General features: G+C 39.2%; 2 protein-coding genes across 2 annotated transcripts in view; one reads left to right on the top strand and one right to left on the bottom strand.

Moving 5' to 3' along the window:
• Positions 1–5,739: 5,739 nt before the first annotated feature.
• Positions 5,740–88,042, top strand: LOC122787401 (GRAM domain-containing protein 2B-like). Its single transcript, XM_044054095.1, has 13 exons — positions 5,740–5,929; positions 21,994–22,104; positions 25,536–25,614; positions 34,058–34,127; positions 34,218–34,321; positions 38,810–38,908; positions 43,611–43,682; positions 46,968–47,042; positions 48,532–48,601; positions 52,160–52,225; positions 56,866–56,968; positions 64,183–64,290; positions 82,660–88,042. The coding sequence occupies exons 1-13, from the start codon at positions 5,874–5,876 to the stop codon at positions 82,676–82,678; spliced, it is 1,032 nt and encodes a 343-aa protein (XP_043910030.1). The 5' UTR covers positions 5,740–5,873; the 3' UTR covers positions 82,679–88,042.
• Positions 88,043–117,336: 29,294 nt separating this feature from the next.
• CCHR13.PART0H19orf71 (chromosome chr13.part0 C19orf71 homolog) overlaps positions 117,337–144,179 on the bottom strand; it is a 54,373-nt gene continuing 27,530 nt past the window's right edge. The window contains exons 3-4 of the mRNA XM_044054096.1: positions 132,728–132,853; positions 117,337–118,794 (exon numbers count right to left, since the gene is read on the bottom strand). Of these exons, the coding sequence (XP_043910031.1) occupies positions 118,763–118,794; positions 132,728–132,853 (158 nt within the window). The 3' untranslated portion in view covers positions 117,337–118,762. The remainder of the gene's footprint in view (positions 118,795–132,727; positions 132,854–144,179) is intronic.

The following is a 144,179-nucleotide window of genomic DNA, read 5'->3' on the forward strand; positions in this document are numbered from 1 at the left end:
GTTGTCTGCAACAGAAGATTACAGTTGAGTATACTTAAGTAATGACTGTCCTTTTTTAGGAAAGATAATAAGCCATCATCAGTTAGCAGAGATTCAGAAAATGAGAAGTCAGTGTGACTAGTATGCAGTATGTGTTTTATTAAACACACTTCTCCTGATGTTTCTCAGATGCAATAATAGTAACATTTGTTCAGCTCTTGACTCATGGACTTCCAGAAGCCATTTAGAAACTAATAGGTATAGTTCTGCAGACTGATTACATTTTTTCCCACTGGCAGCACAGTTGCTTACAATTATGGAGACACTCTTGGTTTTATTTAAACTGAGAAGGCTTTGTATTTAATTTATCTTAGATACATTCAATATGTAGCACCTCTAAGACATTAATTGTTTGTGCAACAGACATGCACTTCTGTGAACTGATTTTTAGGTGTGTGATGACCCACCACTGGACCAGTAATCAAGAAGCCTCAGTCCTTACCACTGGCACCAGTGGGAGATATACACTGGGAGGATGACAAATACACATACAGTATTTCCAGATGCAGCTCTCTGCATCAAGTGCAATTTCCTTTAAGAGCACACAGAGATCACAGTCAGTCCGAGGCTGGTTCCACTACCTTTCTCCAAGTCCGAAATAAGAATCCCCACTGGCACAGCTATAGAGCTGAGATCTCAGCTGAGTGACCAAGCTAGACCTCCAGTACTCTCGCTGTCCAACCAGTGCTTTGTGTCCCTGCCCAAGTAGCTGACACACACACACTCTTTGAGGTTTGATGTACATGTACACGCACGCACACACACACACACACACACACACACACACACACACACACACAGACACACAGACACACACACACACACACACACACACACACACACACACACACACACACACACACACACACACACACACACAAACACACACCTGAGAAAGGCTGGCACAAGTTTGCTAGCTATGCCCCCTTCTGCCCAGACTATAAGATAGTTACCACTGCCACCAGTAAAATCCTTATCAACTATTTTGAGGCCCTTAACAAAGGGTGTCCAATCTTACTGTGTAATATTAATATTAACTCAAATGGTAGTTTGACCAAGAGCAAGGCTATTAGGAGTGGCCCACAGGGTGTAACCAAATAAATATGTAAGTACTCTAAAAACTTAAATATCTCTACACAGATCAGCCACAATGAAATATTCAGATGTATTTAATAATAAATAAAAGAACAGGACAATATTAAATATATATTCACAGTGACATCAGAGTTTAAAACCACAGCAAATATTTAAAACAACATTGCAAGACAGTCTCAAATGAATAAAGAAAAACATCTAAACTATGCTTTACTACAGTCCTGACTATATCTAAGGGAATTATACTGTTCCCTAGAAATTTACTTCATTAGAGCAAGGCAGATGTGGTGAATGGATCTTCTAGTTATTATCAGGTCCAAGCCAGAATAAAGCATGACCTGTCTCTCAGAGGCACTCCAAATTAATATTGCAAATATTACTGCTAGGATAGCTTGCAGAATGACATAATTTCTTGTCATCTGACTCTATCCCAGATGTAACCCCACTGCTGGGAGCTGGCAGTATTAAGCATCTACCTGTAAAAATGCATAGACCTCAGATCTTTGGCAGATGCTGGAAGTGATAAAACAATTATGTTCCTCTACATTTCAAGACTAGTAATTATTTCACCCTAAATACAATACAGAAAGCTCCCTAGTACAGACATTGTGTCTCTTGCTGAAAAATACCATCTTTTATGACCTAGCCATAAAGTAATTTAATGTCAGTTATTTTTCTGAAGTTAACCTCCTGTATTCCAGTTTCCACTGTTAACATATACATTTAAACAGTTATAATAGTGCACGTACATTTCTGTTCTCTTCCAGCAGGGCACACTGTGGATCTATTTTAAACACAAGCATTTTGCAAATACCCTTTTCAACACACAAGCAGTTTGATATACACCTGACATACAGTTTTAATAGATTTATAACACAAGCATCTTAGACAAATTGTTTCGATATTCATTAATGACATATAATTATTTACAAAATTCCAGCTATCTTGGCTGGCAATATCTCCTTTCATCACAAGATGTACTTTCGTCCATATCCCTCAAACTCTCAGTTTTAAAATCATAGCAGGGATCCTCAAAATCACACCAGAGGGTCAGAAATTACACATAATAACATAACTTATATAGACAGTAACCTGGTGTTTAGCGAACCTGTAGCCAAGATAGTAAGAAAATCATTTTATGCTGCCCAACTCATAAGAAAGAGTATGGCATCCAGGTCCAGAAAATGCAGTTTATAACAGCATTAATCTTTACATGGTTTGGATCCATGTTTCTGCAGTAGTCAAATTTTCCAGGTAAACACAAAAAAATAAAAGGAAATAAATAAGTAAACTGACATTTTCACATTATGATTTGCCTTCCTCAGAAAGGTCCTGTCATATAGTTCCTCTCTGGACAACATGTTCAAGGACGACACTGGCTAAAATGGGTCATCCTGTCTCCTCTGACCCAGTTAACAATGAGAGAGTCTACGTATTAAGACAGTCTTCCAAGTAACCTTTTTTATCATAGACTATTACAGTGAATTCTGTTTTATTAGTTGTGCATGGAAGTACTTGGTCCTTCACCTTAATGTCACACATTTCCAGAAAGTGAAACTAATGTTCTGATTTTCTCTGGCAAGAATGTTCAAAACCTAAGTTTTAGTTGTGAGAGCACATAATTACCTTATGCATGCATTTCCTAATATTTTAAGTACATAATGCAATTGCACCCCTGACAGTACAGTCAGACTATTGTATTCAAACAGCAGGTATCTACATTAAGTGTTAATTGTCTAAAAACACAGAAATATGTCTAAAGGTAAAAAATGGGGGACAAAAGGCACAAAATCAAAGACAAATTTTCAATGTTACTCTTATAAACATAGTTGATAGAATAATTTATTTTGAACTGGCAGGCATTCCATGTGTATGTTTTGGGTTATTTGCACCCCCAACCACCACAACCACAAGCATATGATTGAGAAACATGAACTGGGATATTAACCTGTATGTATTTATCATCCTGTATTTGAAAGTGTTTCACCACTTTGCAATAAAAATAAATAAAATCAGCAAAACGTTAGTATGCACAGCGCTTGGCACTTCATAAAAAAGAAACATGGCAGCTGCATTGCCAGAAATGCTGATCTGAAGTAGCTTCTCCCAACTTATAGAAATGCTATGCACTGCTTTTAACTTAAGTTCATTTTGATGAAAAAAAATGCTCATTTTAAGGGGGGGGGGTTAATGATGAGAACTGGAACTAGCCAACAATGAAAAAGTAGCTCCAAAGAGGCAGAAGTTTTCATTCAGCTAATCTTAAAGTGTAAGAAAAAATGAAAGCCTTTCTACACATGCCTACTACACAGGAGACCAGGAAATAATCTACATTCCTTATAACACCTCTAATTAATATCCTTCAGTCATGGATTTTTTTCTGGATTATGCTGCTGTCCTTTCTGAGATGCTTTTGTTCCAGTTTTAGCAAGCTACTGCACTGCAATTTTTATTTTATGTTGGCAAGAGATATTAAACAGTTTTAATGTGATAATCCTCAGCTGTGAAGACAGTCCATTTTACATGCATAATAAACCACTCTAAGGGTTTGCTTCTAAGGATTTAAAATATCTTTGTCAAGACCATGGATATCTTCTTTTATCTTTTACCCTGCCATATTCATAATGCATACCCTTTTACTGTGTACTACTTGATTTATATTTTACTAGAAAAATTAAATATGTGGATTTTTAGGGGGAAATGACATGCTTACTTTCAGTTATACTAGTTTTAGAATATTCTGGCAGTTTAGCTATTGGCACTTGACATAGCCTCATGATTATAACCAGTGTTTATAACTGGTAATCTGTTAACAAATCAGACTATCATGCAGCCTGATGCACAGTGATATTGAGCTCTGATTGCTCGCATTAACATGGAAAAGCAATATTGTCTGGTTATGTTATCCTTAAAAATGCATATTAAACTGCCTTTCCCTACTCCAGCAGGTGTTCAGGTCCAGTTCCCAGTGTGTAGGCACTGTTGATTCTTAGATATAAACAAATCTTCAAGAAAGCAGAAATAAACAGATAAACCAATTCTTGGCTGTTTCTTTTTAAACCAGGTTTTCTCATCTAGATCAGAGGATTTTGCTGATGGTCACATGCACTATGTAATGAAGGGACAAGTGATGGCTTCTTTTTTAATCTATAGATGTCTCATAAATGTTCACACAGCTCTTCTGTAAATTTCTATTCTCCTGTGAATTTCTAATGTGTATTTACTGATGTGGCCACTGGATCATGCATTAAACTGTAATTTATTCATGAGTGTGCATGTCTTAGTAGGCTCGGTGCAGAAATTTGCTATGTAAACAGAATGAGTACTCTGAAGATCGTTGGTTTATGCCTCATTCCGACATAAGTTTGTTTGCATGCACTTCATAAGCATGTGTGTTTGCTGCTATTTATTAGATACAAAAAATAAAAGCATGTATGAATGGAGCGGATTTGTATCAAAGGCTCCAGCTTTTCAACCCGGCATATTGACATTTATGCTATCAGAGGATGATTGTGTGTGCAGATAATATAGTCGGCCAGTCATTGTTAATGGACTGATGCTGGAGACAAGAGAGATGCAAAGTTAAACATATTGTGAAGCTAGACGGATGCACAATAACAACAGGTAATACAAAACCACACACACACGTAGGTAAACACATATACACACATACAAGTGCACACATACACACACATACAAGTGCACACATACACACACATACAAGTGCACACATACCCAAACAGGTACACAGTACACACATATATGCGCGCGCACACACACACACACACACACACACACACACACACACACACACACACACACACATGCTCACTCACACATAGATATACACATGCCCTCAGACAAACATACATACACACAGATGAAGGCACACACACATATACACGTATTCTGTCATGCATGCACAGACACATACACACACACATGCATGCTCGTACGCAGATAAATATATGATATATATTTTCTTTGGGTATATAGATTAAAGTAGGCAGACAGGTAAACATTTACAAACAAAATTAATATATACCCTCAAAAGAGCAGATTAATATACATATATATATATATATATATATATATATATATATATATATTTATATTGAAGTGGAGTGGGCATTTGTACCCAGAGTTTACTCTGTTAATAAAGACAAACTAAATGAAGGCATTAAAAACTACTGTTACTTGGTGAAAATAAGTACAAAGTTTTTCCGCCCTTTCTCTTTCCATCTCTTTCTTTTTTAAAAATCTGACCCTGACTACATATTTCAAAAGAGCTACAGGAACAATGAACAAAGCTTGCCCTGCAGGTCTGGAGACCATCAGAGCTCTTCGCTGCATGTTACATAAGTTGAATTACAGTCCAGCTTAGCAGGTTTTCTTCTAAGAAAGCAGGTATCTTTTCACATATGACTTTTGTTTTATTTTGTTGTTTGTTGCAACACCTTAAGGAAGATACAATTGGACTAGTTTAAGCTGGCTTGGATCAGGGATGCTGCCTGTCTCCTCCCATGTACTCCTTCATAGCCACTCCTTCCATTTCAAAGTACAAGTGGTAGCAGACAGTAACCATCGGCAAGCCAGAGTGTCTGTCACTATCTATAGGAGCAGAGAGGGTGTGCGTGTGTGTGTGCGTCAAAGCATTGCTTCACGAGAAGAATAGCAAACAAAAAATAGAAAGGTACCTGGATATTTTTGGCATAACGAAAAAGTGCAATAATTTACGGATGCAGCTCAAAATGAAGTTCATTGGAAGAATTGCAAGCTACGATGATACTGTGAGGTAAAGTAGTAGCAGGCTGTTTCTTTGCACAGGACGTAAGTAAGCAGATCTGCCTGAACTTGCATTTAGAGAATTGTTAGCCGACTAGGCATGTTACCAAAGCTAATATAAGATTAACTGCGTGAAGTTACTGTTAGTAAATGTGGAAATACAGAAATGTGCTTTTTCTTTGAAAACTGATTATCCTCTGTGCTTTTTTAAATTAGTGCAAGACAGAGAGTTTTCCTGACCCATCAAAATGCTAACATTTCACTTAAATTAGTCTCACAATGTAGTGAAAACAGAGAACCTGAATTAAGTATTCATTACCGATAGTGCCAATCTGCCTCTATGATCATTCATTACACACTAGAGAAGCAAAGTCATAGGTCTCCGTTCGGTGTTAAATGCTTGCATCTCAGGAAACATGTTTCTGAAGTGCGAGACCTATCACCCTTAACTTTATGCCTTTGTCTTGTGTTGTCTGGTTTAATAGTAACTGAATGTTAGTACAACTGAAACAGACTGAGCAGAAAAGCTGTTAGACACCACAATACTAAAAATGTGATAATATTTAATTTCATGCAGATTTCTAAGAAGACTCATTATGCTGAAAGAATGGAATAGCCATGTATGTTTTAACACTTTTGACCTTATCTCTGGTGTACTTTTTGTCTATTTTAGATCACCTCTTCTTTTGTTTGGCACTTTTATTGAAATTTTTTGCTTGTCTTTTTTTAAAACAGAAGTAGTACAAGGCGCATTTTTTTTTTTTTTTTTGTAATTCAGTCTGTTTTCTTTGACATTTGTTGACATTTCAAAAAGTTGTAATTTTTACCTTTTGTGTCACTGTGAGTAAATGTTTCACAAGTCTCCAATATCCTCAAGGGTAAAGTTACACACACAGCTGAGGATACTTAACACTGCTTGAATCTCGGTGCTGAGGGGGGCACTTCAAACACAACTTAATCTCATTTTTAAATAGTGATTCTTAGCTGTCTGACATCCTTTATTCAACAACTCTGTTCAGTTAGCTCAGACTGAAGAAACAGAAAATGTTGTCTTATGTAACATGACAGATGAGACACTTGGAGATTGTAATGAATGTCCCTACTCATGATTAAAACTGAACAAAACATGCATGCTGTAATACAGACTGTCGTTTCAGTCACAGGGAAGAGACAGCATGTGTCGGAAATTATAGTGGTGTGCAGTACTAGTTGAGGTGGTACATTTATTACCTATCCTGTTGGGAATTTGTGTGACCCAGCACTAGACCGAAAGCAAATGATAACACCAGTTGATAGTATATGGAAAATTGTAATAAAGAACTAACCTATTATTTAAATCTAATACTGGGTTTTAGAAAAGACACCTATTGTTTTTTATGTGCAAAGTAATTTTTTTTATTTTGTATTCAGTGTTTTGTTCTCAAAAGACTGATTGTATGAGGATGGTAAGTCAGATCAGTTCCTTACCACCCGACCACATCACTAGCATCAGGGCCTCACTGAATGGCATCACTGTTTCTTAGCAACAGCCACTCAGCGACATCCAGACCCATCACCTGTGGTATCACCATGTATGAGGTCACACTTCTAATAGTATAGGAGAGGGGGGAGCTAAACTACAGATGTCAATGATCCATCTGACAACTCTTCTAGACAACAATATACTTTCTTATAACTAAAGCAGAAAATGGAAATAGTTCAGAAATATAGTTAAAGCGGATTACTTGTCATAATAGTTCAGAAATATGGTTAAAGTGGATTACTTACCGTAATAAATGAATATTCACTAATACTCCAAGAAATTCAAATGCAAACTCCTTTAGTGGAGCTGCAAAATCAACAGATTTATAACGGAATAAAAGTACTACATAATCCACAAGACAGCCTCTTCAACAAGTACTAAACCTAGATTAGACAAAACAAAGCAAATGCCATATGTGTGATTGTGAGGCATGCTGAAGTTAAATACAAATACTAATGTATAAAGCATCACTTATACATACTAAAGAGTATGATTTCAGGAAAAAGTTATAGATAATGAAGGGATAAGGAGGTATGGAAGGCAGGAGGCTCCAAAGTGTATATGCCTAGAAAACCCACAAATAAGGAAGGACTAAGTAGAAAGTTTCTACTGCCTTTATATGTTCCACTGGTACACCCACATGTCAGACCCTGGGTCCTAGAAGGAGATTTCTATAATGTCAGATGTCATTCAGAGGAGTTCTGATGTTGATAAATCAGGTCATTACGTTATGCTTCATGTGACAAGGGATATGAAACTAAATCTAGAAATGTATACATATGAACAGAGAGACGTACTTCAAGAGACAGCTGGTTCCATGTGTGTTAGCCTAAAATCTAAGACTAATTGGATGGAAGTCATGTGCTCATGAGCACCATGATCGATTTATTTACAGACTAAGTACAAACACTAATGCCAAATTAAGTTTATCCTTCAACGATGTGTGGAAGCCGAAGCAGGGTATCTGGACAGATTTAAATATTTTGACCAGCTAAATGAAATTTATCTTTTTTTTTTTACCCTGTTCTCTATGTTCTGTTCTGCTTGTGAAATGCTTTATCTAGAATTTTCTATGCATTTTAAGATATAGGACTTGTGGTAGTAAGCATGCATTCATCTTTGGTTTCTTGCTACATGAGGAGGATGGTAATGCTCTCTAATCCAGATTAGAAACAGCGGGACATTTCTTTCTTTCTTTTTTCTGAATCTTCATCAAGTAAATAAGTACTACTTGCTTATAAAGACATTCTTGCCAGGCAGAGTACTTATTTTCTGTATTATACCCTGGAAATAGTTACAGGTTGTAACTGCTGTTTACATCAAGTACATCAGAAATTACCAGTATGTTTATATATTTATTTATTTTTGAACCTGCCTTTTTCAAATGCATTGGTTTGCTTTGATGATGCAGAAGAGAACAACAACTGTGTGTTTAGAGGCTTCTAGCAGTTTTTATCAGAGTTGGGTTTTAGGGCTACAGATTACAGGAAGCTTGAGAGGTTGGAGGAATGCCAGCTCTAAATGCGACATCTGTTTCCTGTGAGAGTGTGTGTGTGCGCGTGTGTGCATGTGTGTGCATGTATGTGTGTGTGCGTGTGTATATATGGCATATTTATATATATCATATACATCATTCACAGCAGTTATTATATTTCTTTATACCATGCTAACCTATAATGTTATGTTATTTTATTTTATGTTATATAAGTCTATACTCTTCTAAGCTATACTCTACTGTATACTACCTTTTTTACTTAACTGAAACACTTGTCCTAACCAAATAAAGCAGATTTTTTTTATCTCTACAAAACAGGTTATCATACATATTAAAACATGTGAGGTTCTTGATCCATTTCCAGCAAGCAAAGTTTTTAGTAATGCATCTCAGTACAATGCAGAATTGTGGCTTTTACATCAAGAGATGAAATGTTGTGAATCTTCCTGGAACTTCTTAGAATTTGTTATATTGTACATCTTGCAACAGAATGTAGACTTCATCACCCTCCACTCACACACACACACACACACACACACACACAGTCTTCACCCACTTCCCCTCCCATATTTATTTTACTTTCTTTTGGGGGTGGTCATAGAAAACCCACGTGAAACAAGTAAGTGTCTATTTCCAAAGTGAAACTCGAATGCTGAAGAAGTACATAACTTACTTACGTTCTTATAATTCTACTCAATGCAAGAAGATTTAGAATTAAAGTCAGGTTTGCCTGCATATCTGCTGCAGGTATTAGTTTACATTCCCTACTACATAGATAAAATAAAGATAAGAATAAGATAAAATAGGGCGGCCGTGGTGGTGCAGCGTTAGCGTTGCTGCCTCACAGCAAGAGGTTCTCTGGTTCAATCTTCGGTTGGGGTGCCTTCTGTGCAGAGTCTGCGTGTCCTACCTGTGGTCACGTGGGTTTCCTCCGGTTTCCTCCCACATCCCAAAGACATGCTGTAGGTGGATTGGACACTCTAAATTGGCCCTAGATGTGAGTGTGTGCATGTGTGTGCCTTCTGTGGAAGGTTGGGCGCCGGGCTGGCCACTCGACACCCACTGCTGATCATGAGAGGACAGGTGATCCGCTGTGGCGACCCCTAACCGGGAAAAAGCCGAAAGAGGAAGAAGGAAGACTACATAGATAAAATAGGCATCTGAATTTTTTTTTTTTTTGCCTCCTGATCTCCGTTTGACAGTTGCAACACCCATTCCCCACTGACCCATTCATTTCACCTACTTCCCAGCATCTGAGGAAGCCATGAATGGGAAGTGAGATGATAGCACTGTGGGCTACCATCCAGCTGAGACTAGACACATTTTCCTCTGCTTATAACTCCTCTGTTCACTGGCATGCTTGATCCAAAACAGGGTTTGTCCCTCTAGGCAATGGAGTCTGCATGGCAACTTATATCACTTTAAAATATGCTCTTTGATTTGCATGCATCACTACTTTTGTCTCTTCAGTCAGGCTTTGTTTTCCAAGTCTTGGTTACCACAGAAAGTAAGTGAAGCATTAATAAGTTTGTTGTGTGTGATAGTCACAAATAACCCTCAAAAAGTGAGTAGAAATATTACGTAAATACATTGAAACCTATTGCAAATGGCACTGGTTCTAAATGGCTAGATGGGTATTGGATCCACCTGATATGTAAATGAAATCTTCTTGTCTGATAAAATCATTGCAGACATTGTACTTCATCTGACAATACATTAAAAGTACTAATGGTCATAGCTTTAATATTTTCATAAAATCAGCTAATTATATAAATGCTAAAACTGGGTTCATTACCATAGCTGAGACTGAAACTGTTAGAGCTGATCAGTACTTTACCCTGGTAAGCAAATTCTACTAAATAAATAAATCACTGGGACTGGCCCTCATTAATGTTTGCTGAGGTGACACAGCTTCGTGCCTGCAAGGAAGAAATGTCCCACTGTAGATGGCACTAAGGTATTTAACATTGCTTCTGCGTGCAAGGTGCAGTTAACAAGAGCCAGATGAAAAGTAGTTTAAGTTCACTAGAAAAGAAATCCAATATGATGAGCCAGAGGGAAAACAAACAAAGTACCAATGACAGTGGGGGCATACTAATAATTACCAAACTTAAAAGAGATATGGGGTCTGTTTAAAACTGCGTAGTGGGGAAGAAAGGCAATAGAAAGATGAGTGTAGAGAGAGAGAGACAGAGATTAGTAATGATAAAACAGAATATAGTCTTCCCCATATGTCGACATTAGGCAAAAGTTCATCATCAATATTCTATACAGGATGGAAGAACTAAGCTCCTCAAAGTGTAAACAGGCTGTTGAGAGGAAGACAACAACCCCAGATCATCGTCAACTGCAAAAGTTTTATAAAAGCAGGCTAAAGGAGTTAGATATGTAGTCCACTAAAGACAGGATGAAAAGGAATGTACAGCATAGAAGTACCTATATTAAACTAACAAACACCTAAGAGTATCCACAGGAAGACAAGCAGTCCACTCCAATATTTAACAGCTGGACATAAAATAAGCAAAGGCTTGTAGTGGATGTTTAAATCTGGAGTTGAGAGCATTGTATTTCTCCACAGTAACAGTCTCGTGTTAGAAATACAGTGTGGTCTGTCAGGGCTCTGCCCTACTTTTTTCATGTGGCTGGACAGCAACATCACTGTGATAGTAGTGAGACTGAAAGTGGCTGAAGAAGAATGCCATAACCCAAGGCAGATACTTCACAGGATGTGAGAAAGGCTGTAGCAAATGCAACACCTTGACCATGCTCAGCACAGGGTTGTTTTATCAGAAGTATAGATAATACCCTTTCTTTGCAACAGTGCCTGTGGTTGGAGTGACTGACTATCCAGGTGTTATACCTGCCCAGCAGCAGATACATAGTCTCATCCTCATTTCTCTCTCCTGTATCAAGTGCTGCTACAAGATAAGATGCTTTAATGGTATGAAAATCTGCAGAAAATTAGGATACGGGGGGGGGGTGGAAGAAACTCTAATGATCTGTTATAAACATTCTCATCTCATGAAGTTCTCCTTGCTCTTTTGTAATTATACTTCTTGTAGTCCAGGGGATTGCTGTCACAAGAAATCAGTTTCTCAGTATAGGCTTATTTCATCATCTGGAAGTCTTGAAGCTTTCTTAATTCCACACCTGCTTAGATTTTACTGCGTTAATACATTTGTTGTGGTTGCCTTTACGTATTTTTCCATATGCCACAGATTCTAAGCACAGCCACAAGATTCTTTGTGGGATGCATAAGAAAACTCTGAGGTCACACCCATTTGTTTTCTTAAAAAAGGGCAAACAGCTGCTACTGCTGTTTAGTTGTTTATCCAAAATGACATTCAACATATTTTCCTTTATATATGCAGCAGCATAACAAATGTCTGAGGCGCAGAGCTTGTTATTAATTTTCTATAGTGCTGCAGCTATAACTTTTAACGTTATGACATAGTTATTTGATAGGATTAGTTTTCAGAAGATCCTACATTTTTTTTTTTGAGTAAAGAAAACAGTGCAGCCTGATAGCTGACCCCCACAGAAGTGAAACTGATTAAAAGCTACCTTATGACTGTGTGTGTGTGCATGTGTGCTTGTGTGTGTGTGTGTGTGTGTGTGTATGCGCGTGTGTGTGTGTGTGTGTGTGTGTGTGTGTGTGTGTGTGTGTGTGTGCACGTGTTTACGTGCGCATGGTGTGTGTGTGTGTGCACGTGTTTACGTGCGCATGGTGTGTGTGTGTGTGCACGTGTTTATGTGCGCATGGTGTGTGTGTGTGTGTGTGTGTGTGTGTGTGTGTGTGTGTGTGTGCATGCGTATGTATGTGTGTGTGTGTGTGTGTGTATGCACGTGTGCATGCTTTTTTTTTCTTTGTTTTCCCAGTATTGCTAGCATCCACAGTTTTTTCTGATATGATCCCAATGAATGAAAATATTTCTGAACTTTTCTGAATGTCGAGAAGCACTGATTTTGCTGAAGGGATCTGTTCTTACTAATTCTGTGTCAAAATTTAATTCATACCATTCGCACTACTATAATTCTGTCTCTACATGTTCATACCTGAATGCCTGGATGCAGTTTTGAACTGACCAGTATTCTGTGGCAGTCCACTGAGGAGGGTCAGAGACTAGAAATGGTAAGAAAAAAAGCACTGTCGTATCTGATGGTGTTCAGTACAGCTCATGTTTCAATGGCAGAACCTAAGAGATGTGTGAGGTTTATATAAATGCATGCCACTATTACTTTTTCCTTTGCTTTTTTCATGGCTTGAGGGCCTCATCAGACTAAGTAGAAATGTTTAAGCTTTATTTTTGTTGGCTTTTTGGGCAGCCGCGATGGTGCAGTAGTTGGTGTTGTCACCTCACAGCTCTAGTTTGATTCTCGGCTGGGGTGCCTTCTGTGCGGAGTCTGCATGTCCTCCCTGCTGTCATGTGGCATTCCTCTGGGTTCTCCTGCTGTCATGTGGCTTTCCTCTGGGTTCTCTGGTTTCCTCCCACATTCCAAAGACTTGCAGTAGATGAACTGGACACTCTAAATTGTTCATAGGTGAGAGTGTTGGTGCGAGTGAGTGGTACTGATCAGCTCCCGTGGTAGGGCTAGCCACCTGGTGATGTAAACCTTGGCTCAAGATAATTGCCACTGTTGAAGTGACACCCCGTCCCCATGTGCAAAAATGGGAAAAAGGGGTTATGCATGGATGCAAAAGCAACACATCATCTTTTGGAAGGATCCAGAATGACACTTGTATTTTTACAATAATGCAATCCAGAAGTACATTTCTTGGAGGACATCTAGAGCCAAAAGTAAAACGGGTCAGAATAAAATACTCATTGAGATTGCCCCTACACCATCATGTTTTAGGGGAACTCATAACAGCAGATGTCTATAAGAGCCGTGCTTTGTAACTATGCTTCTTTTACCCAGTTATTTCCCCAGGATTCTAAGACCAACAGGCTGGAGCTTTCAAAAGCACCAGCATTTAAGATGCCTCATCTTCCTCTCTCTCTCTCCCTAAAGAGCTTATAAGATCAAGTAATATAAAGCAAGTCAGCCAGTACATAGCATACTTTAGAGAACTTAAAATATGATAATATTTTATAACTAAAAATGAAATAATACAGTCTGCTTTACAGACTATTAAACCAACAGTCACTACAAGATTTATAAACATACTGAACCTCTTTAGAATATCCCATCTTTTGCTGCCTCTTCACTTGAAAGTCTTTTTCACTTGTAAACATTTTCTTACTGACTTGACTCGGGCCATTTTGGATGCATGTCTAAGTCTGTTATAGCATATCCATAGCCCAGATTTAAGCCGCTAAAGCTCAGCATACCTTTCAACTGTCCATATTTTTGCTTTCATTTTTGATCCGTTCGTCATACAACTTTGTGGTTTTCTGGCAATCATTGAGGATCAAAGTAACTAAATAGTGACATACATTTCAGTTTCACACTTCATATCCTACAGAAAATGTAAGCTAATACAAAACCTGTTATTCTAGCAACTTTTTAAGATTATAAGAGCAGTATTTAAAATCTGTCACTATTTTTGGGCCTTTGCATTCCCACTATTTTTGTCTTTGTCCAGACATCTTGATCTAAAAAGTTGAGAGATATAAAGCTCAGAATGCACAGAAATTAACTTTTATCACCCCCATTGCCTCATAGGAATAAAAAATGTGCAGGAAAAAAAAAACATGCTTCCAGGCAACAATTCTATCAAGTAAAGAACAATTGTTATAACCCCCCCCCAAACTAGTTGTCTTAGACTGTATTCCCCCTAAAACAATCATGCTGTTTTGAAGACGACTCAGTATGTCACCATTGGTTTCTTTCTTTCTGTTTTATCAGGCCAAACAAGTCTTGAGTTAACTGCAATGATAAATTTCAAGAAGACATTGAAGCTCCCTGTTCACTCTCTCCCTGTCCCTATATCACGCCTGGTCCACTTCTGTAGGGGATTGCAGCTTTTCATTCTGTTCACCCATATGTGTTGTAACTGTAGTCACCCATTTAACAATCTCTTTAACATTATTATGTTCAGTCACCATCAGGCCCTATAAGGGACATAGGTGAAGCAGTAGAAATCATGCAGACTTCCATTTGATGGTCATTCCAAGATCTCGTATTCCTTTCAAAATAATGGCATTCATCTGCTCTGAAATTGTAGCCCTGCATGAGGGGTACTGTGGCAGTGGTTGACCTGTCAACTGTCCAGATTTTAACAGAATGTCCAGATTTATTTTGCTTTATATTTTTGGTTTGTCCCTCCTAAAATCTATGGTTTTCTTTCAAACCATTGAGAGTGAAAGTCACTAACTTATGTCAGACATTTGAGTTTCAGATTTCATGTCCTTCAGAAAATATGTGCTAATGAAAAATGTTATCCTAGCTTATAACAGTAACATTTAAAATCTGTTCCTGATCTTGGGCCTTTGTCCACCCATTACTTTGTACTTTGTCCATAATTCTTGTGCCAAGGGGTTAAGAGATTTACTTAGTGTTCCTTTCTAACCTAACATGCACAAGTTCAATCAGTTCTTGATCAGGAATAAATGTGGGAGCACTTGAAAATCTACAGAGTAAGAGAAACAGTGCCTGCATGTTTCCTGTTCTAGAGCTATATGTGATCATGACAGCAGCCAAGGCAATCAGTGATGCTTTATTGTCATTTAATTGCAGCAAAATATTTGCTTCAGTGCTGCAATAAAAATTACTCAGAATGATGGAGTTTAACAAAAATGTGTTCAAAAAAAGAAAGATGGAAGGTTTCATTGGCACTGTGAAATAGAGGACTGGTGTCCTAACTGCATCCCAGATGACCCAGGTCTAGTAAGAAGGCTAGATGTTAAAGAAGCATGCTGATGCTGACGAGGGATAGAAATGAGCAGATGATGTTGGCAGAATCTCAAATAAGAACCCCAAGTAGAGTAAAAATAAAAAAAAAGATGCTGCAACTACTGCAGCTTTAGATTCAAAAAGAAAAAAGAAACATAAGTCTGCCAGGGAATGGCATGCACAGTAGTTGGACATTGCAGATATGTGGAAGTGTAAACTTGCACTGGGACCAGAACGGAGAGCATTGCAATTTGCTTTCAAGCCAAAAGAGAGAGAAGGTGTTGAGTATAAGAAAGCTTATGTATCCCTTGCTGGATGATGGCTGTGGCCCATGGCACTGGCTTTCCTCCTCTGGTGTCCTATAACACCAGGAGTCAGGTGAAATGAATTGGCTGATAGAAAATAGGTTTTTGATAGCCACAGGTGGAGGGATGGGTGCCCAAATGAATGCCAAAAAATAGAAGGTATGGGTATGTCCATAACATCATCAACATGTAATAGTACATATGACTAAGTTACAGGAATGGGAAATTCTAGGTAGGGGCTTATATTATGTACAAATCACATGACTGGTCCATTATTAGTTGCGAAGTATTAGTTTTGTTGGTTAGTGTTGGTCCTCCTCGATCTTTTAGCTGCATTTAATAGTAGGACCCATGGGATCTTGATCAAGCACCAAGGATCCCATTTCAGCCTTTTTTTTGTCAGGGTCTTCCAATGGTTTATCTCTTATCTTTTGGGAGTATACTCAGAAGGGAGTTTTTATGCAAATTCATCCTTATGCTTGCTTCTATAGTACAGGACTCCACTGGCCTGTATGTTTATCTTGGTCTGTTTTCAGTTTATATGCCCCAAACTGGGCAAGACATTCAAAGTAGAGGTGTAAGACAGCACTGCTGTTCAGATGACACTTATCTGACTCGATTCCCCTGAGATAAGTGTTTATTCAATCCTTCAATTTATGGAAGTAGTTGAATTAGGGGGAACCCTGCTGAGACTCAGGCTTTGGCCATTCATCTGACCTTGAGACCCTGCAGTTTCAAGCCTTGCTCTCAACTTAATTGATAGTAGGAACAGGGAGGAATGTATGCCTAGGGTATTTTCTCACTGAGTATTTGTTAGTTAGAAACAAGGTGACAGCTGTTGTCAAATCATTTTATTATCCCGAGAACCATGCCTAGAGGGCCTCACAGTCATTACATATACTTTGGTTCACAGGACGTTATTAGGCATGCAGTTCAGGAGACCACGGAGTAACCCAGCCCAAATTCCAGTTGCCCTAAATCACTGTTTGGTTAAGTAACTTGCTCAGGTTCTCACTGTAGGCAATTGAAGATTGAGGAATCAAACCCTATTCCACAGGAAATAACTAATTAACAATTCATACCCTTAATCCTCTGTGCTAACTGCCAGATGGAACCCTCTGTGATAACTGTCAGGTGAATACTTTGTGCTAATTGGTCTTTTCTCAATTAATTTACTGCAACTCCCTTTACCTGGAGTTTGCTGAACAAGACCTTCAAAGACTCTCACACGTGCATCTGCAGCTTGACTGCTAACAGGCACATACCATTATATTCATGTAATTCCCATTCTGCAGTGATTGCACTGTTTGTATCTGTCTTCAGAACAGTGATACTCACATTTCTCTATATTATATGGATTCTATCCACTTGAAAGAGCTGATGGTCCCTTATTAGGCATCTCTTTCTGTCCATTCATCAGGCATGGGCTAATTATTCTAGAGTTGCACATATAGCATTTAGATATGCAGTTGCTTTCTTAAAATGAGTTTTCCTAAGTCACTGCCATTTCAAGTTAAGGAATGCATCACAATGGGACACTTCAAGAAGTCCTATAAGAAACATCTTTTTTAAAGGGTATATTTTAATTGATAGGTAAATTTATTTTCTTCATGAAGCCAACATCAGGCTTCTATTTTAGTTAAGTTTTAGCATCTTTTTTATTTATTCTTTTGATTTTAATATAATTGATTTTCTAATTGTTATAGCCTTAGGATTAAACAAAAAATAACATTTGATTGACTGAATGAGTGGGTAGGAATTCTGAAATGAAAATTCTACTCCTTTGTAAATAGCATGAAACTGTAGACAAAGGTGCTGTCCTTCTCTACCAGATTCTGTGATCTGTATAGTTACCACAGTAACATCTTCAGTCATTTTAGTAAACCTCAACCTGATAATGTTCGCTGTGTATGCATGTGTATGTTTGTCTTTTTCTTTGTATTTTTTTCTTTTTGTCTTCCCTTGGGGAAAGCCTGAAATATAAGACACAGTATTGTAGTTAGAGGCAGTGAAGTCAAAGCAAGATGGAGGAGGGGCTGCAGGAACTAGCTTAATGTATGAAGCTAATTGGAAATGGGGTAGAGCTATATTGCCACAGGTCAATGACCATTTACCTGTGATCAAACAACAGATGGGGTTAGTCACTTTCATCCACAGGCTGCATGTTACCTTAGTACCCACTCATTCTAGCCACTTTATTGACTGTGAACATCTTAGATGTCTAAATCATTCTAGTCACTTTACTGACTATGAACATCTCAGATGTCTGACTGCAGTCAACAGGGCTACCACTGGGTGAAATGAAACCCTATACAAAGGATTCCATGAGCCCCTAGTTGCACAGTGTTCCTTCTGGTACCCCCAGTGCCCCTCTCCTGTTTTTCCATCTATGTTGACCCAATAACATCTAGACAGATTACTTATTTCTGTTTTTTAACACATTGTCATACGTTTTAGGTTTTTCCTCCATCCTTTCAACATACTCTAACTGACAAGACTGTAATGTAGTAAGTGTGAAAGAAGTAACTGAATCAAACCAAAGGTTTGAGGCCCACTAGGACCCAAGATTCACAGAGCACTAGATGTTCTGAGATGCATCTTAGAGCTATTTTCGAACCTTTTGATCCACCAATGGCCTGAGCAACAACAGTAAGTTAGGAAAGAAATTCAGTCTTATTTACTTTTTTAGAGAAAAATTAAGTAGTATCCAAAGTTTAATATTGAAAGCTGACGGAATAGTTGTTCTCAATAAAAAATTCTCTTCAGTGATCAGTGTTGTAGCATAATCTTTCTCTCGAGAACCTGAAACCTGAGTCCAAACACATTTAGCACCTCTTAAGGATCATGCTGTTGGAGATATGCTCTTATTTTGTCACAGAGAGTTAAAAATGATTGCCACGCTGCAGATGTACATTTGTCTTTTTCTGTATTTGAAGACACAGTAGTTTTGTGTGTCCACATTCACTGCAGTAATTATCTAACATTCTTTTCTTAGTTGCATTGCTACACTGCCCTTGATCTCAAACCATGCTACCGTTAAAAATGTATATCAAACATAGACAGACAGACACACAAACACACACACACAATGAAACATCAATGTGTGCACAAAAACAAGGCTCTGTATTAGAAGTATGTGACTAGAAGTCCCAAGATTTCAACAATGAATGTGTGTTTCCCATGATAACCAGTGAACCGTAAAACTCAGTGCTGCAGAATATTTGCCATTCTATTTGTTTTTTGTCTAGCCAGTCCTGAGTGATACTGTGCTGAAACTGTCATTGTCATCTACAAAAAACACTTTCCACCTTTTCCTTATTAAAATTGCTTACAAAGGCACTTCACAAGACAAAAACTTAGAGCCACTGTCTGCGCACCTCCTATTATCCCACAGCAACTACTTTTTTATCATTACATAATGCATCCAGTGCTTCAGACAGCCACATGTGCACAATATCGCCTACAGCACTGGTGAGCTTTTAATCAAAGGAATGGGCAGCACTGATTCAAAGGGCTTCTTTACTGTGAAATGACCGTGTACATCTGCTTCCCATGTATCCCACAGCTCTCAAAGGATCTCATGAAATTTCATTTTCTTTCGGTTTTATTTCTGTACGTCTGTATTATATGAGGCAGGAATCACTAAGGTTGCTAATGCTGCAGAAGTGGTGCTGGTGCAGTCTTTCTGACAGTTCTTCCTGCACTACTGCAGCTCTAAAAATGGGTTGAGTTATGCCAGAAGAGAACCACTTGATGCATTAGTCTTCTTTTAACCCTGATGGATGAAATTTGATGAAACATGAAGAGGCGTACAACAGTTTGTCTGTCTTTATATAGCTGCCTCTTGCCTAATTATTAAAGGTTATGAAGATCCTGCAGCACATATGACAGTAGCTCTGTTTTTCTGAGGGCTATTACTAATTACAACAGTGCGTTGTTTCTTTGAATTGTAATGTTTCTGATATACAACATGGTTGCCCATATAAAAAATGAAGACAGGGTCAACATGTCAGAATCACAACTTGGCTTGTCAGCCAAATAATACAGCAATATGCTCTTGGGTTTTGTGTAAAAGCAGATAGGTAGTGACCTCAGCATCTCTCAGAGGAATTAGTAAAGCAAAGCTCTTGCTGTGTTACAGAAAAAATGGATTAAAGGTATTCCATACTCGTCAGCAGTTTCTTCACATATCATGAATGTTTTAATAGCTATGATGTAAACCTCATGTACATTTGTCATGAGCTCAGGTATACATGTCACCCACCCAGAGATAAGCATCTCAGATTATTCCCTTTGTGTCTGAATAATAACATGCAGCAGGAAGATTAGATATGTGTGTGGGAGGAGCTTTTTCCACCCTCTCAAATACTGGAGCACAGTCAGCTTTGTACTGTAGAGTACAAATTACACTTTTCAAAAATCTACTGCATGACACACAGTCACATGATGGTCTGTGGAGTGACGTGGTTGAGATTAAGTGCTTTTAAACTAAATTATTAAAAAGGTGAGGCTATTTCATAAGCCACCTAGGAAAATTTTTATATTGTTTTACAGTCCATCTTCTTCTGTTCTTTTGTATTACTCTTTCTCTCTCTCTCTCTGTATATATATATATATATATATATATATATATATATATATACACACATACATACACACACACATAATATATATAAACATACATACATATATAAACATGCACACACATGTATGTCATCATATTCAACCCCACTTTCTACATGAGGTTGAGGTGTTGCATCAACTGTTGCCACCTCTCTTGATTCTGTGCCAATCTCCTACCTTCTTCAAGCGTAATGCCTGACTGTAGCAGGTCTTCTCTCATGCAAACCACCCATCTCTTTGCTGGACATCCTTGTTTCCTCTTTCCTTCTTCCTGTCTCTCCTAAATTATCTTCATCAAATTATTTTCTGCTTTCCTGCGCGTGTGCCTGTACTGCAGTAAATTGTTCTCTCTGACCTTCTTCTGCTCTGGTATTCTTATTTCTTCTTCTGTCCCCTGGTTTTTAAATTCTAGACGTTCTACTGTAATTGATGGTGTGTGAATTTTGATAGTCTCTGTACTTGTTTTGGCTGCAGCTTGCTGTAAAGTTCCATAACCATGTGTTTGTTCATGGATCACTTGGAATTTGTAGTACAAGCATTTCACGCATTCAGTATTCCTGTTTCTATATTGTGGGTCACATCCCTTTCCAGTAGTCCATGTGATCAGATGTTTTCATTGTTGGATCTAGAGGAGCCTGTGTTAGTCATTTTTTTCCCATGACAAAGGCATGCACATGGGGACAGTAGTGAAGCAAAAACAGGGGCAAAACTCCAATAGATTATGGATTATTCTAGTATAATCCCCATGTGCACAGGCAAGGCATCTCTCTTCCTAGCACTCTCACAGGTACCACTGCATGGATTCATAGATTCATAGTTTCATAAATTCATAGACTGTTACTAGGCTAATGGCCTGGGGGGGGGGGGCTTTCTAAGCCTAGCCAAGTTTTTGCCGAAAGAATAATGATGTCCTGTATCCAAATAAGACATTGAGGGACAAACATTTATAAACTACCTCTGTCCATAAGGGACATGGGCGCCAGCCCCAGTGTAAATTTCCTATTCCCCATCCACTTGTGTGGATGTTGATGACTTAATCGATTAACTATAAGCAAGTACATGATTGGCAGAACCAGGGGTGTGGTATAGCAGTGTAAGCAACCTCTTTTTAACCACCACAGCCTATTGCTTAATGTGCTAAGTTTCCCTGAACAAACACACAAGAGTTTTATCAAGCACCACGCATGTTCCTGTTTTGTAAATTGCTAGACCTGTCACAGTACAGTACAGTAGAAAACTATATGTCCACATGCAGACCTTTTATATTTCCTTTGTGTCTTGTTTTTTTATAGTGTCATTACTGACATCAGTGGAAGCCCTGAAAAACAGAAGAAAAGCAAGAAACAAATAAAGACAAGAAGTTTAGACGAAGACACTTCTGTCACAAAGAAACCTCTCATCAGGTAACATACTTAAATGACTGAAGCATCCCTTTAGTCATTCTTTTACAAATGAATTACTTCCATAAATACATTTTACAAAAGCCATAGACCTCAAAAGATGAGCAAGCAGTTTTCTACCCGCAATATACAACAGTTCTGCCATTAATTTATCTCCCTCTCTTCTTTAATCTCTTTCCTTTCATCAGCTTTTGTCTCATCTTCTCTGTCACACACCATGTAAATGAGATGGGATACTTGTGAGCATGCCCACACCTAGTAATTTATTTCATGCAGGGTCAGAGGGGGATTGCTGATTTTCAGCACACTGGAACACAGTTAATGTCCCTGACAGCAATAATTCATGATATCACCATGGGATGTGTGCTGAAAAGAACGTCCTACAAAGCTGCTTTTAAAGGTGCAAAACATGATGGTACATCCACACGTTACATGAGTCTGTGCTGAATTTTGTATATGATTGCTTCCATGTACTTTCCACTACACACTGGTGAACTGGTAGAATAATGAATACTTTCTTCAAGAAAAAAGTCTGCTGTTTGTATGCCCCAGTGGTATTTCACTACCTGACATTAGACCAACCACATGGAACACATTTTTTGTTTGTGTTGTCTAAGCCCTTCATGCTTACAGAACAGGCACCCTGCCCTAAAAAACATTGCTTGTTTTTTGCCAGACTTCTCCATTAGGCCAGTGACATGGTCATGCTAGTGATTTGCCTTTTCAAGGCTTATAATGACTACTTATTCTGATGAAGTCATCAAGGCATCTTCACCCCCTGCTCTACCTAATGTTATACAATACAGCTGGATCAGTCCTTGTTTGGCAGAATACAGGTGAATCGGTACAAAGTCAGTTATATTCACTACTTTAGTGAATGTTGTAGTGGGAAGATATCTGTGTATTTGGTAGGTGAAGTGCAGTGACATTATGAAGGGTGTAGGTGTGCAGGGGGCTGTGTGCTTTACAAGTGGTGTGCAGTAACCTTTGTAAATGGCAGAGGTCTGCAGTCATTTATTTACCTGGCAGGTGGAGAGGAGTGCACCCAACACCTGCAGGTGATATACAGTGGATTTGGTGTCTAATACAAGGTACACAAGAGGATTTATGTTTGGTAGGGTTATACAGTAGGCCCTCTGGGCTCTGTGGCGCATATGCTGAGATCAGGCTTACTGTCTGTCAGGTGGAGAGAAGTGAACTTATTTCTAATGTGCAGTATGTTCTGCCAATAGAAGGTGAGCTTCGGAGGTAGTGTATTCTGATGATATTCAGGGAGGGCTCATTCCCCAGTACCAACATGTAGTGGGTTTAGTGCTTGATAAGTTATATGAAAAGGACTCGGTACCCACTAAAGCTGTGCAGTGGGTTCATAGCCTGGTACATGGTGTACAGGGAGCTCAGTGTACCTATTAAAGATGCACTGTGGGTTCACAGTGTGGTAGGTGGCATACACAGCTTGTTACATTGGTGTGCAGGGAGCTTAGTGTACCCCTGAGAGCTGGCACTAGTTTCAAAGTGTGGTAGGTGAAGAAGTTAGTTCACAGCTTGGTATGTGGTGTAAAGGGGGCATCAGCATCATTGATTGTTTACAGGGGCATCAATACACACTAATGCTATGTAATGGTATGACATTCTGGTAGCTAGTATGCAATGGGCTGAGTACTAAGCATTGGTGGATACTTGGAACAGTATCTCACACAAATTAGCAGTGGTCTGTGCATGGTAGATTGCATGTTGTAGGCTCAGTGCCTGCTCAGTGGCCTTTGATGGATTTGAGTACCCAATGTGAGTGTGCACTAGGTTTACTGCTGCACAATGTCTGCTCAGTAGCTTTTAGTGGACTCTAGTACCCAATGTGAGTGTGCACTAGGCTTAGTGCCTGCTCAGTAATGTTTGGTGGAGTCAGTACCCAGTGTGAGTGTGCACTAGGCTTAGTGCCACACAGTGTCTGCTCAGTGGTCTTTGGTGGACTCAGTACCCAGTGTGAGTGCGCACTAAGCTTGGTGCCAGTAAGATGGTTTGCAGTGAGCTTACTGCCTTGTGAGAAGCCACTGCCACTGCCATCAAATTGGTAACAACTGGGTTGTCTCCTCTTTATTTGCAAAAGTCAGATGTTGATAATATGAGTATGCTGCATAGATTAGGGAACATTCCATTCATCTTTAGAATTAATATATGAATGCAGACACTTACAAATGTCAGATCTCAGGTACATATAATGATCTGGTATTTGTAGTGGGATATTGTTAGTGATGCTATCACATTACTTTGGAATCATTGATAAAACAGTGAAGACTGTATTAAGATGTATGGTTTTGGATCTTTGCATCCAAGAAGATGTATTTGTTAAGGCTGTTTCCCTTACCTGTGCTATCTGTTGATGTGGCATCCTTTTGTCTTCATATCTTTTAGGACCCTTGTTGCACCATTAATGCTGATGGATTTTGTCACACTTCATGACTGTGACTCTTGATACTTTTGTCATTCACTAAGTACCCAAAACATGTGAAAATATAACTTCTAAGTTATCTGATAGCTTAAAATAAAGCTGTGCAATATATTTAAACTCCAAAAAATGTGATACTTGGCATGAAACAAAGCTGCACAGCACACTTATGTTCCAGACTATGATATTTGGCATGAAATGAAGCTGTACAGCACACGTATGTTCCAAACTATGGTACTTGGCATGAAATAAAGCTGTGCAGCACACGTATGTTCCAGGCTATGGTACTTGGCATGAAACAAAGCTGTACAGCACACATATGTTCCAGACTACGGTACTTGGCATGAAACAAAGCTGTACAGCACTTGTATGTTCCAGACTATAGTACTTGGCATGAAACAAAGCTGTACAGCACACTTATGTTCCAGAATATATTTGGCATGAAACAAAGCTGTACAGCACACTTATGTTCCAGAATATGATATTTGGCATGAAACAAAGCTGTACAGCACTTGTATGTTCCAGACTATGATATTTGGCATGAAACAAAGTGTTCTAGCTGTTTGTTCCTTTTCATACTAATGAAGTTATCCATATTAGTCAAGGCAAGCACCATCTTTGAGTTCTGTTCATCTGCTTCAAAATCTACAGCTAACTGTACTAGTTTGAAAGACTAGCTGTTAGATAAATCACTATGGAGCATCGGTAGTGCAGTATGATTTTTTTTCTCTAGAAATGCATATTCTGTGACAACCTTGCACTCCCATTATCCTGGCAGAATACTGAGCTGTTGTCATGATCTCCACCTTGCCCTCACTCACACTTTACACCCCAGTACTTCTTCTGGATAACTTTTAACTATAACACCCTCCACCTCATATGACTATCCATCTGTCCTCAGAGCTGGGAGATGGAAACATTATGAAATATATTGTTCTGCATGTGTTTTCCACAGGAAAAATCATACTTTGCATTATTTTATTTGTAGATCAAAGACGTGTGATCCAACAGATGACAAAAATGAAGCAGAACCAAATTTGGAGAGGAGGAAATCAGTGCAAACACCAGTGAGTAACCCACAATATTGATATTCCACTTTGATTAGGATATGTTGCTTTGTCATAGATTAAGATAAATTAGAACTGAGTTTATTAGACACCACATAAATCTGTGACTTGCCATTGTCTGAAAACTGTTCGATAACTTGGCATATAGTCTGACAGAGGAGCCCTTTACATTGTTAATTATCATCCATTGTTAGCCTTATAATTAGTTTAGATGATTACTCCAGATGAACATGCAAAAGTATCAGCGGCTGTGTTCTAAGGCTAGAAAAACTCAAACCAGTGTGTGTTATTGTTCCCTCTGTCACTTTGGAGAGCACATAGATCATCTCCAAGGTTGCAAATTTGGTATGCTAATTGTGTGGTAATTAATGGATATGGATGGCCATTGCTGGATTATTTATACATCACTTCTAATCAGAGTGTAACCCCACAAAAATAGGCTAACTCAAGAGCTTAGCAGCTTCCAAAAGTGCATAAACACTATCTTCTTACCCAGTGCCAAAGAAATAAGGTTAAACATTTTTTTTATCTCTGAATAAGCTGTTAATCTAAGGGGATGCCATAAAGTAATGTACCGCTCAAAGGTCCGCAGCACTGGCATTACCCCTCTAGGCTACCCACGACAAACAACAGTAATTTAAACTTTAGCTAAAAACAAGAAACAAATGGGTGAATTCCTCACTCCAGGTCATCCTGCTAGTACTGTACTGCACTGACCAGCCATAATTGATTGGTTCTGCAGTCTCTCAAGGTCTGAACCCACTCTGTTCACCTCGCTCAGCTCCCTTACCCTACCCCCAATTTCCACCCACCCCCACTACCTCTACTTTTATTCCATTCCCCTCATCACCTGACCACCACTTACCCCAATCATCACCTCATTTCAATTACCCTATCTCCACCCCCTATCCAACTTCTCTAACTTAAACATAAACATAGTACCTTCTAGCCATGCTTTCACACATACCTGCATAAATGCAACCCAATACCACTAATATCCAACTGCCTCTCCCTCAAAAGAGGCCTTTCATCTTAGGATTATTCTTCCTAACCCTCATTTTTCTAACCAACATCACATCAACACATACAAACACAGCAATACAAAACACAGCATTCCATACAACACATATTTGCACTACAACACACTCACACATACACTTCCCTATCTCTTCCACATTGTTTAAAGACAGCTTAATACTAAGCACATATAAGACTCACATAACATCTTATACTAGAAAAGTATCACTTGGAGCCAACACAAAAATATTGCACATACTTAAACACATACTATATAACACAAAAAATCTACTTACATCAGGAGACATACACCCAGACCCAGGGCCACATAACACTCTACTCTCAACCAAGCAAATCACTGACCTTCAAATTCTCAATATCAACATCAGAAGCATATCTAATAAGCTACCTGACCTACATGCATTTATAACCCCAGACATACTAACCATTACTGAAACATGGCTGAAACCTAGTACCCAAAATGAAGAAATCCTCCCACAAGGATACAATATCTTAAGACTGGATAGAATAGGCAGAATTGGTAGTGGGGGGTTCTATTCTCTTTAAAAATACAAGCAACATTAAACCACTACAACCCCCCCCCCATACCTAAATTTCAAAATGCTGAAATCCTACAGTCAACCTTAAACATAACTGACACCAAAAGTATTAATATTCTCTGTTGTTACATTCCTCCAGGCAACAACTCTGCCATTACTGAGGAAATCTTACAATGGGCCACAGAAAACCTTCTACAAGAAACCATCCTACTAGGCGATCTAAATACTGATTGGCTAGCCTGCAATTCCAACAATCCCACTAACCATATAAATCTCTTTGTTTTTTCCCAACTTATCCAAGAGCCCACTAGAGTCAACAAAAAAACCCAGAAACAATCAATTCTAGACTGGACTATGGTCAGTCACCCTAAAGAAAACTATCGGACAGGTCCCTACCAGATGGTCTCAGTGACCATCTACCCACTTTCCTCTTGCATAAATGCACCAACATAACCAAGTCCATTATATTTAGACAGGTCAGAGATGATCACAAATTAAATATACAAGAACTTAACACCATTCTAAAATATAGTAACAGGAAACCACTAATAACCCTAGATTTAGACCAGGCCGTCAACTACTTTAACAGTACTCTCATCAATGTACTTAACACAGTCGCACCCATCAGGAAAATTAGAGCCAAGGCAAACTATGCACCATGGCTAAATAGGGAAACTAGAGCCCTCCTAAAGTCTAGAGACAAGGCTTGGAAAATTTGGAAGAGGAACAATACTGTCCTATCCAAACAACAACTTAGAAATCAGGCCAAAAGACAAACCAAACTTCATAAACAGAATTGTTTCCTTAGCATTAAAAACAAACACTCTAAAGACCCCCAAAAGTTCTGGCATGCTATAAACTCTCTTCTAAAACCAGGCAAAGCTACCACTCCCGCTCCCAACTCCACCAACAATACCAAAGACATAGCCTCACAATTTAATCACCATTTCACAGAATCTATTTTAACTTTATCTTCCCAACTAGCAAAAAAACCTACATATAACCCAGTCAAATGCCCTGTTAATATCCCCTCTTTTACCCTCTCACATGTTCCTACCTCCTATATTAAAAAGCTCCTCCTAAAACTAAAACCTACCACCTCTGCCCCAGACAATCTACCTGCCAATTTCCTAAGAATAGCTGCAGAACCCTTATCATACCCTATTTCTATTCTTATCAACTGCTCAATACAAGACGCCCACATCCACAACTGCGGAATGTATCTTATATTATTCCACTTCATAAAGGTGGAAATTCCTACGAATATTCTGATTATCGCCCCATCCCCATTCTATCTCCCTTATCAAAAGTACTTGAGAAATGTATACATTCTCAACTCATACAATTCTTAAACTTACACAACCTCCTCTCCCCCACACAACAGGGCTTCCAACAACACCACAGCACAACAGCAGCTTTGCTTTCCTTTACTAATCCGGTTAACTATCACTGAAATAATAATAACTTCATATCTGCAATATTTCTAGATCTCTCCAAAGCATTCAACATGGTTTCACATTCCATACTACTAGACACTTTGGCCTCTCTATCCTTTGCCCCTTCCACTATAGCCTGGTTTAAAAGCCATCTGTCAGATAGGCAGCAATCTGTTCTATGGCAAAGTGTACTTATCCCCCTTACTGCCAACTACTATAGGCATACCACAATGCTCAATATTAGGCCCACTTCTTTTCTCCTTATTTACTAACAATCTCCATACCATCACACAGCATGCTGCACTCATACAGTATGCTGATGATTCAACTCTCATCTGCTCTGCTCCATCACTCACCACCCTACAACAACTCACTCAGGAGTCCTTTACCTCTGTGGAAAATTGGATTACTCAGCTCCAACTTTCCTAAACCCCAACAAAATTAAGTTGCTACTTTTCACCCCCAACAAAACAATGTCCTCCCCTCTATCCTTCACTATCTCCTACAAAAATGGAACTATCATCTCTCCCTCTAACCACACCAAACTCCTAGGTGTAGAAATTGACAAAAACATACTCTTTGATGTCCATATTTCACAAACTATCAAAAAGGTCCACAAAAAATTGGGAACCCTGTATAGGCATAGGAGTTTCCTCTCAAATCAAGCATGTATTACCCTAGCCCAAACTCACTTATTGTCCACCCTAATGTATGCCAAACCAATTCTCACCCAGATCAGAAAGCTTGACCTCACCAGACTAGAGTCATGTTACAATAAAATTGCTAAGTTTGCTAACAACTCCACCTTCAGAACCCATCACTGCCAGGCTTTAAGGGAACTACAATGGCTAGAACTTCCCCAACTACTTAATTATCACCAACTAGTCATAGCCTTCAATATTGTTAAACACCCTGACAGAAGCCCAGCATTAGGCCAACTCCACACCCACTATAAAACAAATCGTCTTCTCCGATCTACCAGCAAATCACTCCTCGTGATCTCAAAGACAAATAACATTGCAGGTAAAGCTCTCTTCTCTCACACCATCGCAAGAACCTGGAATAACTTTCCCTCTGCCTTGGTTTCTACTTCTTCTATTACTCAGTTCAAAAACTCTCAAATCACACGATGATAAATGGTTATGCCCATGCATCACATAACTTTTTCTCTGCTCTTTTTCCACTCCATGTACCTTACTTTCCCTTAACAACTTCTTTAGAAACTCATACTGCTGACTGAACTGTATACTTACTGCTGACTGAACTGTATACCTACTTCATGTTGAGACTATGTGTTAACTATGTATACTCCTGTACATATATCTGTATGTTGATTTCACACTGTGTATGCTTATGTTATTTTTTTTTCTTTTTGCAAATATTGTTAAAATGTTTACTTACTGTGGAGCTTTTCTCCCCGGGCCTCCGCTAAAAATGGACCTGTGTCCAGTCGGACCATCTCGGTTAACAAATGTAAAATAAAGTAAATAAACAAATAAAATTTTATATCACCATTCACCTGTAAGGCACAGTGTTGAATGTTTTCTTACCTCTAACTAAATGATATCTTCTGTAGACAAAACTGGACAGAACCAAGAATGGGAAGAAAAGGAGGAGCTAATATCAGAGCAAGAGTACCAGCATGTTTAGCTTTGTGGAGTCTCACTAAAGTAAGCTTTCAGTAGTCAACAAAGTTCAAGTCAGAAACAGACATTGTGCCTTTAGTATTGCTCGTTAGGGCCATCACGCATTTAGTATTTCTCCTGTGAAATGACAAAGTTTGCAGTGCATTCTAATATGAGGGCCACAGCGGGCTAGAGAGAACCAGACACAGCACACCACTGAGAGTCTCTCATTGCAACTCACTTCTTTGGAAACTACCAGACTGTGAGCATATCAGACACTAGTTTTAAAGCACTTACTGTAGTCAGGAATGCACTTGCAGGTGAGACCTTCATAAAGAGCTATGTGTGCTGCTGTTTGGTTACCAGACTCAATCGTCACAATTATGTGAACTACTATTTGGACCTCAGTGGAACCCACACACTTACATTACCACAGAGCCCACTGAGATTTGCAAGCAGATAAGATAAAGTAAGCAGATGCCAGAGTAACAGAACAAAGGACTACTGTGCTGAAGCTATTGTAAGAAATTTGTTTCAGGTTCTACATTTAATTAATATATCATCTTACAGTTTCTATTAACCACTGTCATTAATCTGTATTTTAATATAAATTCCAGGGGTATGGAATATGCTGTGCAGGAAAGTGTGTGTGTGTGTGTGTGTGTGTGTGTGTGTGTGTGTGTGTGTGTGTGTGTGTGTGTGTGTGTGTCAGTGTCAGTGTCATCTTACAGTTTCTATTAACCACTGTCATTAATCTGTATTTTAATATAAATTCCAGGGGCATGGAATATGCTGCACAGGAAAGTGTGTGTGTGTGCGTGTGCATGTCTGAAGGTGTGTATATTGAGTGTGCACTTATTTGTGAATGGATATTATTTATTCAGAGAGTATGGATATTATTTATCCAGAGAGACTATTGGCAACTGACTCTGTGAGTAGCAGCCTTTCACATTTATTGTTCACAGTGAAACAAATGCTGGCCTTTTCTGAGGTGTATATCAAATCGCTTGAAATTACAGAATGAGTCCAGCTGAACTAAAGAGCAGCTGTACATGTAGTTGTATATTCATACCATCATAAAACCATGTTGCCTTAGATTCTAATAGTCTAAAGCTGGATTATTAATAATAGTATGGCCCTTTCTATATGAGTGCTAAACGCTCTTATCATTGCACAGGTAATGTTACACAGGATATGATATAGATCTAATTATTTTTCAAAGCCTGAGATGTAAGCCACTTACTGTGACACAGATGGAGGACCACTTAAATCTTAACATTGGGATAGTATAACAAATAATAAAATACAGGGAATCTTAAGTTGTCCAAGTGGCCCTTGGGCAGGTTAAGCCTATGACCTGGCTTTCAAAGTAGACATTTAATTCTGTAGTAAAAACTTGAAGGGTGTGAACGTTTCTAATGATGATGGGGATAGACGTGATAATACTGCACCTTGAGCAGGAAAGGCCTTACTCCTGGTCATAATGAAAATACAAAGGAATGTGTAGAATCTCGTAATCAAAGCTAAAGGAATGATCGTCTCTATGGAATTAAAATAGCAACAATGTGTCTAAGGGTAGGGCAGTAGCCCAGATGAAAACATTTATGGATATACGTACAGGTTACAAGTGTAGAGCTGAGTAACTGGCAGACAGCCTATATTATGAGGAGTATAACAGCGGGGTTTTCATTTGAAAACAACTTTCACATTTTACTTAATGGAAGTTTGTAATTTGGCATTGTTTATGGTTAATTTTCTCAGCAGAGGGAGAGAGCTGTTGTATGGAATAAGCACACATTTACCTGCAGTAAATCATGCTTTAAAGGTGATGAAATGACAGACTCTGGAGCAAGCTTTCTACATGGCGTGATATTTGTTTAAATCAGTCAATGTGTAATGATAGGGATGAGACTGGGTCTAGCTGCATTTCTAGATACAAGTAAGATTGGTTTATGCTAAGTAAGTGTATTTTACAGTAAGCAGTAGATCTGCCTTTTCTAGCAGAAGATCCAAACATCTTTCATTTTAAGAAAGTAAGTGTTAAGATCCTTATCCTGTAAATGGAAAAAGAATGATTTTAGGTCTTCACATATAATACTACTAAGTGACAGTTCTTCCATCTGCCGACATGTGATTCCTCAAATCAAGATTTGACACCCTCTGTTGCTAGAAAATTAAATAGCACTTTTAGCATATTCATTCAATGCTGTGTATGTTGAACATACCTTTTAACTGTCCAGATTTTCTCAGAATGTCCAAATTTTTGACTCGTATTTTTGATCTGTTCCTCATAAAATTTGTAGTTTCCTGGTAAATCACTGAGGATTGAAGTCACTAAATAATGACACACGTTTGAATTTCAGACTTCATAACCTTCAGAAAATACATGCTAATACAAATTCTGTTATTCTAGCAACTTTCTAAATTTATAAGAACAACATTTAAAGTCTGCCTCTATTTTGGGGTCTTTATCCAGATTTCTTGTGCTAAGACGTTGCAGTATGATGTGGAATGAGTGTGTGTCTATTAACAGGTACCTCTAATAAAGCCCCAGGGAAGCTGTTTTTTAGTTGTAACAGTGTATACAGTTAATGTAACTTGTATAACAGACTTTGATAACAAGCACATGTTGATTCTTTAGCATTCAGTCAGCAACTGCCTAGGAATGTGAGCATAGGATACTACCATTTGATGACTGTCCAGAAATTCAGCAATCTGTTCTCTCCCACAGATGGTGTATTTTGGTTGCTAGCTGGTAGGGAAGGGGGGTAGTAGGTGATACAGTGGTCTCTGTTAAACATTTTTAAGGATGTGTGTGTGCTGGTGAATTAATTTTAGTGGCCAGCAGTGTATCCTTTAGTCACCAACACAATGGTTATAGAGTAGAAATACTAAAATCAAGACAGTGGTGCGAGGGGGGCTGTGCAACCCCCATCTATTTTTATTTTAACTTTTTATTTGCACACACGTGACAGGGGGCATATAAATTCAGAAATGCAACTGTGCTATATTCATTGAGACAATACTCAAGGATCATGTCTTCAATAATCTTCCTTCATTGATGAAATCATTTTTCCTGGTTGATTATTGCAAAGCATTTTGTGTATAACACTAGACAGAGAAGTAAATTAATAAAGTTTGTATAACTATCACAATGTTTCTAAGTGATATAGACATGTATATATTTTAAAAGTGTATATATGAGACTTGTGCCAATGTCCTTTATTTTGCTGTGGCTTGAGAAAACTGTATATTTGAGATTTGCATATGGTCATGCAGGGCTATGAAAACATTTTATCTCACTGATGCTTCATTCCTGTTTAAATCAGGGTTTAATTTGTGCAGGATTGTCAAATGTCCAGTGTTCAAAGTTACATGTCTGCATGTGCAGACTGGCAGCAGGTTAATGAATCCAATTCAGGAACAGTGCACAAATGACCCAGAATATTGGTAGCATTCAAAATATTGGATAATTTTGCCTGAATTCATCTGATGATATTACACAGGGTTTGGCAGGCATTGAAACCTGATGATCATTATAACATGATGTGAGTAGGCCATACCCTACTAATGTGGGTCTGAATCTCACGGTGTCTTCTTCTTGTACAATGTGCTACCTCTGAACAAGTCACATATTAGTCACTCCTGTCTCCTGCCACCAAAAGCAGACAGTTGTGCTGAGTTAATATTATCGTATTATAACTTCAACAAGAACATTGTGAATTTTTTGTTAGATAAATACATTGTACACTGTAGTCTGTGAACTTTCCCCCCTTTTTTTAAACTATCTTTTCCTTTGTTGTAGTCTCCAAAGCATCTCACTGCCTTTCAGACATCTTTTCCAGAAGCAGCAGAAGAGGGTCCACTCCTTGAAAGTAAGCTCAATATCTTCCACTGTTTAGTTTCAAATTCATGTCAAGATTTTTATTATTTGTGCAACTAACTCGTATATGCCTGTCTTTCAGGCACACCATGTGCTCTGCAGAAGGAGGTTCCTTTCCATGGAAGACTGTTTATTTCTGAAAGCCACATCTGCTTTTACAGTCCTGGGATTCGAAAGGAAATAAAGGTAGTTTGAATAATAATTGCTTGACATGATCAGATTATAAACTAGAGCCAAGGAAGCCATCTTGGCCACAATGATTTAGACTTTATTCATTTATCCATCCATTATCTTGATATTGGCTTTATCAAGCTCAGGGTCACAGGGGAGCCAGACCATATCCCACCAAAGACACACACACACACACACACACACACACACACACACACACACACACACACACACACACACACACACACTCTATAGGAAATTTTGGATGACAATCACGTCAACTGGAATATATCTTTATAAAAACAGTGCACTGTGCAAAAATTTGCACAGACAAAGGGGCACAATATCTAGACACTACAGAAAAAGCACCCTATCTGGGGTTTGAACTGAAGAACCAAGAGCTTTTAGAAAGCAACACTAACCACTGCATGACTGTCATCTCCTGTCTCATTTGCACATAAAAAAGAGATTGCAGTCTGATGCTCAGAAGCTTACTTTACTTCCAAGTAGAGGAAGCACAGTATACATACCTGCTGTGGCATCAGTCAGTCTTCCTTGGCATACTTTTGCAATACACTGTATATTTGCATTTGCTAAATCTTTTTTAACTGTTACATATATATATAATACTATTTTAGTTACTAGTACTGATAGTGTATACCATGCCAGGAATGTTTAAATGTATTCACATTGTATAGTAATAAATCTAGTCTGCCTGATATGTTCCAGATTTACACAGGGTAGCATCCACCAGGCCAGTGTTAGCTGTCTGTCGCTGAAGAGACAGGTACTAGGGTTGTTGTAACACTAGATTGCTGTGAAGAGTTACTAGTTGTGTTACTGCTGTACTCTGATGATGTCCAAATTTAGCTGCTGTACAGCTGGATATAGGAATAATTATAACATTCTGCTTCTGGTCCAGTTGTCCCCATATCTCAAATTTTATTGACACAGCATGGTCATTTACATTTATGATCTAAGCTGTAGTTGGTAGTGTTGTCATCAAGTCAAAGCATTTTAGCTACACTAATCCATTATCGACTGTTTCTCTAGTTTCAAATTGTCACATTCTTTCCCATGTGCAAATGGCTTTTCTGCTGCTTAGCACATGTATATGCTTGTTGCAGAAATTTACCAGATTACTTTATTGAATATGCTTGAACTAGATCTAATCGTGGTTGCTTGTTATTATTTAACCCAGTCACAGCCACTGTTTCCATCTTGTCATTCAAGAGTTGTTCCAGTAAGGTAGCAGAACATTCTGCTAATTTTGTTTCTGTTGTGCCATTACCTGTTTTCTTGAAATGTAAATGATTTCTGTACTTCTGTCATCTCATATGTGGTATTATTTTTCTGAGAAAATTTGCCTTGTACAGCTTTGCTACAGGAGATGTTAAACCTCTTTGCATATAAATGTCCATTACCAATTATAAGTGCAGGCGTGCAGCTGTAAGAAAAATCAATTTTCTCACATTGCTTTACTTAGCTAACAGTAGAAACAGCTGTTTCCATTCTGAGTGTACATCAATAATTCCCACATTGATTAATCTATTTATTTACTTTATGCACTCAAGCTTGCATGGTTCATTTTAGCCCATATTCACACTTTGAAAATCAAGACCCCCCCCCAGCTGACTCATTTTGGAGTCACTCTTCTGCCAGAGCTCTTCAGTCCTTTCATTCCCTGGAAAGAAAAACTGAGGAATCAAGACTGGTGACATCCTGCATGGTGAGAATTTACTCCCTGCATACGGCTAATATGCATGTTTGAGGATAACATGCAATGGGCATTGCACAGGAGTGTTGCTCAGTCATGAAAACAATGAAAGCCTGCAGATGCCTTGTCAGTGCAGGCATCACACATAGGTTTCCATGGCATCCAACAGGAAACTCACTATACATTCTGTGGCAATAGATATGTACTCCATCCCTGGTTGAGTCAGTCAGCCACAGCACCTTCACAACTAATCCATCTTAGCCAATACCTCAAGTGCTAGGGTCACTATTTAAATACAAGCATCCTGAGTCATAGTCTGGTATAGCTCACTGAATTCCACAGAGCCATCAAACATTTGTTTGGCAGACAGTTAAGTGGATGATACAAAAAAGGGATCAGTTCCTTAGAAGAGGCCATATATTACATATGACAGTAATGTCTTAGACCAGTTGACTATTCTCAATTGAACTGGCACAGAATGTGACAAATTTCAGTCTATCACAAGGTATACAGCTTTCTGCTTTCTCCAAGATTATCTCGATAAAAAAAGGATTGTCAAGTATGAATACAACAAGCATTTCATCTCTATCACTGTGTATGTAATCTAGGCCCTTTGGCGAGTTGCAGTAATTTCCGTATACCACACCAAACATTTTCAGTTTGTACTGCGGTGGTGGTGCTGCGGTAGCATTGTCGCCTCATAGCAAGATGGTGTCCCGTTCGATTCTCAGCTAGAGCGTCTTCTGTGTGGAGGCGTACGTGAATGGGGTGTGCCTTCGTTGAAGGTTGTGTGTCAGGTCTGGTAACCCGATACATACAAAATCCACTACCAATCATTAGCGGACCGGAGTTCCACTGTGGCGATCCCTAACCGGGAAAAGCCGAAAGACACAAACAAACTGACAGCATAATATAAACTGAATTCTTTGTCTTTTGGCTGTGTTAGATCAAACAAAGTCTAGTCATATACCTTTGCCAACACTAAATGGCATTGTTTCCCTTTTCCTTGTAATACTAGGCAGTGTTTTTTTAATCATTCTTTATTGAGGAAGTCTAGACAGAAACCATGCAGTACATTATATTCATGTCTTGCCAGGAAAGCAAAGCCCTGCAGATGTATTACATATACTGCTAGAATTTCTTTGTTTATATGAAAAATTGTCATCAAAGTGTGATCTGTAACACAAACAGATGATCAAACAAAGACATATGGGATTTCTCCACACCCCAGAGTGAGGCAAGAGCTTCTTTGTAAATCTGTGAATAGGTGCACCATGTTGAATTTAGAGTTAGTGAAGTAAAGGAAATAGGTTTAAATACATTATTATTAATAATGCAGAAAAGTAATGTCTACAAGCAATGGCTAACATAACAAATGAATGCTTTATATGAAGTCTGGAGTCGAGCTTAATCAACATTATCAACAACATATTCCCTTTCTATTGTATGTTGAATACTTTCAGAGTATTTTGACCATTTTCTCTCTTTCATTACTGACAATCGGATTACATAGTTGCAGTCATTCCATGTCAGTAGATCAAAAAATTATTTTGCTGAAAACAATCAACCACTAAAAAAATGCAAGTTTTCCAAAATTCATTTTTTTTTCAATGGAGGCAAGGACCCCAAATACCACAACAAAGGGGTTGTATCCCCCGAACCCTAAACATTTTGAAATTGTGTGCCTCAACAAGTGCAAACATCCACAGCAACCTCATTTCAATAAATTGCATTTCGTCAACGTCCACCTGTTTTAAATCTTGGATATCATACCTTCAAATTGTCTTTGTTTACAGTACTTTTACCAGTTGAAAGATGAGATAAAAGTAGTAATTATTTTAATTCTCTGAAAAACTGAAATGTGTTATCAGTCTGAGACATCGAATATTGTCAGCTAATCAGTTTTCCTTTTTTGTTTAGTGCAGTCCATTTTTTAATCCCATAGCTACAGCCATTCAATCTGCAGAGGAAATTTCTGAATTATTTAGTTTATGTAGGAACAGTTTTGACTACCAGCAATCGCTGCTTTGATCCTGTCAAAATGGAGAGGTCTGCACTAAATATCATCCTGAGACAGTAGAGGCATCTAACAGCATTAAGGTTCTGAGATAGGGCTGGAAGAGCAGCCCATTTTCCAGATAGATTGAATGGATATCTCCTCCTAAAGCTGTTGATATTTTACCAACATTGTTTCCCTAAAGGATCTGTAGTTAGTAACAGATGCTACTGCTTTAAAAATGAATTGCTGTTACTTCTTCAACAGATTAATTGTTGTACACAGACCCAGTTTGTCTGGTGTCATAGCCCTGCTCCAGAGGTTCTACAGCCACTTGATCCCAGCCGTAACCAAAACATAAATTTGCTGTAGGTGGAAAAATATGCACAGAACCCTCTATGCATGTATACAGGGTTTAAATTAAGAACTAGTGACCAGCAAATTTCCCACTAACTGACATTTAGAGGTGCATCCAGCATCTTGCACAGCTGATGACAGTGAATACCCCTCCCCACCTCCCCCATGGCAACGAGTGTACAAATAAAACATTGTTTGGCCTCTTCTTTGACCTGAGCCAAGTATATCACCAAGTCAGTGTGCCTCTAGCAATTCCTGGTTTTGAGCTTCCATAGCAGAGAAGAAGATTCTGATGGACTGCAATAAGAAATGGATTTAGAGATCATATAAAGAGTTTTCAAAGTTCTTCTAAGCTATTTTATTAGCATATTTACAGTGTATTATTATTAAAGTATGCAGCTGTTGCTGACTTTGTTGTAATTCCTCTAACTAGGTAACAATTGCTATCCCTTCTGTTATGGTCCTTAAGAAAGCAAATACCGCCCTGCTGGTGCCAAATGCGATAACTGTCAAAACAAGCGCTGGGGAAAAGGTATGCATTGTTATACTGTTCTACTCAAAATAAAACTGAAACATTTTCTGGCTGCAACTCAGTAGAATGTGAGATAAAATGAAATCACAAAGAAAATGAATATGATACCTCATGCTGTGACCATCTAGGAAGACTTGTTTTTTAGTATGTCATGCTATCAGTGGTTAATGCAGTTACAAAAAAGCAGGGTTCTCTAAACGAAGCAAAAACCTGTTTTACTTACCTTTTTTTTTTTAAATATATTTTGGAATATTTTAGCAGAGGCATTTATAAACAGGTCATTCTGGAGAATGTGCCATTTAACAAAACAAACAATATAAAAATGAACATTCCCTGCAAAAAATGTTTTCTTGAATTTTAATTTTATATAGATAGATATAGACATATGAAAGGCAGAGTTCCAGTTATGTTAAACACCATAATGATCCACACCTTTGATGTGATAGATTAAAATGATATGGATGAGTATTTGTATCACCCAGAATTCATCTATATACAGGATTGTTTTATCATCAATGGGACATAATGAGTTTATTAATTAATCTGTATACACTGAAGTTTTCTTATTTATTTTTTTTTTTACACTTCCTACTACTGTCTTAACTCCACCTGGCTGCTAACAACCCATTTGTTATCCTATTTCACTGCTAGGATTCAATCTACATACATGAGAAATCAGAGTGAAACTAGTTTGGCTCTGCGGCTTAAGGGAATAAAACTCTCACTGCTACTCAGATGACCTGAGTTCAAGTACCAGCTCAGGGACTGCAAGAATTAGATGGGGGATGGGAATAAGTGCCAATGTCATCTCACCCATCCTGTGGGAGAAAAAGTTGGGATATGGCTGACTGACACCTTACAAGTACAGGCTAGCATGGTGATGGAAGCTAGCCAATACCAATGACATAAGGTTATTGATGCCAAGCTGGTGAAGGTAACCTTCAAGACTCACACATGGGAGCATGTATACAAAAGGGAAAGGAATGCACACCCTTGCAGTGATGAGGATGATCATTTCAGCCATGTGAGGGTGGGATTAAGGCAAATATAAATACCTCCATTGCTTACATGCATTACTTATAGCTGGCGACTAAGGGGGATAGTGAGTAGTTCCAGACACAAAGACGACAGACTATGCACACACCATTAGGCCATGAACGTGGAGAATGCCAGTCTTCCCTGGGTTAAGGGTACCCACTTCCTGCAGTGAAAGAGTAGAGGCAGGAGTACAAGTAAGGCTGTGAACTCCATTTGGCTGTCTATGTGACACCCCTCCGGTCATCTCTTGCTTAGTGCAGGACTGTCCCCGTATCAAGATAACGGGCTAAAGACCTATGAGAGGAGAGAAGGATGGTTGATAAATGTGGAAGGAAAGAGTATCAAAGAAAACAAAAAAATCACAGTAAAGCTCTACATATCAATTTTCTGGACCTCATTGCTTTGCAATAGCAATTTAAGGGACACTGCACTCCATTAGGGTCTGTGACTTTGTCATCAGAATCTTTGTTAAATGTTGGGGACATTGGGCACCTGGGAATCTCATGCACTGTACTGTAGTGGTGCTGATCAATGTACAATATGAAAAGAACCCTAAAAAGAAGTAACCCTGTAATAAGATGTAACTGGCGTTAATAAACCATGCACGCATCTATTATGCAATGCTTTGCATATCTTCCCTGGTCCGTTGCATTCTGCTGCATCCTCCAGCATCATGCATTGTATGATAGTGCAGCTCTGTCTGCCCTAATTGGCTGTTATCAATCTGGGGGCAGTGTCTAACTAGCCTATCCTACTCTGGAGGTTGATGTTAGGGCTATGGTGTAGGGAAGAAATGTACCACTTGTAGTAAACCTCACTCCAGTGCCAAGGTAGTTATGCCAAGCAAATTTCAATGTTCTTGTAACAGTCCTCTTGAATCTGTACATGCATTAACATCATTTACATACTTAGGCATGGCAGTAACAAAAAAAAATACATTGATTCTACACTTATGGTGATAAGTACTTTTGAGCTACATAATCATACTTTAGATTTTTGCTTCTGTATTGCATGTTCACAGGTGCTATATGATTACTGCAATCCCGTATGCTCACTGTAGCAGTAATAACAGTCATTGAGTTGTGCTTGGATGGTATGAAAAAATAATTGTAAGCAATGTTACAAGAGAAGTGAAAACTTTCCAAAGTTAGGAGTCTAGGTTTGTTATAGTTAACAATGGTTCATATATGCTGCACTAGGTGATTTTCAGTAACTTGTGAAAAAAAATCTGCATGGTCTTGTTAAATAAACAAAATTGTAAAACTGTCTGCGCTGCTGGAAAGATGATTTTGTACAATAAATACTAAACAGTAATGTTTTAGGAATTTTGGACCAAACTTTCAGAGTACACATGTAAGGATCACACTTATTAATATATCTCAAGGTCATTCTGCAATATGATCCTAAAGGGTGAGTTTGAAGCTTGTATGCAAAATGATTTTTTACAGGTTGTGTACTTTGAATGCCACATTTCATGAAGTAAGGCTTCTGTAGGTAAAATGCTGAAAAATCAAACCCAAATATTAAAAACTAGAAATGTTATAATAAGAATTCACTGTATGAAAACAATGCGTATAACTTACCTCATAGATGGGAATTTAGGCACAGGAAAGAATGGCCTTTGAAAGGTTAGGTGGGGGAATATCAAAACAATGAATTTCCTGTTGTTGTGAAGGAGTAATGTCAGGGCTTATTATTACAAATCAGAGAATACATGAGGACTTTACCCCCCTCTGACCCACTACAAATTTGGTATGAACTTTCTTGGGTCATACTTCAGTATGTCACCCTTTTATGACCCACTGAAAACTTTAAATGTGAAGGATCTTTCCAGTTTTTGATTGGTCTGCATAATAACTTTGCACTGAGGACATGAGGTGTCACTCTACATAAAGAAAGGCTATATGAAGGACATGCTGAAGCTTTAACACCAAAGTATTGAAAATTTGAAAGTATACAAGCAGACATTAAGTTAAGTTAATGCAGGATCATATTTTTGGAAGCTAGTAACCATATAAAAATGTTCAGGACACCTCAGAATTCTTATCATGAGGCTTTGCCTCATGCACTATAGGGTTATCATTTGCAGCTGGAGTTTAACGTCATGTTTCAGGCCTCAATAGTACAAAGACACTGGCATATTTAGTAGAGCCCTTAAGTGTTCTATTTGACAGTGGGTCCCATTTTAACAAATGGCCATATTATAGCCATTTGATAAAAGGTTCGCTGTCGGGGGGGGGGGGGAATAATAGTGAGTTGGTGGATATTTTTATTACAAGTTTCAAGTATTGTTTTTCAGGTGTGGAGTAGTGAAGCATTAGTTTTGGAAAGCATTGATGGCAGCACGAGAAAACGAATAGCTAGAACCTTCTTTTGACAGACTACAAATAGTTTATTTTCTTTCTGAAAAAGACACAACAGTCTAGTTGAGGTAGGCACTAAGGGTTGAGGAACTGGCATAGTGTTATGCAATATGTTACCGTATGATTGGAGTCATGGAATGCATTGCAGTGCTCCTTACTGTATGTCAGCACTAAGGAACATTATACAATGATCCCCCATTAATATTCCAAAACGTGCATGCTGATTGGTCAGTGTGCACGTTGTAAATCATACTTATACTAATGGTAAAAGGTCCGGTCGCCAGGACTTTTTCCATTAGTATAAATCTTTTTATTTTACAGCAACGGAGGATGCAAGATCTCCGTTGCTGTTTAGACACTGTCTCGCTAAATTAAACAAGTTTAACATAGCGAGACAGCTTTAAAAAAAGCAACAGAGATTCTCCGTTGCTTTTTTTAAGCTGTCTCGCTATGTTAAACTCCTTTAACATAGCGAGACAGTTTGTAAAAAGCAATGGAGATCTTGCTTTCTCCGTTGCTTCCACCCACAGCGATGATGTACTGCGTAAGCATACGCATGCGCAGTACATCAGAACTGCCACAGAATACCAGACAGCTGTAGAAGGGCAGCAAGGAGGCATTATACAATGCCATTATTTAAGAAAAGTAAGGTTTTTTTTTCTTAAATAATGTCATTGTATAATAGCAATAACCCACTTCTGGGTGTGGGTAATGCTGGATTTACCCACGGTTGTCTTTGTTTGGCCACTCGCGCTTTGCCCTCATGACCAAACCACGCCAACAGTGGGTAAATCCAGCATTACCCACCCCCAGGCGTGGGTTATTGCTATAATAACCCAGCATTAAGATGCATTCTACTCTCAGAATTAGTCAAGCACACTTATTCTGATTCTGTGATCAGGATTTCAGCATTTCTTCATTTGTCATTTGGAATTTCTAGCAGTATAAATGACATCTGCAACTTGCTGCTTTCAGCTGTTGCTTGCCAGCCATTTCACAGTGTGTGTGTGCATGTGTATGTCTGTGTGTGTGTCTTCTGAATGAAACAAATGCAAAAAGATAGATCTGACATTTGTGTAGTACTCAGTCTTAGGTGAACTAAAACACCAACCCTGTAAATAAAAGTGCAGATGGTGTACTATTTACAGTATATAGTTTGATACACTGTCTGTAATGCCTTCTAATAAACAAATAAATAAAATTAAAAAAATCAGTTCTCCAACGTACAAAATAAAATGGAGGGCAAAAATAGTTCTGAATTATTTGTCCTTCTAAAATAAATCTGTTTCTGATTTTTACAGTACTTGTTTGTCTCTCTGCGGTCAAGAGAACAGACTTTCAAAGTTCTAAAAGCAGTGTGCTCCCACATACAGGTATGAATTGTTTTTCTATTTTATTCGTGCTTAAGAATGTACAGATCTGATTCATCTACATGTTTTGCATATCTGTTACATCATACTAAACACAATTGTGTTTCCTCAGTAATCATTGCATTTACTTGATGATGCCTGCTCCTTTGCATGTTTTCCCACAGCAACGTTTATAATGTACAAACAGGGGCAGTACTTATTAAATGACTGAAGGGAGCATCCACTCCTGCACTGACCACAATTAGTTGCAGCAGTCACTACAATTAGTCCTCTGATTCAGGATGGCATAGCTTATATATGCATGTACACTGAAACTCAAATGGTTGGACCCATTTCATTGAAAACTCATTTCACCTAAAATTCATTTCATTGAGAAGTGTTGATTACATCTCTAAATATATAGAAAGCATGTCATTTCTTATCAGTCTAGCACAGTATGGGTGAACTAAGATGGTCAACACTATGTTGTACCCCGATATCTATAGATGTCTGTGTTTGCTCATGAGCACTGATTCACTGTGTGTGGCAGTTTTTCCTTTCTCCGTGGTTGTAAGATCCTGGAGTTAGTATGTATAAGTAAGGGGGTGCAGGGGGACTTTACCCCTGCAAAAAACATGTTTTAGGATATATGTCTTGTGGAGAAGATTTTCTGTATGATGATTTTCAGTGAAATGAGTTTTCAATTAAATGGGTTTGACCATATGAGTTTCAGTGAAATGAAGATTCAGTGTTATGACATAGACCTACACACACACACACACACACACACACACACACACACATATATATATATATATATATATATATATATATATATATATATATATGCAGAGAGAGAGACGATAACCACTGATAAATCCAGTAATATATAAAGAAAATGAACACTGGCCGGTGAAACTGGATACAAAGTTTAATAAGCGTTTTCGTCTGTTATTACACTTGACTTCTTCAGATTAAAACAAGAATTTTCCATACATCACTTCCTTTTAAAGCCGGGCTTAATTACATGTCATTAAAGCAAAATGCAGCTAAAAATTATTTTTGTTATTATTGTACGCAATTGCATTTCTCCTTTTTGAAAATGATTTAAATAACTTAAAACCATACTTCCTTTTTCCATATTATAAATGTTTTGTCAACACCCGTATCAAAATTAAAATAAAATAAAGTAAGAAATAAGAACATTTTCACATAAATGCATCATACATTTGATAACAGGAAAATTCTTTACTGTATTACCACAAGAATATATATACATACATGCCCTCCCCCTAAAAATATAATTCATCTTTTAATTTTAAATAGCTGGAGAGGGATACTACATTGTTCAGTCCAGGCGGGTTGGTGGCATCCACCCTAAGTTGCCACATGAATTCTTTGAATTCTAGAAACAGTTCCTTAGGACCAACCCTACTATCACATACTTCCTGATCAATTGCTACAAATTTAAACTTGTGAGCAGGATTCAAAATGGTGTCTGCATTCTTCTGATTTCCCTTCCTGATGTCATACATATGTTTATAAATGCGAATTTTAAACTTTTTTAGTCTTCCCTATGTAAAAACTTTGACAGCCTTGACATAAGGCGACACGTACAATTGAGTTGAACTGTACCATATCTAGAAATAAAACCCTTTTCTGTTTCTAGTACATTAACACATTGGTTGCAGTGTGCACATTTAACATCTTACCCTTCTTGGAGCTTTTATCCCCCTCCTTATTGCTTTCCAACAAGTCTTTAACACATGCATCTTTTTATATATGACGCATGGTCTGTCACCTACATTTTTAAGGACCTCTTTGTCATTCTTAAATATGAACCAGTTCTTTTTTAAAATGTCTCTTATATCATAGAACTGTAAATTGTAAGTCAAAATAAAGGCCCTGTTAAACTCATTTGTGTTCCTTAACCCCATATCAACATCATTTATATTGCTGCTGTTGTTTTTCTCTGAACCCAACAGAGGAAAGAAATGTCCATTGACTCTTTTTTCAGTAATCTCACACAAAACCGGTTCAATGAAACTATTGGGGTACCCTCTTCTTAATAACATACCCCTTAATGTTTCCCTCTCTTCAACAAACGTTTCTAGGTCACTGACCATTCATGCTAACCGCACACATTGGCCCTTAACCAAAGATCTTTTTTGAAAGTCAGGGTGCCCACTTTCAAAATGTAAAAGAGTATTAGAATATGTGGGCTTTCTGTAAATAGAAGTGGTAAACTTTTTCAATGAATCCTCTTTAGTAATAAGAATGTCCAGAAAGTTCATTCTGTTACTGTGTTGTTCCATGGTGAAGCTCAAAAAGGAAGTGTTCATATTTAGGTATTCAAAAAACTGATTTAGCTCTAACTTTTATATATATATATATATATATATATATATATATATATATATATATATATATATATATATATATATAAAAAATAAAAAGAGAGATGTGAAACCACACACAATGACTGACTGCCCTTTTAGTCATCTGCAAATATGTTGCTGCATTTTCTTCAACTAACAAGAAAAATGAACTGTTGTAGATCATTTCTGTAAGATCCGGGAAAACTGGGGATGCAGTTGTTTCTCTTTTATCTCACTATCTCACTGTTGTGCAAGTTAGTGTGGATTGATATATACACACACACACGCACACATATAGATATACAGAGATATAGTTATAGATATAAATTTAGATAGATATGGTTGGAGTGTTCCATTAAACATTCAAATAATGGACCATGAATTTAAGGCACTTTTGGTCAAATATTTGAATGAGCAACATGCATGTAAGAATGAGTTGCACTATGTTAAGCTGATTGCTGTTTTAAGGAGGGTAATATGACCATGGATTTGATTTATATGAGTAAAGTTGTATGGGAGTCAAAGCCCTCCCAAGTAAAAGCATGTGTGTGTGTGTATGTGTGTGCATGTGTTGTTTTTGTATTAGATATGTTTGATTGATTTGTATGTGTGTTCCTGTGTATATTTGTGTTTTTTCAATGTTCACCCATCATTGTACAGTCAATATTTTAGTCTCAACATTTTGTTGGTCAGTTATTATAGTCATTACAAGTATAATTATATAGGGTGGGGGGACAGGATGCTTGACCCCTACAAAAAAAATTGCCATTATTTATGTGCAACTTCTAAAAGCAAATTTATAGTGTTACTACCAGTTCTCTTTGCCAGTCAAAGTACCATTTGGTATTTATTCATCATGACTGGCTATATTATGGTTAAAATTGATTGATTGAATCAGAAGTTGAAAGTAATTTTCTTTTCTTGCTTCAAGGACGGAAGCGCAGGTAGCAGTCCAACAGTGGGAATCCCACCTGACAGAAGCTCAGATGGCCTAAAGGAAGCTGTGGTAAGTGTAACTACAAAAAAGGATTATCAGCATTTGGTTCATCCATTTGTGTAATTACCTGTAGCCAAATTTGGTATTTCAACATCTATTGATTTCATATAACGTTTACATGTTTTTCTTCAGTGAAAGAATGTAATTATGTTACCTTTATTTATTTATATTTTGCAATTATGGGTGCCTGGTAATTCAAAACCGTGCAAGTAATGGTCCATGCAGCAAACTCTTCCATGTACGGTAACCAGATTTGACCCATATTTTTTAGAAAGAGTAATGCCACCCCTGCCCTTAATACCTGCCATTTTTTTAACCTGAATAATAATACGCCAGCCAAAGTGAGGCTACCATTCCAGAAAGGGCTCTTTGTTGCATCATAAATTATGTTATCTATAGCTACTTCCCAAAGAATTCCATTAATGATCAGTGTTGGTCTACAGTGTATGAGGAGTCAGAGCTTCAGGAATCATGCTATTGATCAATGTTAATCTACAGTGTATGAATCCGGTCAGGAGTTAGAGGTTCATGAATCATGCTATTGATCAGTGTTAGCCTGCAGTGCAGAAATCGGTTCAAGAGTCAGAGCTTCAGGAACTGTGATATGGATCAGTGTTAATCTGCAGTATATGAATTAGTTCTGGAGTCAGGGCGTCTGGAATTATATTATTGATAACTGTCATTCTGTAAGTGATGAACCAGAGCTTCAGGAATTACATTATTGCTCAGTGCTAGTCAAGCAGTTTGAGTCAGAGCTTCTGCCACATTAAAGGAGAAAACCTTAATCTGGCGCATCTGCTGTCATAACTGCCTCACAAATTTGTAAGTGTAATGTGGGTATCGTGTCAAATTGCTACTACACTACTTATTCAAAAGTGTCATTCACTAGATGTACATGTGATACCACAGGACATGTTCCTGGTGAAATGGAACCCTTCATTAGATTGCAAATATTTTTTTCATTATTAATGTAGCATTGGCTTCATACATAAAAAGGTATTTTTCCAGTTTAAGATGCTTCTAAAATGTAGTACTAAATGGGAAAAAATAGTAATACAGCACATTTAGTGTTTTGTGGTACTACCACAGTTATATAAAGTAACTGTGTCACCCACAATTAAGCCACTTATTCTGTCATATTTTATATACAAGTTAATTTTCCATAGCCACAGACGAAATCAGAATTAAAACTGATCCTCCCAATGTTTTACACATGCGCGTATGTGCACACTCTCACACACACACACACACACACACACACACACACACACACACACACACACACACACACACACAGTGAGACCACAAAAAGACACTGTCAAACATCTGGCTTGTTACTTTATATGACTCTCATCTAAATCATTGCTACTTATCATACAGATTATGTATGAGTCTGTCTATTTTCCTGACTGTTTTTCAGTTTCCCTGCATTGTATGCATGTATATGATGTATACAGATGAAAGTATTTTATTTTTACTTTATTTTTTTTATTTTCAGGATATAAGCCATCGGGAGGTGGATTCTCACAGCTCCCAGGAAGAGACTGCATTGATGATGAATCCAGCAGGTCAGTCTGTCTTTGTAGATACAGCTCATCAGCTACATGCCATAGTTACTTGCTACATTTTTTCAATATTTTAGCCAGTATGTCTTATCAATAAAACATTTCATATAAAACAGTCATCATACTTGTATTTATAGGACGTATAATAAAAAATATGGTACATGTAATCAATTAAGTTTTAAATGAATCATGATTGTTTCTCCTCGTCCACTGAAGGGGTTTTAATCTACATTCCTGAATGAAGTGGAATGCAAGTCCCCAATAACTCTCATATAGAAGACTTTCTCCCTGGCACCTCTTAACTGAAATAACCTACTCCCGCTTTGTAAAACCTCAGAGTAAGTTAAAAACAAATCTGTAGATCTGACCCCTTTCAATGGAATGATCTAGAGAAAATGGAATTTGTTGAAGATAAAAATGAAAATCATCAGACATGTATCTCAAGCATTATGCCAGGGTGTGATTGACAACTAAAACCATTACATGGAACTTACTTCCTATAGACATTTGTCTCAGTAAAGACTTTATAACCTTCAAGCATTAATACAAATGTCTCTATATACTGTACCAGTAACCTGCTGTATCTGTGCTGTGACTGTCACATAATCTTGATATAAAATCCATAACTTTGCTGTTATGCAACCATACAATAAAATCTACAAGTGCCAGATATTTCTACCTTCAACATTTCACTGTCATCTCATTTGTAACAGACTCTATTTCACTATCTACATAATTTAATCTGGCTTCAATGCATATATATGTAAATATATACATACATATAACTCACTCCCCTTTCTTTGTTTCATTTATTCTGGTCTTCCTGTTCCCCCCACAATACTGTAAATTAAATTTCTGTATAACTTGCTGTCACATGAGTTCAAATGTCTCAGTTTTTAACTGTAGAATATTCATACACCCATTCATCTTCTACACTACTTGACCTGATAAGGGTCACACTACCAGTAAAGTGACCAGGGTAGGTCAGACCTCTACACCCTAAACAACAGTCTCCAGCTTGTACTATGTGCTTTCTGTACATTCCTAGGCAAGCAAGGACATTTAATTTCCACAACATGTTCTAGGTTTTCCAAATGGCATTCTCTCAGTAGGGCATTTGTGGTACAGCTTCCCTAGGAGGTACATCAAATGAGTTGTCTGAGTCTGGTGGGGAAGTGGCCATACTCCAAGATCCCCTCAGCCTGGTGGGGAAGTGGCCATACTCCAAGATCCCCTCAGCCTGGTGGGGAAGTGGCCATACTCCAAGATCCCCTCAGCCTGGTGGGGAAGTGGCCATACTCCAGGATCCTCTCAGACTGAAAAGCTGCTCATTCTGTCACAGAGGCCAATCCTCCAAAGAAAGTTTATATCTTCTATCTGTATCCAATTGTGTGTGTGTGTGTGTGTGTGTGTGTATATATATATATATATATATATATATATATATATATATATATATATATATATATATATATATATATATAAAATCAGCAAAGAGCAAAAGCACTGAACAGCGAACCTGTTATCACTAAATAAAACACATTAAGTGCACATGTAATGGAATACCAAAATATCAGGACACTTAACAGCTACTCAAGAACAGACATACCAAGCATGAAAACATACCCCTACCCTAGAACAAAATCAATAACAATGCTTTTTTGTAGGGGGCATGCACCCTGCACCTCCATATCCCCTGGACTTAAATATACCAACTCGTGGTCTCATCAGCTCAAACAAGGAAGAAATCTCCCTACTGAAATGATTCACTGCCAGCTGCCATGCCAGCACACACTAAATACTACCATGGCTCCAGTTCCATAGAGTCCATCATGTCTACCCACCATATTAAAAGACAAAATAACTGCACCATCTGCATACAAAATTTAAATTACCAAAAGCAACACAACAAAACATTACCTAAGCTTCTAAACATTAAAGTGGATCTCTACACTTGACAGACTGTTTGGCATTCTCAGGAATCTCACAGTACGTACTCTCAAAATCTCTACATTCGCTCAGTTAAGCCTCCATGTAAAAGCATTCATCTCAGAATACGTCATACTTCTGAACCTCTAAGCACAAGAAGTTTAGACGAAACCATTGTGTCTATCTGTTAATGATAAACATGTTGTAGTGACTCACAATCAAATTTATTGCTGTGTTAGATGCACGAGGCATGTGATAACTGAAAGCACAGGCCTCTTTCCCTGCTTTGTAGAACTTAGTATATATATATCTCATCCTAAATAGTACACATTTACTACTTGCAAAAATAAGCAGAATTCAGATTTCATACCATCACTATCATAATGTGAAGAAAGAAATGAAGATAAATTTCTAAATTCTGGAGTTAACTATTAGTTTAAAAGATATAAGTAGTAAACTGATGTACAAATCTTGTATACAGTTGTTTGACTCAAAACATGCAGTTTATGGTCATATCTAGGGGGGAAATGATCTTTCATAGCTCAAATATAGCTGGTTGCTAACTGTTTCTGAAGTTACATCCACAGTCATCACACATAATGTAATTTTCAACCTTTGTAACATATTACTGTATGTTTCTTACTTGCAAACATTTGTATGTATCTGTATATGTGTTTAAGTGGTTGAATTATTATCATTTATGGATGTTGTGGTTAGGATGAAATTATGGATTCCATAAGCTTCAAGCACTATATAGGGAATGCAGTAAATTTTGAAATAATTTTGTAGTCTGAAAAAGTGTGCATGCTTTTGTTGCAGATGATTTTGCTATTTATAACTTGTTTATTTTGCCTGGCTTCTTAGTGATGTGCTAAACGTTAGTAATAACGTGTTATCTGCAGGGAGATGGGAGAGGGGGTATATGGGTTCCTCTGTACAAATGTACTAGATCATTGGAGGTAGGTAGTAGAGTCATTTCATGAACATTTTATTACTCTACAAATATCCATACTCACTGTTAGCAAGAAAATTAAATATGCCTGTCATCAGACTCCATGCCTGCCCTAAGTCTAACAGGTGTGTATGTACATCAGGTGCTGGGAATTTGGAGACCATTACCCCCACCACCACTACCACTACCATTTTGAAGAAGTACGAATGCACAGATTTGCATGAAATACACACTACCACATGGGATGTTACTCTTAGTCAGCCACTATTATTGTTGGGGGGGGTCTCATGATGACAAGAGGATTGTTCATCTCTCATGTTATTTGACAATACAGATCATGCAGGCCTGTAATATGAAAGATGGTGTGGGAAACAGAAGAACTGAACTAAAAAAACAGTTGCAAACATACTTCCTTACTAAGTAACGCAAAGCATTTGGTTTATACAGTACCTGCATTCAGCATGTGTGTTTATTTATTTACTGGTTTATACAGTACCTGCATTCAGCATGTGTGTTTATTTATTCACTGGTTTATAAAGTACCTGCATTCAGCATGTGTATTTATTTACTGGTTTATACAGTACCTGCATTCAGCATGTGTGTTTATTTATTCACTAGTTTATACAGTACCTGCATTCAGCATGTGTGTTTATTTACTTACTTATTTATTTTACTTTCAGTGAAAAAGATTGACAACCAAGGTGATGAAGTGGATGGACTGCCTGCAAATAAAATAACACCCAATGGTAGGTCAAAGATCATACTTCTCCCCAGGGCTCCAGAAACAGCCCAGATATGTTTACATGTCGGCTCTCATCTCTGTCAGGGTGATTAGGAATGGGAGTATAGTGCCATATGCTTCAGCATGACCCATTGCTGCAGGCCACAAATATGGAGAGAGCAGATTTTAAATTTAAAGGTTGAAAGCATTCTTTTGATGATTTTCTTCCAAGGACAAGCCAAGAATGAGTTTCAACAATGGAAATCCCTAACTTCCTGTGCCTACCTAACAGAATCAATCCAAGCAAAGTCAACAGCTGTTGATTTCCAGAGGTTTCAGTACGGAATATAAAGGCACAGATCAAGAGTTACATTGACTAAAATTTACTGAACTATAAATTAATTCATTTGTAAAATCTGCTTTCTAAAGTGTGAAAAGAAATGTTGCAACAGGAAGAAAAGAGATCTGCAGATAGTAACACCAAGGTTACCAATGGTCCCAGTTTTTCCAGGACAGTCCCAGTTTGGAAGTCTCTGCCCTGGAATCCCAAACATTGTCTTTGGGATGCAGAAATGTCTCGGTTTAGTCTGAATGGTTTCCAGCATTTGTAGTGCTGCTTCAGTGAGTGAACCAAAACAAAAACTTCAGGCAGTTTCTTGAACGACAAAAGATTCTGTTAGGTCCACATTCAGAATATAGAAAAGGCAGGTGGTGGGAGAGTTATATCCATGATAAGAAGAAGAATTCCTTTAGTAGTCCAAGAAGAAAAATATAAGCTGGGCAGGTGCGCATCTCTCTGTGTCTATTGGATGGCAGAGCGGATTACTTTAGAAAATGTTTACTTGCCCCCCCCCCCCAAAAACAAATTTAAATGAAATAAAATGAGTGTTGCAGACTGTTAGGTATGCAAACCTCTTGATGCTGCTGTCAGGGATTACTCTCACTGATCTCTCTCTTTCTGACACACACACACACACACACACACACAAACTCCCATATATATTATTTATAGCCTTGTCCACATTTCTTGCAGTAAGAGGTTGAGAAGTATGCACAAACATCTTAATCACTGCTAGGGGATCGCATGCTCGCTGTCACTCTTCTCTCTCTCACACACACAGTATTGCTCGATTGCTCTCACTCTGTCCCGATCTCTCTTTTTCTCACTCTCTCTCACACACACACACACACACACACACACACACACACACACACAGAGTCACTCCCTCATTCATACATGCAATCACTCACACATCGCTCTCACTCTCTCCCGATTTCTCACTCACACACACACACACACACACACACACACACACACACACACACACACACACTCATTTCCTCATTCATATGTGCATTAACTCCCGATTGTTCTCACTCTCTTCCGATCTCTCACATACACAGTCTGTCGCTCTCACTCTCTCTCGGTCATACCTCTTAACCATACTTCTCAGATTTTCACAGAATGTCAAGATTTTTGAATAATATTTTAAGTCTGTTCCTCATAAAACTTGTAATCTTCTTGTAAGTCATTAAGGGTTGAAGTCACTAAATAACTAGACGTTTGAGTGTCATATCCTTCTGGTAATTCATGTTAACACAACACCGTTTATTCTAGCAACTTTCTAAGTTTATATTAGCAATATTTAAAATTTATCCTTATTTTGGGGCCTTTGTCCCCTCATTATTTTTGGCTTTGTCCAGATTACTTGTGCTGGGAACTTGAGAGGTATGCTCTTAACGTACGGATTTTTGCAGAATGTCCAGATTTTTGCTTCATATTTTTAGTCTACTTCTCATAAAATTACGTTTTTCTAGCAAATAGCAAATTATTGAGTATTTAAGTCATAAAATATTGACAGACGTTTGAGTTTCAGACTTAATAACTTTCAGAAAATTTGTGCTAATGTAAAACCTGTTATTCTATCAACTTTCTAAGTTTGTATAAGCAATATTTAAAAGGTGTCCCTATTTTTGGTCCTTTACCCCCCCCCCCCGCATTATTTACTACTCTGTGACCTGCCCTCACCCAGTGTCACACCATGTGGATTCCATGGAATGTGTTCTGCGTAGCAGACACACTGATAATGAACAGAGAAGAAAATTATTTTCTCAGCAAATTACCCATATATTCAATTCCCTTGGTGCATAGCATACCTCTCAACTGTCCCAAATGTCCAGATTTTTGCCTCATATTTTTGGTCTGCGTGTGATCCTCATAAAAATTATGGTTTTCTGGTAAATCACTGAGGGCTGAACCAAATAAATAATGTTGTACTTTTAAGTTGTAGGCTTCATATCCTTCAGAAAATGCACCCTAACACAAAATCCTGTTATTCTAGCAACTTTCCAAGGTTAGAAAAGGAATATTTAAAATCTCTTCCTACTTTTGTAAAGATGTCCCCCAGAATCTTTGAATTTAGTGTTGCAAGGCATGTTCCACATGTAGAGTGCAGGGATTAGTGTAGGGCTGTAGGCCTATAAATAGGCTGCAGCTTAAGTGTCCCAGTTTAGGTCGTGTAACAAAATGGTCACCTTGAGTAACACACAAGTTGTTTAAGTGATTCCAGTTGTCCATCAGCAGGTTAAGAAGCACATGTTTTTACATGGTTATTGGTGGTTACTGGATGGGCCTGTTTTAATGTAAACAAATTATATATAAAAACATGCATTCATAGCTATAAAAATAATCTCTAGTATATTTTAGTCAAGCTCCATCAAACATAGAATAGAGTTTTAGAAAATCCCTTATTTAAAGATGTACATATCACAGAGTTGACAGAGACCCCAAAACATACTTTGGTATAAAAGCTGTATTTCCACTGCTGTAGTTTGCTAGCTGCAGCCTAGTGTTTTATACATGTTTATATCACGGAGGGAGCATGACTAACCTATTTTCTCATGTGTTAGAAAACAGTGTTTGCCTGTGAGTATAATTATTTATGAGCTCTGTGAGAGGCTTAGTCATTGATTAATTTACATCAGGACTCTAATCATACACTAGCAATTAGCATAGACTAGAGGATTAAGGCTATCAGCTGTTAACGAGCTACTTCCTGTGACTTACGTTTTGACTGGTTGATTCTCTCAGCCTTCATTAACCTACCGTGTGACCTTCAGCATGTCACTTAACCAAATACTGCTTTGAGGGAAATTGGGAATTTGGGCTGAGTTATTTAATGGTCCCCTGGACTGCATGTCTGGCAAGTACCTATGAACTTACTGTATATCAGTTAACACTAACGAAAAACATTAATATCCCACATAGTTAACGTAGCACATGCCACCTAGAAAAGTAACGACTGCTGTACCTCAGGGCTGGGGTCCCTTTTTTTGGCCTATATTTGACTGATCTCCATCACTACTGCAAGAACTAATCCTTAAAACCAATGATGTACGGATAAAGGGCTAAAATTAAATGCAGAAATAAGGCAGTATTGTCACATTTGGCAAAAAAGCCTCTTGTCTTTGGCTTACAATATAGCCAGCATCCCACTCTAAACTGATGCAGTATTTGGAGATCTTGGAATTCTGTCTGACAGTTCCATTTTCTTTAACTGACATTTAGCATCAATATCTAAAGGTATTTCATATGGGTCAAAAGAACTTATCTCTCTGTAGTTTGTTCTAATTAGTCCACTTATAAATTACAATGTCTCCTTAGCCTGTACCTGTCTAGACACATCACACAGTTAGAAAAGCCCCTGCAGTTCCTGACCAAAAACATTACTCGTCTAAAGACCCTTGGCTGCTAAGACAGGTTTGAAGATCTAGCTCCATACTTGGGCTCTTACAGAGTGATGTGGAGATCTATGGCTTGCATTGTGTGCCATTAAGGACCCAACACTTCTTTATCTCTTGCAGCTCCACAAACACTAGAACACAGGTCTTGAATCTCCACCAACATATAAATGAAAGATGTTGGAGGGACAGATTTATTATCCAATGATTACCCGATTTCTAGAATGGATTCCCTTCGCATGTTAAGCAGAGTGACACCCAAACTTTGGTATCCACAAATTCATCCCTGGCCTGACATTTTTGCCCTTCTAATAGTGGGAGGTACATCATGGGCATGGGTATTAGCATGGGGCATATGGTCTCATGATTATGAGCCTACAATATCAGTTAGTCAGTGATAAGGGTTATTCTGATGACTGGGATATGAGGCTTGATATAGTTAATTAATGGACTGTATAAAAAGATTGACTAAAACTGTTTAGTCTCTGAAGTGAGAGCCAAATTCAAAGCCATGCAGCTCAAATGAGATAAAAAAATTCTTGCTGCTAGAAGGATCAGAATGATGCATGTGTGGTTAAGGTTCCCGTTTTCCAGTTCCAGGTTCAGAAGTTCAAGTCTGATCCCTAAGTACTATATTTGGAGTTTCCTTTCACCTTGCGATAACATAATGGTAGACCAACTGCTCTAAATTGCCTGTAAATACATAACATATTGGTACTTGCCTTTGGAGTCTAGTCAGATCACCCCTAAGAGGACCTGTATTCCATCAGTTTGTTTACTTGGTTAAGAAATAATTAAAAATATAGCTTTGAATGTAATGCACGTCTGTCAGTAAATCAGTACCATTGTAGGACATTTTTGCAATCTGTCACTGCTACATAGTAGGAGGTAAATGTATTCAAGTGTTTTATCTTCTCCATCTAGATGCTGGGTCGTGGATCAGAGAGGTGACAGTGAGGATTAGGTCATGCTGCGTCTTTCCAGAACGGAATACTGTGAACCTTTTAATCTTTGTTTATCTCTGCCTGTGAGTATCTCCATTTTTCTGCCTTTTTTCTTTCGTTTTTAGTATTAAGTGTTCCCACTGGAGAAGTACAGTTCACTTTATACAAAAGACAAGGGATCCCTAGAAGGTTAAGGGGCTTGCTAAGAATCCCATACTGTTTCAGCAAGAAACTTCCAGGTTTCAAGTTCATGTCTCTAGCTTTGAAGTTTACAATGTTAAATTAACATAATGTTTTCATTCTCTCTCTTCTTTCTGGTGAAAATCATAAGATGCACAGTGGATCATTCTTCTAGTAAATGTGAGCAGCCACATGTTGAGTATCCGCCCTCTGCCCCCAACACAGGGTACAAACTGGCTCGTATTCACTTTCCTAAACTTTTGAGATTGTTGCACATTTGCTGAAGCATGTTGGCTCAAACTGACATTTGCTTGGACTGTTACCACTCCATACTTTGTACAACAAGACAGACTTACTCATTTGTTAATAAAGTGTGAGTGTTTCAAGGTAAATACCCTTACAGGAAGAGTGAGGCAGGTGTTACATTGCCTGACAGTGTTCACTTTGTCACAAAGGTGTGAGCGAAGGAGGTGCAGGGGAAAGGGTGTAGGGAGGCTTGTCCTGCTTCAAACCCCCCTTTTTGTCACAGCTGTTGATAAAGTTCATAGTTCATATATGTGTATAATGAGAGTGAGTGTAGCAGCTGTTGATAAAGTTCATAGTTCATGTATGTGTATAATGAGAGTGAGTGTAACAGCTGTTGATAAAGTTCATAGTTCATGTATGTGTATAATGAGAGTGAGTGTAACAGCTGTTGATAAAGTTCATAGTTCATGTATGTGTATAATGAGAGTGAGTGTAACAGCTGTTGATAAAGTTCATAGTTCATGTATGTGTATAATGAGAGTGAGTGTAACAGCTGTTGATAAAGTTCATAGTTCATGTATGTGTATAATGAGAGTGAGTGTAACAGCTGTTGATAAAGTTCATAGTTCATGTATGTGTATAATGAGAGTGAGTGTAACAGCTGTTGATAAAGTTCATAGTTCATGTATGTGTATAATGAGAGTGAGTGTAACAGCTGTTGATAAAGTTCATAGTTCATGTATGTGTATAATGAGAGTGAGTGTAACAGCTGTTGATAAAGTTCATAGTTCATGTATGTGTATAATGAGAGTAAGTGTACTGGAGCTGAAGCGTATCAACTATTATGCACAGGTAAGTGTAATGCCAGTAATTTAGCAGCAGATATACGTAGTACATTATATTCAAGCAGGAAAGGTGCTCAGTAGAGTTACAGTGGCTGTCTTGAGTTAGCAATAATGTTTTGAAAAACTTCGCTATCAAATCTTAGCACTTAGTATTTCCCTTTACAATTCACTTTGCTGACCATATTTCCCATTTGACAGCTGATCACTGATGCACAGTTCTGTTTCACTAATGCTACTTCCAGTATTCTGAACACAACATCTGTAATCAGTGGGTCCTGAAAATTGTCTGTTTCCCAATGACCTGCTATTAACTTTTACCATGTGTCACCAACCACGCAACATGTCATCATCCATAAAAGAGCAGGGTCCCATTATTGCTGAGTCCATGAGAAGACTGGCAATACATATTGTCTGCTAACACGGGGGCAACAGAGTACTTACATTGGACCTGACAGAGCCATGCAGAAAAATACAGTAATGAAACAAGTCAATTCAAAGCTTTTTCCCAAAAACAGAAACTAGTAAGTGCCTGGTTTTCAGAGGCCCACCTGTTATCTACCTACATATTGAGTAAACAAGAAGTACTTATCTTCTACAGAGAATGAGGTATAACAGAATGAAAGTTACTGGTCCGTTGGACCTCACAGCTGCACAAATGAGCAATGTAGCAGATGTATTTTAAAGACAGGAAACATGTAGAAAGCTCCAGAGTAGCAAGTGTAGAAGACAAGAGACATCTAGAAAGCTTCAGAGTAGCAAGTCTTACAAAATGTCCTTGACGTGAGTGGGAAATTAAGATTTCTGGAATAGTATACTAATTGCATTAAGTGCAGGTTTATCATTTACTGTTTTTGCACTGGCTGATTATTTTTTTTATAAACTAAACCACTGAAAATGACAAACAGTATATTTTTATGCTGCATAAAGTGTTTTTCTTAACTAGTATAGGGCCATATATTTTGCAATTAGAACCATAGTTATAAAGACTCATTGCTTTGCTTTCCTTCTGCTTATCTTGGTGAGTGTTGTGGTGACAAGGCAGATCAAACTCGCCCTTCATTGATCATATAGTCTGGCTCATTGTAAGCAATTGAAACCAGAAAGGCAACATGAATGAAAACTGATTCAAATAAAATAAAACCAGTGAAATCTAAAAAGAAAAAGAACCACTTAACACAGAAGAACATATAAAAATCCAGTTTTTAATAGGTAGGTAAGCACTTTCATGCCTTCAGGCACTTCATCAGATCATAAAATCAGTAAAACACAAATCCTTTATATAAGAGAACCAATTATTCAATGATTCAAACCACATAACTTCAGTGCTGGTTTTATAGATACAGTGTCATTCAAGCCAAAAATCTTATCTGCTTGCAACATAAAATTCATCTCAGTTCCACATATTCCATCTGTATAACATGATCTCCCACCCTAAAACTTATACTAACAAATTCTAATACACAAAATTTAAAAAAAATGTAAAATAATGTGAGCTTCCAAACATACTAACATATTTAGCTAATGTAGTTTATGGTGTGATGAAGCACCTGAAGGCAGGAAAGTGCTTATCTATTGATTAAAAATTGGATTTTTATACATTCTGCTGTGTTAACTGGTTCTTTTTATATTTATATTTTCATTGTAAGGAATCTCCATGTGTTTGTAAACTAAACTAGCAGAGATGTAATTTCTCCCATATGTGCTGGGTCTGCCCAGGGCTCCCCTTCCATTGTGCGATGCCTAGAATAGCTTCGGTGGGAGACACCCAGGAGACATTCTTATAAGATGCCCCAGTCACCTCAGTTGCTTTTCTCAGTCTGAAGGAACAAAGGCTGTACTCTTAGGCTACCCCATCTCAGAGGGGCCCTCATCATAGCTCTAAAGAGTGGACCTATTGACCCCTGTAGAGAAACCTGTTCTCCACTATTTGTATCCGCATGAACCCAGAGACCCTGCAGAGAAACCTCTTTTCCACCATTTGTAGCCACAGTCTTGTTCTTGTTGTCACTGACCACAGTCCATAACTGCATGTGATGCTGGCAATGTAGAATGTCCAGTCGTGTAATTGGAGGACTTTGTCTGAGAACTCATTTCCTGCTTCACTGCCTAGAGATTGGTTTGTTGCCTGCAGGACTGCAACCTTTGCCCTAATCTGCTTGTCATGCTCCTCCTCCTTCCCATAACATAAGAATAAGACCTTGACATAGTAAACTCCTCCACTGTATTCTGCTGTTCTTCACCATTACCTGAGGACAACTATCAGGTCACCATTTTTGCCATTCATCTTTCAGGAAACTGTGAGCTGAAAGATTGTGATTAAGAAACATATAGGTAAACCTTAACTATTATAATCTGTAAGAGTCAGAAATGGCCCCCTTTTTCAATGACTGTGTTTGTTTTTTATTTATTTGATAACTGTGTAAGTGGAGAAGTGCTAACTGACCTTCTTCATCCATGACACAAGCCTAGGGCAAAGAATACTCGCAGAATATTAGAAAAGCACACAAAGTTAACATTGCAGATATTGCATGACATTAAATATAATAACACACAACAGGTAACTGCAAAATGTACAAGAGCTATTGGACCACACACAGGCTAACAGCCATTGGAATATGCACAGGCTATATGTGATACTTTACCTAAAAGACTAAATCTTTGTGAAAGGGGATATTTTTCAAAGATCAACCATGCACTCTTTTATGTTGGTTTTCTTTCACTGTAGGAAAAGCAATTGTGTTTCATCATGCCAAAAAGCATTTTATATGTTGTAGGGTATATAGTAGTTGGATGGCGCAGTGGTAGCATTGTCACCTCACAGCAAGAGGTTCTCCAGTTTGATTCTTGGCTGCAGTTCCTTCTGTGAGAAGTCTGCATGTCCTCCCTGTATTTGTGTGGGTTTTCTTCAGGTACTCCGGTTTCTTCCAGCGTTACAAAGACATATGCCTGGAGCGTTTCCTCTCTGGGCCGCCTCTGAAAATTGGCTTTGTTCCAAGTCGGACTTTCCCAGATACAAACGTTAAATAAATAATTATAATCCACTGTTGTGTCCTTTTATTGAGGAAACCTCCTTCCCACCTATTACTCTATGCGTAGGATCCATGTAGCTGTTTTTGGATTTTTAACAAGACCTAATGACTTATGGTTGTAGGGTACCCACTAAAGCTTGTTTGCTCAAGGGAACATGAAGGGTAACTAAGTACTTCAGAGTACATAAATTAAATTCATCACTGAGATATATTCAGTTAGCTCTTTTACATTTTTTTTTCAAAATGTTATATTCAGATATGTTTAAAAGAACACTAATGGAAGTTCTGTACAAGTGGACCTGAATCTATTTTTTTAGAATTTTTTTTCTTTTTTTATCTTTCTTGAATGTGTATGAAGAAAAGCTGGTTACCATGGAAAAGTAGGAATGACACTTCGCATTTCTGGCCATGTCATCAGGAAAGCACTACAAGTTTTAAACCTAGATGTAATTGTACATTATATGGTGCTGCAAAATGCTTAAGTACAGGTTTTGGCAGGGAGTGGTAGCTTACAACATCTTTTAATTGCAGACTTCTTTTAAGAAAAGCTTTACTTTATATAACCATTAACCAAATATAAGTTTATATCTGCAGAAGTTAAAATGTAGAACAAGTAAATATAATATGACTTTTTTAATCTAAAAGTAACTGCTGCAAAACTAAAATGGTATATGAGATGCTCCAGAAGATGTCTGGCCCAAAGATCACAGGATACAGAAATGCAATGAAAGCTCAACAACACAGGATAATAGCTTTTCTGGATAGTATTTCAGTAGCTAAAAAAAACAACATAACATGTACTTGGTATTTTACAAAGATATATCTTCATTGTTTTTCTAGCCCTGTAATCATCCTTCACCCAGACAACTTCATGACTGTCTTAGTTCTGATAATTATCTTGCAGTCTTGCACCTTCATAGCTCCCTTATCTATCTCTATTCTTGCCGTGATTTATTACCTGTTTGTCTTCATGCCCCCTCAGCCCAAGTGTTCATCTCACACCCAGATATTCTCATTGACCTCTCAGCCCTGTTACTCATTAAATATTGACCCCACATGCACAAGGAAAAGCACAGCGGATTTATTTTTGGTAGGTAAATTTTAATAAGTCCACAGTGATGGAATTAAGAAAAAAAAAAAATACAACAGCCAAAATGCAGTGCTATAAATCAAAAAATCCATGTCTGGACTTCTCTGTAGTTGGTTAATTCACTGTGTCACCCTAAGAAAGTCACTTAAGGTCATGAAGTGATGCTCATTGAAGTGGGTATGTGATCATCACATATCCACTGCTACAACAAAGTCCTTTGTTATTGGAGAGAATATATCTTAAAGTATTGCTTCCAGATCCAGGGATGTAATAATTCCACTGTGCTTGGCATTAATTAGGCTGATCATTGGGTATAATGCCCCTTAAGGTATGTACCTGTCCAAACACTTGCCACGACTGGAATGAAAACAATGCTTTGTCACTAAAAAAAAAAAAAAAAATCAAAGGGGCTAAATTGTAAAAATTATGGAGACTGTGTCAAAGCTTTGTCCCTCTTATCAGTGTCAGACAGACAACCTCTGCTTTGCATGTAGAGCTTCAACAGACTCAGTTCTGTCATAATCATTGCATATTTGCAAGTCCAGTAGTATCATAAACACAATCTCATGGGATCTTAATCTCTTTTTCAAATAATAGAACATGTTGGCGGGATAGATACGTATCAAAGAGAATACCGCTTCTGTGGAACCTTCTTCCACGATACGTAAAGTGAAGTACTTCTCTTACTCCATTCAAATGGAATTTAGATGAAAGGATGCATGGATAGGTAGGCTCAAATTCATCCCTATTTAATACCCCCCTGTCCCTCCTGAATACGGGCAAATGTGTAATTGTCCCAACATATCCTTGTTTGACCCATCTCTGCGTTAGCATTATTCATATGCAAAATATAAGAGGAAAAAAACTAGAATGGGAATATAAGGATAGATTTCTCAAAATCTTCACAAATCAGTAGCCTAGTAAACAAGTATGAACTATGAACCTATGTATTTTCTTGGAAGCTGATGTGACAGATGAACACTTGAGAGTTTTCATTTCTCATAAGGAGTAAGCAAGATTCAAATGAATGTGAGAAAGCCACTCTTAATCTAGTTTGAGTAGAGACCTTAAAATAAATACTTACTAAATTCAAAAGGTACAATGGAAGGGAAGATAAATCTATACAATGGAGAACACAAAGAAGTGGATATGATAGTACAGTTGTGCAGACATGGCATGCTGTGGCATCCATTTCAAGCCCTGTTGTCAGTGCTGTTCTTATTCTTCTGATTAAGTACTTTCAAAGTTTGTGTCACGTTAAATTATCCATGTTAGTCTGAAATGGTACAACTATTCATTCACCTCAATATCTGTAAACTGCTTTGGGCACAGTTTAAATAAGGAAGATGGATAACAGGACAACTTCCACAGGACTTCAGATATAAAGGCCATCTGTCATTTGCTTGGCGCTACTTAGTCACAAAACTTTCTTCAGAATGGTTTAAAAAATGATGCTCTGCACATGATAGGTCAGCACCAGTTCTGTTGGACATCTATAGCAATGTCTACCTTGTCAGAAACCAGCTAGACAGTTGAAATCATTTGTATTTGAGGTTGGGATTCTAGTGTATAATAAGCTTTTTCTCTGGATAGCTGGCACCCCCCCCCCCCCAAATCATGTTCAGTTATTGCTGATTTTACTCCTTCTCTTCGTATTCAGTTTCCTTCTATTCAATATGACAACAGTACCGGAGTATCCCAATATCCAAGAACCTTCTATCAGCTGGTATTTAAACAGAAAGAAAGGTATACTCATCAGATGTGGTTTGCCATGTGGATGTCTGTATTATCAATAACACAGAAATGGCCTGTTATGTATGCCCGTGTCTGAACTAATACAATGAAATTACATATTCTCTGACAAAGAGACACTGCAACTTGCTAACATGCCTCCTCTGAATTTACAGAGTGCTGATGCTTCTGCTGTCATCAGGATATATCGGACTGCGCATTGTGGCACTGGAACAGCAGCTCACATCCATGGGAGCCTGGCCAGATGTTGACACTGACAGCAGGTAAACGTGTCAAACAGAATTAATAGCTTACACAGAAACTCTTGGCATGTACATAGAGATAATTGAAAGGACTAAGGGGGTGAATCACTGCTCATAGTGGTCTGAGTTTGTACATATGAATGAGTGCACACTTCTATGTGTGTGTATATGTGTGTGTATGTGTGTGTTCAGTCATGCATGCGTGTTTGTACATGTGTCTGTATGTCTGGGTTTGTGTGTGTCTGTGTGTGTATACAAACACGTTTGTGCAAGTCTGTAGTCTATGTGGGTGTGTGGGGGGGCAATCATGTCAGAGTCAAACAGTATGTTAGAACCTTATCATAACATCGCCATCATCTGTGACAGCAGCAGGAAAGGTTTAGCATAAATCTGTAGACAGATCATGAGACCAAGACAGAGCCTTGTTTGTGCTCTAGAGGTGTCTTGATAAAACAGAACTTGTAAAGAGTTTTATTTTGAATGCTATCACTATGTTAAAAAGTGATGATCATCTTCGGCCTCCATAGCAGGTGCCAAAGACTAGAATTTAATGTAAGGTGTAATGAAGTATATTTTACTCCAATTGAAATGCAAATGTTTGTAGAAATGTTATCCAAAACCATACTGCCAAATGATTAGATGTGCAGGAGAAATGTAATAGTTTATTTATGCTAATTGACCAACAAACACCTGCTGCACTATGTTGCTCATATTTGTTACATTTACCCTTGCTTGTGGGTCAAGGATGTGCCTAGAAATGGTTCATGAATGACCACTTCACTTACACAGCTAACATAAATTAATAAAGATAACAGATTCACTACTAACTTTTGGCACATAACCCAAGGTGCTATGGATGGGAGTTCTATATCATTTGGGTTTAAGCACCATATGAGAGGGGACAGAGTTCACTGAAAAATGTCATTTTAATATTGTAAGTTAATTGACTTCTAAGTATATTAATAATAGCAAGTATGTGGAAAGATCCAAATGCATCTATATGCCATAAATGTATAAACTATTTAAATTGATTGTATTTGGAATGCTGCACAAGATTTGGGATATGAAGATTGCCTAAGGATATAGACCGTATGAAGGCAGTTCAGTTAGTGGGAACAAAAATGGTGCAACACCTCCAGTAAAAGTCACAAACATGGGGAACAAAGATGGTGCAACACCTGCAGTAAAAGTCACAAAAGGAAAGACAAGGAGGAATGTGAGAAATGTTCAGCTATCTCATAAACATAAGTAGAGGGCACAACATTAACAAGTTTTTAGGAATTATACTTAGAAATGTGTACACATGACAAAAGGTGTTGACAGAGCAACTTAACAGGCAATATAAGTAAAATTATCATCAAAGTGAGAGCAGTCAGTTTACTGGGCTCCATGAAGCTGATCAAACATTAGCTGTTCAAATGCAATCTGTTCAGATTTAGGATACCAAAAGTTAAAGCACTTGTAAAATTCTGACTATAAGCAGAGCAGGATGGTGTAACCTTCCCCAGCTATTTTTTACTGAAAGTTGGTTATATTTAATTTGGGTGTTGTGGGAATCAGGGACTTGATTCCTACTGGACTCTTATTTTTGATATAGCAATTATTAGTACAAGAAATTGATGCATTGGAATTAAATTTAATACTTTCAAAAAATGTAATATAATCAAATGGATTTTAGCATCGTGTATTATTATTCCCCATCAACTCCTAACTTTACATTTACAGAAATATCTGTTTTTAAATCTTATGTTAATCTTCTCTTTTACAAAGATGTTTGCAAACTACACAAAAAATACAGTCAGAGGTTAATATGAGCATACCTTTTACAGACTTAGTTATTAGCTTATATCAAAAATGGACTGATTTTTTTCTATTTTAAAATAAATATCCAACTCTGGCACATACCACAATTTTCTCTAATATTGTTATTGTTTAATTTGCTTACCCCCTCATTTGTATTTTAAAAAATTATTAGGCTTTAGTGGTGGCACAATGATGTGACAACTGGCTCCCTATGGAAATGTCAGCATTTGAAACACCAAGTAACAAAAAGCCAAAAAAGAAAAGACAGAAAACCTGGTGAAGAGAGAATCTGGAAAATTTGCTGTTCTCTTTAAAGCTTCTTTTTTTTGCAGGGGGACAAGTATCCCACACCCCCAAACTTATATATACCAACTGTAAGATCAACATACACCAGAGAAAAGGGAATATTCTAAGAAATGGCATCTCGGACTTGGTATATATAAGTACAATCTTTCATCCATTCAGTTTCCTCATTTTGGGACTCACTCTAGCAGGTCTCAACATTTCAAATGGTTACTATGAGAATTGACATTGCTGCCCCATGGAGTACACATTTTCAGCTTGTTTTTTAGCTGGTTGCATGTTCTCCCCATGTACAAGTGGATTTTGGCTGGTATCTTTTTTTTTCTCTCATAATCTCTCATACACTGCAGACATGCTGTCAGGTTGAGTAGCAATGTTAAATCATCATCAGGTGTGTGGATATATATATATATATATATATATATATATATATATATATATATATATATATATATATATATATATATAGGTTCACTTTTAAATTTCGAAATATCAAAATCTCGATTTTTGAGATACCGAACTCAAAACATCGATGACTTCGGTATCTCGAAACTCAAAAGAGGACCAAAAAAAACCCCTCTAAAATAATGTTTGCAGCCCCCCCCCCACACCCCCCTCTGCTTAAATATACCAACTCCGAGATTGCGCTACCGTGAAGAGAATGGTAAGTGCAACAGGAGCATTACCGTTCTCTTCACTGTACTGCGATCTCGGAGTTGGTATATTTAAGTAGGGGGGGTGGGGGTATTTTAGCTGTGTCTTTTTTTTTTTTTTTTGGTCCAGTTTTAAGTTTCGAGATACCGAAATCTCAATGTTTTGAGTTCAGTATCTCAAAACTTGAGAGTGTGGTATTTCGGGATTTAAAAGTGGACATATATATATATAGATAGATAGATATAGATATATATATATATATATATATATATATATATATATATGTATATATATATATATATATATATATATATATATATATATATATATATGTGTATATGTATCTATATATATATATATATATATATATATATATATATATATATATATAGCACAAAATAGCACCAGCAATATAAAATGAATAAAGTACAAATAAAAATCCTTTGGTGGAGGCAACCATGCATCAATAGTAAAAGTTCAATGACGAACGATACTTTTTCCGTAAAAAGCAATTTAATAGTGTGCACAGGTAAGCGCTTTCACAACAGCTTCATCAGACCAAACACACACAGTAACTAACACGCCCTTTATAAACCCTAAGCAGTAATGACGTAAACACATTATTAACACTTTGTTTGTCTGATAATATAGAATTGCAGGAAAGTATACATTTTAGTTTTATTTTGAATATGTTTATGTATATTTTATATTCAGACAAAGTGTGTTTACGTCATTATTGCTTAGGGTTTATAAAGTATCGTTCGTCATTGAACTTTTACTATTGATGCATGGTTGCCTCCACCAAAGGAGTTTTATTTGTATTTCATATATATATATATATATATATATATATATATATATATATATGTGCGCGTGTGCGTGTGCGTGTGTGTGTGTGTGTGTGTATAAATATATATATATATATATATATATATATATATATATATATATATATATGTATAATGTGTGTGTGTGTGTGTGTGCACCCTACCATGGTCTGGCATACATTCCAGGACTGCTTTCCACCTGGTGCATGCTACTTGCTAGGATGGGATTCCCTACTTCTTTTAACTAGATGTATACTGTGTATAGGAAATAGATGCAAGGATTATTTTATAACAGGTAATTAAACAAATAAAAAAGAACAACCGACAAATAGGCACATACATATATAAATAAAAAGAAATAAATTATTCCAGTTCCATACTACTGTTCCCTTCAGATGAGCCACAAAAGAAATTATTTTTAATCTTTTGACAGAATGTGGAAAAACCATTGTCTAAATGTATACTTTCTTAAACCTGACCGTGATTCTAAGCATAATTTTATAAGAAATATTCCAAATCATTTCATTAATTATTGGGAATCAGTTGAAATATTTTGTCCTTTATTCTTGGCTGTTTCATTTGCAGATTTACCTTAAATGACAGGTAGATCTAAAGACCAGTGGGCCTCCTTCATTGTCCTTCTTTGTCACTTCTGTAATTTAATATATTTCTGTGCTGCATAGGAATCCATGCAGAACGTTTCTCCTTATTCCAAGCAAAATTAATACATTTTCTGGGACTAATTAAAAAAACTGAAAGCTTTGCTGAAGGAATAACAACCTTTATTTTCTTTTGGTTTAATATCAGATAATTAGAACCCTGATCACCAGCTGCAAAGCTATCACATGCCTACCTACCATATGTGATCAACATATCAGAAAGTAACACTGTTCCTGGGGAACTCAATATGAAATCCTAGTACTGGCAACCCCCCCCCCCCCCCAATAGGGTATAATAGTGATTCAAAAGTCATCAACATCTGTGACGCTGATCTTTAATTTTCCAGTCATCAGTGTTATTGTATACACAGACTAAAAATGTACTATGAAAGGGTTACTGGAAACGGTATTCATCTCACTGTATGCATGCCAAGCAGCAGTAAATATTTGATAAGATTTTGTGAATATACAAACCTGGTATATAATCACATGATCAAGATCCACTGTGGACCTCATTGCTTTACACTTACTGCTCTTGGTAGGAATGTATTAATAACACTCTGCTGGTGACATAGCACCTGTTTCTGCTCCATGATCTAACCAACTATGCTGATTAAGGCATGCAGCAAGGCTGTTATAGCGTAACAGGAACAAGCATATTTTACTCCCCATGTATTATATAAGTTGGGCCTCCTCCCCTCTCTAGCATGTACTACTAATTGTCTAGGCTTGTTTCTACCATCACACAATTAGTAGAAGATAAATTCATTGACTGTGTTTCTCCCTTCAGTTTAGATTATCTAACCAGTAATGCTTTCTTGAAGATTCTTCCATCCCATCCTCCGTAATGTAAAAAAAGTATGCTCAGTATCTAGGGGTACCCCTTCCTTCCACACACAATGTTTAATAATCTGCCTGTAGCATATTTTTTTACCTCTTGCTTGTTTCCATAATATTCAAATATTGCTTACTGTCCTGGGGTACCCTTCCTGTACAGAAATGCAGTGCTTGTTATCCAGACATGCTGCCTTTCCTTCTTCCAGTTTTTAATAATATACTCCATTGTATATAGTCTTCTTTCCTCCCTCCTCTCATAATATTCAAATATGCTTATTGCCTATGGGCAGCCCCCTCCTCTCCTGCAGAAATACACACTGCTTGTTACTTCCTGGAGTGCTACTGACATTATTCTAAACCATTCGGATACGCCATGCCTACATTAGTCATACCAGTCATACCACAGTGATTCAGACATGCTGCTTATGTCAATATTAGCATGTGTTTCACATGCTGCCAGTTCAATATGGATATGTAAGGCTGTCAGTATGCCTTGCTGCAGACAGGTGAAGGAGACAGGTTATAAGGAAGTGCAGCAGCAACCCCACCACTACCACCAAACACACACGCACACGTACAAAACACTAAGTACGAGTGACCAAGATGCATTGATAGTATATGATATATGAAGAATCCCTGCACTCCTGGAATTAAACCACTTAGCTCTCCACTGTAATACCGCATTTACTGCATTTACATACAGCAGACAGCTTACTGGCATTCGAGTATGCTAACAAGAGTTTGTGTCTTTCGGCTTTTCCCAGTTGGGGGTCGCCACAGCGGAACTCCGGTCTGCTAATGATTGGTAGTGGATTTTTACGTACTGGGTTACCAGCCCTGATGCACAACCTTCAATGAAGGCACGCCCCATTCACGTATGCCTCCACACAGAAGACGCTCTAGCTCAGAATCGAACGGGACAACGTCTTGCTATGAGGCGACAATGCTACCGCATCACCACCACCGCAGTTAACAGTTCAAATCAGCATTAATCTTTTACTCATTGTTTTCTGCTGCACTATACTGCCACCAGCAGAGTGACATTTACGAATTGTGGTGTCACCTCTTCAGTGTAGTGTAGCACAAAGTACACCAAGGGATTTACACAGATTTGTGCCATACAGTGTTATGTGACCCTATTTGTCTGCATCTCAGTGCCTGTCATTATTAGAACATTACCTAAACCATTATCTTTATTAGAACATATGTCATCTACTAAAAATTCATGTAATTCTTCAATAGTAACAATATTTTGCTAAGTGAAAAATTTACGTATGTTCCATTTGACAGTGATAGATATTAAGATATCTACATTCTTTCTCTCTTAAGAAGCACCATGTTATATTAAAGTGAAGTTTTTTTTATATGTTAATTTTTATGTGCTTTTAATGTCTTTATTTGTATATTCACAAATTACACAAATTCATGTTCAGATAATCAACTTGGCCTTTTGTATATGTGTTTCAGTATTAGGATTGTTTTACACTTGTCTAACCCAGATTCTCTGCATGTGGTAGTTCTTGTGTTTAGGCCAAAATTCGTCATTAATTTATTGTTGAGATTAGTGTAAGCAGTCAGTACCAAGTCCCTCTTGTAACACCAACCACATCTTCCTCCTGCAAAGACCTAAGACCATGAGATTTGTACGAAAGCAAAACCATAAAAGGGATAATAGTTGGGGTGCATTGTTTTTTTATATATCTACATATCTACTGAAACCTAATTTGTAATTTTATTGGTCATTCCTTTCTCATGATTTGCTCCACTTGAGTGTCGGTTACCTATTAATTCCCTGATTGCACAAGCAGGAAATTAGACATATTAGTCATTCTCTGACTCAGCAAAAATAGGCCACTGTGCACAACTGGAAGAAAAACAAAAGAAAGGCATTCCTGAACCATTTTTATGCGTTCCTTCTTCTGCCTCCTTCCTGTTTATGGGTTGATTAGCATTCCATGACTGAATCTGACTAGATAGCATGGTGATGTATGCTTATAAAGTAGATGTTTTAGTAGTCCAATGAAGACAGCGTCAGGACAAATTTTTAAATAAGAAAAAGGGTTGCTAAATCAAATGTGTTGAGGACATATAGTAGAGAAAACAATCCCCTTACAGGAATCTTCAAAACTATAACACAAGCATCTCACAAGTCAAAGCATTGTAAGATGTATACAGAGTCTCATGCTAGTTCAGACCACTGCAATTCACTTTCTTCATTTTAGGAAATTGAGGGTTATTAACCAAACTTGTCTTCAGTCTTCATGGAGGTCTTGTTCAGTGCACTGCTGCTCATTATAAGATCTGTCATCCTAGTCATAGATCATCTCTGTTTATCTGTGATATGTAGGTTCCATCCTGGCTCCGTACTTGCTTGGCTGATGGTTCCATAGCTGGGAAAAGTAATTCAGGTGTGGTATCACTGATAAGAAAGAAAGGGCTTCATTGCTACTTTGGTTTCCTCCTCCTCCTTGGAGAAATCACTGTTTAGAAACTCAGTGCCCTGCTTGTCTAGCTGCAGTCATTTTTATATTGGCTTATATCAGGGACAGTATCACTTAAAATAGCTTTGTCAACCCCTTCTTCATTTGGGTGTCATGTCTCTCTGTCAGTGCCATGAGTATTGTCTTCTGAGTATTTATCCCTAGTAGCCATTTCTGATATGAGTTGATTCCAAACTTAAGCCACTCTGTCCTCTTGTTGTAGTACCCATTATTCAATGGGTTTGAGTCAGTAAGGTGCAACCTGCAACAGACTGCTTTTTTGTGTTAGTCATAAACAAATATAATAGAAAACAAACAGTGCTAGACCAGTATTTGACTTAAGATGCTGATTATGTTTTTTTTTTTTTATTCTTTTTATTCTTTTAGCCACTGTGGTGCAGTGTTTAGCATTGTTGCCTCACAACAAGAGGTTCTCTCGTACGATTCTCGGCTGGAGCGCCTTCTGTGTGGGGTCTGCATGTCCTCCCCGCAGTCGAGTGGCATCCAAAAGACATGCATAGAATGGGCATACCTTTGTTGAAGGTTGGGCTTCGAGCTGGCACCTCGGCACCCGTAAAAAAATCTACTGCCAATCATTAACGGACCGGTGTTCTGCTGTGGCGACCCCAAATTGGGAAAAGCCGAAAGAAAAAGGAAATTCTTTTTATTCTTTTCTTCCTGACAGCCATCAACCCTCCCACAGTCAGTCAGCCCATTTGTTCTCCTTGGGACAAGGGCCGGTCATGGGAGGTCATCGTCCAGGCAGCCATCAGAGTTTTTCATTTTTTAAGCCCTGGTGTTTACATACATGAGGGTAAGCTAAGCCTTCCTCTGTGGGTATGCATGCTCCCGCACATGTCTCATGAACAGTACTCTAAAAAAATCAGCTTGGCACAACCAAGTGCCAGAAGCATAGCTAAGGTGGGATGAAGGGGGCAACTGCCCTGAGTGCAAAGTGCTGGGGGAGTGCGATCAACCAATCCCCATTTCTGCTTAAGGCATACCAGCTTTTAAAAGCCAGTATCGCATTTATGGTCAAACCTGAGCACTGTAGCACTCTGTGGTCAAAACTGTAGCAAGCAGTTTGCTAAAGTTTAAAAGTAAAAAAAAAAAATATATATATATATATATATATATATATATATATATATATATATTTTTTTTTTTTTTTTATTCAACTGAAACCTGAGAACTGTAGTGCTCTGTGTGGGTTACAAACAGTAACAACTGCTAGCTACAGTTTAAAAAAGAAAAGATTTTTCTTTCTTTCATTTTTCTAAAATGAGAGGGAGGAGGGTCAGAGCAGGGCACTGAAATGGGATCTGATTGGTTGGGTCAGGAGGAGGGGATGCATGTCATATTGTTGCAGTAAAAGGAACAGATTTTTTTTTTTCACTCGAAGAGCTGAGGGGGTGGGATACCGCCATAGGGCACTGGGTGAGTCAGCTATGCTTCTGCCAAGTGCACATTCCAGCACCATACAGTGTACTTCTACCTCCAGTAGATGGCAGCATTAGAGGAGGTTAGCCACCTCCCTCTCCTTTGGATGGGCAGACTAACATTCATAGCCAGCATTAGAGGAGGCCGGCCACCTCCCTCCCCTTAGGATGGACAGACTACATTTATAGGCAGCATTAGGATCTAGTGATTCACAGTTATGGGGGACCCCCTGAACATCCTTTACTGTGTGGATGCCTTGGTTGGGGAAAAAGGAGAAAAAAATGAATTCCCCAATGATCTGCTTTATCTTAAACATGGTTGCACTATAACCCTATTTAGGACAAAGACAGTAACTAGTGAAGGAATATTAAGATAATAATGAGAAGCATAAGAAAAGGAAATCCTTCCGTTCCTGATTATCAGCTTTATTTAAATAGGGTTATGCTACAACCCTGCTGGAATAACGTCAATTAGTGAATGAATGTGAGGCAAGTTCTAGAGATACCAGAACGAATGACTCAGCACTTACCTGGGGTTTTAGAAAGCACATATGTGCCCAGTTCTCAGGAATGTTTCTCACTTTCAGGAGAGTTTTATAAATACTGTCAGGATACAAGATACTGTAACGTTTAACTTCTTTGCTCAAGAATTCCGGATAAAGCCAGAAAAATTGGGGAAAAAGGCACAAAATCAGGAACACTTCTTAAATATTACTCTAATTCACTTAAAAAGTCAGTAGAGCAACATGTTTGCATCAACATGCATTTTCTGAACAATAAGAAGGATGAGAAATTAATGTCTGACATTACTGACTGACTATAATCCTCAGCTACTAACCAGAAAATCAAATACTTAATGAGGGCAGGACAAAAATGTGAGGCAAAATCAGGGACAGAAACAGATATGTATTCCTCACCTTAAGGTTACCACCTGCCTTTCTTTACAGTTTGGGCAGTTGGATCCTCTGAAACATCACAAGAAATGGCAGCTGTTCTGAGATTTTAGGACAAAAAATATTTCCTAAGTTTCCTTTTGTAGTAGTGTTATATGAAACAACAGAAACAGCTCAAATTCTACATGATTGATCACTATTAAAGAACAGTCCCTGATCTGTAGTGACAGTAGTAATGTTACACAATGTATTACATTTACTATAATCACAGTACAAGTAATACTACTATTTTATACTTGGGGGGGGGGGCAGGGGGAAAGTTTTAAGTGTGAGAGCAAGAAGTTGGTCATAATTTGTTTCATCTTCTTTCACAAACATGAGTATTGCCATTATGCTTATGTATGGTGGGAATGATTGCAGTGTATTTAAGTGTAATAAGTTGGCCATAATTTCTTTCACTTACCGTCACAAACATAAAACTTGCACATGATAGGTAGGTATCTTTGGTGGTTTGGCAGGAGCAGGATGTGAATGAAAACAACTGTTTGCTGGTACAGTGGTGCAGTGAGTAGTGTTGCCATTTCACAAGGCTTTATTAACTCTTGTGGCTGCAGCTTTTCCTATATGTTGTCTGCATGCCCTCCATATCTCTGTATGGGTTTATCCTTGTACCCTGGTTATCTTCAGCATCGCAAAGACTTGCTGTAGGTGATCTGGCATGCCTTCAGTTCCTATAAATGTGAGGATGCAGAGTGTGTGTGTGTGTGTGTGTGTGTGTGTGTGTGTGTGTGTGTGTGTGTGTGTGTGTGTGTGTGTGTGTGTGTGTGTCCTCTGCCCTGTCATGGCCAGTGTCAGAGATCTTGTGTGTGTGTGATATACAATTGATTTGTATCTGTGGACAGACACAGTAATGCCAGGCACATGTGTCAGTGGTTGGGCCTCCTTTGCGCAGAGGAATGACTGTAGCCATCTTCCATTCTTTGGTCACAAAACCTGACTGTGGGTTAGATGAAAAGTGATTCAAATGGACCAGAGAGGGCATGTTTCATGCTATTTATTAAGCATTTTGGGATGTTACTGGTGATGCTGCGGTAGCATTGTCGCCTCACAGTAAGACGCTGTCTGGTTCGATTCTCAGCAAGAGCGTCTTCTGCGTGGAGACATGCATGAATAGGCGTACCTTCGTTGAAGGTTGTGCGTCAGGGCTGGTAACTCGGCACGTAAAAATCAACTACCAATTATTAGCGGACCGGAGTTCTGCTGTGGCGACCCCTAACCGGGAAAAGCTGAAAGAAACAAACAAAACTGGAGCCCATCGATGCAGTGTTTTTGGCCTTGTAAGGTGCACTGATGACTTGTTCCCTAGTAATGGTGGAGGGTATTGTGGCATGTGTTATGTGCTTTGAACTATCATGGGGGAGTGGGAGAGAAATCTGATCTGAACCTGTCAGCCAAAAGGTTCCAGTGGCCTCCAGTTCAGTGTGGCTGATGCCATTTACAGTATGTTATGTGTATTGTTGCATATTCCACCTGAGATTACAGACATAGCTGTAGAAAGCTTTGTGGTTGTCCTTTGCCTGGGAAACTATTTTTTCTTCAAACTTAGCTTTTGAAGTATTATTTAACACTCCTAGATGCCTGTTTAGATTGGTCAGGGAGCTTGTAGCCTGTATTATTTTGTTCCTCCTATGCTTGGCCAAGATTTTTTTTCTTTTGTTGTATAACCAATTGATATTGTAATTTCACCCGGGTGGCTTGTCTTTTGATTTTGTCTTATTCTTAATACGAGTGTGCATAGCTTGCTCTATACAGCCATCAATATGGCTGTACAGAGATTTTGTAAATATCTCAGCATATGTTATGGTGTTTACTGGGTTTAGGGCTACCTAAAATTTAGCCAAGGTGTCACTTAGTAGAGAGAGGTTAGCCTTGGAATAGTTCCTAAAGGTTTTTGGTTTCACTGGATCCCCAGATCTAATTTTTATTTCAAGCAATACTGCCTTATGGTCAGATCTGACGAGCAAAGACATTATATTGGGTAAGGAACATCTCCCCCGCCCATGTCTGTGAGTACAAGTTCATGGATGTTGGTATCCCTAATAGAAGAATGGAGCAACTGGTCCAGGATGTTGGTATTAACAAAGTTTAGGAATCTCTGGGCTTGTGCTTTAGAAGTGGTGTAGGATTCCAAATCTATAGAGAGGTAGTTGAGATTCCCCCATGAATATCATATTGTGTGAATGTTGAGGGACTCTAGTACACTGAGATAGGTAGCATGAGTTTCCTGGGACATGGAGGGGGACCTATAGGTTGCAAGGATATGTTATGAGATCCTTTATATGTTGAATTGCACATTCCAGTGGGTCACCATACACTTTAACTGGTCTGGATGTGAATTTGGTTTTAATACAGACTGAGACTCCTCTACCTTTAGTTCCCTCCTGCACAGTAACTTGTCTAAAAGTGTGAAAGGCATCATAACCTTGCATTGTTGGGGTACTCTCCATGAATTTAAACCATGTCTCCATTACTACATAGATGTCTACACTTGTCAGGGAGAGGAAGGCTTGCAGGGAGAGGAGTTTCTTATTAAGATTTCTAACATTGAGTAGTACTACCTTCAGATATTCCTTCATAGATTTAGTTAAGTCGAGAGATTTATCAGCATGGCATTGCCTAAAAAAGGCGCACTCAGGATGAAAAGGTCTTTGCCAATATCTGTAAGCCTAGAGGGGATAAGTGTAAATCATCCCTTGCAAAGCAGTGCGGTATGTCTACCATATCCTCCTAGGCCATCAAATATTGTACCCCCTTGGACTGACACCAGAAGCTAAATCAGTTGTTAAAATCAATCATTTTCTGCTAGTAATATGGCATCATCCTTGGGGAAGGTAGTATGCTGCTCAGTGCTAGGCTCATACGTGCCTGAGTCACATAATCAGTGAGCTCAATCATGTCTCGCTTCATATAGTCAAGGGAGGTACATCTCAGGTAATTAACACCCACATGGACTGTGACAGAGTTGTACTCATACATGTGGTTCAATGCCCTGAGTGCCTATGTGACTTGATGGATCCTAGTCCTGGAAAGGTAGCTAACCATGACTCTCTCCTTACTAAGTATGGTGAGGGGCACATCTCTGTACCTCACTACAGAATCACCAATAACCAGGAAATTTGGTTGTGCACTGGTATTCCTTAAAGGCTTGGCAGTAGAGGCATTGGATACAGTGTTATTATGTATAGCTGCAGGTAGTGATTTAACAGTGTGTTTACGTGATGACTGAGGACCCTTTTTTGATTATGCTGTGCAGGAGGTCTTAGTGTTTTAGGAAGGTTACTGTAAGTGCCTCGCCATAAGTAGTTTATGTGTAGGGTCTTTACTCTGTGCAGTAGGCATGGTACAAGTGTCACTGACAACCTCTAGAAGATTGGTTTTGGTTGTATGACAGAGTTTAGCCTTCAGTGTTAAAGTGTATTTACACCTCTCGCATACTTCATCTGTTTTATTAAGAATAAGTGGGTTGTCAGTGTACATGAGGCAATTGCTACAGTGCCTCAGAATACCCATCTCAACCAGACTGACCACAGTGAGAGTCAATAAGTGCATATCCATGGCTACGGATCTAATAGGGAGAAGTGAGGGAAATATAAATATTGAATAGGTCAATAAGACAAGGAATTTGATGAGCAATGCTCAGCTATGTGCAAATTAAATGCTCTGGTAGTTAAAAAATCTGTCCAGATAGTAAGGGTATTTTAAGGGATACTTACACTGTGAGAGATCAAAGTCTACACAGATTATAAGGGAGGGAATTGCACTGCAAGATACTGGTGACTATATATCATAGCTGGCCTTAGGCGTAGGCCAACTAGGCGGCCGCCTAGGGCACCAGTCTAGCAGGGGCACTTTTCCAGTATTTATTTGGTTTAGGTAGACCAGGATGGGGGCACCAGGTCATGCGGTGGAGGGTGCCATGGAGCCCTTTTGCCTAGGGCACCAGTTGACCTAGGGCCGCTCCTGCTATAAATATATATATATATATATATATATATATATATATATATATATACACATATATATATACACATATATATATATATATATATATATATATATATATATATATATATATGTATATATATATTACTGTTAGATGCTGCTGCACAGAAAGCAGCAGTTCTAACTAAATACTGTAAAAAGTCAAAAAGTGCAGATATTCAGCACAGAAGCGCTTAATTAATGCAGCTCTGACAAAACAATATGAAAAAAACATTAAAACAATGGATATGGTAATGTAAGTCTTAGCTTGCTCATAGGTTAGGAACCAAGCATTTGCAACTGTGGCACTTAAATAGCAGGGGAGATTCAATTAAGAAAACACAAACAAGGCACTTTGACCAATCAATAGCAGCACACTCTTCTTTCCTTTACACAGTCCTCGGCCAGAAAACAACTCTGGTCCCCTCTACTCTCACTAAAGTGGAACCAATGCAGTTCTAACTAAAGGCTGTAAAAAATGTCAAAAAATGCAGATATTCAAAACAGAAGCACTCAATTAATGCAGCTATGACTAAAAGAATACAAGAAACAAGTGAAACAGTGGATATGATAATGTAATTCTTAGCTTTTGTAGAGTTTGGCAGAAACCAGCAATGCTCTTCTTCTCAAGTAGCATGGTCGCCAAACAAAGCCAAATGCCCCAGGCAAAAAGATTCAAAATTTTAAAGAGGCTAACCCTCTAACCAGTCAAATAAAGGCACAGTTAGATTTCCAACAGCAATTCCCAGCTGAAAAGGGCGTAGGTTATTCTGTCCTAGGACAAGAGTGCAGACCACAAACTTTCCTAATGTAAAATAACTGGTTTGGAGCCCAAGTACTTAAACCAGAATAATGGCACTTAGAATAACAGGCATAATAAGCCTTCTCCAGCAATTCCCAGTTCAGAAGGGTATAGGCTTACCCCCTCCTCCCACAAGAGTGCAGACTCCAAACCTTCTTAATGTAAAATAACTGGTTTGGAGCCCAAGTGCTTAAACTAGAACTAAAACACTTTTTGAGTAACAGACACAATAAGCATTCAGACAAGAATTCCCAGCTCAGAATGGTGTAATCTACCTCTTCTGCCACAAGAGTGTAGAATACCAACCTTCCTTGTGTAAAATAACTAATCTGAAGCCCAAGTGCTTAAAGCAGAACTAAGAGGCTCAGAATAAATGTTGCAATATAATCAGGCTAGTAACAGGCAGTAATAAAAGCAGCAGATTAAATGTAACTGAACACTTTAAGAATGTGCAATAAAAAGCTAAATAATGTAGGAAGAAGCACAAACAGTAAAAAAAGCAGAATAAAGTGCAAATTTTTTTAAGTAAGTGGGAAGGAAGGAAACAGAAGATAATTCAAGTTTAAGAGAGTAAGGGGGATGGCTTTCCCAGTTGATCTCTCAGTGCTCAGTAGAATGAGCTGATGAAATGAGACCGGGAGGAGTGTCCAAAATCAGAGTTATAGAAGGGGTAGGCAACTCAAAAGCCATCAAGTTTAAAAGCATGAGTAAAGGGTAAGAAAAATCAGATGCAGACAGAGATCATAAGCAGAGAACAGCAAGTCAAACAAACTCTACAGCTAAATAAAGAAGCCACTAAATATTTACAGTTAAACGAGGAATGCTATTTCTCAGATCCTCCCACTGATTAGCTGGATGTCATTCACTATCTGCAAAATATTTTTTTCCTAACTTACCCTAGCCAAGACCTTTTAACATTCCAAAAGAGACCAACAAATGTAAAACAAAACAAAATGCAATATAAGAAAAATATAAAAAAATAGAAGTAACTAAACCTTAAGTAACTCCAATCCAAAATCAAATGCAGACAGAGACCTGCAATAGTTAGACAGAGAACAGCAAGTCAAACAAGCACTACAGCTAAATAAAGACGGCAATACATATTTCTAGTTAAATTAGGGATGCTATTTCTCAGATCCTCCCACTAATTAGCTGGATGTTATTCACTGTTTGCAAAATAATTCTTTTGTAACTGGCCCTAGCCAAGAACTCTTAAACCTCCAAAAAGAACAAAAAACTTAAAACAAAACAATATGCAAAATAAGAAAAAGATAAAAAATAGAAGTAACCAAACCTTAAATGAATAACTCCAATCCAAAGCACTGTAACTAAATAGCAGTCACAATGAATGTGACTCTGTGATATGGGCCAACTTGCAGTGGTATGCAAACCTGTCATAATGTGAGAACATTGTAATTACATTGTCAATGTGTACTACACCTAAGGTTTTGTAGCATGAATAAAAAGTTGTGTGGGAGGTATGATGACAGTGATAGGATGATACTTAGACTGGTATTGTCCAGAGGGCCCTTAACCTAACACTTGCTGGGGAGCCCCCAAAATGCTAACATCGGCCCTTTCAACATTGGCCAGTTACTACTGTCCTCCCCCACATGGTTTCATTGTCATAGAAACTAATCGCTGTCAGGCCATCTGGCTGTTTAAACTGCACTTGCCAAATAACCATGGTAGTTTCTTTTTGGCAAGTGGTCTTCTCTGACCTGTGGTGTAATGGTGTCTAGAATTTGCAACTCCTTCAGCCAGCTGGTATGTAGCCCTGGGTTGAAAAGTTTGTTAAAGTCAATGCAAAGTACCTTACAGACCTACTTCAAAGCCTACAGATAAAGCACAACAGGAAATTAGCAGAGTACAGGAACATAGCAATTTCAGAAGTCCTGTTTTTTCCAGATGTACAAATTCTTTCTGTGCAACCTGAACTAGGAAGTTATTTCCTTCTCTAAGTGAAACAATTCTTACCAAGTTATTAAACTAAAAATACTCGGGTTGAGTCAACTGCAGATTATTATTTCTTATGCTTTGGCTTAAAAGATTTTTTCCTGTATGGCAAGATTTTTGTTTACAGTAATCTCCAGACCTGTCACATAGCATAATTGTTATAGGGCTATGCTTACAAGTAAATGAAAAAAATGTTCACAAACCTGAGAACATTAGCAAAGTAATCCAACAAAAATTTAAAAGGGCGTATCTGAAGATTTCTCTACAGAGCAATAAAAGACATGTAGCTCTTAGAGAGCATTATTTAAAAGCTGGATGAAGGAGCTGAAGGCATGAATTTTTAAACTTTGGAATATAAAGTAAAATATACCCATTTAGGGGTCTGGAGTGATACATCACTGCAAGTCTTATTGGCAGTAAATCTAGTGCCAGAGTTTTATCAGGACTGGTTGTGTTACACTGTACATCAAAATCAAAAGAGGTTTTCTTAACTATGTGGAACAGACAGACTAAAAGGTGACATACGGGTGAGGCAGCTGCAAAGGATGTAGCTGCAGCACTCAAGAGGACTAGAAAGCCTACAATTCTCCTTCCTTCATCATAGTATTTTCATATCTGTATGAAAGTATCTCATGAACCTCCTCTCTGAGTCATAACAATAGTCCTTCCTTACCACCATCCATCAAAAAAAACAATGTGTAACTTTAGCCATTCTTCACAAATACTGAAAAAAAGCAAACCAGATTGTGCTTCACATGGTCAAAACCATGCAAGCAATACAAGAAATGATAAGTACTTTAACCAGATCCTTGCTGGTTCTATAACAAGCCTAGCCCGGGTGCAGTTGGTTATGACTACATGAAGCCCCTCATCTCTGAACTACCGCATAAGCTCACATTATAAAACCTTTAAAATTCTTATCAGCCTGTTAGTTTTCCCCTTTGATATGAATCCTCTCCTGTGAGAGGAAAAAAATAGTGCTATAAGGTACCAGTAGATGCACAATTTGGATGGCGTCCTTCTGTCCCCCCAAAAGATAGCCGTCTGATATGTATCAAGTGTCATAAGTTATCTTCACTCACAGCTTAGCAAGAGCTGGAACTAGGAAAGGATGCCATCCAGAGTCTTGATGACTGTTTTAACTGCATTAGCCAGATATCAATGGTACTTTCTTTTTGGCAAGGTCTTCTCTGACCTATGCTCAGACTTTTACATAAAGCAATATTACTTTCTTGAAATTAGTTAAGGAAACAATGACCATGATGTATAGAATGTAGAAGTTCTTGGAGAGAGATAGCAAGTTTTTTGGATGATCACTTGGTTGTGTACCACCTATCTACACACACACACACACACACACACACACACACACACACGCACACACACACACACACACACACACACACACACACACACACACACACACACACACACACACACGCACGCACACACACGCACACACACACACACACACACACACACACACACACACACACACACACACACATATAGCAAAACAAATAGTACTTCCAACAAATCATGCAGCACCCCATACACTAATGTTTTCCTTCTTAGGTCATGATACAAGAATACTGACATGCTAAGGATCTCTGAAATTTATTTTACCTGAATTTTATATCATATTAAGTGAGTCCATTGAAGTTCAGCCATTCACTGTTCCTTTTTTTTTTCTTAGCATATATGCAGAGACATAGAACAACTGAATTCCATAACGCCTGGTACCCGGTGGAAATAAATGGAACGTGTATTATGTAAAACAACAATCGCTTCTTGTCAAACAAGTTTTCACAAACCTCAACTGAGAAAACTGAGAAGGAAGAACTGCAGGGCAGTAAGTGAGCAGAGACATATAATGCTTGAAAAGGACAATTACATACTCTTTTTACATTTTTGGCATTTTCAAGTTGTGCAACAAAATTGAGTCCGTGTTAAATGAATAACTTCAGGCTCTCTACTAATACAGAATGTTCTTGGGATACTGAAATGAAACTGAAACATGAGTTGTTGTCACTGAACTGTTTCCAGGTGACTACAAATCACGAGTATGAATACATTTATCTAAAGAATATTAAAACAGTTTTGCTCCAAAGGATTCATCAATGTTGCAGTAGTGCAAATGACAGATCTGGAAATTCTGTAAAACTGCTGACTCAAAAATGGTTCTTTCAGTTAGCCAGAAATCTGCTTGAGATGGGCAGATCACAATCCAGCATAGTTTGTATGACAGGATGCTTCAGGATTTCAATGGATCTGTAGTGTTTCCTATTTTTCCAATGGAACTTGGTTTCAGTGGGCTGTCATAAGAGGTGAAATAATCTATAGCAAAAATGGAGCAATTTGTCCGAGCTAAAGGAAACAAGTACACATGAATGAAATGCCAAATAAATCTGGGAGCTCTGGATGCTTATGTTTTCATTCTTAAAGTTATTTAGTAAAGACTGCTCCCTCCCTTAGTATGTGCTCAGACCTTTCCAGAGGTGTTTCATTTTGCACTGAAATCACCAGAAACCTCCTATGTTTTACTAGGGATACCCTGCAAATAAACACACACTATGTGAAATATGCAAGCAAGTATGTTTTTGAGCAAAGAAGTACAGTTAACAGCACAGACTGTTCGTTTGTGTCTTTCGGCTTTTTCCGGTTAGGGGTCACCACAGCAGAACTCCGGTCCGCTAATGATTGGCAGTAGATTTTTACGTGCTGGCTTGCCGGGCCTAACGCACAACCTTCAATGAAGGAACACCCATTCACGCATGTCGACACACAGAAGACGCTCTAACTGAGAATCGAACGGGCAACGTCTAATTGTGAGGCAACAACACTACCGCAGCACCACCACCAGTGCTAACAGCACAGACTGTACACAGTTATAAAGAACCAGCAGTGCTCGTCTGGACACAAGACTACCTCATTTTATAGCCTTAGCTAAACAGAGAACAATGATCTGCAATCTGAAACTTGAACATTTATGTAGCAAACTTTGAAGTTTATGAATCTCTGGTATGCATATGAAGGTGGCACAAAGGCCTTGTCTAAAAAAGAAAGATCTGTATCATTCTTAATAATTTTCATGAAATGAAGGACTGACTTTTCCAGAAATTATTCTTATCAGGTATATGTTAGAGAGCAGTTTCAAAAGTACTTGAAACATGAACAAACTGTTTGTATTGCTAACACTCCACTAAGCAAAGTCCCAACCACAAGATGTGATGCCAACAGCTGAGGAAATGTTCTATTAATGTCCAGAGAATCTCCTGCAGCAAGCTGAAGTTTATGGTCACGTTTAATGTATGTAGGCTAGAATTTTTTTTAAAAAAGGTTCTCATATCATTGAGGGTATCTTTGGATAGGAAATTACTAAGAAGCTTAAAACATAAGACTCCTAAGAAGAATTTTATCTATGCCTAAAATATTCAGTCTGCTTTGGCTTTGATGGAGCTTACACGTAGTAAAAAAAAAAACAGAACAGTGCAGTTCTGCCTGTTAGAGACTATGTTATAATTAATCACCACAAACTATTTGTTAACTATTTGTATGAGACCTCAGTAATTTTTTTTCGGCCACAAAATGCATTGGATATCTATCAGTAAACAATGCACCGAGACTGTGTGTTCCAGTACCTGTCTGGTCAAAAAACATTATCAGTCACCTGAGGTACCTTCCAAAAGTTAACTATGTGTCCTTTGTTTGTCATCTTAACAAAGGTAAGATAAAATTAGCACTTAATTTCAAGGTGGGGCTTTAAAAGTTTGACAGTTTCTTATAACTAAGCACTTTGCTGTAAATGGTAATTGTATTGCTATGTCTGTCTAACCAGATTGTACCTTTTGTACTGTTGTTGGCCTTCTTACAAACTGTGTAAGGGAGGTGGCTACCAGGGAAAATAGCCACAAATATATATATATAGTTATCTTTCAGTTCACGTCTGTCAATATGGTGATGTAATGTTTATCAACTTGTTTTGTTAACTGATTTCTTAGAATGCAGCATAGTAAATTTTAGTGTAAAGAAAAATCTAAACTACTGCAAGATTTTTATATTGTAAAGCAAGACCAGCAGCCATACTTTGGTCTCAAAATACTCTTAGTTTAAAAAGAGACCGTTGATAAAAGTAGTAGCTCAAATAATTTATTTTTATCTTGCATTGAAGTGTAAGATGGATTTCCAGCCTGTTGTGACATGAGAATGTGATAGTATTTCCAGGTCCTTTCCCAGTGTATATTTTATGGATTTAGGAACATTGTTGAGACAGCCTCACACAGTACAAGAGAAGTTAAGGAGATATTTAACTTGAAAGTAGTGGCTACGTGGCTATAAGGTCATTCTTATGTTAAGAATATGTGCATCACGAAAACATACATAACATGAAGTACAACAAAAATGGTCCCTTGCACAAATTATTTAGTACTGACAAGTCCAGGCAATAATCAGGCAGATCAAACATCCAGCAAAACCAAAGGATTTTAAAGGCACTAATTTGCTGGCAAATGTCAGGGTTATATAAACAATGTATATGTTTGTGAAATGGAATGTAGAGTAGCTGTACTTTTTAAAAGAAAAAAAAAAAGCTTTATTTTAATAAACTATAACTTATCTAGTCAGGCTTGGGAAAGGCCTTTAGAAAGCCTTATCCTTTCATTATGAATATGTGACCAACAAATGAAGGATTATGAAATGTCAGTAGACAGTCGCCAAGTTCGAATTTCCATATACATTTCACAAAGCATCACCTGGGTAAGACTCTCTAGTTGTCAGTGTGCAGAATTATGAGAATTCTTACTTGGTTGCTTACCTACTTTCTATAAATGGATACACAAATATGTATAGAAACAATCTGCTTTTCTTATTAACTTCAAGAAGTTGCCTTATATATCATCTTTCAGAATACTTAACAGTTGTTAGAAGAACTGTATACATATCTTGTTTTATAGTAGCTGATCAGCTTGAAGAAAATTAGTGACAGTCTTTGCCAAATCCTTCCATCACTGAAAGCACCATCAGAAGGAGGTCAACCTACCCGTAGGTGTTACAACCTAAGACTTGGATGTATTTAGTTGGGATAATGCAGAACCTCTCCTACATGCTTGTTTTGGGGTAGTCTCCGCTACTCAATCAACATTCCATGACTAGACCGTTCAGTGAAATGTCCCTTTACCTGTTCAGTCAGTCTGTCTGTAAGTCAAAGAGGGGCTGCTCTGATATCCCAAATCTAACCCACCACTCTTATACCTTTAGGAGTACACTCAAACGCATGCAGATGTGTTTATGATGAAATGCTTTAACAAGTACGTTAGCAATAAATATTTTAAAATGTTCTTGAATGTCCTCATTTCCACAGAAACTGCACATTGAACATTTTGGTTAAGAAGAATGATTCTTACAGCACAGAAATATGTTATTAATAAAATAAGTTTTAAATCCATTACAAGTGATTGTTTATGAATAAACTCTTAAAATGTTTTACAAAGGCTGAACTAGAGAAATCTGCTGATGTTTCTCTAGAAGAAAGCATCATTTCACTGAGCTCTGCCAAGTATCTAAACAGACCACACGTTTTCCTTCCTTTTAACTTGGCACCATAATTCAGTGATGTGACCACAACCATGTTTTCTGAATCAAAGATGTGAGTAGCAGATAAGATAATATATGGTCCACTCAGTGGGTGACAAACAAGTTAATATTTGCCCCACTCAGTCTGCCATTTTTATATATACTGGACACATTGTCAGTCATAGTATCCAGCATACAAATTTCTCATTTTGAGAACAGTTTGTCTCATGCATTCTTAAATATACTTTGATTTTGAATTTACTATATCTGTAAAACATCTACGCTGTATGTCTGTTATACATAATCTCTCTTGAAAAAACACTTCCTCACATTATACCTGAATATCTACCTCTCATCTTCAGATAATAGCCCCTTACTTCACATGTGTCTGTTTTTTTATAAACATTGCCATTATTGTGGACTCTGTTAATTACCTACAACACATAAACTTCCCTAACTTTTCTTTTTCTTGAATACAGATACTAAGTGTATGCTTTGTGTGTCATCACGTGGAATGTGGTACAGGCTATGCACTATTGTGTGTCATCACATGGAATGTGGTACAGGCTGTGCACTATTTTACATATGTAGCTCAGTATTACTTCTGTCTCATTTGTCCTTGTGGACATGGTCTTTTTGGACTTCACACAGAAAGCAGACAGCTCCTCTGTTTAGTGCAACTGTAGCAGTTATGGTCACCATCAGACTATAGCTTTCAACTTCTTTACTCAAGAATTCTAGACAAAACCAAAAATAATAGGTGGGGAAAGGCCCTGAATCAGGAACAATGTTTAAAAGTTACTCTCATTTACTTAAAAAGTTAATAGAAAAAAAGATTTTGTATCACCATGCATTTTCTGAACAGTAAAAAGTATGAAACTGTAATGTCTGGCATTTATAACTGAGTGTAATCCTTAGTGAGTTACCAGAAAACCAAAAATGTTATGCCTATCAAAAGAAAAATATTAGGTAAAATCAGGGACAGTTGAGAGGCATCTATTAGATCTCTGATAACATTAATTGAAATATATACTTCTGGGCATTTTAAATAAAACACATACAGATACCAGTGGTTAGTTCTTATGAAGGAAAGTATGGAAAAGTGGCAGTCAAATTCATTTTTAATTACTGTGGATGGAAAGTAGTTTAGTATGTTCTAATCTAAATATGTTAGGTTTGGTTTAACTGTTAATTACCTTGGTAGGTACATAGTGATGTACTGAGTTTAAAATGTTCTTGCTAAATGCAAAAGTAAAAAAATGAGGTTAGTATTTGAAAAAAATGTGAAAAAAAATCACAGTCTGTAGAAGCCTGAGAGGCTTCATTCGCTGAGCTTTTGGAAAGTACTTAATCATAAGCTGTACATTATCTCCTGCATATAATTGACTGATTTACATTGGGCATTATCATGAATTATACAACGACCCAAATATGAAAGTTTTTCTCCAAAGGATTCAGCTTTTTTTAAAGCTATTTCGCTATGTTAAACTCTTTTAACATAGCGAGACACCTTTTAAAAAGCAACGGAGATCTTCCTTTCTCCGTTGCTTCCACACACAGTCTGATGTAATGCATAACCATACGCATGCACAGTACATCAGAACTGCCGCAGAATACTGGACAGCTGCAGAAGGGCAGCAAGGAGGCATTATACAATGCCATTATTTAACAAAAGTTAAGTATTTTTTTTCTTAAATAATGTCATTGTATAATAGCAATAACCCATGCCTGGGTGTGGGTAATGCTGGATTTACCCACAGTTGTCTTTGTTTGGACACTCGGGCTTCACCCTCGTGACCAAACCACACCAACTGTGGGTAAATCCAGCATTACCCATACCCAGGCATGGGTTATTGCTTAAATAAGAAGCTTGTATGTAAAGAAAACTGAAATGACTTTGCTCTAAACAATGACATTTAATATTTTAGTAAAGTCAGTTTTTTACTTCTGAAATATGAATTGTAAGAATTGTTAATTTCTAAGGAGTATGTTCCAGGTGTCACTTTATTTTTAAAATGTATGGTTCTTTCTTCAAAATTCTAGAATAGTCTAGCAAATTGCATTGTTTGGGCCTATTTGTCTGCAGGGGTATTGATTGCTTAACTCCTAGAATGATCGGGAACAACAGGAAAATATATAACATATGTAAATAGTTATTGGCCCTGTTCCTCTCCTTTAGAAGCATTAACACATCATTAGAACATACTAAGGATTATGCTGACAGTGAATAACAAAATTTGAAGTGAACACAAGACAGGTTGTTTTGATTCATGTATTGTATACAGCGAATAATTTCACAGAATTAAAGTACCCACTGACAATTTTATTGTCTGAAAATACATAGTTGCAGATAAAATGCAATCACTCATAATGTAAGTACTCATTTTGGTTGCCAAAACTAGAGCAGATAATATGGTAAAATATACACCGAGAAAAAGCTGATTTTCATATTCAGAAAAAATGTTTAAAATTCAAGTGTGCAGTATTTGTTAGTCATATAGAAAAGAGGATTCCATGAGCTGACAGTCCATTTCCAAATTACATTCAGGGAATTTTTTTTTTTTTTTTTTTGCTATTTCCACTCTTGTTAAAGAGCTGCACACTGTTTATATAAGATTTGCCTTTCTTTATACTGACAACTAAGACCAGATTCCAAAATAATCGGTCTCAATGTTAAGTGACTTTGGTGTACACCTTCCTCAACTTCAAAAAACTTGCTCTTGGTGTAAGTGACTTATTCTAGTGTAATTCACTGGAGAAGTCATCACACGACAGCAAGTCTTTTGGAATCACGTTCCATGACTTCCTACTTTGGGAAAGAGAAAACACTTATGAAGGTATTTTTTTGTCCCAAAAGGTGCTCATCACTTTAGAGAGAAGTGCTTCAATTGTCAGTGAAAGCTTAGTACCCAGGCATTATGTGGCAAAATTTTACCTGCACTAACAGGAAGTTTTCATATCTTCATTTCCTGTTTCCCTTGCAAAGTTGAGGAAAGTTTTCAGTGTACATATATTTGCAGTGGATTGTTTACTAAAGGTTGCTGGTGCCTTTCCTAACAGTAATGTTTCATTTATCCTAAATGTGGTTGTCCAGATGTTCATAGTTTAGCACAGACCACTTTCCCTGTAAATGGACAGTGCCCCTAGAATTTATAGTTTATCCCTGTTATCTTCTTGTCCATAATGATTCTTACTCCTTTCTAACCAGGAAAAAATATTGAGATCACAAGAGATTTTGCAAACTTATTTTCAGAGGACTAGTTCTTGAGTTCTGTTTTAGTTTAACTGACATAATGCAGCAGGATCTCAAGAAAAGTATGTCTCAAAGTATTTCTAACTTGTGCTGCAAATGTTATAGTCATCAAATTAATCATCTGCCATCTGCCCAAAATGAACTGCCAGTATATATACATCTCTAGGTATTAAGACATTTTCTATAGTAACATACAGATTTCAAATACAGACGTGTTTTGTTCTTTTCCTTTTGGTTGCTGCTGGCTTCTTTCAATGGAATTCTTTTGTGTTAGGAAGAAGTTCTGGAGTTTTATAAAATCATGTACTATTTTGAACAGGAGATAAAGCAGTCCCCTCTGTTTGCGACAGCAAAACTATTCTGATTCTTTGATATCTTTACATTAAGATCAGAGGACTGTAAACTAGTTTACAGATAAACATTAAGAAAAGACTAACTAGTTATACTTGCTTCTGTGAAAATTATGTTGTTGTTAAAGGAGGGATGTTTAAATAGATTATAGGTGAAAGCAATGAATAACAAAACCATCAGTTTAAGAAACATTGATGCCTACCAGTCAAAACAGAGAACAAAGAGATAACTAACCCTAAACCAATCACCTTAGACCAAATTTGTCTGAATAATGATACAGTTAAGGATAGGGGGGTTTGCTATGTAATGTGCGGGGTTAGGGTTAAGGGCAGGGTTAGGGTTAGTATACTTCCTGGTAGGTGGGCCTCCTGCTCTCTCTTACTCATGTGTTGTAACCCCGACCCGCTTGTACCCCTAACCATAACCACACATATTAATTATTACAAAAACACCTTTGTCTAACAGTACCACTACATGAAACACTCAGATATGAAAAACAGACAGATACACACACACCATCAAAACATCAAACACAAACACACACACACCATCAAAACATCAAAAACACACACCATCAAAATGCACAAAACAGCATCTGTCCTCTAATTTAACTCTTACCCTGACCCTAATCAACAAACACTTGCATCCACATATAATTAAATCTGTCCTCTTACCAAACTCTTACCCTAACCCTAACCAGCAATCATACAAGCACACCAACAAATCTATCCCACCTACTCACCCTTACTCTAACTCTGTACACATGCACCCATGCACACTCTATCCCAAGCCCACTTAGTATAGAAAATGCTGTTGACCTTCCTGTATTCAACATACAACACACTCTGCAAACAGGCATTTGATCTACCTCAAAAACTGGATATTCTTTCAGACAGACTAACATTTGACAGAATGGCCAGCAGTCTTGACATCATACTTTCAATGTCACTGCAGACTAGGTAATGGTGACTTATAGTGAGCAGCGCTCATTCTGACATCATACATTCAATGTCACTGCAGACTAGGTAATGACATAATCAGCAGTGCTCATTCTGACACATTTTCTTATGTAATATTACAGTAAAAACAATGTTGTTTTCTCGGGAGGAAACTATTTCTATATGAAACCCAAATTCTGATCTTGCTTCAGATGTATCAAACTTGAGTCATTTTAGATGTCATTATGTGTGTGCTGTTCAGTTTGTGTAATTATGCTGCAGTGGGTTGTATCTTGTCATTTTATTTGTGTTGTACAGTTTGTGGTCATTTTATTTGTGTTGTACAGTTTGTGCAGTACTACTGCAGTGGAATAATACTATGGAAAACTGCTTTTATGCAAAGATATAACGTCTATGGCCTCTAAAGTCATAACAAAATGTAGCCAGTACTTTTAAATGGCCAGATACAAGGAATTAAAGCTCAGCTTTAACCCATGTCTTCTTTAATATATAACATTTCTTTACTGGGTATATTATTCATGTTAAAAAGTAACAGCTAGCTGGTCACTTGCTTTTCTTTTCAGGTGATTTTCTTCTTACTAAACATTTAGTCAATGGTAAACTCACAATTCACAACGTCACATAAACTGTAATGTCTCATGGATGGGCCACATTTGGCTCTTTCTGCATATACACACTGAAAGCTCTGTACAGAGTCGTCATATTAGAGAACATAAGCTATTACAGAAGCATATCAGAAATACTGAATCTCATTTTCTCATGAAAAAGACAATCTCCCAATACATTACTCATTTCATGTAAGTAAAACTTTGTGACTTCTAAGACAAAAAAGATAATCCACTATTCACTGTTAAGATAGTAACAAAGCCTTCTGTTCCATAGGTATCTCCATATTCTTTCACTAAGGATGTGTAGTCTGGGCAGAAATGTGGCATTACTGTGGTGAAGACCAATCACCTCAAAACAAATTAAAATAAAATAAAAACACCATCCACTAGAGGTAAAGACAGGATTATTGACATTCATTGCTGAAGTACTAGCAATCAAGGGTAACTTACTCGGTATTCTTGTGCACCTGTCGGGGCAAAGCATTATGGTTCGTCTAAAAGCACCACTCGTCCAAAAAGCAAGGAACAACTGTATCATTATAAAGAACAGGTGGATTATGTGGTGTGCAAAAAGCGATAGATATGAAACGTGTAAGGAAGTGCTATCTTACTGAGAGGGGTGTTGATCATTTGAAATCACTGCCAGCAGAAGTGACTGGAATGAAGTCAATGAAATGCATGCATGCCTTGTTTTGAGTTGCAGGCTTCAAGAATGCATGAGTTAAAGACTAGAGAAGGTTAGACAGTTAAATCAAAGACTGAAGGGTACAACTGCACAGAGCAGTTCAGTAGGGAAAATCTCAGCAGCATAGATACTAGTTAAGTAGGGACAGTCTATGCAGATAAGGTACGTCACATGGCCTTTTTCTGGCAAACGATTCCTGTCATTCCATGTCTTCTGTAATCTACTTAATGTTGCAAAAAGTGCAATCCACAAGTAAGTGCAATACAAGTGTGTTAAAAGCAATGTGTCTTTAAAATATATACATAGTACACAACAAGCCTAGACAACCTCCTGTGAGGACACACGCTTTCTTGTAACTCTGACCCAGCCTGCAAAATATGTAGGCAACAATACCTTAATTGGAATAATTACATCATGCTGTATGCAGTTAATCTTCTAAGAACGAGAAATACAATAACTGTGACTGTGAATTGGCCATTTTATTTCTCCAATCATATGAAGAAAAGTAAATTATTTGTATTTTTGTATAATTGCTGAGAAAACTGTTGTTCTCTTATTGTATCTATAATTATTTAAAAAAAAACATTTTATATTTAGCAACTGTTTCTGTGAAACAAATCTGTACCCAAGTGTTCAAAACATAATAAATATAATAAATTTTTGTTTTAAGTATTTCCGTGTCTGACTTCTTTGCTTCGTTGAGTATTTTAAACTGGACATCATATGTAGTCAGTAGTCATCCTATGCATAGCCAGTGTCTGCAGACAGTACATGCCTAAGGTGTAAAAGTGTTTTCTGTACTGAGCAATATCAGCCCGCAATATGCAGCGCTAGTGCATATACAAATATAGTGAAGACATCAACACCCAGTTCAGACACACTTACACAGTTTGGTTGCAGAAGTGATTTGTTTCTACACACAACTCAAGCAGCATATGCAAGTAAGCTACAGAGCATGGATTAAGAGTGCTAACACAATTCAAAGATAGCTGTACTGTGTACCAAGACTGTTGATGGAAGCTGCATTACATCTCAGTTATAGAAGTGCATTAGCAAAACACAATCCACAGTGAGCTTGTGGAATCAGTTTCTAATCCCTTAGCCACCTCTCCAAAACAGGAATGTATATGTAGGATACTCAAATTAATTGAAGTTTCCATCATGCCAGCCATCTTAAACTGCTGCTGCTATTGCAGAGCATTGACCTTGTACATAGGTGTATAAGTGTGTGTGTGTGTGATATGTCTATGTCAAATGATAGAGTTTTCAGAAACTTGAAACTCATATGGTTGAAAAACTTGAACATCAAAAAAATCCCATAAAAAACACAAAAATCTACCTTTTTTCTTAAGCTGCACCCCCCCACACCGCCTGCAAATTATATATACCAATTCCGAGATCGCACTACAGTGAGGAAAAGTGTGAATTTCCCGATCCTCATTGTACCACAATCTCCATTCAAAAGCTTCGAGTTTTCAAAAACTCGATTATATGGTCTCGACCATATGAATTTGTGATAGGGACCCATACATATATATGGGTCTATATTATAAACCCAAAAGATGTAAACCTCGAACGCATATAGACTGACACATAAAGAGTGATCTACCATTACACCGAAACACATATTCAGCGAAAGTGGAAACACAGAATGTGTTTCCTTAATCAACAGCACCACAAAGGCATACTAAAATTAAATCAATAAAATTAAAATAAAATACTTTTGCAGGGGGACAAGCCCTCTGCATCCCCCATGTGGGGGGCTGCACCCCCACACCCCCCCTACTGAAATATACCAACTCCGAGACCACACTATAGTGGGGAAAAGGATATATTTCCTTATCCCCAGGATCGTGCTGCTGGCTAAAGAAACGCATTCTGTGTTTCCACTTTGGCGGAATACGTGTTTTGCTGTAATGGTAGATCAGTCTTTGTGTTGCTCTATATACGTTCGATGTTTACATCTTTCAGGTTTATAATATAGACCCTATATATATATATATATATATACACATATACATACACATACACACACACACACACACACACACACACACACACACACACACATATACATATGTACACACATACACACAAATAGGTTCATAGATGATTCCTAGGCTAACCTCCCCTGGGGTCCATTGATTGAGTGTGTGTTTGGTCAGCAGCTGTTTAGCCAAACATTTATGATAGACTACACAGCTGGTCGACAGGTGTCCGAGAGCAAATATTTCCCAGGGTTGGGGTATATGCCCTTACCCCGTGTTTGTGCAACCTCAGATTTAGTATATTATAATTAGCAGGGTATGTGTGGGGGGGGGTGCAACAAAGCTTTATTTGTTTGGGTTTTTTTGGCAATCACAGAGGCTGTTTCTCTGCACATGCATAGTTGCTTATCAGTAAACATGGTTTTGACATAAAATGTCGATATTTAGCATGTCAATGATGGGTGTATTCAATGTGTATGAATACACCCATATTCTTTATTATTAGAGACATGAATATAAATTGGGCCTCCATTCTATCCCCCTCAAACCCACTTAATATTAACCTCTACAAATTCTCTCAGCTCATCAATTCAACAACTTGCCCCTCAAAAAAACAGTCCAATGGCAGTATCCTAGACTGGATCCTAGTCTCTCACCCCCACTACTTCTCTAACAGCGGTACTCTTCCTGATCCTCTTAGTGATCACTTCCCCACATTTGCAAGCCGTCTCACCTCACCCCTTCACCGCACACATAACTTTATTACTACTCGTAATCTAAAAAACTTTAGCCCCATAGCTTTCATTAACTCTCTAAAAGCAATAAATTGGAATACTTTAAAAACACTTCCTCTAGATAATGCAGTCACCCATTTCAACATTACCTTCCTAAACCTCCTAGACCACCATGCTCCCCCAAGAACAAAAAGAATAAAAACCAAAACTGCCCCATGGCTCACAAAAAATACACTTGCTACAATGCGGCATAGAGACAAACTCTGGACCCACTACCAGAAAAACAAAACCCCCCTCATCTACAACGAATATAAAACACTTCAAAATAAAGTTAAAAAGCTCATACCACTGACCGACAAAACTACTTTTCCTTACTCCAAAACAACAACAAAACAAACCCTCAGAAATTCTGGAAAGGCATCTCCTCTCTCCTTAATCCCAGTAAACCAAACACCCCCACTCCAGACCCAAACGCTCTTGACGCAGACCTGGCTACTTAATTTAACTCTTTTTTCATCTACTCCATTTTCAAGCTAACCTCATCCTTCTCCAACATCTCCACACCCTGCAAACCACCCTCACCCTCATCTTCTCACCCCCCCACTGCCAGACACTAGCTCAACCCCTATCCCCTCTTCAAACCCTATACCCTCCACCCCCTATTCCACTCTCCCTCCTTCTTCATCTCACCCATCTCCTAACATCCCCTCCCTCCATTCTCCATGTTTCTCACTTAATCCCATACCCACCTCTACCATAAAAACTCCTCCTAAAACTAAAGCCTGGTTCAAATGCTCCTGATAATATTCCTTCACAATTCCTCAGCACAGCTGCCGAAGCCATTGCCTCCCCATAAGTATATTAATCAACCGTTCTATCCAAGAAAGCACAGTTCCCAAATTTGGAAAAAGGCCTTTATCACACCCTTACATAAAAGTGGTAACAACAACAATGTCTCTAACTTTCGTCCCATTGCTATCCTGTCTCCCATCTCCAAAATCCTCGAAAAGTGCATCCAACTACAACTCCTACCATACCTCATTGATAACAACCTACTAACTCCCACACAACATGGCTTCAGACCAGGCCACAGTACTATGACAGCCCTCATCTCCTTCCTGGAAATAGTAAACAAAGCCAGAGACTCTGGTCACATTGTTTCTACCCTTCTACTGGATCTCTCTAAGGCCTTTGACACTATCTCCCACAATCTTCTTCTAGCTAAACTCTCTAAGCTTAACCTATCTCCTTCATTTCTGAACTGGTTCTCCAGTTACTTATCCAACAGATATCAAGCAGTAAAATGGAAAAAGGCCACCTCCTCATTCCTTAGTACCTCAACTGGTGTTCCACAAGGTTCAATACTAGGCCCCCTCCTTTTCAACATTTTTATTAATGACTTCCGCAACTCTATCCCATTCTCAAACATCATCCAATATGCAGACGACTCAACTATTATTTGCTCTGCCACATCTGTCCCTTTACTTCTAAAGCTAACTCAAAATGCTTTTTCAACCACTGAACAATGGATGAAAAATAATCACTTAGCACTCAATGCTTCTAAAACCAAACTAATGGTATTTACTCCCTCAAAAGCCACCCCTTTCAACACAAACACTTTTTGTATCTCTAGTCAGAACTTGTATCAGAAACCAAGCTACTTGGTGTCCAAATTGACAATCAGCTCAAATTCAATTCCCATATACAACTAAATATAAAAAAAACATCAAAAATTAGGTATGCTCTACCGCCAAAACCATTATCTTACACCCTCCACTAAACTCACCCTCTCTACAACCTTTCTCATCCCCTCCCTTCTCTATGGATCTCCACTCCTAACTAATCTACAATCATCTCTGAAAACTCAACTCTCATGCTGTTACAACAAAATCGCCAAGTTTGCCACTAGCCAGAAGTCCTCCACTCATCATTGTTCCTCTCTCCATAAACTAAATTGGCTAGAACTACCCAACCACATTATCTATACCCAACTCACTCTTGCCCACAAGCTTATTTTCAACCCCTCACTCTGTCCCTCCCTCTCCTCTGCCTTTAAAATGCATCTATCTACCCAACAGAGTACTAAGGTCTAACAACCAAAATCTTCTTGAAATACACAAACCAGCTCGTCCCCCAGGGAAATACCTTCTATCTTTTAATCTAGCATGACTCTGGAATTCTCTACCATCGCCCATTCGTGTTACCCCTTCTAACTCTATCTTCAAACAATCACTTCATTCATACCTAGCTTCCCAGTGGGAATGCTTCAGCTGCCACCCTACATAACTTACAATCCAAACTTTCTTTCTCTCATAGCTATATAAGTTACACTTCAAACCTTCCATTTCTGCTCCCTTCATCAACTTCCTCCTCCCTTCCTCTCTTCCTAACACTAAATGTTGTTAAATACATGCAACTGGATGTTACTCATGACCACACATCTTATTTCTAGCTTTCTGAGATGAATTTTTTATGCCTGTATACATTTTGTAATCATTCCTTAAAATTCTACACTACCTGTTCATATATCCTAATAACCTACACTGATGCAATATCTGTTTTATCCATTCTATTTGTATATTTTTAATCTATGTCATATAGTTATATTAATTGTCTTAGTCTCACCATATTATAACATATGTAAAATTACACTCTATATTGCTTTGTAACATTGATTGTTAATGGAGCTTTTCTCCCCAAGACTCCATTGAAAACGGGTTCATTTGGCCCAATGGACTATCCTGGTAAACCAACTGCAAATAAATAAATAAATTAGTGTATGTTTCATATCAAAGGAACAAACAATGACTATTGCATTTGGGTATCCTACAGTTTATTTTACCAGTTACAGATTTCTAAAGTTGCATTATGCATGCTGAGGTGTAAATTCTGATTAAAGACACAAATATCCTAAAAAATAATAAAAAAATGACAAAAATAAAAATAAAAAAGAGCACACACATCCAGTTCCTTAATCAGCAAGGTAAGAGAAATGCTTAAAGAAATACTTAATAGTGCCAATATGTATATGTGTTTCTGTAGTAAAATGGAATATAACGTACTTCAGGAAAAAAAATCAAAGATATTAAGGAATCAGTACTGTTCAGTAAATATTTATAAAATATCTTTATAGCCAATTATCATGGTAGTGAGACTCTCTGATGTAGAGACAACAGACAAGGTAAAGATACTTTGAGGAAGACCTCATTAGCAGTAGATTACCACGTCTATGAATTGAACACTGTGCCACCTGAGTATACTAGTGTTCTACCTACCAGCCCATGCATCGAGGTAACGTGGACACCTCCACACACACACACACACACACACACACACACACACACACACACACTCACACACACACACACACACACACACATTTATACATATATATATATATATATATATATATATATATATATATATATATATATATATATATATATATATACATACAGTGGATATAAAAAGTGTACACAGCCATGTTAAAATGCTAGGTTTTTGTGATATAAGAAAATGAGACCACAATAAATCATTTCAAAACTTTTCCCACCTTTAATGTGAATTATAATCTGTACAATTCAATTGAAAAACAAACAAATCTGTTAGGGGAAAAAATATAAAAAATACAAAATGTGCAATAAGCTGGTTGCATAAGTGTGCACACCCTTAAACTAATACTTTGTTGAAGCAACTTTTGATTTAATTACAACATTCAGTCTTTTTGGGTACACACCTGCCATCAATTAAAGAGACTCTGATTAACCCCAAATAAAGTTCAGCTGTCCTAGTAGGATTTTCCTGACATTTACTCAGTTGTCCGCTACAGCAAAAGCCATGGTTCACAGAGAGCTTACAAAGCATCAAAGGGCTCTCATTGTTGAAAGGTATCAGTCAGGAGAAGGGTACAAAAAAATTTCCACAGCATTGGATATACCATGGAACACAGTGAAGACAGCAAAAAGTGGAGAAAATATGGGACAAAAGTGACATTGCAAAAAACTGGATGCCCCTCCAAAATTAATGAAAAGACAAGATTAAAACTGGTCAGGGAGGCTGCCAAGAGACCTACAGCAACAATGAAGGAGCTGCAGGAATTGCTGGCAAGTACCGGTTGTGTACTACATGTGACAACAATCTCCCTTTTATATATATATATATATATATATATATATATATATATATATATATAAGTCTGGGCTATGGGGAAGGGTTGCAAGATGGAAGCCTTTTCTTACACAGAAAAACATCCAGGCCTGGCTAAAACTTGCAAAACAATACATCAAGTCTCCCAAAAGCATGTGAGAAAATGTGTTATGGTCTGATGAGACCAAGGCTGAACTTTTTGGCTACAATTCCAAAAGGTACGTTTGCTGTAAAAACAACACTTCTCATCACCAAAAGAACACCATCCCCACGGTGAAGCCTGGTGGTGGCAGTATCATGCTTTGGGGTTGTTTTTCCTTCAGCTGGAACTGGGGCTATAATCAAGGTGGAGGGAATTATGAACAGTTCCAAATGCCAGTCACTTTTGGCCCAAAACTTCAGGTGTCTGCTAGAAAGATGAAGATGTAGAGGAATTTCACCTTTCAACATGACAATGACTTTCAAGCATACATCCAAATCAACAAAAGAATGGGTTTACCAGAAGAAAATTAAAGTTTTGGAATGGCCCAGCCACAGCACAGACCTAAATCCAGTAGAAAATCTGTGGGGTGACCTGAAGAGGGCTGTGCACAAGAGATACCCTTGCAATCTGGCAGATTTGGAGCACTTTTGCATGGAAGAGTGGGCAAATATTGCCAAGTCAAGATGTGCCATGCTGATGGACTCCTACCCAAAAAACTGAATGCTGTAATTAAATCAAAAGGTGCTTCAACAAAGTATTAGTTTAAGGGTGTGCACACTTATGCAACCAGCTTATTGTACATTTTTTATTTTTTTATATTTTTCCCCCTAACAGATTTGTTTCTTTTTCAGTTTAATTGTACAGGTTATACACACACACACACACACACACACACACACACACACACATACACACACCTATAGGCAATTTTGGAGTATAATTAATTTTTTAGCATATTTTTAGATGTGGGATGACTCAAGAGGACATGTCAAAAACCAGTATGGACATAGGAATACATTAACTAAAGGTACCCCAACTGCAGACCAAATTGGAGAACAAGGGGCTATATTATCAAGGCGGTAGTTCCCTGGGGCAGGCAACTACTTAAAGGATATGATAATGTATTTTTTGGTATTTATCTTCAGTCTATGATTATGGCACCATTTGTTTGTTTGGAGTAAGTCTTCCTGCAGAATGGCTGTCTTTTGGGGATTTAATAACTGCATTCATCTGCAAACTTGATCAGTCAAAGCCCCTTAGTATTTGCGTTAACATCTGAAAAATATATGCTGAACAGGAAATATCCCAGCCTTAAGACCTGGGGGACTCCATTAGTGGCTGGTCTTTTAGTGGAGGTAGCTGCCCCTATTTTGATATCCTGTGTTTTCCCTCTCAGCCAATTGGTGATCCAGTGGGGGTGTACATGTTTAGTCCTAGTTTATTACGTTTTCTACTATGCTGGATTGGGAGGATTGTGTCAAAAGCCTTAGCCAGTTCTAGATAAGTGGTGTTCGCTGTTTAACCTTCATCCATAGATTTGGTGACCTTTTCAAAAAAGTCCACAGGTTGAATAAGCATGTCTTTCCTTTGACGAATGTAAACTGAGATGGCTCCAGTGTTTGGAGGTTCCCTTTGTTCTTATTAATTAATTCCATGATAATTATTTTCATTGCTTTGCATATGAGACTGACCAGGTTTATGAGACTATAATTTCCTGGTCCATGCAGGGTCCTCCCTTATGCAGGGGAATAACTGTTGCACTTCTCCATTCACCCAATATAAAACATGCGTGGAGACTATGGCCGAACAGCATTGTTAGGGGTGTGGTTAAATTGTGCTTCAGACTAATCAGTCTGTATCCAGAGATATTACTAGGACCCACTGATGCAGTATTTGTTGCTTTTAAGAGTACTTTCAAGACATGTTCTTGTGTTACAGCTGCACACGGTTTGGTTTCAAATATTTCATGTCCAATACAGGAAAGAAGGGAGAGAGGGGTAACGTTTGAGCCGAATTTAACAGCTAGTAGGGTATCTATATTTTCAGTTTCTGTGATGGTAACATTTTTCACAATAATCTAAGCATATTGCTGCATTGTGCTCTTGAGATTATGAACATAATTAAAAAAGCCTTGTGATTTTCTTTAGCTTGGGTGACTATTTTCACCCGATGTCCAGCTTTGTTGGGTTTAATTAAGCACCCTAGTTGTTTGCTTAATTTAATGAAGGCTCTATCATTTTGGGTGCTACTCTTACTTTTGGTCAAAATTTGGTTCCTTTTGTTATTGCTTCATCAGAGGGCTTCTTTCTGGGGTTTGCCCTGTGCTTATTTCTACAGGGACAGTTGCATGTAAGCAGCTGTTTACATCCTGTAATAATTTGGTGTATTCCATGGTTTTGGTGGGGATCTGAAGCTTGTCAATGAGTCACTTAGAAGTAGAGAGTTTGACTTAGAAAAGTTTCTACAGGAGCCATGGATGGAAGTGCCCCTGGTTTCAATTTTATTTTGAAGGAGACAGCTTTATCTTCAGACCTAACAAGGGATTATGACTTGCAAGGGACAGTGTAAGATGCCCCGCTATTAGTAAGGAAAATTACTGATGTTCCCTCTTGTGGGCTCTCTGACTAATTGTTTCTGTGAATTTGTATTTACAAAGTCCATGAATCTCTGTGCTTTTGCATTTGTGGTGGTGTAGGCTTCCTAGCCTATAATCAGATAATTAAAATCACCTAGAAAAAATGGTATTGGTGTTAATGCTGAAAGACTTCAGCTCCTGTAGACTGGCATTGTGGCTTTCTTGGGTCATAGAGGAAGTTCTGTAGCAAGCTAATGTATGGTATGGGACATTTCTGATGGTTATTTGGAGATGAAAATATTCTAGTGCATCAGGCTACTTAACCAGCATTGACGGGAGTCTCTTCTGGATGAAGATTGACACAAGTTCACATTTTTTCCTTTCCTGAGCAGTGGCTGGTCTAAAAGTGTGGAAGGCATTGTAGCCCTCCACAGACAGAGTACTCTGTACCATTTTGAACCTTGTTTCAGACACTACACAGATGTCTTCATTCTCTATTGTGAGAAAAGCTTATAGGGAGTGATGGCTGTTGTGTAGGCTCCTAGATTTGATTAGTAACACCTTTCATTATGTTTGTAGGTCTATGGATTGGCATCGCCTAAAAAAGGCATTACTAGGGTGAAGAATGTATTCCCAACATTTGAAAATGTAGATCGAGCAGGTGCAGCCCATCCCTGGTGAAACAGTGTGGTCTGTTGATCGCGTTCTGCCAGGCTAACTAAGCCAATTATTAAAGTCAATTATCTTTGACTCATATTATGGCATTATTCTTGGGGAAGGTAGAATGCTGCTCAGTGCTAGGCTCATACCTGTCTGAGGGTGGGAGGGTGGCCTAATGGTTAACGTGTTTGCCTTACAAACACAAGGTGCAGGGTTTGAGTCTCACAAAGAATAATTGGCTAGGCTTACAATGGCTCGCAAGGGCAGTTAGCTTAGTACTAACCTATGAACCTATGAGACACACAGTTCAAGTGCTCCATCATGTCTCTCTTCATATAGTCCAAGAAGGTAGGTTTCAAGGCATTGATATCCACATGTACTATAACTGTATTCAAAGACTTGCATGTGTATGTGATCTGTCAGATCGTGGCACCAGACAAGAAACTAACCATCACTCTTTCCTTACTCAGCCTGGTAAAAGGCACATCTGTATGTCTGACAATGAAGTCACCAAAAACTAGAATGTTTGGTTGGGTACATGCCTGCTTTATGGGCTCAGCATCCATGACTTTGGTACTCTTTGCACTACCTGTGTGAAGTAAATTTTTGTAGATCTAGAGTGTTGCTGAGGGTGCTTATTTAACAGTGTTGTGTCCTGCAGACCTTTCAGACTTCAGCAAATTAATCTTTAGAACGTCGGCAAATGAAGGGCTATGTTGGATGTAGTGAGGGTTTGGCTTGTGGTGCGCTACTGACAATCCTGATGTTTAAGTTGTCTACGTGGGAAATTGTTGCCCTCCAGTGGCATTATATGTGCATCTATCACACACTGCATTGTGCTGTCTGACTAATAGGTGATTTATATGTGCATCTATCACACACTGCATTGTGCTGTCTGAGTAATAGCTGATCATCAGTCTGCATAAGATAATGTCAGCTTTATCTCAAGAACACATCTCAGTCAGGCTGGTTGCAGAAGTTGTCAGAAAATGCTGGTCCATGGTTTCAACAGTAATGACTCTGAAGCTGGGTTGACTATAACCACTTGGCATTAGGCTTGTTTTAGGATGCAGGGGGTTCTAAAGGTAAAACTGATACTACGGCAAGGGGTGGTACTGAGTTACTTGGGATATGAGGTATACAGATATCCTAGTCTGATTTTGCTGCAGCACTAGATATATTTAATTTGTGCCCAGAGCAGGACAGTAAAGCCTCTGACCTAGATTATTAAGTTATGAAGAGTTGACAGGTTCCTTATAGGAAAAAAGCTCTTGTTGTTACAAGTCACTAACGAGGAAGTACAAAGGTAACTGTGCAGTGAGCATAGTTCAGTGCAACTTCTCTTCCCTTTTTGATGAAAAATTTGGTTGCAATGCCAGGAGGATGCCAAGGTCAGCTCATTCTTCTCAGTTCAGGGTTTTCCAAGCTTCTCGGAGTTTTGAATAACAGACCTGCAGCTCAGCACGTTATAAAAGGCAAACGTGAGGAATCCACTCAAAAAATGTCCACTAAATTAGCCACTGGAGCTGTGACACAGAATCTGTATCAGATCACAGTTCCCTCACCACTATGTGTCAAGTTACAGGTCTAAGATCCCAGGCAGGCTAGAAACTTGGGAATGTAATATCTGTTATAAACATGAGGGAGCAGAAGGGAGAGTGATACATAATGAAGCAGCGGAGGGTGGTAAGCTGTAACAATGCAACAATCAAGGGACACACAGTAAGTCTGTGAGTGCAGCTTTAAACAAACAAAAAAAAGTACAAAGAACAGTTAATCTTACAACAGAATTAAAGTTAAGCAGTTGAATGATCACAAATCCTGCGGTAAAAGATCACAGGACTGCCACTGTTGCAACTAGATGCACAAGATTATGGCACCAGATCAGGCAGAAATTACCAGAGAATGTAGTTCTGAAAAAAAATGCAGCAAAAGATTTATAAATGCACAGTTTGGCACAGATCCTGCAGTATAACTTCTTACTGCCACTATTGCAAATAAAAAATATAAGAATATTCCACTAGACCAGGTAGCAACTGATCATTATTAGTCCCCCTTTTTCCCCATTTTCTATATGGGGTAGATGTGTTTTGTCAACTGTTGCCATCTCTCTCAGTTCAATGCCATTCTCTTGCCTTCTTTGACAGTCATGCCTGACTGTTGCATGTCTTCCCTCACACAATCTATCCATATCTTTGCTAGATTGCCTCATTTCCTCTTGGCTTCTTCCTGTCTGTCCCAAATCATCTTCACCAAATTGTCTTCTGTTTTTCTGCACATGTGCCCTAGCCACCATACTCTGTTCTCTATGACCTTCTCTGCTACTGTTGCTACTTTGGCTTCTGCTCTGATGTCCTCATTTCCTTATATGTCCCACAGTCTGCATCCTGCCACCCATCTCAGGCACTTCATCTCCATCACCTCTAGCTTCCTTAACTGCTCTTCCTTTGCTGCCCAGATTTCTGTGTCATACAATAGTACTGGTTGCACCACTGTTTTGTAAAATTCTATGGCATTCTTCTGTCATACCCTACACCTATCACTTTGTCCCAGTTGGCTGCACCCACTCTGAGTCTAACTTTGACCTGCTCATTCAGACTTCCCTTCTCCTCAACCACCCCTCCCTGGTACTTGAAACTACTAACCTGTTCCACTATTCTCCCTTTTATCTCAATTTTCAGTTTCTTCTGATTTCATCCATTTGCTGCCATTACAACTGTCTTATCTGTACCCAGTTTCATCCCATGTGCCTTCAGTTTTGCATTCCATTCAACTAGCCTTTGCTGAAGTTCTTGTTCAGTGTCTGCCTGTAATGCCACATTAGCTTTGTTGATCTGTCCCCTCCAACCTCTCTGTTGATGTAGTCCATCACCAGTATGAACAGCAGTGGGCTCAGAGCTAAACCCTGATACACACCCACACCCACTGGCAGCCCCTCAGCAGGGCTGAACACTATTTGAGTGATTGGTTCCTTGTACATAGCCTGTGCTAATTCTACCAATGTTTCTGGGACATAGAACCACCTCAGGACTGCCCAAATCAGCTTAATTGGGACTTTGTCATATGCTTTCTCCAAGTCTACCCAAGTCTAGAAATGCCCAGTTGGGCTCTTTCCTTTCCTCATCTCTAGCTTCTTCTCAACTATCTGTCTCACTACAAGCATCAGGTCAGTTGTGCTGTACCCTAATCTGAATCTGGACTATCCATCTTCCATCTTACTTTCTACTACTTTGAATATTCATTTATCAATTACCCTCTTCAGAACTTTCATGCAGTGTAATAGGAATTTGAAATCTCTATACTGCCCACAGTTGTGACTGCCCCCTTTGTTTTTGAACACTGGCACTATTTGCTTATTCTCCAGTCATCTGGGATGGACCTTTCTCTTCACAATGCTATGAGTTCCCCCAGGAGACATTTCTCCCCTATCTCACCCAGCATCTTTATCATATCTGCTGTGACCTCATCTGAGCCTGCTGCTTTCCCTGACTTCATTTTCCTTAGTGCTGCTCTTAAATCTCCTAGGGTGAGCTCCTCCTCTTCTTTCATTATTTATTTTTTATTTATTGCAGTTGGTTTACCAGGATAGTCCATTGGGTCAAATAACTCGTTTTCAATGGAGTCCTGGGGAGAAAAGCTCCAGAACTAAGTATGTTACAAAAAGTGATTCATACTAGTTATACAAAAACTATAACACATTATAAATTATATAATAATCCAAAGTATTTTGACACCAGCAAACAATTTCAAATAAACACAAAAGAAATAGCTATGACAGAAGATTAGATAAAATTAATAGATTATAGTCTGTGTTGGGGCAGTACAGCTTCGGTGTTTCTTTTTTATTCAGAAGCTGCTGGAAATAATTCTTCCATCTGCCTTTGATGTCTTGTGGACTGGTGAGCAGGTTGTTGCTGGCATCCCTTATGAAGGGTGCGTGACTATCTTCTTTATCTTTCTGTCTTTGCCTTGTAACCTGATTGAGTTTCTTTGTGTCATCTACTGCGTCACCTTCCAGAAGCTGGTAGAATGCCTCTGATGCCTTCTTCTTTGCTACTGCAACTCCTCTCCTCAATTGCAATCAGTATTTTTTTAGACTAAAACCATGCAAAATGGATTAAAAGTACAAAACAAGTAAATTGAAGTACAATTGTATTGAGCAAGAAAAATGAAATAAAAACTTTTTTCTCCTTTTTTTATTGAAAAAGATCATTTGGCATATCTGGAGGAAGCCAAGATAAGTGTGGCTTGTTTCATTCATTTCAGGGTTTTAACAGCTTGAGAGTCTTCAGTAAAACTGTATGATTATCGTACAAAGTAATTCTACAGAAAAGTAACCATTCCTATGCAGCTAATGTCTAGTAAATTGGTACCCTGAAAACAACAAATTTTTGTAACAATGATGACAAGTTACTAAACCGCAGTAAACTTGACCATAGGAATATGAACATGATTTTCAGCTGCACTTTTAAAAGTAAAATTCCTTCTATAGTACAAAAAGAACCAAAGCCTGAAGTTATACAGGAAAAGCACTATCTACAAAAGAATAAAATAAAGACACGTGGATAAGAAAAGACAGGTCACAATGTATTGTTTTATTGAGGACAAACTGTAGGAATAAAAGCATGGTCACAGCAAACAACTTTTTAACTATATTCTTGAGACTTCTAAGTTTACTGAAATAAAAAGTTCTATGGTTACCATCCCTGATGAAAGATATACACTTATCATACATCATAGGTCTCAACCTCATAGCACAAAAAAATCTGGAAAAAGCCAAAACATCATGGGGGGGTGGGACAAAGGCCCAAAAATAGAACAAATTTTAAATATTACTTTTTTAAACTTTTTAGAAAGTTGTTAAAATAAAAGCTTATGTGCTAACATACATTTTCTGAAGTATATGAAGTCTGAAACTCAAATGACTCATTATTTTATGACTTTAATCCCCAATGCTTTGTGAGAAAACCACAAATTTTATGAGGAACAGACCAAAAATATGAGCAAAAAATCTGGACAGTTGAGAGGTATGACACATTGATCATTTTTGAAACATTTTGCCAAAGATCAAAGTAAGTAGGCCATAACAATGTTAGCTTTTAGATCCATTTTATGAGACTGCAATCCAAAACCTAAAGCAAAATAAACTGAAAACAAACTAGTGTAACAGAAGGAATATCAAAAACACATTCATTGTCCTTTGGACTGTTAGCTATCATTTCACAAATGTATGTAGCATGTAAAGTTTGTTGCAAGTGTGTATATTTGAGGTAAAGATACAAGTAATTGAAAAACTGCAGTAACAAATTAAAAATTACTACAGCAAACAACTAAACAAAAATTATTTTACAACAGGATAAGATTTACAGTAATAAGAAACCATACAAATATAAATAGCATTTCTTAGTAATAGAAATATGCAGAGTACATTGTCATTATGCAGTGAAAATAAATGACCATCAAACTTGCACAGTACAGAAGTGGAGGGCATTAAATATAAACAATCATGACACACAGTATATTCTGTACCATATGAAGGAGATTATACTTTTGCCTTGTGGAAGTTTCTTAAGGATTAAATATTGATTAGTATATTTTGTTTAAGAAAAAGTCACAGAAGTACAGTTGTTTTAATAGTATTTCAGTTGATCTAAAAAAAGTTGTATTCTAATCAGTAAACTCTTGGGTATAGGTTTATGGTAGTATGAAGTTCTGATCACAAGGACAGATGGGATTATTAAGAAAGTGAGTTTTTAGGGTGACTTTGAAGATTTTCATAGACTCAATTTGTGTTATGGAGGGAGGTAGGGCATTCCATAGCATTGCTGTGGAGTAAGAATATAAGCTTTGTCCAGCTCTCTTATTGGGTTTGTATACGGTAAGGAGCTGTTTATTAGTCGAACGAAGATTTCGGGTTTGGATGTAGGACTGTACAGTAGACTGCAGTGATGGGTAGTTATTTTGATTGTATACTAATTTATGAGCAAGAGTTTGTTGGTAATGTGGGAATTCCAACCATTTTAATTCTTTAATGGTGTGACAGTGGTGAGTGCGGTTTTGCAGTCCAGAAGCAAATTTGGCAATTTTATAAAAAGCATGATTGTAGTTTATTGCTTAAGGATGCATGAAGGTTGGTAAAGATAGGGGAACCATAGAGAAGTGAGGGAAGTAGGAGGGAATGTGCAACTTTTATTCTTGTAGGCTTATCCATATACAGTTCATGTCTAAATAGTTTACCTACTTTTGAGTGTGTTTTTTTGATTGTGTTAAGACTGTGTTATTCAAATGCTAGTTTATCATCTATAGTGATGCCCAGAAGTTTAACTGTTTTCACTACTTCAATTTCCGTTTTATTTAAGGAGTAGATTTTGAAGTCTTGTGGGGGTGGTTTGGAAGAGAATATTAGTAGTTTGGATTTTTTGGGATTAAGTAATAACTGAGCTTTGTTTAGCTATGTTTCCATGTTTGAGAAGGTGTTTTGTGTTATTTTGAGGAGATCTGGGAAGTTGCTGGCCGAGGATATAATGATAGAATCATCAGCATACTGGATGAGGGAACTATGTAGGGAGACAATATGGATATTATTTATAAATAGATTTAAAAAGTAACGGTCCAGTAATGGAGCCCTGGGGGATGCTTACTTTATTAACCAGATAACCAGATTAATTGTTTTGCCATCTGACATTGTTGTCTATCTTTCAGGTCGCTAGTAAACCAGGTAATGGTATGTTCAGTACATCCTAATGTTTCTAATTATTGTAATTATTATTAAGGAAAAACAGAAATTTTTTGAGATATCTAAAATGCCTTCTTTGCCATTTAAACGAACTGAATGCTGAATGTTTTGTGGTAGAAAATTATTTCCTTAGCAAATATAGAGATGAAAGTAAAAATTGTTCCATAAAAATCCAAACAAATGAAGCAGTGATACAGGGTAGTGGAAAATATATAAAATGACCTTTGCTCAAAATGACCTTTATAAGTACAGCCATAGTAATGAATGGGAGTTAAGTGGTGTGAGGACAGTCAGAGTGACACTACATTCCATCATGTCTAACTACATCACTTGACTTTTATTCTCTGCTTTGAGTGATTTTTCTCTCTAATTATCTGAAAGGCCCAGTACTGTAAATTTGAATGTGAATGTCTGGCTATACTGCAATTGTTCAAGCCCTGAGTGCTCTCAGGTCACACCCTCAAAGCTGGACGCTCATCCCCTGACCTCAGCCCACATGAGATCAGTGTTGTTGGTAATTAGAATGCCACAGGGAGAGAATGGGAGTTTTAGGGTTAGGGAGTGAGGCTTAGATTTAGGATTAGAGAACATCAGGAAGTTTTGGAGTTTAAGGAGAGATGCTTGGGATTAGAGTTAGAAGCAACTGGGAATTTTAGGTTTAGGGATAAAGGTTTGGGATTAGGATAAGGAAGCAAATGGCAGTTTTAAATTTAGGTAGCAACATTTGTGATTAGGGATAAGGAGTGACTGGGAGTTTTAGGGTTAGAGTTAGGGTTATTGGGGGTGTAACAAGGGTGGTATGGCTATAGTGGGATCAAACTGATTGGAGGTTGGGTCCTTTTATCAGCAAGCTTGCAGCAGAGATCAGGTGAGCCTGCATATTTTGGCTGCAGCATGTGTGTCATTCACTTATCATGATTATATAGGCTCATAGATGTGTACTAGGCTAACAACCACTAACTAGGGCCCTTACACACCTAGCTGTGCAACCCAAATGTGACCCACACATTTGATTTATATAGGTGGTGATTCACTGTAGTGCTGTGTATAATTGTTGTTGGGATGCACAATGCCTGTAGCACAGTGTAATAATGTTCATGCTGAGCTGTGTTTAACTGCTCTGGGGATGCATGATACCTGTGCAATAATGTTACTGTACCACTCAGATTCCATTGGTACGAACAAAAAATGAGAAGTTATGTTCCTACCATAACGTTCCATGTTAGTTGTCTTCTTCTCGCCTTCTTTCTTGCTGTATGGGTTTGGAGCCAAACCTCGGCTCTGACTAGGCCTATACTAAAGCTCGAGAGCTATTTATACCGTCTCGAGGCTACCCTATGTCCCACAATGCTAGGCGCTAACTATCCAGATCTCGTTTGATAGCTGAAACCATAGCAGTTCTGCTCTTCAACAAAAGGAGGAGAGGAAACCTCACTCGAAAGTCACCTAGACCTATAGCTACCAGAAGGGATAGCCTAGGGGGCAAACTGAGGCAAGAAGAAGATCCCCAAGGATCCTTAGGTCTGTCCAGGCTAGGGGGATAGGGGGTGGGATGCAAGAAAGAAGGCGAGAAGAAGACAACTAACATGGAACGTTATGGTAGGTACATAACTTCTCAATGTTAAGTTGCCAATCTCACCTTCATTCTTGCTGGATGGGACCGCGTCCCTAGCACGTTCACCCTGGGTGGCTCATCGGAACAGACTCTTGAGAATGGTGGAACCAAAATTAGCCCGGCTTCGGGAGGCCATGTCTAATTAGTAATGAGAGATAAAGATATGAGGAGAGGCCCAAGTGGCTGCTGCACAAATGGAATTTTTTGGTAATCTAGCCTGAAAAGCTATTGAGGTGGCTAATGCTCTGGTTGAGTGAGCCCTGAGCCTTGACGGTAGCTTTTGGCGTCTGAGCTGATAGATGAAAGTGATCACAGATGCCAGCCATCTAGAAAGGGTTACTTTGGAAACTGGAAGGCCTTTCTTGCCTGCTGCATAAGATAGGAAGAGCTGCTCAGATTTCCTAACTTGTTTGGTTCTATCCAAATAGTAACGGAGCTGACGATGAACGTCCAGAAAATGCAGTTTTTGTTCTGCTTTGTTGGAGTAGTTGGGAAGAAAACTGGAAGATCGATAGTCTGGTTTAGGTTCACCTCAGAAGAAACCTTGGGTAAAAAGGATGGATTACTCCTGAGGGACACTCTGTCTTTATGGAAAACTAGATAAGGTGGACGAATGCAAAGGGCCTGAAGTTCTGATACTCTTCTCGCAGATGTTATGGCAACCAGAAAAAGAGTTTTCCAAGATAGCAATTTAAGGGAGCAGGAAGCCGCAGGTTCAAAGGGGGGTAGAATCAAGGAGGTTAGAACCAAATTTAAGTCCCACTGCAGTGGGGGGGTCCCTGATCGGGGGCTTAAGCAAAAAGATACCTTTAAGAAAGGTTTTACAAAGCTTATGGGACATGATACTGGAGTCCGAAAATCCTGCATGAAAGTTCGAAATAGCCGCTAAGTGTACTCTGATGGTGGAGGAAGAAGACCCTGAGTGAAACAATTTGGCTAGGAAGTCTAGGACTGATTGGATAGGGGCAGTAAAAGGATCTATATTTCTAGCTCCTGCCCAGAAGGAAAAACGCTTCCACTTGCTGGCATAAATTCTCCTGGTGGTGACTTTAGGGAAGCTATAGGTATCTTACATGCATCGCGTTTTCATCCACCACATATTGCCAAAAATATACCCAAATCACAATTCATCAGAATAAAAAGGATTTGTTCTGATGATTCTTCATATCAGGAACAAAGTCGAGATCTTACCAATAGATTCAGATGTAGGGGTTACAAAATGTGCCATGTTTTTGATGCCAGTAGCAAGGTTGGCACTATGAGCAGGGATGAGTTATTGTCCTACAAGGAGCAGGATAATATGGTTTCACAACCAATCAGGTTCACCACTACCTATGGTAGGAATTCCGATAACCTTATCCAGAGTATACACAGGCATTGGAACATCTTGCAATATGATCATGAAATAGCCGATATTATTCCCAATAAATGCCTTTTTTCTTTTAGAAAAGGAAAAAATTTAAGTAGTTGTTTCAATCATTATAAACATACACATGAGCATAGCAAATTGGAACCGATTCAAACCACACTCACAGGTGGCATCCCTTCAGGCTGTTACCCTTGTGGTCACTGTGTCAGTTGTAATAAAATATGCAAAACTAAGCAATTTTCCATCAAAAACTCTCCCATAGTGTATGACATTAGGTTTTTTGCCAATTGCAGTACAGATTGGGTTATTTATCTGGCTACATGCACATGTGGGGCATTTTATGTGGGACAAACGTCCAGACCATTAAGACTTAGGATCTCTGAACATATCAATAACATAAAGAAGGATAGAATACACAATGCTCTATTTAAACATCAGGTAGTTCATCCAACTGCTAATTTCTTATTTACCATTATTGATACTATCAAGGGTAATAAACAAAATAAAACCAGCTGGCATTCTCTATTGTGTTCCAAAGAGAAAAAATGGATTATCAAGTTAGGTGGTTTATTTCCACCAGGATTAAATGAACAGTTTTAAGTGTAACCAATCACATTGTTTTGTCTGATATTTAAATGACAGTTCTTGAGTGACTTTTTTTACATTGAGGAAGGCTGTGTGTATTAACCAGCCGAAACCGGTCTGTGTACTTTTGCTGTCTTTATTGCATTCTTCAATAAATGCACTTATTCACCAGGATTTGGTCTGCTGGCTGCCTCTTTTGCATAATTGCTTGTTTTTCTTCAGCCGTGCAGTTGCTTCCGCGCAGGAAGTTCTTTTTTACTGAAGCTATAAGTATGTCACGCACAGAATGGGAAATAAGGGGAAGCCTGGCTAGGGTTGGAATTGGAGCAACCAAGCTGTGAGGTTGAGAGATTGGAGGGAGTGGTGCAGCTGTCCCGACTGATGGGTCAAGAGATCTGGCACTGGGTCCAGATGCCAGGGCTGCCCCAAGAGGTAACACTGCAGGAACGGAAACCATATCTGACGAGGCCAGTAAGGAGCAATGAGGATCATGGTGGCTCTCACGGCGGTAGCTTTCTGAATCAATTGAGTGATTAATGGAAAGGGGGGAAAGGCGCACAGAAGTCCCCGGGGCCAATCGTGGACTAGAGCGTCTCTGGGGGGGGTGGCTGGGAAGAGGGAAGAGAGTAAAGAAGTCGTGGCACTTGCTGTTTTGAGGTGTTGCAAAAAGGTCGCAGCAAGGTCGACGCCATCTCTGAAAAATTTCTTCCACTACTGTTTGTTTGCGAGACCACTCGTGTGGCATGAGAATGGCTCTGCTCAACCTGTCCGCTATGATGTTGGACTTCCTGGGGATTTGCATTGCTATCAGAAACCGCTGAGAGGAGATCACCCACTGCCAAAGTCTGAGAGCCTCTCGACATAAGGGATAGGACTTGGTTCCACCCTGCTTGTTGATTTACCACACTACGGACATATTGTCCGTCTGAACTGCAATAGTCCCGATAGGAAGAGAGTCCAGAAGGGCTTGCAATGCTAAAAGTACTGCTCTCATCTCCAAGACATTTATGTGCAGGTGGCACTCGAAAGGTTGCCATGTGCCCTGGACCGTCCTGCCCTGAAAATGCCCCCCCCCACCCAATCAGGGAGGCATCCATTGTCAGCGTGGCGACCGGGGGAGAAGGAACAAATGGTCTGCCCTGAAGGACTTGAGGGGAGACCATCCACCAAGAAAGGTGTTTCTTGCAAGACAGGGTTATTAAAATGTTGTGTGACATTGGAAGTTGTTGAAAGGACCACTGGGAAAAGAGCATCCATTGAAGGATCCGCATATGAAAGCGAGCTAGGGGAAGTAGAGTAATGGCTGCCGCCATGAGACCTAATACCTTCAGGACAAACCTGGCTTGGATTTTGTTGTTCATAGGTTCATAGGTTGGTACTAGGCTATCAGCCCTAGGGCCTATACAAGCCTAGCCATAACAATTCCCTGGCTATTTCTTCCCACATTATTTACTTTCCTGGACCCCTGTCTAGCAGGGCGACTGACCTGAAGAAGGATGTGAACATGCCTGTGAATATCTAGAACTCTTTGTTTGGTTAGTTTTGTGGAAAGCCGGACTGTGTCCAAGGTGGCGCCTATGAAGGTAATAGACTGACAAGGCGACAAGGCAGACTTTTCGAAATTTATGGAGATACCTAGCCCTTTGCAAGTATGAATGGTGTAATCTCTGGAGAGGAGAAGTTGATGCCTGGTGGTGGCAGTGAGGAGCCAGTCGTCTAGGTATGGAAACACCTGGAATCCTTGACGCCTCAGATGAGCCGTAACCGCTGCCATGCATTTGGTGAACACTCGGGGGGCTGTAGTGAGACCAAAGGGCAGGGCTCTGAACTGATAATGACTGGTTCCCAGCCAGAAGCGGAGAAACCTCCTGGAGCACCTGTGCATCTTGATGTGGTAGTACGCATCCTGAAGGTCTACTGAGCACATCCATTCATCCTGACCCAGAAAGGGTAGAATGGACTGTAGCATGACCATCCAGAACTTCGTTCTTCTTACAGACCTGTTTAGTCTGCTGAGATCCAATATGGGTCTCCAGTCCCCTGTCTTTTTTGGTACCAAAAAGAACTTGGAGTAGATTCCGGATCCTTGTTGGTCTGCTGGGAGTAGCTGTATGGCTCTTTTTGTTAGCAGTTTTGATATTTCTAGTACTGCTTGTTCCCTTAGACTGGGTGGAACATCTGGAAGGGGTCCTTTTGGCTGAGTTGGGGTGTGGATAAAGGGAATTTTGTAACCCTCGGATATGATCGACTGTACCCATTTGTCTTGGGTGAGTGAAAGCCAGGCTTCTGGGTACAGTGATAACCTTCCCCCGACTGCCTCCGATGGCAGACAGTCGGGCAGCTTCTCAGGGATGCTGGAAGGGTTTGTCAGAAAGAGACTCTCTGCTACCCTGATTTTACAGACCTCCTCTGCCCCTAGGGCAGCGTCTGTTATTGTTCCCCCCCTGCCTCTAGAGGGGAACTGACCTCTTGCATCAGGCGCAACCTCTTGTGGTTTAGGGAACCACATCTTCCCACCCTTCTGACCCTTAGGGTAAGGTCTAGACGGGGTGGAAAAATGGACTCCCATGGCAGAGAGAGTCTTGCCTCCTTGCTCGCATCGGGTCAAAGTATCCTTCACTTGAGGTCCAAACAAAGCTGAACCATCAAAGGGGGAGTTAGTGAAGGATGCCTTAAAGGGGTCTGCAAAATTATAAAGCCGCAACCATGCATGACGCCTTAAGGCAACGCCTGTGCCTGCAGCCCTACTCGCCCCATCGGCCGCATAGGAAATAAGCCACATGGAGGAGTTGACAATGGAATTCAGGGTTGCCAGCTGAGAATTTATTTTGTCTTGAGACCCCGCAGCTGTTGGATCCTGTAAGACCTCACCCACTTCTTTGAGCATGTCTCTTTGAAGGCGGGTGAAGTGGCACAGATAATTCAGCGATTGCATGACAAAGGTCACTGAAGAAAATATCCACTTGCCTTACCTATCCATAGTCCTAGACTCCTTGTTAGGAGGATGGACAGGTACTGAAGGATCAGCCAGTTCCTTCTTAGTGGCTGCAGCCACCACCATGGCATCAACCGGGACACCCTTGGCTAAAAACTGTTTGTCCAAAGGGGCTGTTATGAATTTGGAAGGCCTCCGTGGGGTAGGTTCCATCGTATCAGGGGCCGCTCATGCCTTCCGTGCCACCACTTCCATGAGGGAGTCAAAGGGTGGAGACACCCAGGAGGTGGAAGGGCGAGAGCCAAAAGCCTCTAGATAAACCGACTCGTCCTCGGAAGGATTAAGGGTAGACCAGTTCCCCCTCTGCTTCAGGATTTCAAGGATGTCTGAAAAGGAGACATCCTCAGAGGGGGACCATGGGGACCCTTCCAACTCATCCAAGTCGGTATCCAATGTAATAGACTCAGAGGAGTCCACATGCTTCCTCTTACATTTCCTCTTCCGAGGGGGTTCCCCTGATGGATCAGGGGAAACCTCGGAAGAGGAGGATATTCCCATTGGGGAAACCTGAGGCATTGGATCTCTATGGTCAGGAATGAGAGGGTGGGTAGAGACTGCAGCAGGCACTACAGAGGGAAGAGCTGAGGGAGCCGACCGTGGAGCAGGCACAGGGGCCAGCACGCACCTCATGACTTCGAAGGCACCCCTATCAGGCAGGGTAGAAGGTTCTCGCTCCGAAGAGATAAGGACCCCTCCTGGCACCGAGAGGGATGGCTCCGAAGCCGATGTCGGGGCCGAACTTACCAGCGCCGAAGCTCCGAGAGGGAGAACGGGGTAGGACAAGGGTCTGATGCCACTTTCCCCCTCGGAGCCGATGAGAAAGTCCATGCGCCCGGATCCCTCCAAGGATGAGACCATGGAAGAGACCGGAGCTGACGACGGATCTGAAAGGTGAGGTATCGGCTCCGACGTGCTGACGGCCATGGCTCCCACAAGCTCCGGCTCCAAACTCAGAGGAAGAGTCAGAGGAGGAATCGAAGATGGGGTGGGAATAGCCACTGTCTGTTGAGAATGGCTATGGAGCATTTGGGCTAGTGCCTGAGACTTAAGAAGTCTACTAACCACCCTCTCGACGTCATGGTCCGAGAGCCTGGAAGACCTGGAGGAATGGGTTCGATGACTCCGCTCTGAGAGTAAAGGAGACCTTGGAGCCAAGTGAACAGATTCCAAGGATGGAGATCTGAACCTTTTACGGCTAGCAGATGGCGCCGACACCACTATCGGCACCGACTGAGTCCTAGAATCATCGGCTCTGGTTCGAGCCGATGTAGAAGCCTGAATTTGAGGAACGTCGACTCCAGCCAGAGCCGATGATGAAGACTGTGTCTTGGAAACATCGGCTCCAGCCGGAGACGATGTGACAGCAGTCAGAGCACCACCAGTCGAAGGCTCTGAGCTCAGAGCCGACGGCTTAGATGGCTTTGAAGGCTTCCCCGATGAAGACTTGGTCGAGGAACCTTCAGGCTTTAACAAGCCCCTCAAAATTAACTTGTTTCTGCGTTCCTGCAGGACTCTTGGACTGAACGCATGACAGACTGAACAAGAGTCCTGCAGGTGCAGAGGGCCCAGGCAATAAACACAAGAAGTGTGACCGTCTGTCAGCGACATTTTCTGACAGCACGAGTCACACGTCTTGAAGCCTAAGACCCTGGTGTCCTTTGACATCCTAAAGTACAAAAAATACACACACACACACACACACACACACACACACACACACACACACACACAGACACCCTTTAAAACAGCAAAGTCAGTCACACAAAAATTAAACTGACAAGTTAAGAGCAGAATAGGCCCAAAGGCCTAACCTTATAACTAAAGGGGGTTAGGAAAAAGATTAAAAGGAACCGGAAGGGGGATTAGCTATGAAGGGAAGCTAATGAGATGGTCGTTAACGAAAAACTAACTAAAAATCTGACTAAAAGATAAAAATTTTAGAATTATAACTTCTAACCTGAAAAGCCGGTAATAAACGCACCTCGCAGCTGTAAGTGGCAAACGAGATCTGGGTAGTTAGCGCCTAGCATTGTGGGACATAGGGTAGCCTCAAGCTGGTATAAATAGCTCTCGAGCTTTAGTATAGGCCGAGTCGGAGCCGAGGGTCGGCTCCAAACCCATCCAGCAAGAATGAAGGCGAGATTGACAACTTAACATCTTACTATTTAAACATATCTTGTTACAAAATCTGCATACCTGAAGATGTTTGTGAGTGAAATACATTTTGTAAATGAAATAGCAACAGAAATTTTAGGCTGTGTAAGTAGATAAATATACAATCATAGGAATAGTTTATAAAGAGATATGTGGAGCTATCTTTTTTAAGTGTTCAGGGTATACATAGCTGTATGATCCATAAATCTCAAACGAAAAGCTTGAGAGGCTGACAAGATTAACATACCTGCTGACATGATTAACATACCTGTGATATCAAAATGAAAGTGACACAACTTTATGTGTTTGTATTTATTTCTTATAAATACTTATGAGCAGTCAAACAAGCAGAACACCTGGACAACTGAAAAAGTTATGCATAAGTAATCCTAATACTCTATGTGTGGGATACAGACTTGTACCATACTTTATGCCATATAACTGATATCACATGGGCTGTTCACACTGATACTTACTGTAATTAAAAAATCCAGTTATTGTAGTAAATCTTTACTAAATTCAAAAGATGCCCGGTAAAATGCCATCACCTTAGGTGTTTTTTCAGATAAGATGACCAGCACTATCTTATGGGGCTGCAAATTACAATTAAGGGTCAAACAGTTTTCCTAAAGATAAAAGAAAGGCTCACTTTACTATACTTTAGTCCAGGGTTCTAGTAACAAACACAAACGCTACAGAATTAAGTAAACAATGCTGCCTCTCATCTGTAAAATAATAGGTAATATGGATTGACTGACACAGGACAAGGTGTCGCTGGATGTATGTCTCTCACCGCAAAGTGTACTTCTTGCATTAATGTAGGGCACTGTGGTCAGTGATTACTGGTCTTGTGGCGGTCAACCACTGTGGAAAAAATATCAGAAAGGTGTTAGTCTCATACTAGTGAAGGAAAGGGAGCTACAAGTGAAACTACCATAAAAGTAACCTTTACAAATATGACAGCCAATGTCACAGACGATGCAAATTTTCACATTTCAGAACTACACAAAGCATGCAGCACAGAGACAGCTTAAAAGTCTGAGTCATAGAACATGCAACATTGTATTTTTTAAAGTATATATATATATATATATATATATATATGTGTGTGTGTGTGTGTGTGTGTGTGTGTGTGTATGGGTCTACTTCAGAAGACTGAATCCCAAAAGACTGAAAATTCAAAATATTGAATGAAGGAATTTGCCCCTTCTCCATTGTTGTGCGATCTTCGAGTTGGTATATATAGTTAGCAGGGGGTGCGGGGGGCACAGCCCCCCACATTATGGGTGCAGGGGGACTTGCTCCCTGCATTAAAAATGTGTTCAGTATTTTGAATTTTCAATCTTTTGAGATTCAGTCTTTGGGTTTATATATATATATATATTCACTTCTGATGCTTGAAATACTGAAATATCGAATTTCAGTATCTCGAGACCAGAAGAACAAAACTCCACAAACATGAAAACCCAGAATACCAATACACAAAACACAGAACCCTCCCCCGACATAAAACTACACACACAAAAAAAAACAACAAAATGCACTACTCTGCATTTAAGCAGGTGGACAAGCCCCCCCCTGCACCCCCAAGTGGGGGGCTGTGCCCCCACCCCGCTATTTACATACCAACCCTGAGGTCTCACTAGCACAAAAACAGCAACACACCTACCTCTACGAGCCCTGCACTCCCATTACACGCACACATCACATATGTAAAACAATCACCACACTCAACACCTGTATACACACACACACACACACACACACACACACACACACCCTAAACTGCACCTACAACATCCAAACATATAACAAAAACACATCCCCTACCCTAAATCCTTAACTACTACACACTTACCTACACCTCCAAGCATAACCGCACACCGGCTACCATCTTCAACACTGACACACCACTACGTCTTAAAGACACAGTACATTATACACACACACCGGGAAATACTTGCCGCACATTTAACATTCTCAGATTCAACAAAGTGCAGTTTCAATAAACTGCGCTTTCATTCTTCTGGTCTAGAGATATTGAAATTTGAAAATTTCAGAACCAATATATATATATATATATATATATATATATATATATATATATATATATATATATAGTTTAATATTGAAACCTTGAAACTGCATCCATCGATTGGCCTCAGTGTCAAACCAATATCTTGAAAATTACAACAATCAGAAACTTGAAACTGAATACATCGACTCCTGTAGTTCGATGTATTCGACATAGCAGGAGGTGACGTCAGTCATGCAAGCTATGCACCGTAATGTACCATGACACTCTAAAGTCAATGATACATCACTTTTACTATTTCGTCTACCATGTGAGGGGGGGGGGTCTGTGCCCCTCACAACCCCCTGTAAATTATATATACCAACTCCGAGAACACACTACAGTGAGGAAATGGGTTAATTCCCTGTTCCTCACTGAACTGTGAGCTCCACTCAAAATTCCCAACTGAAATACTCAAACTACACTCCCCATGCGATGTAGTGTAGTCGATGTATTTGGGTTCGCAAAACTGCCTCTCGGAAATCTGTAGGTTGACATTCTCAATCAACTGCAGTTCACAAATCTAATTGTAAACCTATATTTTCTATTGGATTTAGGTCTGGTCTCTGGCTGGGCCATTCCAAAACATTAATTTTCTTCTGGTGAAGCCATACTTTTGTTGATTTGGATGTATGCCTGGGGTCATTGTCATATTGAAAGGTGAAATGCCTCTTCATCTTCAGCTTTCTAGCAGATGCCTGTAGGTTTTGGGCCAAAAGTGACTTGTATTTGGAACTGTGCATAATTCCCTCCACCTTGACTAAAACCCCAGTTCCAGTTGAAGAAAAGCAGCTCCAAAGCATGATACTGCCACCACTATGCTTCACCGTGCGGATGGTATTCTTTTGGTGATGCGAAGTGTTGTTTTTGCGCCAAGCGTACCTTTTGGAATTGTGCCCAAAAAGTTCAACCTTGGTCTCATCAGACCATAACACATTTTCCCACATGCTTTTGGGAGACTTGATGTATTGTTTTGCAAATTTTAGTTGGGCCTGGGTGTTTTCTGTGGAAGAAAAGGCTTCCATCTTGCAACCCTACCCTATAGTTCAGACATATGGAGAATACAGGAGATTGTTGCCACTTGTAGTACACAACCAGTACTTGCCAGTAATTCCTGCGGCTCCTTCAGTTTTGCTGTAAGTCTCTTGGCTGCCTCCCTGACCAGTTTTCGTCTTGTCCTTTTATCAATTTTAGAGAGACATCCAGTTCTTTGCAACGTCACTGTTGTCCCAAATTTTCTCCACTTTTTGATGACTGTCTTCACTGTGTTCCATGGTATATCTATTGATGTGGAAATTTTTTTTGTACCCTTCTCCTGACGGATACCTTTCAACAATGAGATCCCTTTGATGCTTTATAAGCTCTCTGCGAACCATGGCTTTATCTGTAGCAGGCAACTGAGTAAATGTCAGGAAAATCCTACTCGGACAGCTGAACTTTATTTGGGGTTAATCAGAGTATCTTTAATTGATGGCAGGAATGTACCCAAGAAGACTGAACGTTGTAATTAAATCAAAATGTGCTTCAACAAAGTATTAGTTTAAGGGTGTGCATATTTATGCAAACAGCTTATGGTATGTTTTTTATTTTTTATATTTTTTCCTCTAACAGATTTGTTTGTTTTTCAATTGAATTGTACAGGTTATAGGTCACATTAAATAAAGGTGGGAACATTTTTGAAATTATTTATTGTGGTCTGATTTTTTTTATATCACAAAAACCTGGCATTTTAACAGGTGTGTACACTAGATATATATATATATATATATATATATATATATATATATATATATATATATATATATATATACATATACATACATATGTACATATCTATATCTAATATATATATATATATATATATATATATATATATATATATATATATATATATATATATATATATATATACACATATCTATATCTAACATATATCACCAACAACAACATACATTCAGGGTGTGAAAAGCACCCCAGATAAGGATCCCTACTTGGGTACTCCAGATGAGATATTATTCTCCTCCACCTGAACATAGTCCTCACTCTAGAATCTTCCAGTTGAACACAGCACCCACTCTAGAATATTCCTGTTGAACATAGCCCCCACTCTAGACTCTTCCTGTTGAACATAGCCCCCACTCTAGACTCTTCCTGTTGAACATAGCCCCACTCTAGACTCTTCCTGTTGAACATAGCCCCCACTCTAGACTCTTCCTGTTGAACATAGCCCCCACTCTAGACTCTTCCTGTTGAACATAGCCCCCCACTCTAGACTCTTCCTGTTGAACATAGCCCCCCACTCTAGACTCTTCCTGTTGAACATAGCCCCCACTCTAGACTCTGTTTGACTGATTTCTTATCTTGTACTTTCTACGTTGAAGCAGTCCAATGCTTCAGCCTTAGCTTCCTACAGACACTTGACATTGTTACCCTTCAGAAGCAGCCCAAAATAAGACATGGCAAGTATGGGCGACAACTGATATTATAAGTTCCATGAAACAGAGAAATCTTGAGTGGCAACACAAACTAAGCTCTGTACCTGGATAAGCATAGTACCCCCACCCATAAAACCTATCATCCCTTTCTGAAATAACTTTACACACTCGTCACTCTAACCATTCTCTTTTCTACTTGTATATAGCCAACATGTGAACTTCTGCCCCCATTTTTCTATACATTATATGTATGCCTTTTGTTTATTTTCATTTGTTCAGGTCTGTGATTTTTTTTGGAAACTTTTTGTTTTATTTCAGACCCACTTTGGCTAGTTTAAAACTGTAATCACATGCTGTGTTTCAATTTTTTTTTTAATATGAAGACATCCCAGTCGATTGGAGGACAGCCACTGTCATCCCTTTACACAAAGGTGGAGTGTCCACTGATCCAGGAAATTATAGACCCATCAGCCTAACTAGCCTGATCTGCAAGGCCATGGAATGAATTATCATGGACCTCATCAACAAGGACATTGGCAACCTGCAAGCAATTGATCCCACACAGTTTGGCGTCATCAAGGGGAGGTCATGTCTGCTAAATTTGGTCAACTTATTTGAGACAGTCACCAAAATTGAATGAGGGGAAGATGGTGCACACCATCTACCTAGACCTGGCCAAAGCCTTTGACACTATTCTCCACTCGAATATAATAAATAAACTCTCTCAACAAGCATCAATCAAGCATCAATCCATATGTTACCAGATGGTTAGCAAACCGGATCACTAATAGAACCCATGTAGTCAAAATAGAGGAAGCCACCTCAAGCAGTAGACCTGTAACAAGTGGCGTACCCCAGAGTTTGGTCTTGGGGCCTCTGTTATTTGGAATATACTTTTCTGAGGTGCAGGCCAAAACCAGTGGGCTATGGCTGACCAAGTTTGCAGATGACTGAAAGCTGGGTACTGTCATCAATTCCCCTAGTGATGTGGACATCCTCCAAGAGGGTCTCACTCAGACAAATGACTGGTGCCAGAAACATGGCCTCAAGCTGAATATCAAAAAATGCATCATCATCATCATCCCCTTTGGGGAGAGTGACATCCCACAAATTATCACATTAATAATAACATCCTAAGCACTCAATCAGTCGTGAGGGATTTGGGCACTCAGGTTAATAGCTGTGGTGTATTCAATGGACTGAGTTGTTTTGCCTTAGCTAATGCTCTTTGGGGGCGGGGAGGTGCATGACGTAAGGACTGTGAGACAGGAAGGATGTTGATTGTATTGTATGCTGGCTTGTCAATAAAGTTGGAGTTGGTAGCAACAGCACACAGTTGTCCCGCGTCTTCCTTTCGTAAGTAAAAGAACACGACATGGTGTCAGAAGTGCTGTGTGGCTGTGCCTGGGACTGCTGAACACTTGCTGAAGACCGTACGAGTGGCCTAGTGACGTGGGGAGCGGACATGTCGGACGAAGAGAATGGTCGGCAGCCGCGAGCTAGAATTAACATGGCGGCTAGCGCTCCTAATGCTACGTTTAGCATTCAGCCGCCTGAGCCCTTTGATTTCTCCAAACCTCATGAATGGACACGATGGATACGCCGCTTTGAACGGTTCCGTCAGGCCAGCAATTTATCTTCGAACCCAGAAGGGAACCAGGTGAACACCCTGATATACTGCATGGGCGATGAGGCAGACGATGTCCTGAGAGGCCTCAAACTAACCGATGCAGAGCATCAGGAGTATGCTAAAGTGAAAGACGGCTTCGAAAGATTTTTTATTGTCAAAAAGAACATTGTTTATGAATGTGCACGATTTAACATGTGAAAACAAGAACTGAATGAGACTGTTGATGCTTTTGTTACTGCTTTGCATGCTTTAGCTGAGCACTGCAATTATGGGACGCTGCACGATGAGCTCATAAGAGATAGAATTGTTGTGGGCTTGGCTGACACCAGACTGTCCGAGCAGATGCAGATGGAGAAAGAGTTGGACTTGGAGAGAGCTGTAAACATGGCCAGACAGTCGGAGGAGGTAAAGAAGCAGCAGACGGCTTTGAGGTGCGACAGTAGTGCCCTGCAGTATAACGTGAACGCTGTGCAGACACCACTCGACACCAAACGCCGGCTGGAGACCTCGAAAAGTTGGGGCAAGGCCTTGACGCCGATTTTTCAGCGACAGACGCAAAAGGGTAAAGACACTCCGATTTCGCAGTGTTACAGGTGTGGGGGCCCATTTCATCATAAACTCCTATGCCCGGCGACTGCTGCAAGATGTCGCTCGTGTGGGAAGAAGGGCCACTACCAGCGAGTCTGCAGGCAGATTAAGGCGGCGCAGTGTATCGAGGAGGACGAGGAGCTTGGCGAGCGTGAAGAACAGGGCTTTTTCCTTGGTTCTGTCTCCTCCGGGAACCATTCCTGGATTGTGGAGGTTCAAATAGAGGGCACATCTATGACTTTCAAGCTTGACACGGGGGCGGATGTCACTGTTATTTCCAAGTCAGACCTGGACAACTTGTTCAGTGGGAAGGATGCTCCTGTGCTCCAGCAGCCGGAGAGACCCTTGTTGGGGCCTGGAGGGAAGCCACTGGAGGTCACAGGATCCTTGGAGCTTCAGCTTGGTTATGGACAAAGACAGACATGCGAGAAGGTGTATGTTGTTAAAGGCCTCCGCACGCCGCTTTTAGGTCTTCCTGCTATTTTGGGGCTGGGTCTCCTGAAGCGGGTTGACACTATCACCATGGAGTCTCTGAAGGCCTCATACCCTGAACTGTGCTCTGGGCTGGGGGTAGTGCAGCGGAAATACCACATAAAGCTTCAGCCAAATGCGGTGCCATACTCTTTGAAGACCCCCAGGAGGATACCCCTACCTTTGATGGGGAAAGTGAAGGAGGAGTTAATGAGGATGGAGACGCTGGGTGTTGTTACCAGAATGGAGGAACCTACTGACTGGTGTGCAGGCATGGTTGTCGTCCCAAAGAAAGACAGTAACAGCCTGAGACTATGTGTAGACTACACTAAGTTAAATGAATACGTATGCAGGGAGAGGTTCGTGCTGCCCTCGGTTGAGCAGAGTCTTGGGATGCTTGCCGGGGCGAAGGTGTTTAGTAAACTGGATGCCAATATGGGATTTTGGCAAATTCCTTTGTCAGAGGAGTCGGCTGCGCTTACCACATTCATAACCCCCTTTGGGCGTTTTTGCTTCAATCGCCTTCCCTTTGGCATTAACTCTGCACCCGAACACTTTCAACGCATGATGGCAGAGGTCATTGAAGGACTAGAGGGTGTGATTTGCCACATGGACGACGTGCTGGTCTGGGGTCGTTGCCAGGAGGAACACGATGCCCGGCTTCATGCGGCATTAAAGAGACTGGAAGAGGCAGGCATCACGCTGAATGTGGGGAAATGTGACCTGTCAAGGAGCAAAGTGACCTTCTTGGGTCATGTCATCACAGATTCTGGTATAAGCCCAGACCCAAGGAGGACCGCGTCCATCACGGAGATGGAAGCACCTGCAACAGTAGGAGAACTCAGGAGTTTCCTGGGCATGGTGAATCAGGTGGGAAAGTTCATCCCTCATTTGGCTGAGAGGGATAGAGCTCTGAGAGACTTACTATCAAAAAAGAATAGCTGGTACTGGGGGGGGGACCAGGAAAAGGCATTCAATGACTTAAAAGATGCGATCACCTCACCTCCAGTTTTGGCTGTATACGACCCGAATAGGGATACGAAGGTTTCTGCGGATGCATCATCCTTTGGGTTAGGGCGTGCTGCAGCAACAATGGGAGGACGGCTGGAGACCTGTGGCCTACGCATCAAGGTCACTCTCACCTACAGAGCAACGATATGCCCAGGTTGAGAAAGAGGCTCTAGCGTCTACCTGGGCATGTGAACGCTTCAGAGATTACCTATTAGGTAAATCGTTTTGTCTAGAAACTGATCACAAACCCCTGGTTTCGTTGCTTGGAGGTCAGGCGCTGGATCTTCTACCGCCTAGAATCCAACGCTTCAGGATGAGACTGATGCAGTTCTCATACACAGTGCAGTACGCTCCAGGAAATCACTGTGGGTGGCAGATGCCTTGTCACGTTCTCCACTTAAAACCAGGCTAACACTGGAGGAAACAAAGTTGATGGAGGACACGGATATCTATGTGAACAGTATTGTGGAAAACATGCAGGTGAAGCCTTCCTTCCTCCAGACACTACGGGAGCAGCTGAAAGCAGACAGTGTGTGTGTGCGGGTTATGGAATTGTGCAGTCAGGGGTGGCCGCTGTATGCGAACCAGGAACCCTTGCTGAAGAGCTACTGGCCAGATCGTTCTACATTAACAGTGAAAGATGGGTTGCTGTTAAAAGATTCACGCCTTGTTATCCCCTCTGCCATGCGTAATGAGGTGTTGTTGAAATTACATGAGGGACATCAAGGTATCGTGAAGTGCAAAGCCAGAGCCTGTCAGACTGTCTGGTGGCCTGGGCTCAGCCAACAGATAAACGACATGGTTTCGGGATGCAGGACGTGCATCTCAGAGAGGAGGAATCATCCTGAGCCCCTCATCCCAACTGAATGTCCGGACAGACCATGGCAAAGAGTGGCACGGATTTATTTGAACTAAAAGGACATACTTACCTTCTTGCTGTGGATTACTTATCCAGGTTTCTTGAGATCGCATTGTTGAAACATAGCAAATCCAACGAGGTCATTACCCACCTAAAGTCCTTCTTCGCTCGCCATGGTATCCCAGAGGTCCTCGTGTCCGATAATGGCCCTCAGTTTTCAGGCCAATCTTTTGCGGACTTCGCAACGGCTTATGGCTTCGAGCATGTTACAAGCAGCCCCAGGTTCCCGCAGAGTAACGGGGAGGCGGAACGTGCGGTTCAGACTGTGAAGAACCTGCTTAAGAAAAGTGTCGATCCGTACATGGCTCTTCTGGCGTACAGGACAACGCCACTGCAGAATGGCTATAGCCCTGCGGAACTTCTCATGGGACGTCGGTTGCGGACTTCTCTTCCGATTCATCCTTCGCAGTTGGACCCGGTGCTGCCCGACTGGAGAAGGCTTGTGGGGAAAGAGGAGGAGAAGAGGGTGTATAATGCGGCAAACTACAACAGACGCCATCGGGCAAGGCCGCTGGGTGATGTGTTGCCCGGTGACCAGGTGTGGGTGACAGATATGAAGACCCCAGGTACTGTAGACCAAAAGCATTACTCGCCGAGGTCATTTAAGGTAGACGTGCCCCAAGGGACTGTGCGGAGAAACCGTGTGCATCTGATTCCCTTGCCAGAGCTTGAGTGCAAATCAAACCCTGTGGGTCAGGAGAGTGAGTTAAGTAAGACCGTTGAGGCCTTGCCACCTTGCAATGGCCTTTCCCCGGAAACCCGGGTACATAGTGATGTAGTGAGGACCAGATCAGGAAGAATTATTAACGAGCCGGACCGATTGGATTTGTAGTGATCAGTCTGTAAATAGTAATGTCATTTGTGTTATAGTAATATGAACATGGCTAAGTGAGCAGTTTGTGGTCATGCACCAAGTTCGTAGTGAAGACGAAGAAATTGAATAGATCTGGGTTTTGTAATAAGGGAAAAGGGGCCTTATAGAAAAGGAGATGTGGTGTATTCAATGGACTGAGTTGTTTTGCCTTAGCTAATGCTCTTTGGGGGCGGGGAGGTGCATGACGTAAGGACTGTGAGACAGGAAGGATGTTGATTGTATTGTATGCTGGCTTGTCAATAAAGTTGGAGTTGGTAGCAACAGCACACAGTTGTCCCGCGTCTTCCTTTCGTAAGTAAAAGAACACGACAATAGCAACCTGACTTTTGACCACCATGTTGCTTCCATTGTACGGAAAGCCTTCTACATGGCCCATGTCATAAGTAAGAGTATCTCATCCAGGGACAAGCAGGACATAACATCCCTACATTCTTCCCTTATAAGGCCCATTATGGAGTACAATGCCCCTTTCAGCATGTACCTCACAAAGCACATGCAGCAGCTGGAGAGACCACAGAGGTTCTTCACCAGGAGAATTCAGGGCCTCAAACATCTATCATACACAGATAGACTACAAGGTGTTCACGGACTCCACCTTGATGGGACTGCTGTATATCCGCAACTCAAGTTCCACTCAAGTAACCCACACACATGGCCTCAACCTGATCTGTGACATCAACAAGACTTGTTGGTGGGACAGATTTGTGTCCCAGAGACTCCCCCATCTAAGGAATACACTCCCTCTCCACATCAAGCAGAGTACCTCTTTACCCCTTTTTAAGCGCAACCTGGATAACTGGATGGGAAACAGAAAATATATCCCTGGGATTCCACCCATGTCCCTGCTGGACAGGGGCATCGGGTGCTGATTTGTCTAAACATAGGCTAAACTCTTGGCTAGGCTTATAAGGGCCTCAGGGCCAATACCCTAGTAACCTCCTATGATCCTATGGAGCTTTTATCCCCAGGCCTCCACTGAAAAGGGATTTTGCACAGTCGGACTTGCCCAGTCGACACATGGAAGTAAATAAATAAATAAGCCCCATGTACTGCCTGGCAGTAGTACAGCTCTTGCTCTTTCCAAAGGTGTAGAGACTTGTCTATGACTATCAACATGGTATCAGAACTTGCAATAACACTGATGCAGGCATTTTCACATCCACTCATCACAACTTCAATATTATGGATAAAGAAAAGGTGACTCATAATATAACTATATAGTGCATTTCTCCTGTAATTGAAAGGACTGAACTCTAAGATTGGCTGTTGTTACTTTAAATGTAGCTGTTCTAACACAAGCCTGGGTGTGAACTTCAGCAAGACCAAGGATATTTTCTCTTGAAGCCAGAATGATGTTTTGATAGAATATTCCTTCTTGGTGTAAATTTCCTTGGTAGGATCAAAATCAAAGTGGTATGAGCACGTAAGTACATTTTGGTGCACCTTAAAAATCTCATGGCCTAAAATGTTCATGTCTTCAGGTTAAAAATTCATTAAGAAGCTTAGAGCACATTATAGGGTTTGAGATTGCCTCAGTTCTTTTGTGAACAGGCTAGCTGTAAAATCCCTTCTGCTGTCATATGACATGAGAAGGCAGTAATGTCTCACATGAGACAGAAAGTCCTTAACAAGATGACATATCTTCACCACAAGACTGCTAGATTTGCTACAAGCACTAATAGTATGGATTACCCCTACAACTACTGCTTGGTACTAAATTACTTTGGCTTCAAACAGCAAGAAGACTACCTCCATCTTACTACTGCATACAAGCCACTAGGAAATGAATTTGGCCAACTGTTTGAGGGGTAATGACACCACCCAAACTAAGAAAGGAAGTCAGATCACTCAGTTCATTTATATGTAGTGTCTCCAAGACACACAGTGCGTCAAGGAGCAGGTCATTCATTGATACAGCCACCCAGCTCTGAAACTCACTCCCGGTTGGTATCAGAAACTCTCCCACTTGTGCTTGCTTCAAAGCAATCCTAAAACCCCTTCCTCTTACAATAAAAAGTATTCTTCCTTTGATATTATTTATCTCTGACACCCTCTTCACCCAACTCATTTTTCTACAACTAGGGGAGTTGCCTTTCTGGCCACCTAGGTACCCTCTGAATAAGCATCTAGTTGTAAAAATATGTTAAATGTTGTAACCAAGATTTTGATAATAAGGAAAGTGCAACTGCCTATGCATCATAAGACTATGGAACCTGCTCACAAGTAGTCGTACACTGTAATATTGTCAATGCTCTTCTTTTATGCACATATTTAATTCTGTAGCTGAAACTAACCCTGCTACACAGCAGTATACAGTATGCAGTCCCCAGTTACTTCTGCTTCAGTCACATGTTATGTGACACTGATATATAAATCACTATGAACTAACGATATTATGTGTCATTAACATATCATACACTATGAATTAGCATATTATGTGACACTAATATATTATACATTATGAACTAATGTGTATATGTGACATTGCTATATCATGCACTATGAAATGACGTTATACACACTGATATAGCATGCACTATAAACTAACATATTACATAACCATAATATATCATGCAGTGTGAACTACTACTGAGATAATCCTTGCTTTCTTTTCACAGTTCATGTAACTCGCTCCTTAATCTTTTATATTTAAAATTGTGGCATACCCTAGATCTTCAATGTAAAAGTGGCTTTGCCTCACTGGACCCTTTTAATTAAAGAACCTACTTCCTACTTAACAAATCTAAGCTCCCACCTGGCCAGCTTCTTTAGTCATTTTCAATAGCCAAGAACTGGAATGCTCTGCCTCTGTCTATTGCAACAACTCAAAATCCTCTCTCTTTCAAAGACTTCTTTCACAACCACCTATCTTGAAGCTGGAAATGTACCAGCACCAGGCCCCCTAGAAATCACGCTATTTCTTATCAACGTTATTCTTCTTCTTCTCTGTGAGAGATAATACTACCATAGACAGAGATTATAGAGACAGCACACTATGTAGCTCTTTACTCTGTACTGACTGTTCACATTACACTACTGTGCATTTTTTCACTGTATTTACTCTATATTTTTGTACATACTTTTCTTTGTAATTCAGTTTTGTAATTCAAACTGTTAATTTCTTGTACTATGGAACCTTTCTCCCTGGGCCTCTACTAAAAATGGGTTCTGTTTGGCCCAGTGGACTTTCCCAGTAAACAAAATGCAAATAAATAAACAAATAAAATAAAGGAAGTAAATTATTAAATGAAGGCAGAGGTATCAGCTAGGATAACAATGTTTTTTACATTATGGAAGCTACTTTCATTTCACATCTGGATTCTTGTACTTAGCACTTTTAAAAATATTGCTTTACAGTTTTTATTAAATTTTAATTTAAATAGAGGTGCTTACTGAGTAGTGTTGGTTTGCCCTCAGACTGCTTCTTAGTCATGCTCTGGTTTAAAGCATTTTCATTCAATTCAGACTGTTATTATACTGTGCTGCTTTCTTAGGCAATACTGCATAACAAGGTGTGTGAGGCAGGACAGTGTAACAAGTCAGAAGTCTGTCTGACTTATTTTCTCATAACAACAGCTACATTATAGAAAGCTAAAAAAAAATCCTCATTTTCAGTTCAACAATCAAAATCTCCCCACCTACAACAAAATCATATCCCTTAGTCCTTCCCCAACAAGAAATGTATATTGCTAGTAACCAGAGAAAGCACTTCTTCGCAGAAAAGATTGTAGAAAGGTAGAAGGTGTGACCAATATGGGACAATCTAGATGGTGAGTTATAACATTATAAATGTTTCCAAGGAGGCCTTAGTTAGTGGAGATGAAGAGTGAGGCAGTTGTGAGAAATCTGGTCATGTAAAAGGACTGACCTGATGGATAATAGTCTTTTTCTGTGAGCTTTCTTCATATGTTCAAATTCTGCCATGGGTCATGCAATGAGTGCCACTTAGCTACTTTTGAATAAAGCAAAAAAGTTTATTTGGAAGAATTCAGCTCTGCAGATTACTTAGTCACATTCCAGGTGTGCCAGAAGTTTTGGGGTGATTTTTTAACCACACACCACTTCAGCTTTTTGTCTGATTTGTTTACTTGTGCTGAAAGTGATAATCTTGTATCCCTTCAGACACAGAAACTGCATTCCTTGATCTTAATACATGCTTTGTTATTGCCCCCCCCCCCACACACACACACACATACACACACGCACACACACACACACACACACACACACAGTAAGTCACTTAACCATATCTTATCATAGAGTGAAACATAAACTGCAGAGATATTTTGCCTGTTGGAAATTTCTTAGTGAGCAGAACTCAAGATATACTGGAATATTAACATAAGTTCTCACTTTATTTGCAATGTCTTTTAGCTTCTCCCGTTAGGGGTTGCCACAGCAGATCAGCAGTCCACAGATTGATTGGCAGTGGCATTTTTGCGTTGTTGAGTTGCCAGCCCGGCCCCCAACCTTCAGAGAAGACACACACACACACACACACACACACACACACACACACACACACACACACACACCACCTACTGCATGTCTTTAAAACTCACTCGACCACAGGGAGGAAATGCAGACTCTGTACATTTAGGTGCTCCAGCCGAGAATTAAACCAAAGAACCTCTTACTATGAGGCAAAAACGGTAACCGCTGCACCACCGTGGCTGAAGCCTCACTTTATTCTTGCATTTAAAAACATGCATTCAAGCCTAGTATACCTCCATCTGATTAACGCAAACTAAATAACAGTTATCTTAGAGTCATGCAATTCTCCAGTTCTACTTACCAAATTCCTTCCCAGGTACCAGCTTGTCTCTCCACTGAAATGCTCCCCACCTGGTGTCTGAATGGAGGTACTGGGCTGGCATTGTGGGATCTTGGCAGTAAGCTTCCCTCAGATGTTGGGCATAGGCTGAAAGAGGTGCATTTCATATAAGACAGTCACATTTATAACATTTCAAAAATATATATTATATGTATATAATAAAATATATGTCGTACACGTTATGTATTATATATATTATTTTTAGCTGATATAGTTCATATAATAACTTTCATTGAGATACTGTATTTTCACAAAGTCATTCAGCTTGTACCAAGAAGTTTAGAGCTAAGACTTTTAAGTATAAAGATGATTTAATCACTGAGTTACTTTGTTTACAGCTTATATTAGAGCACACACACACCTACTTTCATTCATTCTCCAGCACTAATCATCTTAATCCAGTTTAGGGCTATAAGGGAACAGGATCCTCTCCTGGCACTCAGTCAGTGCAAGGCAGGGAAATTAATCATGAACTGAGAGCCAACACATTATAGGATGTACACACATGCACACATGCACACACGCGCACGAGTGTGCACACACACACACACAAACACACACACACTCATGCACAAAACACAATGTGGCCCATTTCACTCAACCACCCCATGCCCATTCCCCAACATTCCCACCTCTCAGCATATTTATACCAATGGAAACATCCAGCCGCTTAAAGACAACTGCATTGTAAATTAGTCATCACTATAATGTTGGAATTTTTGAACTTTTACAAATATCCTGGTTACTTCATTGTCATTTCCCTGGTGCCTCACTAGAGACACAACACTTAAAACCTCATCAGAAGCCCATCAGGATTTGTTACCCCTAATTTATCCTGAAAAGGAAGGTTTACAAACATCCCAGCACCTTTACTGTTACTTCTTCCATGCTCTCTCTTACTCTATGTATAGCATATATCTAGCCAAACATAACCCCCCTCCCCTACTCTACCACTCAGCATGCGCACAAATATTTTGTTACCTAATCCCCTCCTGTATCTATTACCTATGCACTGCACCCCACTTCCATGATGGGACTTTTCCTCCTACTGTATCAAATGCTGGTCCTCACTTCTTACCACAGACAATCCCACACAGTATTCCACCCTCCCATTCTTCCCAGTGTACTATAAACCATTATCAATAGCAACTAAGCATTCTGCAACCATGCCTAAATCATAATCATCCACACAGTCAGCAAGCAATAAAATGAATCCCAACTCTGCATTATCCTTCCCAGGGGCTACTTTAAAAGAAAAGCCCTCACCAAGTTCCTCATATCAGTATTAGATTTACATCGCTCATTAATATGCTCTTAATGCACAGTGATGTAAAACAAAACCAGACCTCCAGTACCTACCACATCCAAACATGTTACCACTCCTACAGGAAAACCCAGATGTCTAAGCCTTACCCTTCGTAACACTGGAAGCTTGCTAAACAAAAAACAGTATCCTGATGCATTTCACTCTACTTATAATCCTTATACTGTTGCATTCCTGAATAATGGGTGAAAATCAGCACTTCCAGCCCTAACCTGTGCTATCCAGGTTACAGCTGTCTCTTTAATGACCATCCAGGAAGTAAAGTTAAAGGACAAGCCCTGGTCCTAATCAAAAATAATATTAAAGCTTCATTGCCAGAGCAAAATATTTCCTTTAATGCCCGTGATGACTTCAGCTGGCTAGCTCTGAATTTGCAGATGCACAACTTCAGCAATCTAATATTAGTGTCTACCCCTCCACCTCCTCCCTCCCCCATCCAGTCTTTCCCAGTTCAAACTGCTAATTACTCACGTTGTCCAGCTCACAAAACCTCAAAAGGATATCATTATTCTTAGAGATTTTAACCTGAACTTTCTCTATCCATCCATCATAGATACTGTAGACTACCTTACATACCTGAATCTACTTGAACTAATTAAATAACCTAACAGACCCAAGTGCAAATCAGGGAAACATTCTCTTCACAGCCTAATAATAACACATACCAACCAAAATCTCTGGTATTAATATCCTGTCTTGTGTCTTTCATTGACCACAGTGCCATAACTTTTATGCTAAGAATTTTTAACAATGTATTACCCCTGTTATAATTATATTTTGCCCTAAATTGCAAAAGAAAACCTAGGTTTAAAAGAAGAACTCTTAAAGACTAGCTGTCAACCAGTGAAGGCCCTACACAATTAGTATTTATACTGACATGCACATTACAGCATCTATAAATTAAATATTTTCCATAAATATATTCACTATTCAAAAATAAACAAAACCAATGACAGACTAAGGAAAGCTCTTTATAAAATAAGGGAGGTGGCCTGGCATCACTGGAAATGCATCAATCTAGCTAAAAAGCCACCAGAAAACACAAAGCATAACCACCTTCAGGCAGCTCAAACTTCTCTAAAGAAATAATCAAAACATTTGTAGAGTCCTGCCATCTATGTTACTGGGCTATCCTGATACAAGGATCCATTAAAAGAAGCAAGACAGCTCCATCCCTTATAGATTTTTTCAATTAATTTTCTACTTTTCCCACCCCATTCCACCGTAGTTACCCACACTGTTTCTCTGCCCAGTCAGAACTGCCCGTGTGTCTCCAAATTCTACTTCAGAACAGTTGATACCAAAGATGTTATACAACTTATCAACAATATTCCCTCAAATAGTCCAAGACGACTTGCTGGCCTGCTGCCATGTTTATCACACTTTGCAAAGAACAAAATAATACTAATAATAATGCCCATTTATTAACCAGATAAACCCAATATCCATTTCAGTGGCATCCTGGGAGCAATGTCTGATTAATTGACTTGCACAAGGTCACACAGCAGGCAACTGAGGATTGAGGTAATTAAACCCTGTACTACAGGAACTACAGTTCACAGCATTAACAATCTGCACTCACTGCTAAGACACTTATACCTATCCTCTGTCCCCACTACAGCCTCTGCTTAACTCAAAATACTATGCCAGCAACATGGAAGCAGGCTAAAGTCAAACCTATCTTTAAACTTACCAAACTAGCTAATGCAAAAGACTTCAGAGCAATATCCATATTAACAACACAAAAACAACCTCCACACCTTATTTCCACACAACACAGCAAAAAATATGAAAAAAACAAGCAGAGTGGAAAGCTGCAACATCATTTAATGATGATTGCTTCGCTTCTGGTACCTCGGCTGTAATGCCTTCAAGGAATATTTTACAATGATAGCAGCAGCTAATTTATACAAACGAGTGAAACAATTAATAAATAAATCAATCAATTAAACTAATTAAAAAAAAAAAAAACAAGGGCAGATTCCAACACAAATATCCCAACAGGACTTAAAAAGACAGTGCACAAAACTATACCTCATCTCAAATGTCTTCTTAATAAATACATACTGTTTGAACTTTTCTGTGTGAAATCATTGTGTTTTGGGACCAGATTCATCATCAGTTTTGGAAACATTCACCCTTCGGGATTGAATTTAGATGTTAATTTTGGTATTTGATTCTCAAGTTCAAATAGTATGTATGTATATATATTTATTAAGAAGATGTTTGAGATGATGTATGGTTTTGTGCACTGTCCCATTGGGATATTTGTGTTGGAATCTGTGCTTGTTTTTTTTTTTTTTTTTTTTAATTAATTTAATTGATTGATTTTTTCATTAATTATTTCATTTGTTTGTATAAATTAGCTGCTGCTATCATTGTAAAATATTCCTTGAAGGCATTACAGCCGAGGTACCAGAAGCGAAGCAGTTATCATTAAATGGTGTTGCAGCTTTCCACTCTGCTCCTTTTGTTCGTATTTTTTACAATATCCATATTATCCTGCCTTGGTAAGATTTCTGCAAAGCAAGTCTCCTCCCAGCTCACAGAACACAATAACATGTACAATGTTCTCTCTCACCACAGTGGCATGCATTTTGGTTCAGAAGGAACACCATGACAACTCTGTACATCCTCCTTTTATTTTATTTTATTAATTTACTTATTTGAATTAGTTAATTGGCTAGGTGAGCTAGTCTCTTGACCCTTTTCAGTCACGATACTGACAAAATAGCTAAATTAACAAATAATCAGTATTAACAATGAACAATAATTAAAAGAAGGATTACATAACCATTATGCAATGCAAGTAGGGCAAACTCCATATAGGTAAGTAACATTTGCAGATAAAATGAGCAAGAATTTGTTAAACAATGAAATAGTAATTGAATTGTATTTGGTTAACCTCCATCATGAAAACAAGTACAGTCGGTTGTTTTGTGTAGGTGATCACTTAAAGCAGCCCTGAAGGATTTCAGAGTTTGATTAGTTTTCAATTCACTTGGGAGGTTATCCCATATGGCAGGACCCATATTGAAAAATGTTCTTTAACCTATGGATGGAATTCTTGTACCTTGGTTGAGTGAGTGTTAGTAGTTGTGAGGTGATGTTCAGGGAAGAGTTAAGACAGGCACTGGGTGGCAGTAAAGAGTTACTGAATAGCTGGGTAAGTACAGCAGAGCTAGTAAGAGAGATGGCTAGAAAGGTGCTTGGTGTGACATCTGGAAAGAGGAAGGAGGACAAGGAGACCTGGGGGTGGAATGAAGAAGTACAGGAGAGTATACAGAGAAAGAGGTTGGCGAAGAAGAAGTGGGATTGTCAGAGAGATAAAGAAAGTAGACAAGAGTATAAGGAGATGAGGTTCATGGCAAAGAGAGAGGTGGCGAAGGCTAAGGATAAGGTGTATGATGAGTTGTATAAAAGGTTGGACACTAAGGAGGGAGAAAAGGACCTGTACCGACTGGCTAGACAGAGGGACCGAGCTAGTAAAATGTGCAGCAGGTAAGGGTGATAAAGGATAATGAGGGAAACATACTCACAATCAAGGAGAGTGTGTTGAGCAGATGGAAAGAGTACTTTGAGCAGTTGATGAATGAAGAGAATGAGAGGGAGAGAAGGTTGGATGATGTGCAGATAGTGAATCATGAAGTGCAGTGCAGTGGATTAGCAAGGAGGAAGTAAGGACAGCTATGAAGAGGATGAAGAATGGAAAGGCTGTTGGTCCAGATGACATACCTGTGGAAGCATGGAGGTGTTTAGGTGAAATGGCAGTGGAGTTTTTAACTAGATTGTTTAATGAAATCTTGGAAAGTGAGAGGATGCCTGAGGAATGGAGAAAAAGTGTTTTGGTACCGATTTTTTAAGAATAAGGGTGAAGTGCAGAGCTGTAGTAACTACAGAGGGATTAAATTGATCAGTCACAGCATGAAGTTATGGGAAAGAGTAGTGGAAGCTAGGTTAAGAAGGGAGGTGATGATTAGTGATCAGCAGTATGGTTTCATGCCAGGAAAGAGCACTACAGATGCGATGTTAGCTTTGAGAGTGTTGATGGAGAAGTACAGAGAATGTCAGAAGGAGTTGCATTGTGTCTGTGGATTTAGAGAACGCATATGACAGGGTGCCTAGAGAGGAGTTGTGGTATTGTATGAGGAAGTCGAGAGTGTCAGAGAAGTATGTAAGAGTGGTACAGGATATGTACGAGGGTAGTGTGACAGTGGTGAGGTCTGCGGTGGGAGTGACGGATGCGTTTAAGGTGGAGGTGGGATTACATCAAGGTTCAGCTCTGAGCCCTTTCTTATTTGTAATGGTGATGGACAGGTTGACAGACGAGATCAGACAGGAGTCCCCGTGGACTATGATGTTTGCAGATGACATTGTGATCTGTAGTGAGAGTAGGGAACAGGTGGAGGAGACCCTGAGAGGTGGAGATATGCTCTAGAGAGAAGAGGAATGAAGGTCAGCAGGACTAAGACAGAATATATGTGTGTGAATGAGACGGAGGCTAGAGGAATGGTGAGGATGCAGAGAGTAGAGGTGGCGAAGGTGGATGAGTTTAAATACTTGGGATCAACAGTTCAGAGTAAAGGTGAGTGTGGAAGAGAGGTGAAGAAGAGAGTACAGGCAGGATGAAGTGGGTGGAGAAGAGTGTCAGGAGTGATTTGTGACAGATGAGTACCAGTAAGAGTGAAAGGGAAGGTCTACAAGAGGTTAGTGAGACCAGCTATGTTATATGGGTTGGAGACAGTGGCACTGACAAAAAGGCAGGAGTCAGAGCTTGACGTGGCAAAGTTGAAGATGTTAGGATTTGCACTGGGTGTGACGAGGATGGACAGAATTAGGAATACATATATTAGAGGGTCAGCCCAGGTTGGTAGGTTTGGAGACAAAGCCAGAAAGGCAAGATTATGTTGGTTTGGACATGTGCTGAGGAGGGATGCAGAGTATATTGGGAAAAAGATGCTAAGGTTGAAGCTGCCAGGTAACAGGAAAAGAGGAAGGCCTAAGATAAGGTTTATGGATGTGGTGAGAGAGGACATGCAGGTGGTTGGTGTGACAGAGCAAGATGCAGAGGACAGGAAGAAATGGAAACAGTTGATCTGCTGTGGTGACCCCTAACAGGAGCAGCCGAAAGAAGAAGGTTGGGTGAGTGTTAGTGCATCATCATACTTGTATATATCATATATGATACCCTTCAAATTCATTAACCTTAATATGGCCTTTGAACTAACTGATCACAATCGCTCGCTCATCTCCCTAATTAGAGCAGAAATAAACATGGAATCCCTGCCTTAGTTCAATGACTTTGTGACCAAAGTTAGTTCCTTATGTCTGGCATGAGTCATACAAAGCAGACTTGAAATGTATTATAGGAAAGAGAAAGGGTTGAGGTAGAACAAGATCACATTGCTACATCAAGCCCCTTTGGTAGCCATGTTGTGGAAAACGAGCTAAAATTACAAATAAAATGCTTAGAGTGATTTTGAGGTGTTAAAATAGATTTTTTTTTTAGTTCTAGGGTGGAGTTTTCCTTTAAGTTTTGAGAGTACTTGCATATTTATTTGGTGACACTGTGTGGGCCACTCCTAATAGGTTCATCGGTTCATACTAGGCTATCTGCCCTAGGGCATTTATAAGCCTAGCCAGAGTGTGTTTGGCTTTCACCACCCATTTTAAATGAATTTTGCTATGCCCTTTTTCGAGGTTAGTATACTGTGCCTCTGTCTAACAGTGACACAGAAGTGATACCCGGGGTAAACCTACTATCTCCCATCCACTCATCAAGATTCCTCTTGAAGAGAGTCAATGAGGGACTCTGCCTAACCTGTACTGGGATTTTATTCCAGTGTGAAGGGAGCCTCTGGGTTATGAATCTGTCCCTCCAGCATGTCCTATTTATTTCAGTGCTGAGGTTCAAGTCTCTCGAGCACGTAGCTCGATGGGATTTGGATTTTCTGAGGTGCAGCATGTACATTCATTCCGGAGGACTGGGTCTTGGTTTTATTTGGGATTGCATGATCCATGCATTCCTGAAGGTGTTCATAGAATGCGTTTATAAAGGATTCTGCGGTCTGGGCCATATTTTCCATAGGCCCGGGGGTTTTGAAGGATTCCACCTCGGTTTTGTGGAGTGTGAAATTTGCTTTAGAGAAGTTTTTCACTGTGGTTTTCTGGGCAGGGGCTGGGGTCGGGATGTGAATATCTAGTGAGATTAGTTTATGGTCTGATCTTACCAGTGAGGGATACACTTCTGGTCTGGAGCATAGAGTCCCCATGTTGGTGATGATCAGGTCCAGTATGTTTTCCCCTCTTGTGGGAGTGGCAAAAAGTTGTTCCATAGCATTTGAGTTTATAAATTCTAGGAACCTTCGGGCTAGGGTGTTGGAGCTAGAGTAATGCTCCCAGTCTATGTTAGGGTAGTTGAAGTCGCCCAATATAATGGTGTTTGGAGAGACCTTCATATTTTCCAGTGTTCTCAGGAAGGCTGAGTGTGGTTCCTGGGTTTGGGAGGGTGATCTGTAGCAGGCTATAAACTGGAAGGCAGTTTTACCCACTGTTAGTTGCACATGGATAGTCTCTGATGCTTCGTGCTGTGCCACCAACCTGGAGGTGTGGGTATCTTTGACGAATATTGATACTCCCCCTCCTTTTGTGGTTCGGTCCAAGTTTTGGGGCCAAAAAACATGGTATGAGGTATAACCTGGTAGTGCTGGGGTGCTCTCGGGAGCCTTGAATCAGGTTTCTGTTACTGCACAGATATCGATGTTCTCCATGCTAAGGAGAGTTTTGAGTGCATGCATCTTGAGGTTTAGACTTCTGGCATTGAGTAGCATTACTCTTAGTTTCTTATCCCTTGTGATACCTATGGAGGTGGGTTTGTCTTTTGAGCCTTGCCTAAAAAGGCACTATGGGGGTGGCAAGAGCCTTTGCCAATATCCGAAAGCCCAGGGGTGACAGGTGCAAGCATTGTGGCTTGTCGAGCATGTCATCCCAGGCAGACAGGTATGGGATCCCCTTTGAATGACACCAATACTTAAGCCAATTGTTGAAATTGATCATCTTGTCTTCATATTGTGGCATCATTTTTGGTGAGGGTAAGATGCTACTCAAGGTCAGGGTCATACCAGCCTGGGCTACATGCTCAGAGAGCTCCTCTATGTCTCTTTTCATGTAGTCCAGGGAGGTACATCTCAGGTCATTCACACCAGCATGGACAATGACTGAGTCATATTTGTACTTGCCTTGGAGTGACCTGAGTGCTTGTGTTATGTGGCGGATCCTAGCGCCCGACAGGCAGCTCACCGTGACCTTCTCCTTGTTCAGCCTGGTGAGTAGGACGTCAGTGTGCCTGACGATAGAGTCACCTATTAACAAGTGTATCAGGTGTGTTGTTTAGCCTTAAGGGCTGTGACTGTTCGGCACACTGGCTTTGTGAGCTATGTGTTGCACGTGTTTTGTTTTGGGGTAGCGGTTGCTTAGGTGTCTGCTTTGGAGGTCTCTGCTGTTTAGGCAGATTTTTATTTAGAGCCTTCGAGTATGTTTTTGTGTGTTTATGTGTTTGGTTTGCTGTCGTGGTAGGTCTATGTGAGACTGGAATTGTAGTGAGTGTGGTTTCCTTCTCCTCCTGACTGGTTATGCCAGTACTGAGTTGAGAGAGCTTAGCCTCCAGTTTGGCTATATGGTTGCATCTCTCACATGTGTTGGAATTTGTTGGGAGGAGGAGAGGGTTGTCTGTGTACATGAGGCAGTTGTAACATTGCCTCAAGATTCCCAGATTCACCAGCTGGACCAGAGAGGAGATTGACAACTGACCTTTGGACATGCTAGAATAGTATTGGGAATTCCTTTATAATTGAAAAAAGGGCCAATGGGGAACAAAGTACTCAAGGGGAGTTTTTGAGGGTGTAGTGCTTTTAATTTTTTAGTGCTGACTGATATAATTGCTTTAGTGAGCAAGTGCCAGGCTTTAGAGTTGGAATAGTGTGTTTATTATGTGAACTAGATCAGTTCTAAGGGAAAAAGTGAAGAGCAGACTTTGTGGAGCCGAGAATCCCAATTAAGCAGTGCTGCCCGATGCGCTATGCGCAAAATCGCGCAAAGCCACACTAAAGCGGGTTTTATACAGGGGGACTTGAAAGAGCTAGAAATTGGCCCAAAACAGCCAATAGACTACCAGATTCTTGTGCTGGGAACACTCCTCCAGGGATAGATAGGCTGCTCCAATCTCCCCACTGCCACTGTTGAACAAAGAACCCTTTATCCAAGAAAGGAAATGGGCAACACAGGAACTTTCCAAAAGTCCAGAATACAGCAAAGCCTGTATTTGGACTACTCTAGGTCAGGAAAGACGGGAAACAAGGACTTTTTTTTTTCTTTTTTGCAACAAACAGCAGGAAAATGCAATAAATATGTAACACTGGCTAGCGCACTTGAGTGTGTAGCCTCAACAGGTAAATGCAACAAATAGGACAAACTTTAAAAGTGCAGGTGCAAAAACAACTTTAAACAGTTTAAAACAGTTCAAGAAGTAGAAATACTTGCAGTTTAGCTAGATCGGACAGTCGCCCAGGTAGTAGCAGGAAAACAAACACTTTTATCAGGTTAGCAGTCACTCTTTTAGCCTCTCTGCTGCTAGCACCACTCTGCAGGACCACAAGTAGCTTGGCTGAGTAGTAACAAGCGCAAAAAACGTGCCAAAGTGGGTTTTATACAGGGGGACTTGAAAGAGCTAGAAATTGGCCCAAAACAGCCAATAGACTACCAGATTCTTATGCTGTGAACACTCCTCCAGGGATAGATAGGCTGCTCTAAGCTCCCCACTGCCACTGGTGAACAAAGAAACCTCCCTTTATCCAAGAAAGGAAATGGACAACACAGGAACTTTCCAAAAGTCCAGAATACAGCAAAGCCTGTATTTGGACTCCTCTAGGTCAGGAAAGATGGGAAACAAGGTAGCCTTGCTCATGGTCAAACTACCATTTGTATTAATATTAATTTCACTCAGTATACTTGGTACCCTTGGAAGATTCTTAAGGTAGCTGGCAGGTGTGTCAGGTGGCAGTCATAACTACCTTATAGTCTGGGCAGAAGGGGCATAGCTAATAACCCTGTGCCAGCATTTCCCAGGTGTGTGTGTGTGTGTGTGTGTGTGTGTGTGTGTGTGTGTGTGTGTGTGTGTGTGTGTGTGTGTGTTTGTGTGTGTGTGCGCGCGTGTACATGCAAATCAAATCTCAAAGAGCATGTGTGTCAGCTACTTGGGCAGGGACATGAAGCACTGGTTAGACAGAGAGGGTGCTGGTGGTCTTGGCTTGGCCACTCAGCTTAGATCTCAACTCTATAGCTGTGCCAGTTGGGAGTCTTATTGGGGATCAGGAGAAAGAGGGAAAAAACAGTCCTGGACTGACTGTGGTCTCTCTGTGCTCTTAATGGAAGTTGCACTTGATGCAGAGAGCTGCATCTGGAAATACTGTGTGTGTATCCTGTTATCCTTCTAGTGAACGTCCCACACAGGTGCCAGTGGTGTGAGGACTGAGGCTCCTTTATTACTGGCCCAGAGGTGGTGGGTCATCACAGACTTCCTTAGGCATTCCTTATGGCTCCAATACATCTTCATCCTTCCATATAGCTAGAGGTGTGCTACAGCAGAATCAGTATTCTTTATCACTGCTGTTCTTTTGTATGTCTGAACGCACCCAACAGAACTCTCACAAATATTGATTAATCTGTATGCAGATGATATGGTCAAATATTGGGCCAAGGCTTTTCACACTCCGCTATCAAAGCAGACCTGGAGGAAGATCTCCACAACTTCTCAAGTGGCTACACCAAAACAAATGCATTTTAAAAACAAGACAAGACAAAAGCTTTTGTTATGCCATCAAAACCTCTGCATGCGGTACAACAGCTAAGATCCTACTGAGACTTTCTCAGCCTTTAAATATCTTGTGGTGTGACTAGACCATAACTTCAACTTCAGTGACAGAAACATTAACAAACTCTTATTTTGTGCTAAAAAATATTCCCAGTACTTTTCACCTGAGGGAAGAAGGGCCACTGTCCAGCTTGAATACAGAGCAACCAGTGTAGTAACAG

Source organism: Protopterus annectens, chromosome 13.part0, assembly GCF_019279795.1.
Source record: "Protopterus annectens isolate FY-2018-M chromosome 13.part0, PAN1.0, whole genome shotgun sequence".
Classification (NCBI taxonomy): Eukaryota; Metazoa; Chordata; order Ceratodontiformes; family Protopteridae; genus Protopterus; species Protopterus annectens.

Excerpts from the sequence above, each read along its gene's own strand:
- LOC122787401 (XM_044054095.1), top strand. The coding sequence starts at position 5,874 with ATGCAGCTCAAAATGAAGTTCATTGGAAGAATTGCAAGCTACGATGAT. Across the intron at positions 5,930-21,993 it reads AGCTACGATGATACTGTGAG|TGTCATTACTGACATCAGTG; the intron begins GTAAAGTAGTAG and ends GTTTTTTTATAG. Across the intron at positions 48,602-52,159 it reads ATTGATGATGAATCCAGCAG|TGAAAAAGATTGACAACCAA; the intron begins GTCAGTCTGTCT and ends TTTTACTTTCAG.